At 39.4% G+C, this 120,656-nt stretch overlaps 2 protein-coding genes and 1 long non-coding RNA gene across 4 annotated transcripts; 1 reads left to right on the top strand and 2 right to left on the bottom strand.

Annotated features, from left to right (window-relative positions):
• The first annotated feature begins 13,259 nt into the window (after positions 1-13,259).
• LOC131239578 (uncharacterized) lies at positions 13,260-23,934 on the top strand. Its single transcript, XM_058237347.1, has 2 exons — positions 13,260-13,533; positions 23,860-23,934. Exons 1-2 carry the CDS (start codon positions 13,393-13,395, stop codon positions 23,926-23,928), a joined length of 210 nt encoding a protein of 69 aa, XP_058093330.1. The 5' UTR covers positions 13,260-13,392; the 3' UTR covers positions 23,929-23,934.
• Positions 23,935-27,272: 3,338 nt separating this feature from the next.
• On the bottom strand, positions 27,273-38,341 carry LOC131239577 (uncharacterized). The gene is made up of 2 exons (XR_009168272.1): positions 37,562-38,341; positions 27,273-27,660 (listed from the first exon to the last, which is right to left on the bottom strand). It is a non-coding gene; the product is annotated as an uncharacterized LOC131239577 (long non-coding RNA).
• A 4-nt stretch (positions 38,342-38,345) lies between these two features.
• On the bottom strand, positions 38,346-99,245 carry LOC131239576 (zinc finger CCCH domain-containing protein ZFN-like). 2 transcript variants are annotated; one of them, XM_058237345.1, is made up of 7 exons: positions 98,918-99,239; positions 95,970-96,127; positions 88,315-88,377; positions 48,471-48,590; positions 47,951-48,247; positions 46,454-46,780; positions 38,346-38,791 (listed from the first exon to the last, which is right to left on the bottom strand). In XM_058237345.1, exons 1-7 carry the CDS (start codon positions 98,994-98,996, stop codon positions 38,462-38,464), a joined length of 1,374 nt encoding a protein of 457 aa, XP_058093328.1. In that variant the 5' UTR covers positions 98,997-99,239; the 3' UTR covers positions 38,346-38,461. The 2 variants fall into 2 exon arrangements, with proteins under 2 accessions (XP_058093328.1, XP_058093329.1); XM_058237346.1 differs by lacking the exon at positions 47,951-48,247 and having other exon boundaries at positions 98,918-99,245.
• Between the last annotated feature and the right edge of the window lie 21,411 nt (positions 99,246-120,656).

Raw genomic sequence — 120,656 nt, 5'->3', positions numbered from 1 at the left:
TACGAAGTAATACAAACTTAGACCTGCTCTTGCGGACAGTGAATTTGAGGATGAAACTACCCCTCCTCTCCACTGTGTTGCTTTCAATCTCGTTTCTTTCACCCCTTTCCACTGCGTTGCTTTCACTATTGATTTCATTGCCGTTTTCACCCTCTTTCTTCACTCCGTTCCAGTAAGGGCCTGTTTGGCCAAGCAAATCTCATGGGATTAGGAGGGATGGGATGGATTTTAAGGTAATGATGGTGGTGTTAGTGCATTGGAAAAAGATCTATGGGATTGCTATATCCTGGGACAAGTTCACTGGGTCTGTTTGGCACACCTGGCATATCTCGAGATTTTACTTTCCAATCCGTCCAACCAAGGGATGGGATCAATTTTAAGGTAATGATGGTGATGTCGGTGGATTGTTTTAAGATCTATGGGATTGCTTATATCCCTCCTTTTCAACATAGACCTATGGCTACGGATTGTAACCGTAGCCATAGGTACCGCTAACCCATAGCCATAGTTACCGTGGTCCAGGTACCCAATCGACTGGGTCAGCTAGTTGGGGTCGACTGGGTCAATTATCTTACCCACTTGTTTTTTAGATTTGTCTCATTTTTTGTCTTATATCATAATGAGAGTAGTCAATTTATTTTTTTAGATTTGTCTCATTTTTTGTCTTATACCATAACGAGAGTAGTCAAAATGAATTGACGTGAGACCCACATAGCTTTCAATAGTAAGGAGTTCTTGCCCTAAGTTGTTGTGGACAATCTGCATCCCTTTGGATTATAGGGAATTCATATAACCCTAGGTTACAGCCAAGTTGCATAACTTTTAGAAAATTTAGTTTGCATATGGCTCAATTGAGTTTCAAAACTCCCTATTTGAGTAACTTAGTTAGAGTCGAACAGTCGTACTAGGGCCTTTTATAAAGCCGCTATAATATGTGTGTTTTATTTAAGTTGTTCGTTCATTTTGAAAATCATTTTAGAACACAAGCTTAAAAAGAAAATGGATTAAAAAAAAAAAAAAACACAAGTAAATCACACCCACATCACAAGAATCAATAATGATGATGATATTGCTGTTGAAACCTTCTTAGAGGCCATCATGATATATATTTGTCATTAAACCTATTCATAAAATATTGTAAAGCTAGTTAAAAGGAAAATATAAAAATATCAACTTGATCCAAAACTCCTTGAGCCCCTAAAAGAGGTTTTTGGCAAGTTGTGTTCAAGCCTCACCATGTGGCGTGATCTACTTTAGCACTAGAGCTTCTTCATTTATTTTATCATCAAAACCTTCCTAGTAATTCAGCGAGGGAACCTAGGAATTGAGCGAGGGAACTTAGGAATCGAGCGAGACAACCTAGGAATCGAGCGAGGCAACCTAAAAATTGAGCGAGGGAACCTTGAAATTCAGTGAGGTAACTTAGAACTTGTACGAGGTAACATAGAAATTGAGCTTGGGCTTGGGATTACAACAGAATATTCGTCACCTTCTCAAATCACCATTTCAGTGTATACCTAGAGCTTGGGTTTGGGATTACAGCAGAATATTTGTCACCTGCTATCACGCCCAAAAATTCTGGTACAGAGTGTGCACCCTCAGACCCGAGTTTCAGTTCATAACTCGTACACAAAGTGTACTAATTTAATTCTTTAATCGGTTTAATCAAAGATGATAATTATATTCAATATAGGGTCCACCATAATCTCAATCACACATACATAATACTTAGCACCAATCAACTAAACAAATATAAATCTTGACGACCCTTAAAATAAAATGAACCTTAAAATCATTCACTTATTATACCATTATACTATAATGATATTTATTCTATGCTAACATTATTTCAAAGAAATAAATCTAAATAATTGCTTAAAGTCTCAAAATAAATACTAGTATGCATTATCAAACTATGCTAACAAAATAAAACATATAATAAAAAATTGTCTAATGCCGTCACTTCATCTTCAGATAAGTATGCCCATGTTTCAGGTGGGTCATGTTCAGGTACAGTAGATCCTTCTGGTTCTTGCGTCACATCATCTGCTAATAGCTCCTCTGTACGATTTTTCCATCAATAAAAATATAAGCTGGCCAGGCTTAGTGATATAACCCAGTATGGTTCATAATCATAGCAATTAAAATAATACATAAATACATGTACAATGATATGAATGTAAAATGATGTATGAATGCATCAGATGGGATGATTGTCCATCTGCTTGGGTTGGAGGTCGTCAACCCACAACCACCTGTTGGGTAGGCTTCCACCTTTCAGTAGGCTTGGGCATAGCCCGCATCTGATAACGCTCTATCAGGATAGACATTTCTTCCAGGGAGGGCCCCTAGGATCGACCATGCATTATGCAATGCAATGAATGAGGGATGATATGTAAATACATATTTTTTATATTTGGCATAGTTGTCTTGATTAAAATATTCACATATAAATTTATCGTACAATTATCATATCAAAATATTCAAACCAGTAAATTAATCAAACAATTACAATGATTTATTTTAATTTTAATAAATTATGAGACAAGTTGGGTTACTCACCTGAGTTTGGTAGTATTGACTCTGCAATGTAATTAGGTTGATTTGAATTTCGGGGTCCTATCAAATATCAACGATATTATTATTCATTTATTTGTATTACATGGTGGGGTCCACCTTTGATTAACATTCTAAGTGGCCAAATCTAAAATAATCAAATAATTAAAATTATATGTTTATGTAAATTTAATTATTAAGATTTAGATTTTCTTTTTAAGATCCTGAAATTGAATGTTAAATAATTAATCGGGGTGGCCCACCGGATGATTGGATCATCCAGATTCTTAAGATATTATCATGTTTTGCCTCTACACATTAGATGGATGGTGTGGATCTAACCACACATACACCGATGGCTCATCTTGACCTTTTACGCCAAGTGATACCAACACTTGCGCAAAAATCTAAGATTCTTTTATTAAATACTTTTAGATCTGACTAATGTGGCCTATCTGATTGTTAGATTGATCTAAAAATTATGGCCCTTGTATATTTTGCCCTTAAGGATCATATGATCTGTGCAGATCTATCTTAGCACAATCAGATTCCATCCATTTACTTGATTCCTAAAATATTACTAATTAGACTGAAATCATAAAAACATCACTTTATTAAAATTGACTCTACACACCTATACAATGATGGTGTGGATGATCCACGCCATCCATTGTATAGATCAAGAAGAAATTAACAATATAATAAAAAGTTAAAAAGATCTAACAATTAGAACTTACCTGATCGAGCCTTCTTAGAATTTCCTCTTCCTTTTACTTTAGGGCTTCATATCTCCTTTTTTTTTTTTAATGTAGAAACTTCTGTATCCATTTTTAAAGAAAATTCTTATAAGATAGGATGAGCACATCCTCCCTTATCCTGAATTTGAATTCTTTTATGATATTTAATAAAAAAAATTTATTATTACTACTTCAAGAATCGATCCCTTTAGCCTACTATCATGTTTCTCCACTCCTCCCTTCACCTTGTCAAACCACCATTTCAGTATACACCTAGAGCTTGGGTTTGGGATTATAGCAGAATATTCGTCACCTGCAAAATTGAATTGAAAAATATATCAAACATAAAATTCACAAGATAATTATAGTGTACAAAATCTGACATAATTGAAAACAATGTAACATTTCATGAATTTGAACAAGCTTCATATGAAATCGAGATAGAAATTTAGTGAGGAAATACCAAAAATTGAATGAGACAAACTATCAAAATAAGCGAGGCAAACTATAATTTGAGTGGGGCAAACTGAAAATTGAGCGAGGAAAACTGGATATTGAGCAGGACAAACTAGATATTTAGCGGGGCAAACATGAAATTCAACAGGGCAAACTAGAAATTTAGTGGGGAAAACATGAAATTGAGCGGGGTAAACATGAAATTGAGCAGGGGAAACTAGAAAATTAGCGGGGCAAACTGAAAATTGAGCGAGGCAAATATGAAATTCAGCAGGGCAAAATAGAAATTGAGCCGGGCAAACTAAAAATTCAGCAAGGCAAACTGGAAATTGAGCGGGGCAAACTTGAAATTGAGTGGGGCAAACTAGAATTTGAGCGGGGCAAACTAGAAATTGAGCGAGACAAACATGAAATTCAGCGAGGGAAAAGATGCCTACTTTAGTTTGAATGCCATGGATCAAGATAGCTGGTGTGTATATAGAATACCTCGTACACCTGATGCAATGGATAAAATAGTACCGATACAGGGGAGTTTGGATTGTAACTTGATATAAGCTACCTATGCGTTAAGTAGCTTATCTTAGTCCCTACTTCTTAAACTGAAGTGATTAAGTAACTTTAAGTAAAAAAAAGTTACTTATAATTCCTCTTAAACCGACCCTACATTTAGCAGAACACTTTCTCTAGTTACAGTAGATAGAGCTTTAGGAAATGTTAAATTATTTGCAGTCAATTTGTACACCTCTTCCATATCCAACACAACTCCCAACAAATTGAACTCAGCGGTATAACAACCAAACTTGTTTCCTTAGGATGTTTCATCGATAACAGGAAGGTTTGTTATTTGTAAAAGAGCTGTTGTAATGGATGGAAGGAAAACCGACCCAAATGGGGTTACATACCCTTTAGAGCTCTTCATCCATTCCCCCTTTTTCAGAGTTCTCAAAAAATCATCATCGAATTTCCCCCTCTTCTTTAAGTACCTAATAAACTGCAGCAATAAAATTCCATGTTTACTAGTAATTCTTGGTGAAGGAAGAGATGTAACATGATTGATTATTAGTCTACATACGTGCACTGACCCAAACCACTCCCCAATCAATTTCAGCTTATCCATGATTGATTATTAGTCTATATACATGATTGCTAGTAATTCTTGTGCCTCTTTTTTACAGTAGGACAGATTGGAAGGTAAAATCTCGGAATATGATGGGCATGCCAAACAGACTCAGTGAACCTGTCCCGGGATATAACAATTCCATGGAGGTCCCGACCTTTGATCCAAGCATTGAGAAGGTCCCGACCTTTCCTCAAATGAATCTGCATCCCTGATATGGCCTAGATATCTAGTCCGGACAACTAAATAGTACAAATCTTCAATACAGATGATTGGAACTTAAGGTAGGATCCTCGTGCTCTTTAATCTACCAGCATGGAACTCTCTTCTTAAAAGCATGGAAGTAAAGATTTATAATCACATTTATAATCTGGAAGGATTGAAACGATAATTGAATTTCAATCCTTCGTTGATTAGCTCATATGGTGGTATCTAAACTCTAGGCACAATAGCAATAAGAAACATGGATTGAAATCACACTAATAATAACCCATGTCATGTATTGAAACTATAAAACTCTAGGCACAATAGCAGTGAGAAGCATCATATCTAAAGTACTTGAAGCCCCATCATGCTTGTAGCAGTAGCACCATGGTTGTCAAGGTTATGATGTGCGTCAAACAACTTAAGGACTAAAGAGTTCCAGTAATCCAACCATACATGAAATTAAGCGTGGCAAACATGAAATTCTGCGGGGAAGCATGAAATTGAGCGGGGCAAACATGAAATTGAGCGGGGCAAACTAGAAAATCAGCAGGGCAAACATGAAATTGAGCGGGGCAAATTAGAAATTGAGCGAGGCAAACATGAAATTGAGCGGAGCAAGCTAGAAATTCAAGGGGGGAAACATGAAATTCCGCAGGGGAAACATGAAATTCAGCGGGGAAACATGAAATTGAGCAGAGCAAATATGAATTTCAGCGAGGCAAACGTGAAATTGAGGGAGGCAAAGTAGAAAATCAGTGGGGTAAACATGAAATTGAGCGGGGCAAACTAGAAAATCAGCGGGGCAAACATGAAATTGAGCGGGGCAAACATGAAATTGAGCGGGGCAAACTGAAAATTGAGCAGGGGAAACATGAAATTGAGCGGTGGAAACATGAAATTTAGCAGGGCAAACATGAAATTGAGCAGGGCAAACTAGAAATTTAGCGGGACAAACATGAAATTGAGTAGGGCTAGCTAGAAATCCAACGGGGGAAACATGAAATTCCACAGGGGAAACATGAAATTCAGCGGGGGAAATATGAAATTGAGCCGGGCAAACATGAATTTCAGTGGGGCAAATGTGAAATTGAGCAGGGCAAAATAGAAAATCAGTGGGGTAAACATGAAATTGAGCGGGGCAAACTTAACAGATAATTTTATGATGGACAACACCACATGATAATTTAAACATATCCAATGTTCAAATGGACAACACCACATGATAATTTTGAATTGAACTTCTACTGTTAATCATTTCTTAGGAGCCACGGAAGTTTTGGATCAAGCTTATAATTGTGTTTTCTATTAATCCATGTCTGTATGATCTTATGAACAAGTTTGATAACAAACAAACATCACTGGATAAAAGGTGGGGTCCACAGTTGTAAATTTCTCCTATGTAAATCATCGCGCTGAGAGAACTTTGAAACTCTAGTAGAGATTAATGATTCATAAGTCTGCACTCAAAATTGTACACGTGAAATACATGTGGCTCAAAACAAACTGTCAAAATCGTGGATCTACTTTAGACGTTTCATAAGAAACATGTTTTTTTAATTAGCCGGTTGTTTAGACACCTAACAAACTTGAAAATTAGCTTTATTGTCCGGATTCAACAAACAATGTTCACTAATACGTTAATCACTTATCCGTAGTGCGTCTCACAATTTGGATGGTTTCCTTGAATTAAGCGCATTCTACACGTGCGATATATAAGTGCAGGTGATGAAACCATAGCATTCGCCTTGAATTAAGCGCATTCTACACATACAATTCCAGTTTGCCTCGTTCAATTTCTAGTTTGCCCCGCTCAATTTCTAGTTTGCCCTACTCAATTTCTAGTCCCCCCCCCTCCCCCCTGCGAATTTCATGTTTGCCCTACTGAATTTCATGTTTGCCCGCTCAATTTCATGTTTGCCCCACTGAAATTCAAGTTTGTCCCACTGAAATTCAAGTTTGCCCCGCTCAATTTCATGTTTTCCCCGCTCAATTTCCAGTTTAGCCTGGTCAATTTCATGTTTGCCCCGCTCAATTTCATGTTTGCTCACTGAATTTCATGTTTGCCTCGCTCAATGTCATGTTTGCCCCACTGAAATTCATGTTTTCCCTGTTGAAATTCATGTTTGCCCCGCTGAATTTCAAGTTTGCCCTGCTGAATTTCATGTTTGCCCCACTGAATTTCATGCTTGCCCCGCTCAATTTCCAGTTTGGCCCGCTCAATTTCATGTTTGCCCCGCTTAATTTCATTTTTTTTCCGCTGAAATTCAAGTTTGCCCTGTTGAATTTCATGTTTGCACCGCTGAATTTCATGCTTGCCCTGCCCCGCTCAATTTGCAGTTTGCTACACTCAAATTCTAGTTTGCCTCATTTATTTTGATAGTTTGTGTCTCAAAATTTTCGGTAGTTCCTCGCTCAATTTCTATCTCGATTTCATATGAAGCTTGTTCCAATTCATGAAATGCTACATTGTTTTCAATTGGCAAAAGGAAAAATAAGTAGAAGAGACTACTAAAGATGGTCTATGCTGATGAAATGGCCGTGTTCTTGACAATACTTTAGACCTAGACAGTCATGAACAGTCATGAGAAAAAATAGACTACTATTAAATGGTTGTATGGTCAATAGGTTGTGAATGAAGAATTATTAAGTAAAAACTCAACAATTTGAGAGATCCCACTTCTCATCCCGTTTATTAAAGGAGAACCAGAATGGCACTGAAGCCGTCATATTACAAAGTTTCTCCGTACTTGACCTAAACAGTCATGAGAAAAAATAGACTACTATTAAATGGTTGTATAGTCATGCTTGCCCCACTCAATTTTCAGTTTGCCCCACTGAATTTCATGCTTGCCCCGCTCAAATAACCAATCTGCCCTCCTAGCCTGCCTCTGGCGATGGAATTCGGTAAATTGTACGAGGTTACCTTTCTAGTTTATTCTAATGTCAGATCGGCTTTCATTACTTCTGGCAAAGGAGCATATATTGATAATATCGAAGTTCAAAACTCTAAGGAATTTTAATCCTTGATGTCAGGACAATCATTCCATCATCTTTTAACTTTTTCCAAGGAATTCAGTAGTCTCAACTCTTTTCGAAGAATCTTTAATTTTAGCATGCTAAAGCTATGTGGGGCCAGATTGATTTAATGAATCTGTAACTAGAGCCCGCTCTTATGATTCACTTAAAAGAAACTCCACTGCTGTATTCCTGACAAAGGTTTTTCCAAGTTTAAACCAGTGGATTTCTATGTCACCAATATACTATCCAACACTGAACTGCAAAAAAGATGAAAAAATAAGAAAATTACTGATTACCTAGCAAGTCCCAAAATAGTGGGATGAGTTTTTCTACTTTATCAGTGGGATGAGTATGACCTACCTCTATATCTCGTCCAAATATTTGTTCTTGCACAACAATGAAAGATGACTTCCCTTCAAATGAACTTAAGACACAACTAACAAGAAGTTTCGTCACTTTAGAACCTCCTGCATGATGTCTTGTTACCACTTAGTTCAACAATTTAAGCTCCTTCATTTTCAGTTTGCTAACTTGTATTTTGCACTTCAATGCTAACACGCAAGCCTACAATCATTTGTCAATGCTCCATGAACACAATCCACAATTAATGTTATAAAGAGGGAGATAAATTGACTAAGATGTTCATTTTGGGATATTTCCCTTCATGTATTATTCGGGTATTCCGATATTTGCCCCGCTTAAATTCCAGTTTGCCCCTCTCATATTTTAGTTTGTCCCACTGAATTTCTAGGTTGCCTCGCTCAATTTCTAGTTTGCCCCGCTCAATTTCCAGTTTCCTCCGCTGAAATTCAAGTTTGCACCGCTGAAATTCAAGTTTGCCCCGCTGAATTTCATATTTGCCCCGCTGAATTTCATGTCTACCCCGCTCAATTTTTAGTTTGCCCCGCTGAATTCCTAGTTTGCCCTGCTCAATTTCTAGTTTGCCCCGCTCAATTTCTGGTTTCCCCCGCTAAATTTCATGTTTGCCCCGCTCAATTTCATGTTCGCCCCGCTCAATTTCATGCTTGCCCTGCTCAAATTTCAGTTTGCCCCCCTCAATTTCATGCTTGCCCCGCTGAATTTCATGCTCGCCCCACTTAATTTTCAATTTGCACAGCTCAATTTCATGTTTTCCCCGCTCAATGTCATGCTTGCCCTGCCCAAATTTCAGTTTGCCCAACTAAATTTCATGTTTGCCCCCGCTCAATTTAACTAGTGTGAGTTTTCAAGAAACTTGCCTGAGTTTTTGTTTTAGTTGACTCAACTCGACAGGGTTTGAGTCGAATTTGTATTTTAAAAGTATGATCTCAAAATTGAAGAACCCAAGATTTTCTACAAAAGTGGTTAAATTCTCTTTCAATTTTTGCAGAAACTCCATTTTCAACATCATTTAGCACATGGGTTTTGTTTATGATAATCTAATAGGAATGATGACTCGAGAACATACCAATAAACAATAAACAATGGCCTGGATATAATGTTTATATTAAAAAATTGAAGAATTTTTGCTCGGAATTGTTTGGTAAGAAATGAAAAGATTCTTATCTCACCACCAACAAATAAGCAATTCCTCGGTTAGATTAATAGAATGGTTAGTTAGTTCATGTATGCTCTTCAAATTACAATAAGATATTTAAGATATCACAACGACTTTAAAACATATAGTTAAACTGAGTTTTCTTGAGAAAATTAGTCTTGATCATTAAGGTTGCAGGACGGACCATTAATCAATCTAACATGTTCGATAAAGATATAACTGTTTGCATTAATATCTCATGTATAGAAAAAGGACAAAACACATTGAGATAGATCAACTTGCATTCATATCTTAGCTGTAGAACAAGGACAAAACACATCGAGATGGACCATCATTTTATCCAGGTAAAAGGTGTTAGTACAAATGCATTCAATACAAAATGTTGCAATCATCCACCTTAATCACCAACTACATGTCAACATTGCTTATGTACTCATGGGTTATCAGCGATGTAGATTTTTCATATAACCACTCCAAAATGAGACAACCAACATAGGAATTTGATAGCTACATAATGCATGCACAATTGCTGATGAAGCATAACCCAAATATCACATTGAGATGGTGATATTAATAGTCGGATTTTGGATCACTAGCTATTTTACTATAACCCTCCATTTGATGTCCATCAATTGGATGGTTAGGATTATATGATCAATTTGAATTTAGAGACATAGAACCAAACTAGTTTTCTCATTCAAAAATCGAAGAAAATGGCTAATTAATACACACACACACACACACACACACATATAAAAACATGAGTAGTGCATGAATACTTGATTGTGGAAAATAATTCAAAAATTACATTGAGAAGATGATGCTAATAATCTAATTTTACCTTGAAAAGCCACATCCTACTGACCCAGTCGACCCCAAGTCACTGTCCCACCGACCCAGTTGACTTCAATTCAATGTCTTGTCCCACGGTTGGGTTGGCTGGCAGATCGCTACGTCACCTATCGCTACGGTTATAATCCGTAGCTATATAGGGCAACCAAAATCCATTATCATAAACCGGCTTACTTAAACAACAGGGGTATTTTTGTGCTCATATTCGCTATCCGTACGAGAAGGTCTAAGTTCGTATGTTAAGTTTGTATTGTTTGCTTACTTAAAAAACAGGGGTATTTTTGTGCTCATATTCGCTGTCCGTACGAGAAGGTCTACGTTCGTATGTTAAGTTTGTATTGTTTTCTAAAAACCGCTGGATAAAAGGTAGGGTCAACAGTCGTAAAATTCTCTAACGCATTCGCCGACGCGGATTTTCACTCTTCTGCACAAGTTCCTCCAACTGGGACAAGGTGGAGCCCACCGTGATATTTATGAGAAACTTATTCCATCCATACGTTTTACGTTCCGAGAATTCATTTTTAGTACATCCTACCGAAAATGAGGGGGATAAAAAATTCAAGTGGGCCACACAGAGGAAATAGTTGGGATTAAGTTACCATCGTTGAAACATTTATATGTCCACAAAAGTTTCCGATCAAGCTAAGGATTTTGTGTTTTATTCCATCCAAGTGGCAATGACCTTGTAAACGGTTTGGATAGCATATAAACATTAAGGTTGAGCCAAATAAGGTTTTAACGGTAGACAACTCTTTCCCCGGTTCTCCTCTCGTCTGGCCGCTTGAGTTTTGGATCCACCTGATTTTTGTTCTCATCTACTAAAATGATCTAGAAAAACTGATGGACTAGGTGGATTTCTCACGAGCATCACGGTGGGCCCCACCTACTATCCCATCGCAGTTACTTCCAGCGAAATTCGCGTCCCACGTTAGCACCGGAAGCGGATTGGCTGGTTTACCACACATCAGCTATATACCTTATGTATTGACATCAGCAAGTTCTCTGGGTCCCATCACAAGGTATGTGTTATATCCAAACGGTCCATATATTTTTCGAGATCGTCTTAATGCTTGAGATGAAATATAAAACAGATATAATGATTAAGTGGACCACACTGAAAAAGGAAGTGATGGATTGAACGTCTGCCATTAAAACTTTTTTGGGGTTTACAGAAGTTTTGGATTAATATGAAAATTCTTTTTTCTCTTTATTCAGGTCTTTGTGATGTTATGAACATATTGGATGAAAATAAACGTTATGGTGGCCCTATAAAATTTTTAACAGTGAAAATCATTATCTCGGCTGCTATTTATGGTGTGATCCAGTTGATCTTTGGATTTGATTCATTTTTGGGATGGTACTTTAAAATGACTTCTAAAAATGGATGGACGGTATGGATATAATAAATACATCATTATGTGCCATTTAACTTTGGTCTCCTTTGAACCGTCCGTACAACTCGGAGATGGAGGAGCGTCAGCGCTCGTCTTCGCACGACACGTACTTACACCAGCCGATCCGCTTCCGTTCGCACCGGTAACGGATTGGCTACTCCCCCTGTCATCAGCCCCGTGGCTGATGGTCGGTGCTCCCTGGGGCCACATAATGTATATGCTTCATCCATTCCGTTCATACATTTTTACAGATCATGTTTTGGCTTGAACCCAAAAATTATAGGAATATATATCTCTGGTAAACCACACCACAGGAAAACAATAGTGATGGGATATCCACCATTAAAATCCTCCTAAGGCCTACTGTACTGTTTATTTGACATACAATATGTAGATTATATCATACAGACCGAGATGAAGGGAAAAAACAAAGATCACCTTGATCCAAAACTTTTATAGCCCCCAAAAAGTTTTTAATGGTAGAAGTTCATTCAACACTCTTTCTTATAATGTGGTCCACTTGTTTTTTTTTTCCCTCAGCTTTGGTCTCGTATCATAAAATGATATATAAAATTATATCTACGGCATAAATGAAACACATACATCATGGTGGGGCCCACAGAGAGCACCGATCATCAACCATTGGCCGGTGGCAAGGGGAGTAGCCAATCCGTTTCCGTTCGCACTTCGCACCATGGATCTACTGGGACCCACCGGGACGCAGACCGCTTGCAAACCCAGCCGCAAGGAGTTTCTGCAGTCGGAAGCTAGTTGGGGCCGACTGTGATGTTTGTTAGAAATCCATCCGGTCCATCCGTTTTTCCAGCCCATATTAGTACAGGACCCAAAAATGAAGTAGATCCAAAACTTAAGTAAACCACAAGACATAAAAAGTGAGGATTTAACGCATACCATTGAAACATTCATGGGCCACAAAAGTTTTGTATCAAGCAAATATTTTTGTGTTTTCCGTTCATCCCAGCGGAAATGACCTTATGAACGGTTTGGATGGATATAAACATCACGGTGGACCCCATCAAGGTTTCAATGGTAGGCATTTTCCTTCCCAAATTGTCCTGTCGTGTGGCCCACTTGGGTATTGTATCTGCCTCATTTTTTAGGCCATGACCTAACATGATCCGGAAAAACGGACGGACGGGGTGGATTTATCACAAACATCACAGTAGGCCCCACTTCCGTTTGGCAATCCGCGTCTATCCAGCAACTTCCCATATTCAACTGGAGAAATGGGCCATGGGATAATAATGGGGTTAATCCAACTAGCGTGGGATGCAACCGATCAACGGCTTGGATTGCTAAATCATAGGCCCCACCTATAAGAACTGAAAACGCGAGTATAAAGTTCAAATCCTCGGCCTCAAGAAAGAAAAATCCTTTCCGTCTGTCTTTCCGCTTCTTCATCTCTGCTCCGTCTCTCTTCAATCTCTCAAAATCCCAAGCGCATCCCTTCTTCCAACCCTCGAAGCGCGAAAGGAAAAGGAAGAAACGTCCGTCGCGATGCGTGCTAGAGGCGGTCCGACGCGCGAGTCGCTGCTCACACGAGCCGTGAATTCGGTGTTCGCCTTCGTGCGGTTGGCCGAGTTCGAGATCCTCTTCTTCCTCTTCTTAATCATCGTCTTCATCATCTTCAAAGATCTGGTCAGTCCAATCTCAATCACTCTCTCGATTTCAACGGTCTAGATTTTGGGTGTACATTCCGCGTCCTGATTCGCAGTGCACGTGCCGGCGTGGCATGCGCGTGCGAGATCCTCGCAGGTGGTCCCCACCGCCCACATGCCCGGTCCTAAAAAGATCAGGCCGGTCCACACGTGAGTGAGGAAAATAGATGGTCGAGCGGCCCGGATCGTGCACACGCGTGCCACGTGTCACGGCGGATCGCGTCGGTTTTCTGTCCGGCAGTAGGATCCTTTCAATTCCAACCTGAACTCATGGAATTGCCATTAGGGTTTTGGTCATCATTATGAATTGGGAGGTCATTTTGGTCATTTCCTCATGTTGAATTGTTAGATTGCAATTCAATTCATTTCAGCATCCAAACACAGAAAAAATTCTTTATGTCATTGTTTCTGGTACAAGCTATGGATAAGATTGCTTAAGGAATTGTTGAAAGCTCTGTCAATGTTTCCTCAGCTTCGAATGTGCTATTTGGGTCAGATTTTAGTCATGATTTCATTTACGAACTGATTCATCTTGTAATGCACTGAGGTTGTTGATGGATTGAGCCAGCCTGTCGGGTCTTCGGGTCTGCCGGGCACGAGTTGGGCTCAGGCCTAGGCTCCACCCGCCAAGTTGGTTTTGGCTCGATTAGTTATTGGATTGGGCTTGGGTCAAGCCGGTTGATATATTGGGTTGTGGCTCGGGCCCGGGCATGCCGGGCCATGATGATAATGATAATGCATGTTTCATGTATATATCTATTAAATACAAATACTACACTTGTAAAAATTACTTTACAGGCCAAGCTTGTAATGCAAACCCTGAAAGGGGAAGCAAATAGATCAAAGAAAAGAAGAAAGATTGTGGTAAAGGACCCAACAATCCTCTAGCCGAATACTAGAGACCGTGAATGCAAGACTCCTCTAATCTTAAACCAGAGATCACTTCCCTGCATTCAACAACTACCGTAGAGAAAATAAGAGATTTTTCATGAAAAGAGAATATCATTCATCTTATTTCATAGGCGCAAGCCTTATTTGTAATAATTCCTTGCAATCTGTAATAAAAACTATGGAATCTAAAAATATAATCTTAGCTAGCAAAAATATGAAAAAAATAGAAAACTGCCTATATAAGAAACCACTGAAATAAGAAAGTACTTAAATAAGAAGATTCTAAGATTACTTCTTGCCTAATATGAAGATATCAATGGAAAATACCTAATGTAGAGATTTAAAAGAAATGGAAAGTAAGGATATTTCATAATGTAGAGATTTGCCAATAAATGGAAAGTGGGCCATTTCTTGTGCACACGTGGGATGTGGGGTGATTGCATCAAGCTTGGTCTGACTTTGACCTAGCTGATTAATGTCCCTAATAATGTGTTGGTCAAATTGGCGTGGGAAAAATTAGGGAGAATGGGGTCCTTTTGAGCAAATGGCGGTGGAGATTTTGGGAGGAGACTGTTTCAGAATGGGCTTTTTATGTAAAAGCAACGGAGTCTAATAATCTTTCTTGGTTTTTGTCTTAGCATCAGGTTGTATTCTTTTCCCATCCATTGGTGGGCTTTTTAATAAAATTTCAGTTATCTCTAAAAAAAAAAGAAAAAGAAAAAGGAAAAGAAAAGAAAAAGAGGAGCCTCCTCCTTGTGGAGGGAAGCGGCCTTTAGGAATTATGGAAATATGGAGAGTCATGAGGATGATTTCCAAGGGTACCCACAAAGCCAGTTGTGTTTGACATGTGGAAAGCAATCAATAAGATAGCTATGCATCTAGATGAAGAAGGAAGCGACATTTCTTTGAAGGTGGGTAGCGTCCTTGGTAAAGCAATATGTTTTCTCATCAATAAGGGTTTTTTTTTTAAATTTTAAATATATATGGTTTAATGAGGTTCCGCTAACAAAGTCATTTCAGGAATTTGCTTCTTCTATCCATGGCAAGGGATGATAAGGTCAATGATTGTTATGAACAATGTGTCAAATGCAATCACATATGTCATTTCTCGAGCGCACATTGCATGTGCCATAGCGCCATATGCATTTTTTGACTATTGGAAGCATATGCAATCACATATGCCAGTTTTATGCGATTATGCCATCGCATATTTTCCATTTTTGCTATAAGTAAGCACTTCCCACCCCTCATTTCCCTGAAACATTCTCTAGAATTTCTACTCTCTGATTGTCTCATTCTCGTACTCTCTTACTCTCGTACTCTTTTTAATTAAATTGGTAAGGAAAAAAAAAATCCCTACACCCATAGTATTTTTATATAATTATTCTTAATTTTTTAAAAATAAATTTTCCTTTTTTTTTTTTCCAGATTGTTTTTAAAACAAAAATTGGGGGGCTGTGAGATGACATATACGATTGTGCAATCACATATACACACAACCCCCTTGGCTCACATAGGACGGCATAATCTTTTTGACAACATTGGTAATAAAACCATTGGAGGATCAAATCGTATGGAACATTAGACTTCAAAGAAACTTATCCAATGATGAAATAATTCTTTTGCAGATGCTTTTAACCATGCTTGATAAGGTTTACATCAAGGTATTCCAAAACGGTTACGTAACGGCTGTAATGGAAAAATTGACCTGTAACGGCCCTTTCTGGGGCTGAAATTTGTTTTTTATTTTTATTTTTATTTTTATTTTATATAAAATGGCCATTATGGTCCTTATCATGACGGTAATGGCGGTGGTCATTACCACCACCATTATCATTATGGAATACCTTTGTTCACATTGACCCATTGGTTGAGGATAGATGGATCTAGAAATGTGGTTGTTAAGTAGTAGATTTTTCATGAAAATTTTCTTTTGGATTTTGACTTCCAATGATGGAGAACCCCACCATGCCCCAAAGTTTGGACAGCCCCTCTTCCGCTAGAGTCAAGGGTTCATGTGTGTAGCTGCGACACACCATTCTATGCTGGACAATTTGAAGAAGCATCAAATGGGCTAGAGATATTTAGGGATATTTCCTGCACTATTTTGAGGTGATGTGAAATCTCAATGGGTTCATCTTTGAGTTGATTATTTAGTTTGCCCAGTCCATTTTAGTCTAGAAGCAAAGCTACAAAAGCTGCCTTGGCTGACAAACTCAAGATAAGAATCTTGTCTATGACCATAGATTGAGTGCTCTCTTGAAATTCTGAGGGCATTTTCATTCGGATCTCATGCAGGATTAGATGGAGGCAAGCTAAGTAAGAAGGGAGTAATCATAACTATGGTGGGGTATTATAGGTGCCTCCCCCTTCGGGTTGTGTGTATGTAAATCTTAATTTTGGTGGGTGTTCTATGGGAAGAATGGGGGATCAGGGATTGGTGTTCTCCCCAGAGATGAGGATGTGTTGATGGCCTTCTTTGGGCCTTATGGGGAGGTGGGGCCAACCGATGAGAACTGTTCGCACTAAGAGAAGGGTTATAAATCTTTTCCTCGTTGTTTCCAAAAGCTTATCATTGAAGGCAATGATCAGATCACATTCCAGTGCCGTCTTCCGTTTTCTTTCTTTTCTTTCAAACTCAAAATATTTGCGCTCCTTCTACACCTCCAACTGATTGTGTCATGTGTAGGTGGTGCCTCATTCGTAGCAACAATTTTCTAGGTGGACTCCTTTGTTTGTTATTGTCACCTTCTTCATATTGTTTAAGAGCAAATTTCTCATGGTTGCCTTGGTTTAGCTCATGTTTCTTGAGTGAGTGGAGTAGGTGGGGAAATATCTTTTTGATAAAGAGTAATTACAAACCTCAAACACGTGAAACAATTTCTTTTAAAGGTTACAAAAATGTAGTAGTTGATTACATATGTACGATGTATGTTAGGAACAACTCGTTGTGATGTTTAATCATTTGCATGTTTCTTTACTTGGATGTTTTAGGGGTGCATGTGGGGGTCCACTACATAAGACAACAATACATGCACACCACCATGTTGGGAACTTGGGATCCACATGCACTATAGTGCATTACCATGGCATGACCCACTCGTCTCATTTTACATGCATCACTCAACTTCTTCTTATGTTGTATTTATTTATTTTTTATTTTGAGGCCCAACATCATGCGTTGCGCATCAATATCAAATTGATTTTCATAGTCCATGGAATAGTTATGTTTTTTTTTTTTTAATTTTTTTAAAAAATTTTTATGGATAGCAATTTTATTTTTTTAAAAAAGGGATTTTGACCAAAATGGCCTTGTGGTGTTGCCAAACACACAAAAAAGCATCCCTTCCAAAAAAAATCTTTCTTTGGCTCTGAGAGCCTTTTGAAAATTTTAAAGAGACAAAACTACCCTTTGCATTGAGTGTGGCATCCATCAGGCCATGATGGCGGGATGGATTCAGATGGGGTAAGCACCATGGGGCCCACTATGGTGTTTGTGAGAAATCCACACCATTCACATGTTTTGCCAAATCATTTTATGACATGAGCCCAAAAATGAGGTAGATCCAAAGCTCAAGTGGGCCACACAACAGAAAACGCCGGAGATTGTACTCCACGATTGAAACATTCATGGGGTTGCAGAAGCTTTGGATCATGCTAATATTTTTATTCTTTTAGTTCATCCCCGTGGTAAGGACCTTATGCGCATTTGGACCACTTTATGAATGGTTTGAATTGCACATAAACATTACGATGGAGCCCAGAAAGGTTTGAATGGTAGGCAACCCCTTTCCACTTTCCAGTTGTGTGGCTCACTTGAATTTCATATTTGTCTAATTTTTGGTCTCATGTCTTAACATGATCTTCCAAAACGGATGAACGAAGTGGATTTCCCACAGACATCACGGTGGGCCCAACATAGAAAAGGCTTTTGCTCAAAATCTGCATCAACATGATGGGACGTAATGCGGATTGGGTAGCATGACCTAACTAGAGAAGGATGGTGCCATGGTGCCCATGGTAATGTATGTATTTTATCCACGTCATCCATCCATTTTGAAAGATCATTTTAGGGCATGAGCCCAAAAATGAAGCATATCAAAGGCTCAAGTTGACCACACCACAAAAAGCAGTGAGATTGAAAATCTACAATTGAAAACTTCTTGGGGGTCATAGAATTTTTGGATGTAACTCATTCTTTGGCCCATGACATTAAATTAACTTCTGAATTCAATGGACAGAGTGGATTCGACACATCCCACGGTGGGCCCCACAATCCTTAACACATGACAACCATGGCCTTGAACACATGACAACCATGACCCTTAACCTAGACCCTTAGCACATGACAACCACGACCCAGACCCTTAACACATGATAACCTCACCCCTTAACAAATGATGTATGTTCATTGTCTTCCAAGGCAATACGTTATAAAATCTAAATTCTATCTCCTTCATTGTCTTTCACATGACAACTACAACCATCCCTCTCCACCTCAAATCCCTTTTGACAATCACTTCTCTCCATGACAACAACTACGGTCATCCCTCTCTATCCATAGCCAAAAGTAGCTTTCATCTCTAAGAAAATGCTATTATGCAAAAAAAAATTAAAATTAAAAATCCATTTAAAATGTTTTCCACCTATCAGTAGCTTCCATCTTTAAGAAATGTGGTCGTCGGAGCAAAAACAACACTTGTTTTTAGGGTCGTAGAAGTTGTTGGCGGTGCCCATACACCAAATAAGTTGATGGCAGTGACTGTACGTTGGAAAATGCAGTCAGAGGGGTGGTGGTGGGTCCTCGGAAGTAGGGGTGCACATGGAATCGGTAGAACCGTGGAACCGGACTAGAACCAACCAAACCGTACGGTTTGGTCCGGTTCTAAAGTGCACCGGTTCCGGTTCTAGTTTCAAAAATCAAAGAACCAATTATTTCAGTTTGGTTCTTGGTTTGGGGGTATGTAGAACCGTGAACTGATCTGTAGAACCGAATCGTGGAACCTATATTTAAAATAAAAAAACCCTAAGTTCATTCCCTTCACTCTTCACGCCACCCCTGCTGCGGCTGGCCACAATCCCCATCCATTCCTCTCTCTCTCACCCATCGGACAGCCACCTTCCACCCACCCTCTGCCCTCTCTCTCTCAAGCGCAGAACTGTGGAACCGAACCGGTTTTAACAGTCCGGTTCTAGGGTGCTAACGGTCCGATTCCGATTCCGATTCTCCTAGAACCGTTAGGAACGATTCGGTTCCAGTTTCACCCTAGAATCGGATCGAACCGACCCATGTGCACTCCTATCTGGAAGACATGTTTGAAAAAGAAGAAGAAGAGTCCCAGGAAAATAACAGAGGAAGAAGAAGAACAAGGTCTGTATGGGTACTAGGTTCAAAAGCAGGGGCATTTTTTCGTCCAATAATTCTCAAAAAAATTGGTTAGAGGGCCATTAAAGGCTTTTTTTTTTTTGGTAAAGGCTTGCTTTTTTGGGGTGTTTGGTATGACCACGAGGCTACTTTGGTCAAAATCCCAAAAAAAATTCACAAAAGGGACAGTAAATCATCTTTACGTTGTGATGATCATGCAACCACTTCTTTTGCTAAATTAAGAGCCCTCATATTTTCTTTCCTCAATATCTAGGAAAGAAAATTTCATCATCACCTAAGCCTTAACAAAATGTTAGGCCTGGATGCCGAGTCTCTAGCTTTTGCAAAAATGAATGTGATTCTCTATAGCATTGATGGTTGGTGGGTTGCAACATGGCTTTGAGAATTGATCATTTGCACAATAGGCAGGCCCAAGGTATTTTGTATCGGTAATGGTGGCCGTGATGGTCACCACCATTACCGATACGGGTATTAACGGCCGTTATGCCACAGGGGCATAACGGCCGTTATGACACTCGTAACGGTTGGATCTTAATTTTTTATTTTACTTGAAAAATTTTGAAAAAATATTTAGAAAATCCAAAATAATGTAAATATTTCAAATGTATGTGTTTTTTTTTTTTTGAACATGTTTATGGTAGCATAACGGTCCACTCTTTGGTGAGACTTGAGAGTGTTGTATTTGACTGTCTGGTGAATTTATGAACATGGTTATATGTCTTTAACATTTACACATCACAATCAAGCATTAGAACTAGGAATCGAAAAAAGAAAAAAGTATAAATACCACTTTTTCAAAATTTCTGAAAAAATGATACTCAATGCTCCTATTCACTCAAATCGCTTCACTTTATGATTTTAATCATAAAAACTATAGTAAGAGAGGTCAAAATCTGATGTAGAATGATCTGGGAGAGTTTTTGGAATGAGAAAAATAGAAAATTTAAGGGAATATGGATTTAAATAGAAAAAAAGTATCGTTCTTTGACTGTTACCGGGGTAATGGTCGTCATTCCTCATAATGGTCATTTCGTCCCCTGTAACGGCTGATTCGGTCCTAAAAAATGAACTACCCTATTTCACCCTTGTTTTGCGTAATGGTCATGACCCATTACCTATACGTGTCAACTTTTACGGCCAAATTGTAACGGATACGGAACACCTTGGGCAAACCATCCATGTTAAAGTTTGTCACATGTGTCTTGGGTTATCCATTGTCTGGTTTCTTCAGCTATATGAATTTGGTGTTTTAGTCAGGCTGGCGTGGCACAGGTACTGCCAGCATTGATGGTCATGCTCCTAGAGGGAATGAGGGATTATTGATTGGCCAGGCAAGTGGTAAAAAGGAATTTGCTATGGGATTTATGCTTCATGTTAAACTTGTGGTTTGTAATCAACCATTGTAATAATATACTATTAGATTTTTTTTTTAAGGATATAATAGACTATTAGATACGGCTTGATTGTAATCAACCTATGTAATAATAGACTATTAGATACGACTTGATTGTAATCAACTTATGCAGTCGCGTATTACATTGCACCTGTGGCTCTTTCGTGCCCTAATTGCATGTCCTCAACCTGGATAAAGGTGGATGGCCACGTTAGGTTAGCAACCAACCATAATTAGTAGGTGACCTATGATCTAACTAAAGATATGGCCCTTGATAGTGGAGTGGAGGAACAAGATTCATATAGACGACCCTTATTAGTTGCGATAAGGCTTAGATGATGATGATGATGATTTATGCTTCTTGTTAGTGTTGTGGTGAATTTGGAAGAAGAGGAATTTATTAACTTCTGATATTAGATTGGAGATTGTGACCAAGTTAATTAAGAATGTCAGAAACCACATTTTATTTTGAACAAGAAATCCCAAGGAATTCGCAGGGTGTTGTAAATTTGTAATGACGAAAGTTGGTGGGCCTGGGGTGATGGGTACTGGAATTATTGTAGTGTAGGCAATGGTTTTTTTTTTTTTTTTTTCTTCTTGTGGTTGGGTGTAGTTCTTCTCCCTCCCCTTCATAGTAAGCTATTAGGGCATGTTTGATAGCCTGTAATTGGGGGTAAATGCATGTAAAAGTAATCATTACAAATTCCTATGAATTTATAAATGCATCCATGGGAAGGGTTCTCCCTATATCGTGTTTGGTATATGTAACAAAGCCGCAACATAATTGGTGGTAGGCACATTTCCTATGTTTGATATGTGAGGCCGGGAGACCCAAAGTTGGAGTTTATGTTGATCGGTGGTCCACTACATACAACGGAGCTTTCTCATCCCGTGTTTGATAGAGGAGCAGAGCAGTTCATGGGCGAACAGAACCTCTCAAGCAAAAATAAAAAAGTTATTGGTCAACTTTTCATATTGGCGCTACCACTAGCGAGGTGGCAACTGGACAGTGCTCTATGGGCCCCACCATGATGTAAATGTTTTGTCCACACCGTCCATCCATTTCGGATCATTATGTTTGGGCATGAGCCCAAAAAATGAGGCAGATCCAAGTGAAAACAGTGGTGATTGAACCCATGCCATTAAAAACTTCTTGGGGCCTATCGTAATGTTTATTTGCCATCGAACCTGTTGATTAGGTCACACAGATCTAGATGAAGGGAAGACAAAAATATCAGCTTCATCCAAAATGATTGCATCCCCCAAGAAGTTTTTACTGGTGGGCATTCAATCACCACTGTTTTCTGTGGTGTGGTCCACATGAGATTTGGATCTGCCTCATTTTTGGGATCATACCCTAAAATGATATGGAGAAATGGATGGAGAGCGTGGATAAAACACATACATTATGTTGGTGCCCACTAGCACTATCCAGTAACCAGCTACCGGCGACGTCATTAGGCAATCCATGTCGAAAATTAGCCCGATCTATAACTTCTTTGGCCCCACATATATTTCAATGGCAGACCCTCAATCTTGTGTTTCTTCGGGCCTCCATTGCATCTACTTTCTAATTAGAGCGGGCAAGCTGCGTCGATGCTTGTATTGACATCTCAGATTTCAATCAAGTTGAACCACATAATTCGATCGTGACGAGTGATCACCTGGTTCAACCTGATTTCACAACTCTTCTAAGCTGATAATTGTACGTGAAGTTTCAAAACTATACAAGTATGTCATAACAGTGATCCTGATGCATCATCAGCATAGGGTGATGAACACACATGATTCAAAGTTTAAGAGTATCATACAAAATGAAAGTGCATTCTACCAAAATGTTCTTGCCTTGAAAATTGGAAAGAAAGAGAAGCCGCTACCTGAATGCTCTAGCTCCTCTTTGAAAGAGTCTCCCTCTATCCATGTACTTTTGGGCCTTCCCCTGCCCCTTCCTTCAATTGGTACCAACTCATTTCTTCTAACCAGTGCGGTTCTTGGTCTCCGTTGCACATGACCGAAACATCTAAATCTACTTTCCCTCATCTTGAGCGAGTCCTTCATAAAAAAAAATAGAATGTCGGAGGGTTGTTGAGTTGTTGCCTTTTCATGAAAAGTTTATAGGCCTTTAATTGTCTTCACGATGGGGTGGAATATGTTTGTATTATGTTATATGTATCCATGGGTCCATGGCAACAAGACCTGAACATACATACCAGTTACTGCTGTATCTGTTGGATTGGCTGTTCAATGATACTTCTGAATTAGAGAATTTCACATTTGCTCTAGCAATTATTACATCCGGAACCAAACAAAAGTGGGTCTCACCATCTTCCACCAATGGGAGTAGTTAATTCAGTACAGAAGTCAAATACCAAACTGGCCCTCGAACTTAAAATGAGAAGGAAATATGCTTGATGCATAGATCTTTTGGCACTGCATTGCAGAAGAGCAAAATTTGCCAAAAGAAGTATTGGGACCTAGCATTTCTATACTGTGGGTCATGTTCTTAAGTTGTGATGGGTGATATAGAATTAGAGTGCTGAATATTGATTGTCTACATAGTGTGATAGAATTAAGAGTGCCAGAATATCAAATATATGTGATAGAATTAGAGCGCTGATTATTGATTTGTTCTGCAGACATCAAGACCCGAATACAATCAGATCCTGGTGAAGAAGCCTGGCGGTAGTGATTTCTGGCCTTACTAGAGGATAGCTTCTCCTGTCCTCAGAGATTATTCCTGGCCTTTCCATGAAAAGAAGACCCTTGCATCAATTCATCGCAAGGTGTGATTCTAACTTCTATGTATGAGTATCTTGTGGTGGAGATTGGTTCATCGGCTTCTTATTCTGTATTTGTCTGCATGAAAAAGATTGATACAAATTCATGCATATGCCCCAAACCTAGTTGCAAATCAGCTTTCGGCCAATAGAAAGCAATAAAGCTATTTATTTCAAATATCGTTATCATTTCCTTTTTCTTTTACATGAAAGTGGTTTTGTTGATCTTCATCAGCCTTCATCAGTGAATTTCTCATTGATCCGAGCCGTTCATCATAACCACTACTTTGAAACCTATAACATCCATTCATTTGGCTGTTAATACAATTTGAACCTACCCTTTGAGTGGAAATTGTATTTATTGTCCAATTGATGGATGTTAGAGGCCACCTTTTGCATGGTTCGGACCAGTCAAGTTTTGAATTGAGTCACCGAATTTTAGAACCAGCTGACTAGGTGAGTGACTCGGTCGAGTTTTGAATCAAGTTACCGAATTTTAGAACCAGCTGACCAGGCGAGCGACTCGGTCGAGTTTGAATCGAGTCACTGAATTTTAGAACTATGGGCCCACAGCATGAAACCATGTTAAGATGTGGGGTCTGGGATCTAAAATATTGCCAGAAACACTTTAAAATGCAGTGAAAAAAGTGGACAGGGCTGGCTATACTATCTGATTCAATCAGAGGTTTGGAGCAGTGGAATGTTCCACCATGAATCAGTCATTTGTTTGTGTACCAAAAAGAAAGTAGAAAAAGGTCAACGGTTCAGATTCAAGGACGGTAGAGTCTATAAAACTAGGCTAGATCTTGTAATCACGTCCTTCCAGAAGGATGGTCCAGACTCACTTAGCCTACACTTCATGTTAGGCACTTCGTAATGCCAAATAACTTGAAAACCCCTATTCTGGTAAGATGTTTATGGGACCCACCGCATATACGGAATTCTCCGATCACATTTGCTTATATATATATATAGACACATCTAACTGGTTGGGCAACCCAACCAGCTCAGAAATTAGGAATTCATTAATGTTAATAAATCTACAGAGAGGAGTTACTTCAGGATGACTTTACGAAAGGGATTTGTGTAGGCCTCACCTTCACGTTAACGTGAAATAAACCCCTACCATCAGGTGGCCCAAAAATCAACCCCATTTGTGATTCAGGTGGACCACACGATTGGAAACAGTGTACAGGCAAAGCTCACCCTCCAAACTGTTTTCCTTTGTGTGGCCCACCTAAATGATAGATGGAACTGAGTTTTGGGCTCTATGCCTAAGCTTTAGTGTGGCATGGAGTATATTTCACATAATCAACATGTTTGGCCCTTTAAAAATTGAGGGTGGTGTATGTCTCTCTCCAGAGGGTTTCCCTTCTGTGGCCCACCTGAATCACAAACCAGCTTGATTTTTATTTTTATTTTTTTTCTCTGGGCCTAACATGGGATTACACATTATGGTGGGCCCCATCCATCGAGAATCAAGAGTGGGGACCGTCTCCAAACTGTTCCTTGAAAACAGTGATATTGTCAAAAAGAGTTCTTATAGTCCAACTGATTGGACCACAAGCTATGGTCCACTCATATAGTAATTCTTCCAAAGTATTAAATGTAAGTTTGTCCCTATCAACGAGGATTCTATAGTGTAATGATCATTCCTATCTACACATAAAGTGGGCCACCCCAAATAAAACAACTGGTAAATAACGAAACACAAGTGTAGTCCTCTCAATGAGTGAATGTTGTGGAGTTTTCCAAAGGTGATACTTATGATGGGCCAAACCTATTGGATGTAGCATGCACTGTCAGCTATATAATGAGGTTCATGTATTCATACAAAGAACGCTGTTTGGCAGCGGATCCGAACACCAGTCAGCTAGCTAGTGTTAAAGCTATGTGAGCCCCACCATTATGTATGCGTTTTATCTGTCATCATCCCTAAAATTTTCCAACTCATTTTAAGGTATTAGCCTAAAAATGGGGCAGATCCAAAGCTTTAGTGGACTACAGCACAGGAAACAATGGGGAGAATGATGTCCACCGTTGAAACCTTCCTAGGGCCCACGGGGATGTTTATTTGTCATCCATGCTGTTCATAAGGTCACACAGACCCGGATGAATGGAAAAACCAAATATCAGCTCAATCCAAAACTTTTGTGCGCCCAGCAAGTTTTCAATGGTAAGCATTCAATCCCCACTGTTTCCTGTGGTGTGGTCCACTTGAGCTTTGGATCTGGGGCTCATGCCCTAAAATGAGCTGAAAAAATTGATGGACGGTGCAGATAAAACACATATATCATAGATGGGCCCACAGAGCATGGACACCATATAGCGGGCTGGTGTTCGTGTCACCAGCCAAATGGAGTCCATTATACAAACGCGGTTTGGCTGGGGACCCGAACACCAGCCAAACAGGTGATATTACAGGCTTCGCCATGGATGGACCATGCAACCAAAAGCCCCTCGAACCGTAAACCTCAAATAGGTGGTCAACAAACAGACGGTTAAGAAAGAAAAAATACAGCTATGATTTATATTCTACCAAGAAAAAGGGCCAAAATTCATACAGCTATGATGTGAATGGGATCCACACATTGTACTGGCATCCATCCAGCTGCACAAAATGAAAACGCCGTGCAAACTTCTCACCCAAGCATGATATAATTCCTCTCATATTACCTTTCATCAAAGGGTGGTGTGGCCCACCTGTAGCATGATCAGGTGGGACGCAGATTGTGCCCCTGCCAGGGGTATGAACTCAGCCCTGGCAGGGGTTCTGAAGGGCCCACCATGATGTGTGTTTTATCCCCCATGTCTGTTCATTTTGCCAGATCATTTTACAGCATGAGCCAAAAATGAGTCAGATCCAAGGGCTCAAGCGGACCACAGGACAAGAAGCAGTGGCAATAATGACGCCCACCATTGAAACCTTCCTAGGGCCCAACATGATATTTATTTTCCATCCAACCCGTTCATAAGGTCACATATACCTGGATGAAGGGAAAACATAAATTTGAGCTTGATCAAAACTATGTGGCTCCCAAGAAGTTTTTTTATAGTGGGCATTCGGTCCCCACTTGTCTGGTCCACAGCCTTGGATCTGCCTCAATTTTGAATTCATGACCTAAAATTATCTGGAAAAGTGGATGAACGGTATGGATAAAACACATACATCACATTAGGCCCCACAGAGCCCCTGCCAGGGGCAGGACGCAATCAGCTGTATCCGATCAGGTGGAACTGAGAGAAAAAATGGAGAGAAGAAAAATCACCTCTTTCAATTGACCATTATATACAAACATAATTGAGCTTGAGGATGAAAGCGTGTGATTAGTAGAAGCCTGCTGATCTCACACTTGTAAGAATAAAGGCGCGGACAAGCTTGGATTGGTCACATGGGCCATCAACAGAGTAAAGAAACACGAACCCCATGTTCATCTCAACCATTCAAAGCACAAGTGGGCACATTTCTTATACAATGTGAGATTAGCATCTCCCCATTGCTAGATAACATGACACACATGTACACTACTCAGTGCTGCTTACAACATTTCCACAACTACTAACCAACAAGCATAGAAAAAAGTCAGCACCGCACCCTTCAATTGTTCAACATAGGGGACCAATCAAAGTTCATATTCTCAGATCAGCGGACCCCACCACCTGCATGAACCAATAAAAAAAGGGATAGAGGCGCTTTATGTCTATTAGCCAGGTTGGAGGATCAGACCAAATCTCTACATTTTACATTTCAATATCCAAATAAGAAAATAGCGACAGAACAAGAGCTGATAATCCAACATGGATGAACTTGGTAAGACATTTGAAAAACTCATGCAACATACAGAGTCTCCATCTCAAACTGATCTTCTGTTAGTTTCTTTTAATCCTTTTCTTACTTTGAATAAGCACCTGATTTGGACCCGCTCGTTGGCCCTAATACTCATGCAAAATGTAATAGAGGCTCAATTATAGTTGAAGTTGAACAGAAACAGATTCAGGTGCAGGAACCAGGAAGCGTATGTTTTAGAATGAAAACAAGTATTACATAGGTAGAAAAGCATGAGCGAGAGTCCGAAGCACGATTCCAAGCAGGAGCAGCAACCTCATCAAGCAGGTGCACCTTGTTAGAAGGATCCTGTAATCAAGGGCTCATACAACGAATCAACGCTACCCCAGCAACCTCATCAAGGGTCCAAATGGTCAGCTACTGCAATGCTTGAAGATCAGCACCAAAAGGGGGTTGAGGTGTAAAGATTAACCGCAATGCTGATCTCAAATTAAAAAGGAAAACCCAGCTTGGATGTTTCTGGGGTTAAAAGAAGCATTGAGGGTTTCTAGAAAAGAATAGAAATCTGTGGCATGGTGAACACTACGGGATCAATTCATGGGTGGACCATCTTCTCTTCCCCCCAACACATCATAAGCTTTTGTTCTTCAAAAGAATTCCAACATTGCCCCAACTCCATTGGATCAAAACATCCTAATTTTGCATTATTGAAAGCCAGGTTATTCAATCTTGGTTTGATTCTGAAGGGTCCGAGGGTCTGGTTGAGAATGATTTGAATAGTGTTGATGCATCTACAATCAGGCAGGTTTCTAATGGTATCCAAGAGGGTGTAAATCAAGATGCAGTAATATGGGAGGCCATTTGAGTTTTCCGATGAAATCGTGCGTCGAATGTAATTTTTATATTTTGAGTACTGATGATGACTGCATGAAATGGGTGGAGTGGGATAAAAGGCCCACAGGAAGACATCTTCAAGAAATTTTAAGGAATTTGGAGATGAATTGAAAATTAAAATTCGGTCAATGATTGATAAGGTCACACAGGAAACAAACAAATACTGATTATAATTCAACTGAAGTTCCAATTGATCTCTCGGTTCTGATGGTGCTCTTCCTGTGGATCCTTCGGTTGCTGCTCTCAAAGGCCCCGCTGGTACTTGAGGTGATGACTCTTGCCCTGATGCATCTCATGCCAAGGACACTCATGTCATGTTGATGATGATTCTCGATTACTGAGTTTATCAATAATATCATCCAGAGTGGTGATGGGGAAGATACACCTGATGCAGTTCCAGATGACCTCTTTTTTTTTAAACATTGACAATTGTATTCCTAAAAGGGCCGAAGCCGCAAATTTACAAGTATGAAAACAAAGGGATTTACAAATCCCGCCAACACTCCAGAAAATGAGGAATAATGTTTGATGGCACCCACTCCATCACGTGAGATTTTGCCCTGCAGAAAACCTCTAAAACTTGCCCCTTACGATTCCTAAAGCATCAATCGTTCCTCTCAAACTGTTAGGCCCAAATACCTGTTAACAAGCTTAGTTACCAAAATTTCCTCCCGATCATCCCTATCCCCCCCCATCATGCCACATTAGAAGGAAATTATCAATAGATCCTGGCGACACCCATGCGGTTCCGAATAAATAGAAGTTATCCCACATTTTTCTCGCAAACGAGCAGTGGATAAAAAGATGATCCACCGTTTCCTCAGCATGAAGACATAACAGGCAAGCATTCAGCAGAATCAAACCTCTTCTGCAAAGATTATCCACCATTAGCACCTTCTTCCTCCCTACCAGCCGCATGAACGCCGCTACCTTTGAGGGAGAACCATATCACCAAACAAACACCGTCGGGCAAACCTCGATGGTAGAGTCATCCACACTTAAGAAACTATATTGTGATTTTACCGAGAATTTATCAGATTTTTCTTTAGCTCCCACGATCGAGTCAAATTTTGAAACTTTCGGAACCACCTTGGATAGAAAATGAAGCAAACTGATAAACTCTTCAAATTCTTCGTCTGTCAAATTCCTTCTACATGGCAGGGCCCACACTCTTCTCTCCCATAATGAAACAACAGCTAGCTACTCTAAGATCCATCTGAAGCGGAAGTCCTGCCAACAGTGGAAACAAGTCACTCAATCTTTACCCCCTACCCCTTATCTTCCTAAAATCTAATGTTCTTATCATCCTCCACCGAAAACTCAACCCCTTCCCAAACATTATCTTTTAAAGACGCCACAAATTTCCATAAATATGATGATCAATACAGCAATGACAACCTAACCCACCACCCCCTTTCTTCTACCTTGTATTTCCTAACTATCACCTTTCACCATTGAGAATCCACTTCTACCCCGAACCTCCAAACCCATTTCATTAATAGAGCCAAGTTCAAGTCCTCCAACTTCCTAAACCCTGCCCCCCCTTGTTCCTAAGGCTTGCAAACCTCTTCCCACTTCAATAGATGAAATTTATGTTTATCTTTCGCCCATTCCCACAACAAATCACGCCTAAGTTTTTTGAGCTTTTTCAGAACCAATTTAGGACATTTGAATAGAGACGTAATAAACTGGGAGATTAGACATCGCTGTTTTGATCAGCATAATTCTCCCACCCAATTACAAATGACGGTTATATATATATATATATATATATATATATATATATATATATAGAGAGAGAGAGAGAGAGAGAGCTTCATTTCAAACCTTTCGATCACTTTATCCCATAGATGTTTTGGTGGTTTACAAACACACAATGGAAGCCCTAGGTGTGATGCAAGAAATGAACCCTCCCTATTACCAAATATAGAAGCATACATTTCAACTCCTCAAGCATTTCCACCCCCAGTATTTCACTTTTGCTTATATTTACTTTTAAACCTGAAACCGCCTCAAAGCTGACAATAATCAATTGAAGATTTTCAACATTCTAAACCTCTACCTCATAGAATAACAACGTATCATCGGCGTATTGCAAATGAGAGATCTAAAAGTTTGAACAATCCACTCTAAAATCTTTCATTAACCTCATCAACACCCCTCTATCTAGCAATCTACTCAAGGCCTTCATAACAACGACGAATATGTATGAGGAGAGAGGATCTCCCTGTCGAGGACCTCTTGAAGCTAAGAAAAAAACCATTTGGGGATCCGTTTACTAGAATTGAGAATTTTGCCGATTTCGCACATTTCTACATCCAGGATCGCCATTTGGCCCCACAACCCAACCTTACCAGCATATAATCCAGGAAATCCTAATCCATGTGATCGTAAGCTTTTTCAATGTTGAGATTGCAAACCAACCCTTTCAACCCTCTTTTATTACAAGAATCTATACACTCATTTGCCACCAAAAAATTATCCACCATCTGTCTCCCTGAAACAAAAGCCCCCTGCGAATATGAAATGACCTCTACGAGCACTATGTGGAATCAAGAGGTGAGCATCTTTGCCAATATCTTGTATGGACCTCTCATTAAATTGATGGGTCTGAAGTCTCGTAGACTTTCAACACCTTTTTTAGGGATGACTGCTATAAATGTATAATGCAAGGGCATTTTCACACCGGGCTTAAGTGGGGTCGCTTGTGGGATGCAGGGGCACACTTGGGGTGGGTGGGGCCCACAGGGAAGGTCTCGTGTTCGAGACTCCTCGCCGGGGGTGATTAATGCGCATTTCACACCGGGCTCGAGTGGGGTAGCTTGTGGGATGCGGGGACACACTCGGGGTGGGCGGCCCGTGTGAGGCGGTACCCATGTGATTTGGGCCCATGAGGGGGGTTCGATCAAGGTCCTAACCCATGAGATGTGGGGCCTGGGCTATGAGATAAAAGGATTAATTTGTCATGCTCTAACAGTTCGAGCTTTTAGAGCAAGTGGTTAATTGTCCTGCATCAATGTAGCCCCTAACTTTGATGCAATGATTCCTTTTTCATTGAATTCACTAATGAACCCCATCTCATCCCTCTTAACTAATTCCCAAAACTGTTGACAAAACACAATCGGAAAACCATATGGCCTGGGAGCCTTGTCACTACCTAATTCTTCCACTGCTTGCTTAACTTCTTCCTCATTGAATGATTTTTCCAGGTCAACCGCTGCTTATGATGAAATTGATGCAAAGGATACTGTCGAGTAACGGCCTTTTCCACTCTTCTCGCGAAAGTAGATTCCTATAAAACTCTACCATAGAAGCACATATTGTCTTTCCCTCAATTCTTTCCCCCTCCACCACAAGAGACGTTTATCTTGTTTACCCTTGCCCTCACACATGCCATAGCATGGAAGAATTATGTGTTTTTCTCTCTTTCAACCAAAAAGCCCATGATCATTGCCGCCATTTGATTATTTCCTCCTCTCGCAATCTAACATTATATTTTGCATGGTACACTTCCCTCCATGCTCTCTCCTCTTCCGATAGATCTGTCCACTCTTCTTTATATCGAGGGTCTAATTTTGTTGTAGGATTTTTATAGTCTCCTCCTCACGGCTCCCCAACTCCTCTTTCCTCCATTTGCATATTTCCTTTTTAAGCATTTTTTTTTCAAAAAAAAAAAATAAATTCTAGAATAGCACAAATCCTACAACCCCTTGAATCAATTTCTCAAAGAACTCATTCAAACTCAGAAGAAAGCAATGCCAACAGAAAGGAAAAGGGTTGTTCGGGTTACTAGATCTAAAGCAAGTATCGTTCTTGCTCCTGAAATCATTCCTGCTCAATGATAGGTGCTTTTTGGCAAGTAAGAGGGGCAGATAGTTCTCCATCTATTACGAGATTGAAAAGTTGGTATGGACAATACTCGGTTTGCTGCTATTTGTCAAAAGGATGATTGGTAGTAATAAAATGGATAGATAGCATCTGAAGGAAAATAACCACAACGGGCTTTATGGTTTGGCTATTTTGGAGTGGATTTTCTCTATGCGAAAAGAAAAAGTTGCTCAGATCAAGAACCAACTGTCATAGTGTGTAATGATAGTTCTTCCAAATCGGCTTTTCTAACTGTTGTTTATGCTAAAGTGCATTGCTGTCAAAAGAATGGCAGTTTGGATTTGAGCGATGTAATTTCTCCTCTATGGTAACAAAGCCAAGGATGGTGGGTGCTGACTTAATCTTCAATGCAGATGAAAGTTGGCAAAAGGCATCCAGACAGTTGCCATTATTGAGTTTCAGGAGGCATTTCGTTTGTGTGGGCTCATTGATTCTGGTTACCAGGGAAACAAGTTTACTTGGTCAAATAATTAAGGGGGAAGGAATTACATCTGGGCTCATCTGGATCGAATATTTGTTAACCTTTGTGGCTTGGTACCTTCCCAGTTGCACAGGTTTCTCGTTTCAACAGGAACTGCTTGGATAATTCTCCTCTTACTGGTTGAGTGTGGTGAAACAGGGTCTTAAACCTTTCAAATTCCAAAATATGGAGACTTTCTCAGGGAGGTAGAGGAAAGCTCAAAGGATCCTGCTTTTGGTACAGTTGCTTAATATGGATGGTACGTCATGAGGGAACCACAGGCTGGCTGCTGGGGGTGGATTTGTTCAGGATTGGAATGGCTCTTCCTATTTGGGTTTGCTAATTTCTGTGGTGTCTGAACTAACGTTGTTGGAGAATTGCATGCATAAAGGTCTTAACATTAGCAATATTCTAATCAAAAGTATTCAAAATTTCTGATTTATATGATTATTGTGGATTCTCTTAAAATCTGGAATGCTTGGCATTGGTAGGCAGATCTAAAAATGCCTAGTACTTCCTCATGCATCTCCTTTGTTCATGTCTACAGGGAAGGAAATAATTATCATCATCATCTAAGCATTATCCCAACTAATTGGGGACAGCTACATGAATCCTTTTTCTGCCATCCTTCAGGGAAGGAATAAAGTAGTTAATGACCTTGCTAACTAGAGATGCAATTCAATGCCCTCCTTTCGTCATCGATTTATTAGTTAGTTATCAGTTGTTATATTTTTAGTGACATTCGGTGTATTCAATGTCATTAGAATTTCTCATTAGTAAATTCCCATTCCCAGTGGTCCCACCCACATCCCCCAACAAAAAAAAAGCCATGCTTTTGATCTCAATACCAAATGGGCTTCTGCAAGGAGCACTTGCACGAGCATTTCTAACAAGTATTCCTGCTACAAAGGCAGAGAATCAACAGAATAACCATATTTTGTGAGAACGATTCTTGGCCCCTCTCCCAGAAAATACTTGATGGAAATAGATATCAATCACCAAACTTTCAATGATCTTTCTAGTGAAAAACATATGCCAATCCCCAAGTAAAGAAGTCCTTCTAATACTCATGGATAAGAGGCTTTGATGAGTGCTTCTTCAGCTTAAAAGAGGGCCCGATACTGCAGGCAATGAGAGGATTGTTGACGTAACCTGGACCTCACAACTTGGAAGAAAATCAGAAGAATTCACAAACACTCGGAACATGGAAAGACGAAGAAGGGGAATCAGGGATCTCAAAGGTTTGGATTACAGTCTGGCAACCAAACACCTCCCACAAATTCTCTCAATTTCTATTACAATCTCAGAGAAGTGATTTACAATCCTCATTATAGGCCTTTTATACAACCCTTCCAACTAATCCCAACTACTCATGACAATCCCTAACTAATCAAAGTTCTTAAGCTCCTAAAACAAGCCTAGAAATACTAATGAAACCATCTTACAACTATCCGCAACAAACTGAAATGGGAAATCAATAAAAAATCCTGGCCAAAGGAATCAAAACGGTTCAAGTTGCAAAACGGGTGAAGTCAGCTGGCTAGCTAGAATCCACCAGCCCAGGACCCGATCCTACCCAAAACAAGGCCACTGGATGCTGGAGAACAATTTCCCGACAGCTAAGGACGAATCTCTGGCTGGTGAAAAGTGATTTCCGCCTGCCAATGGCATTCCTTCTCACATCATATTGTGGAGCTCCGGTGGTCCGTCATTGACGGCTTTGGCTGGTCCAATCTCAGCCCGCCATGTAGGCCAGTGCAAAAGGGCTGCATTGATTGTCACCCTAGCCTTAGATTGTCATTAAAAAATGTGATGATTGTGATTAACAAATGCGAGGATTGTCACCTGGCCTTGGAACTTCCTACACGAAATCCTTTCTACCATCCACAGTAGATCAATATTCTCAAGATCCTCCAAACATAGGCTCATTTATCTGTTCCCCATATTGCAATCAAGCTTCTATACACAACTCACAATTTGAAAACTAGTAAACATTGTCTCTCTATGACCTAGCCTAGTATTCCAATTTACCAAGATATAGCTATTATTGATTTAAAAAGAAGAAAGGAAAAACAAAAAAGAAGGTGCTTTCTAAATGCTCGTTGCCTCATCATCAAATACAATAACATCATTGTTTTCTGCAGCCCGTGCTCCCATGGAATCTGCTTCGTCTTGTATGATTTGAAATTTCAACCTGTATCATACTCATATCAGGCCTCAAGCTGCAAGAGCTTATCTTCCTCCACTATGCAAGGAGCCCCCAAAGAACATCTACAGGAGAATCTCCACAGCAGATTTACTACTGGGTTCTCACTGAGTGAAACAACTATGATACTAGTCAATAAGTCAACACTAACACCAACACATGTTGAAAACGCGACCTTCCTTTGGCAACATCTAATCTATGCTTAAATAAACACCCAACTAACCCCTATCAACCACCAAATTACCCAGTCCAGAGATCAGGAGAGATTATTTGAATTGGCTAATCCATTCACTGAATCATTTGCAGTTCATCGAAAGTTGGAGAAAATTGTTAGAAATGAATAGGGGTGAATATCCAAGAGAATCTTGGACAATTTGCATCAGATGTGGCCATTAGAGAACATTTGCCAAAGCAGCTGCCCAACTTTAATCCATTTGTTAAATTGTTAGCCAATTCATTCACAGAATCAGTTTGCAGTTCATAAAGGGTTGGAGAAAAATTGTTAGCTATGAATAGGGTTGAAAATCCAAGAGAATCTGTAACTACTTGCATCAGATGCAGTCATTAGAGAACATTTGCCAAAGCCACTGCCCAACTTTAAAGGTTTGGGTTGCTAAAACCTACATTTTCCCGTAGCAATAACTGAAGGAGATAGTACTTGGAAGCACTAAAATGGGTTAACTTGCCCATTGGGACTAGCCTCAGTTCTGTCAACTTCAATTCTTTCCTCTTTTCTTTGTTTCCTTTCTCCAATTTTTGCATTTTGTAAGTAAGACAGGTTCAAACCCACGACACAAAGCTGTGAGACTAAACTTGAACTCAACTATGTGGTTAGTTCCACAATTTCCAGCTTCTACTAATTCCATGGGAAAAGGGATCTCAATAACCTATGTACAGTTACTAAAGAACTAAGTTGTTGGAACCTTCTACCGAATTGCTGCTTGCACCTCAAACTCACATTTATACTAGCTAACATTTTGAAACAGACATCGTGCTCCATGCATGTTGAATCAGCTGTTTGGGTCAGGTCATTAACTGGCATGCTGAATCCTTGATAACTCAAGCCAACAAAACTCAAATTCAAGATTGATCCTGAAATAACAGACCCAATAACTACCATATCACCATCAGCGCTGCCGCCATAGGAGCCTTGTCCAGCTATTTGGGCTTGATTCCATAACAGACATGCCAAAGCCCTAATGCCTCAAATCAACAAAACTCATATTCAAGGCTGGTCCCTGAAAACATAACCAGACCCAATAAATAGCAACACATCACCACCATCACCATCATAGCCTGTCCCAGCTATTTGGAGTTGGCTCGACAGCTGGCATATGCTTCATCTAGTGTTCATGTTCAACTTTAACAAATGTTCTTTGAGAAACAGTTTCTCAATCCTGCATATTGCCTGCTTCTCTTGAGCCACCGTATGCATTTGTTGAACATACGGATGATCAGGGGAGGCATATTCTCTGGAGGCCCCAGGTTTAGTTACAATATTATATTTATCCAATCAGAACCTTCTTCTTCTTCTTTTCTAGAAGGCCACATGCATATCAACCTTTACATAGTTACATTCCCTGGAGGCCTCACACATATTAGAACCTCTTCACCACATCGAATGATCTTCAACAAACTGTTTAAGTTGAAAGTTTCAGCGGTACAGGGTTTAGAATGGTCACGTGTTTTGATTCAAAGTAACCTTCACATTCCTTGTTTAAAATATTGATAACGACCTTATGTGAATTTTACCGTTCTGAAAAAAAAAAAAAAAAAAAAAAAATTGACAACTACCTCACTTCACTTGTAAGCACACAACAGAGAGTTTTCCTAAGCCCACATGCACCTCCAAACAAGACATAGATGTGTGGGACATCATCCAACCTGCGGATCAGATTGGCCCCGCCGTACATGGCCTGGCCCAGAAATCAGGCCAGTCAACTATCAGGTTAGACAGTCGTGTAGTTAAAAAAGTTGCTAAGGGGTCTAGATTCAACACACATATGTACCCACCTGACAAGTGACCAGACCGGTTCTTGGGCCAGGTCATTTACATGGTGATGACAAGTGATACATGGTTCAGAGTCCTTGGACATCCCACACATTGTCCCTGTAGGCACACAGAGAGGTGTATGTGTGCAGGATTCATAACCAAATACAGAACTAGGAATAAATATAAGGCTAAACTGGCTTATTGAGAAGAAGGCAGACAAAAGTTATGGCAAAACCATTTCATGAACATTAATCACGACAACGGGTCTCGAACAGGTACAATTTCTTATTCCTTAGCAATCAGAACCAACAATTGTATATGTTCTCATAGTACCTGTTACAATGCCTTCTGGGATATAATGTTGCAAATGAATGGTTCAGCTGCAGTAGTGCTTATCCATCAGCCTTGCGACTGATTCTCTGCTATTTCATGAAGCCTGTTGAAGACACCTGATCTTGAAATCTTTAAGTTTGTCACATAAAATCATCGAACCAACCTATTAGGAGCAGCAGCACTGTGGTATTCCAGATCCAAACAAGGTTATTTCACTCAAGGGTCTGCATATATCATCCAGACAGCAAAGAACCAAAACATCACATTTGAGAATCAGAAGGCCCGAAGGATGATTTCGTTCCTTGAGGACAACGGGGGAATCCTGTTTCACTCTGCTGCCTTTAACATCTATAGCCCAAATGGAGGAGCTGCTCCTCGTGTACAAGTCTGCAATATACTAGTTATCAACAAAGAAAATAGAAGGAAAAAAGAAGAGAAAAATGTGGGATGCCATAATAGTTGGGACTTGAAGGAAAACTTCCCACAAATATTGCAAGAGAAAGAAAATGCTATATAATAAAGATATATGCAGATCAAAGGGGGACCCAGGCTAACCTCGAAGAGAAAGCAAGGTTGCCAAAAAGATGGAGTTTCAACAGACACGGATAACTACAAGGAGGGATGTTGCTGTGAAAGAGGGGAATGAGTGACCATTGATACAGTGACTAGTGAATGTTTTATATCTGGGTTTTGTAGAATGAAGAGATGGGCTTTTGGAAAAAAAGTGTTTCTTTTCCAATTGGTTGTTTCTAGAAGTGATACTACAAGCAGATTTACAAGATGAGTTTGCTGTCAAGTAAAATGCATCTCCAGATGGACAGATTCGACTCATCATGAAAGTCTGCACATCTCCACAGCACTGGGGATTCAATTTACAGACGAATCTCAATCCTCTTAGGGTTAAGAATAGGTAGAAACAGGTCCAATGCTCGTAGCAGAATGTGATCCCTCTGCCTCTATGTTCTCATCACCAGAAGACATCTGTCTTGTCTCCGAGAGCGAAAGTCGCCTAGACGCCCCGTGGACTGATTCTGCAGGCCCTTCTGAAGATGACAAAGGTAATGCACCAGTGCTTGACGAGGATCCTAATAAACGTCGAACAACTGGGACATCAGCTGAAGAGGATGTGGAAAGGCTATATGCGAAGGTTCCCATAGGATGGTCAAATTTGCAATTTGGACCAAATTTGCAGATACCATAACGAGAATAAAATATGCACAAAGGTTCTCCCTGTAGGAAAAGAGAACCAGCACAGTCAACCAAATGGTTAGCTGAATCAAAAGTTGTATATTGACATTTTGAACAATTCCATCAACATAGAATATGTAGCAACAAGGAAAACTTCAATACTTTGAAACTAGTGGAAGCCAAAACTGCAGAAGATACAGGAAAAAAAAAAAAGCATGCAAGGAAGTAAACAAACAGAATGCAGGGCAAACCAAGTCTCTCTTTCTTTTCTTTTCTTTTTTTTTTCCAATGAATAACCAAATCTGGAATTGTTAAAAGATTACAGAAACAAAGAGTGCATAGATCAGGAAAAGATTAACTCCAAAGAAATGCAAGCACTATATTAACTTGTAGTGAGGAAGAAAAAAAATGCAAGTATTTCAAATTGTTGACACAATTGCATTTGGAATTAAAACCTCTTGAGTTGTAACAAGCATTTGTCATGTGATACACCTAACTAAATACTAAGGTCGCTGCCATGCATCCCAAGTGCTGCTAGGCTTGTATTTTGGATTCAGAAATGGAAACTTTTTTTTATCACTATTCCATTATGCTTTATATAGGAAGAAACTAAAATGCTACATAGATACTTGACTATAGGACCATTTTGATCTGATGTTCTTGATCTCTCTGAAGTTTCATTTCTCCAGGAGTGCAGGAATGAACGCACTAGTCATATCTTTCCCTTTCTAGGTTAGGGTTGCCTCTGAGACTTTTTTCTTGGGAATAAGCAAAATATATTTTAAAGCAAGAAAAACACAAAATGGAGCCAAAAATAACAGGACACCAGATATACAGAGAAAACAAGCAGCAGCTGAAAATACATAGACTAGCAGCAAGGCTCTGCAAGACACTAATGTGTCCATTGTTGTCAAAATCCCATGATTTAAGTCAATCTTAGACAAACAATTTGTATCCCCTTTTTGAAGAATCCTATGAATCATGGATTTGAATCCTACAATTTATGCTTCCAATTATACTTGTTCTCATCTTTTTCAAATTTTATTTGGGTTTCATTTCATGTTTTTAAATTGGTGGGGGCTTTAACAATCTCTTAACAGATTAATAGTTTATTTTATTCTTTAATTAAGTATTAAATGATAGATCTTTTTAACACGAGAAGAGAGTTGTATCCTAGGACTAATCATAATCCTAATCCTAATCACATATTGTACTCCGCATGCGTACATAAATCTGTGTACAACGTCGGCGAACACTAATAGGTTGTGCACACCACAGGTGGACACTAATCTGTGTACACGAACAGCTTTTATGTATGATATCTTACCTATTAACTAGTCATGACGCCAAATTGATCTATGACTTATCTGGAATGTTTTTATGGATGTTTGTGATTGTGTTGACCTATATGTATTGTGGTAATGGTGGTTAGGATTTGACTTCGACTTAAAGACCTATGCTCTCTTTCTTTTTTTTGGGTCACGTATCTTGAATTCAAATTGCTTTTTATTTGTTGTGTTTTTCTAGGTTTTTTTAATATGATTTTAAACTCAAATGTTTACTTGATTCTTCATAATATAATGAAAAACCTTACTGATATTTTTTAAGGGCTCATTAGGAATTTGCCCTTTATGACTTCGAAACATGATGACATTTTTGCTTTGTGGGGAACATTACTTTGAAGCCATTGAGTTGGTGGCAATACCTTTTGAATTGGAGTTGATGTTTATATATTGGCAGCCACTCTCTCTGTGTGTATGTGTGTGTTGGGGAGTACCATGAGATGGAGAAATTGGCAGGGTACTCAGTTTCAAGGCAGTAAGTCTTCCTCAACATATTTGGGTCTGCCTTTTGTGTATAGGTAAACTGGCTACGATCTATAGGACAAGGTAATGGAGAAAATAGAGAGAGTCGTAAAGTTAGAAGAGAAGATATCTCTCACTAGGGGGGCAATAAAGCTCTAATTAAAGCTGCAAAGTCAAACATGCCAATCTACTTCATGTCCCTTTTCAACATCTGACCAGTGTCATTAGCAAGTTGGAGAGGATCAGGTGCAATTATCTATTAAGGATCCGAAGACCGACACAAATTCCATTTGAAGTAATGGAGCGAGGAGTGTAACCCAATAAAAGAAGGCACGGGTATAAAGGATTTGCAGCTCTGAATCTTGCTCGGCTAGGAAAATGGTTATGGTTATGGTTATGGTTATGAACACCCAGATGCATAGCTCAGGTGGTAGACTGAGTGAAAGATACCTCGTTTCAACACCGAGGTCTTGGCATCGATTCCCTAGTGGGGGTGGCTAACCGTGAAGTGTGATCTGACAGTGGGTGTACTAACAAGCTAACAAAGGAAAAAAAAAAAAAAAAAAGGGAAAATGGTTATGGGGATTCACATCAGAAGAGGAAGGTCTCGGCCGTTACAACCCATTTCGTATCGATAACAGCAGTGGCCATTACAGCCACCGATACCGTTATTAAATACCATGAGATGGAGAAATTGGCAGGGTATTCGGTTTCAAGGCAGTAAGTCTTTCTCAACATATTTGGGCCTACCTTTTTTGTATAGCTAAACCGCTTCAGATCTATAAGACAAGTTATGGTGAGAACAGAGAGAGTCGTTAACTTAGAAGAGAATATCTCTCTCACTTTTCTTTTTCGTTTTTTTTACGCGGGGTCATATCTGCCAATCAACTTCATGTCCCTTTTCGACATCTGACAAGTGTTATTGGCAAGTTGGACAGGATCAGGTGGAATTTCCTGCTAAGGATCTAAAGACCAATGCAAATTCCATTTGAAGTAATGGAGTGAGGAGTGTAGACCAATAAAAGGAGGCACGAGTGTAAAGGATTTGTAAGCTCTAAATCTTGCTCGGCTAGGAAAATGGTTATGGAGATTCAAGTCGGAAGAGCTCTTCTTCTTTTTTCTTCTTCTTTTTTTCTCTTTTTTTTTGGGGGGGCAGCTGGTACAACCCATTTCCTATCGATAATGGCGGTGGCCATTACGATCACCAATACCGTTATTGAATACCATGAGACGGAGAAATTGGCAAGGTATTTGATTTCAAGGCAGGAAGTCTTCCTCAATATATTTGGGCCTACCTTTTGTGTATAGGTAAACTGGCTAAGATCTATAGGACAAGGTAATGGAGAGAATAGAGAGAAATTCGTCAAGTTAGAAGAGAAGATATCTCCCTTTTCAACATCTGAAAAGTGTTATTAGCAAGTTGGAGAGGATTAAGTGCAATTTCCTATTAAGGATTCGAAGACCAACGCAAATTCCATTTGAAGCAATGGAGCGAGTATAACTCTAATTAAATCTGCAGAGCCAAAAATGCCAATATACTTCATGTCCCTGTTCAACGTCTGACAAGTGGTATTAGCAAGTTGGAGAGGATTGGGTGCAATTTCCTATTAAGGATCCAAAGACCAACACAAATTCCATTTGAAGTAATGGAGTGAGGAGTGTAAACCATTAAAAGGAGCCACAGGTATAAAGGATTTGCAAGCTTTGAATCTTGCTTGGCTAGGAAAATGGTTATGGGCATTCACGTCAAAAGAGGAATGTCTTTGGTGGCAAGCAATGTTTTAAATATCGACCGATATATCCCAGGATATATCTTGTATCCCACCTATGCGATACGAAACGCACAAGTAGCGCCGATATATCCCACACGTTCGATCCGGTGAGCATTTTCAATTTTCCAGCCCTTTTTTTTTTTGTTAAAATTATGTTAAATCAGTGTCAAATGGTTATAAATCTATTGGTTATTCATGTTTTGCATGAAAAATCATGGAGTTGGAGCTTTGATTTCAATATCCATTGGTTCGTCACATTCTCCATGTTTTTTTTCAAAATTTTCCTTCAGCCAACTATCAATTGAGACTAATTTCGATGTATTTAGGAGTATTTGATGAAACATACACCTAAAATTTGAAATTTGAGTAAAGGTTGTCCGATTTGGGAAAAAACTGAGAAAAATTCAAAATTTCTCCAATTTCTCCAATTTCTCCCAAATTGCTTGCAATGTTACACTCCAAACATGACATCAAGCATGTATGAGGGCTGATCTACTGATTTGTCAAGTCTTTGTCAATTTTCAAAAAATATATATTTATTCTTTAATTAAAATTTAATATAAAAAATATTAAAATAATATTTTTTTTTCAAAATTTTCCTTCAACCAATTGTCACTAATTTCAAAGTATTTAGAAGTGTTCGATGAAATAATCATCACATACGCTCTAAATGTTATGCATTCAATTTGAATATAGTTGCATTAATTCAGTTAGATAGCACATAGCTTAGGACCCTATACAAAGAAAACCTATTATGTGCACTTCTTTTTTGAGATGTTATGATTTAAAAGTGTGTATTAAGGTCTTTTTTAACAATCCCTTAAGTTTCATTGAAAAATTCAAACATATCCCCAATGTTTCCCCATGTTTCCCAAAAAGTGCGATAAATTACCCGATACAAACAATATATCCCGTGCGATAACCGATACGTATCTGCATCCCAAGGATGCAATACATAACGTGATACTGATATTTCGAACATTGGTGGCAAGTGGTGGCTTCAAGTATGGTGAGAGGTAGGTGGTTGGTTTTTAAAGAGAACTCCATGTATATAGCTTTGGAGGTTTGGAGGAATGTCTCAAAGATGGCAGAAGAATTCAAAAAAGGAATTGGCTTTCTCTCTAGCGTTAGGTCTTATCGGATTTTGGGACGACACATTCAGAGAGGCCACAATTGTTTGTTTTCGAGGTTTACGGGCATTCCAGTGGACTTGGAAGTTAAGATTGCTAGTTGATTCTCATGGGAAGGCGGTCAAGTGATATGGGAGCCTCCTTGTTGCAGAAACTTGCCAGACGAGGAGCTTTGATGATTTGATCCAGTTACTTACATTGCTCCAAAGACAAACTCTGTCATTGGAGCTTCGAGACTCATGGATTTGGAGATGGGAGAAATCAGGGAGATTTCCTGTTGTTCTTTTTATGAGATCATCCAATCCCCTAGTAGTCTCGATTTGAGATATCCAATGGAATTTATATGACTCTCCAAAGGATCTCCAAGGTTAATTGCTTTTGGTAGGTCGGTGGCAAGACTGAGGTGTTGACCAAGGATAATTTCCTAAAGAAGCATATGATCATTCCTAATGTCTACCACAAGGTGGCGAAACCAATGAATTACTTATTATTGCATTGTGTGTTTGCTAGAATTAACGGGGGCTACTCTTAGACATTTTTTTATAAATATGATTGAGTAATGTCAAGGCCGAGTGGGGATTTCTTCCAATCATGGCACAATGTTAGCCTTGGTAAGAAACAAGGTGTTCCGTATCCGTTATGATATGCCATAAAGGCTGACATATATGGGCAATGGTCGTGACCAGTACGCGATACGGGGGTGAAACAAGGAAATTAGTTTTTTAGGATAGTATCGGTCATTGCGGGGGCCATAATGGCAGTTACAGAGCATAATGATCATTACACCCCAAAACGGTCAAAAAATGGCCGCTTTTTCTATTTATTTTTTTTATTTTTTTTTCACTTTTCTCATTCCAAAAGCTCTCTTAAATCATTCTACGGTAGATTTCGACCACTCTTACTATAGTTTTTAGGATTAAAAATGTAGATTGAAGCGAGTGAGTAAATAGAAGCTCTGAGGGCCATTTTTTTCAAAAAATTGGAAAAAGTGGTATTTATGCACTTTTTTTTTCCCGATTTCAAGTTCTAATGCTTAGTTGTAATGTGTAAACATTTACGAATTTACCAGATAGCATGATACAACACTCTCACCAAAGAGTGGACTGTTATGCAGCCATAAGCATATTTTAAAAAAATGAATACATATTTAGAATATTTACATTATTCTAAATTTTCTATATATTTTTCCAGAATTTTTCAAGCAAATTTTTTTTTTTCAACTGTTTCGGGGGTCATAACAGCCATTACGCCACCATATCAGTCGTTTTGTATTGGAAATGGTGGTGATGGTTACGACCACCATTACTGATACGGAATACCTTGATAAGAAAGCAAAGATCTTGTGGATCATTTTTCAAATGATCAATCAAGAAATTTGAACAGTTGGATTGGTAATACCTTTGGTCAACCATCTGTGCAACCATCTGGTTGCATCATTTTCCAAATCCTACAACGAGTTTCTCAAAATCCCCAAAGCCTCTTCCCTAAAATTTCCAATTCCCCCCAAATGCCTAATTCATCTTCAACCTCTTATATAAGCACCAACAAAAGCTCAAACTACTTTTAAGATGTCCAATGTGATAACTTTAACACCTTATTAAAAGAAAGAAATCAAGATGAAAAAGATCTCACAAGTTTACAGAGAAAGAAATTTGATAAGATCTCCAGATTTGATCTAAAAAGAATGGAGGAAATTTAATAAAAGAGGGCTTATGTCCCCACCCACGCATGCATGTTTGAGATACCCACACAGGTGGCTCACTTAAACACCCAACTATGCTGTAGGTATGCCTAGGCGCTTAGCGCATGCCTAGCATTACCGCCTCACCCAGGGTCCAAGCATAGCACCAACTAGTGTTTTAAATAGAAAATAGCGTGTAGCGTAGCATTTACCTGTCTGAAACCATGCTACTTCTAGATTTTTAATTAAGGCTGCGCTTGTTGCATCAAATATCATGAAATTTCATCATATTTTGCACCAAACTAGACTGACTATTAATAAAATTTCATAATATCCGGCGCAGCTAAACACACTATAAAATAATAGGAAAAATAGGATAAGGATTAACAGTAAAGATAAACAAAAAGAGCAACAGAACTGGTTTAATACTGTTATTTTTATTGATTTTACTAAATCGCTGAAAAGTTTGACTACTTTTTATAGAAAAATAGAAAAACATAACAAACCATTGAAAACATAAATTGATTTTTATTTTAGAAAAATAACTTGTAGTGTAAGCTACATAGAATATATCATAGGCCATGTAGTGTGTAGAGAATGTAAATTAGCATGTAGCCTACGCTACATATGACTTGAGTTATTTTCATGAGCCATGCAACGTTAAGGCTAAGCTACGGTATGTAGCGTAAGCTACATGCTACATACTGTAGCTATTTAAAACACAGGCACCAACTGCCCAAAAACACCTAGGCATGTCTTCTTCTTCTTTTTTTTAACACGCACACACACTCACGCCGTAGTGGGATTTCACCACCTATGGGTACTCGAACCCATGACCAGGTGTTGAAACTCCTGAGAGTACCACCTGGGCGTGTGTCTAGATTGCCTTGATAACATTGTACAAATTAGTTTATTCTTTAGATGACTACAATTTAGCTGTTCATATGTTGAGAGAAGCAATGGGTTATTCATGGCCGATGTGGATTATGTTTGCCTGGGCAGCAAAGAAATCGATCAAATAATCTCACAGTTAGCTTGAGGAGATCATGCCCACAGCTTTTTGAGTAGTTCACCCTCTAAGCCACAAGAATACAAAGAACAAGCATGCCAAAGGATCATGCATCCAATTACATTGTGATACGAGAAACAATTCACACATAATTGTGGCATGTAATTGCATCTCCTAAGTTAGAAGGGCAAGAATTAAGGACTCTCAAGGTAGCAAGATAAGAAAAGAGGCATAGTTACACAGTTCTACATGCACAGATCCTGCACCAAAGCAACAGGGTATAAATAAATGATCAACTATAACTTACCGGACGTAGCGGAAGGCCCATGGGACTCAGCACACAGTTTGGAGCAGGAATCAACCTCTCTCTAGGATGATGAAACCTGCACACTGCACCAAATTTACAATCTCCAGTCTTCATGTAAAACTGGCATTCTGGTTGATCAGGTCTCTCAGGAAATACATTCTCCCTCTGCAATGCATAAAGGCCAATTGGCACAGAGCCAGAACGATACGAAGAAAATGTCCCTTGAAATCCTGCACTCGTTTCACTTTGGCGTGAAGTCCCATAATACTGACTGGTTCCCAATGTTTGTTGCTGGCTCTCTGAGGATGAAACCGATCCCATCTGCCCCTGGAACGAATATAACCCGAACAAGAATACATCAGCAGTGTCAACAAATTTCCTACAGCACAAAAATAACACCTGATAAAGACCGGAATAAGATGTGTTTTCCACAATTCCCTAAATGGAGATGACTTATCCATTATACACGTTTTGTACATATCATGCAAGTCAATTCAGACATCCAAATCAGGGGCCCCAACATGGATGGAAGCATATCACAAAACCACCTTCGACTGATAATCTTAAACTTCTAATATCATCCATTGTATTTGGGATTTTGAGCAATTTCTTTCTAACCATCCGATGATGGGAACCAATGAGTGTGATTTTAAGGACGTGTGCTTCTCCATTCACAATAGGCCTGGAGTTTGAATGGTCGGGATTGACATGCATGTGTGCCACGTGTATGGGATCATTTACAAACTGGCAGAAAATACGAGTAGCAGTCTATCCCCACTGATAATGACAGGTATGCTCCACAGCAAAAGTAAAACTAACTTGTTGCATCAAGCCATAGCAGGACTGTCCACTAAAAGTCCTCCAAGAACTTGAATTCAAAATGCAATTGGTCACAAGTCCAATCATGAAAAGAAACAGTTTTCTTCCATCATTTGAATTCTTTTCACATAAAAAAGGCAGAGCCCATGCTATATGCCTCTAAGATGGGATTAAACAGGTCTTAGAAAGAGTGGGAAACTTTTCTCTTTCTTCTTTTTTTTTTGGTGAAAGATAAAGAGCGGGCAACTTTGGAACCCAAAACCCTGTAACTGGCAACCCTTCATTGAGACAGGAGGCACAATCCTTTGGTATCACCTGCATAAGAATCTGATACAAACTGTATCAGATTAACATTCTGGTGCATGCCAGCAAAAACTTTCTTTACAAGATTTTCTGAAATTCCTAGGATTCTCTTACTCAAAATCCAGTAATTCCAGCTTGATCAGCATTCCAGTAAATACTGGCAGCTCATGCATTAATTTTCAATAACCACGAACCCACATGGGAAGACAATAACAGAAGTGTAAAATTCAGAGCCACAAAAAATAGGTATGCTGGAGAGAATAAAATTTCACAACAAACGTGCACTCGCCAAATGGAAAAGGTAAAGTACTCTGGCAGAAATCAAGGAACTTTCAGTAGCAAATGTAAACAAAAGGAATGCAGAGCAGGACTTACAGGGTATGTGTTCCAGCCAGGAACCGGTACCACCCCCTGTGGAAGAATCACCGGAGTATAGCTTGAAGGACCTTGCCAACGCGGGCTTGGAATGAAAGAGGGCCTTGACAACGGCCAGTTTGTCAATCCTCCTGGAAAAGATTGCTGACCAGGAGTAGTTGGGGAATGTACGGGAGGATAAACAGGAGAGCCGCGCAATGAGACCATTGTACTAGATGGTTGTGGGTGGTGAAATTTACAAGTATTGCCAAACTTACACTGTCCAGTTCTTAAATAATATGCGCACTCCCTCTCATTCTACAGGAAAGAATAAAATCAGGAAAAACCATCCAACACAAAATTGTGTTGAAAAGGAAAAAACAGTATGATGCATGAACAGAACATAGTTAGCATGCACATATAATTAGTCTGATAAAGTGGAAATGACAATTGCAGTTAACTTCTTCAGCATCCATTTTGACGAACAGGGATTCAAATTGCAACATGGTGCAAGTTGTTAAAGAGAATAGCAAGTACATACCGGACGGAGTGGGTATCCCAACATATTTAACATAACTCTTCCAGCAATTCCTGCTTTATCTCTAGGATGATCAAACTTGCATGTGGCACCAAATTTGCATGTTCCTGTCTTCAGATAGTACTGACATGATTGAAAAGGAAAAGGTCATCTTCAGATTCAAAAAAGAACAAACACACAGGAACAAAATTGAAGGGCATGAAACTAGTTAAATCCACATCCACAGTAATCAAAATAGATTCAATCTGGAATACACAAGATTTGAGGTGCAACTAGAGCAAATGAATTACACACATACAAACTGACAAGTACTTGGAGATCACAGACTTTTTTCTATCGATGTACCTAAAATCATCCATTCCTGTGCATTAGACAGTATCAGTCCATTTGTTGCCCTTCATGTCTAAAGAGACAAAAAGTAATTCTTTAGTTCTATCAATCTACAATGACGATCACCCTGTTTTTCTCATTAATATATATTCACTCTCACAATCCGTGTCTCTCAATGGTAACATGGTATCAAAAACTTCTGCAGGAAAAAGGTGTGTAGACCTACCGTCTCTTCTGCAGAGTAATGAAGAAGCTGATCCTAGAGGTGAAGCAGCGTTACGCCATTACACCTATGATTTGTGTGTCATTGTGTCAATACAAAATAGGATCAGCAGTCTGAAGTTAGAGATTCTGCAAGAACTAATATCAACTTGTCCTAAATAAATTAAGGTTACACCATCAGGGTAAAAGAAAAAAGTCCCATTTTATCTTTTTATCTTTTCCCTCCTATGTTTTGCTTCATTGATCATTAAATGAAAAGTAAAAAACTCACTGAAAGTGATAGAACTCCAGGTAACTCGTTGATTTTAATCAACTCATGTACTATGCTATTAGATAGCACTTGATTGTAATCAATTAGTCTATTACATTGCGCCTGATGGAGTTTTGTGCTCTCATTGCCAGTCCCGAGCCCAATAAAGGGTTGCATCAGGTTGGCAGGGCAGCCGGTGTCAAACTAATGCCATAACTTCCATCATGAATCCAAACATGGAATGACGGAACAGGATTCATGTAGCCAACCCCAATCAATTGGGATGAGGCTTAGATGATAAGTTTACATGTGACCACTACCACCAGAGTCTCCTTGCAGGCTTGTGGGTGATTTGGGGTGAGTGGAATGGCAGATGCTTCCACAATGCCCACCAGAGCATTGAGTGGGTTGGATGGGAAAGATGTAATTTTTTCTCTGTTTTCTTGCGATTTTTTATTTTGCTGTTTCGGTCTTGGCGCTATCTCAGCGCTTCTTCAATGAAAGTTTTTGTCTTCTTCAATTAAAGTTTTTGTTATCTTTCAAAAAAATAAAAAATCGTTCATATCCCTTCTCATCACCATGATCCAAGTTCTTCTAGTACTTCCTCTCATCCTGTTCTTAGGACCTTCCACTATAATGAATGTTCTCCTCTTTGTTGCATGCCATCTCCTATCTTTGTTGCACATGACTGAACCATCTCAATCTGCTCTCCACCATTTTTTCCCTTTATTGGAACAACCCTCAGGCTAGTTTAGTTGACCTCATTGTTAATTCTATCCTTCCTTTTTTCACACATCCATCTCAACATTCTCCTCTGATGAAAAGCAAACAGTAGGCATGTTCAGAATGGTCAAAATATGGTTAAGCTGTTTGGAGCATCATTTTACCAACATGTACATCTGCCCATCCATTCCACAAGCTGTCACTAAGTAAATGAACTACCCGCTTAAGAAATAATATTCCAATCAACTATATAGATGGTCTCATTCACAATGCAAGATCCCATGGCCATAATAAGAGAGTCTCCAGAAAGCAAACGAAACGCCTTGCATTAGAAGAATAGCACCATAAAATACAATCAACAATGTCTTGGAGCATGAATCTCATCAAGATCTTAACCATAAGAATGAGAACAAGCCTCAAACCCAAGAAATAAGTTTCCAAAGAGTTGTAAAAATTGGTTTTCAAAAGCGAGTAATAAAGGCCGTAAGAAGCTCCGAATTACCTCTCTTATATTGAATAACTTACAAAAACAATTCTCTAACTTTAGGGATAGAAAAAAGATAAAGAGAATAAATGAGGCTTTATCACAAAAGCAATTGCAGTCCACTACTCAAGCCAAAAGGGCCCCTTTGCTGGAAATTGTGACCAAATCCCACTATCTCAATGTGTCCAGCAAAATCCAACAGTCCAATTAATGCAAGCCCTTCACCCATCTGCAACTGCCCACATGTAGATGGCATCCAACGGTTCCCGATCACGATATGGACCTGTTTCGGATCATTCACCACAGATTGCGAAGAAATTAACTCAATCGAGTTGGCTGCCTCCATGTACCTGTGGAAAATATCTCCACCGAGCTCCTTTAGTTAAGATTCATCAGTCCACAACCAGTCAGACAATGTGCACTCGCTGTATGGACATGTACAATGTCTTCGGCTTAGAAGTTGCTTCATCAACTCCTCCCTTTGCTCATTTGATGCGAATATCTCGCCATCATGATACATGTGGAAGATGGATACTGAAAGGGGGAGAATACAACTCTCTTTTCACATTCTTATCTTCTTCTTTGTCAGTCATACCTTTCATCCATATCTTTGGTATTCTCCCCGTTTCCATAATGTTGTACTAATAGAAAAGATTACAGGAAGAGAAGATGATTTACAATAGGAGACTTAAAGATAAAAACAGATTAGAGGATCTAATCCTAATCCTAATCACAATCACATATGTTACTCCACATGTGTACTTAAATCTGTGTGCACCATCAGTGTACACTAATATGCGTGCACCAACAGATACATTAAATACTGATGGCATCTGCAGACTACAGAAAGATCCACCGAATATGCATTATTTGAAGTTTCTAAAACATTTCAGAGTGGCCTGGTCTTCTTGAACCTGAGCTGGAAGAGCTCACATTGCAGATGAACCGTGATTAGATTTCCCCTATTATATATGTTTACATGCTAGTGCACATTAACTTCCCTATTATAAGCCACATTGCTCACTTCAAGTTTTCAACGCACCTCTTCATGAACCACTTTGACGAACTGTGAATAGGCATCCACATTGTTGCTTACCTAGCGCAAATTTGGCAACGTACCAAATCCAGGATGTTATATAGGCTGCCCAAACAATATTTCAAATAGAGACTTCCCAATGGATCAGTTCAGCGTGCTGTTTTATGCAAACTCCGCTTGAGGACAACTGAATCCCATAGAGATCCATCTCCTTCCAAGCTCTGAAGACGATTCCCGAGACTTTGATTGACAACCTCAGTTTGCCCATCAGTTAGAGGATGATAAGTAGTACCACAACTCTGTGCCCATTTTTACTCCACAAGGCCTGCCAAAAGTGACTCACAAACTTGGTATCCCTCTCGCATGGTAGGTTTTGGCAAAACCATGTAATCCAACCACTTTGAAGAATAAATCAGTTAATATTTCACTCAGCTGATGTCTTTGGAAAACAATCCATTACCATGAATATATAATCCATATTTATTACTGTTTTTGGCAACCCAAGGAAAAAGTCCATGCAGATATCAACCCAGCCAACATTCAGCACAGGCAATGACATGTATAGACCAGTGTTCTGCGATTGACCCTTTGAGATATAAGTCAACAATGTCTTCATTGCAAACCACCCACATCGGGCCAAAGAGCCTCCCTTGTACTCATCTGTGCTCACCCCCAATCTAACAACTTCATGTGTAAGCTTGTTTATGAGCATACAACATCTATTGGAATTAGAGGCATACACAACCTTGTTCTGCTACACAACATTTTGCTAGAATGACATCTACAAAACACTTTTTGCTCATTCCAAAAAATCAGGTCTATTTCCAAATAAACTCAAATATCTTTGATGTGTATTCCCTAAACTGATACCCTGTTCATTGTAGCTTTACAAACTTCCTTCCAATCTACGAGATGGTATTTATGCAGTTCGGAATTGCCTTTCAACAGGAAACCGCTTTGCATCTGTTTGATTTTATCCGCATGATGGTCAAAATTTTGAAGAGAGACAGGAAATAAGTTGGGAGATAAGAAATGATAGCTGTTGTATGAGGGATACAACCCCCGGTTAAATGTATCGACACTTCCAAGTAGCCAACCTCTCATAAGTTCAATTACTGGATCCAACTGAGATGTACTTGGAATACCGATGCCAAGCAGGAAGCCCAAATAACAAACAAACAATTGTGCCACCCTACATCCTGATGAATTCACCACTCTTGCCATCCCCATCTTATCCACAACAACGCCAACCATCAAGCTTTTTCGGGGGTTCAAGTCTAGTCCCTGAAGTCACTTCAAAACATCCTAGAATAACATTGAAATGAGAAATCCATGCATCCTTCGCATCACATAATATAAGATGACCATCAGCTAACCGTAAACTGGAGATGAAAACCACTGGTTCGCCGACAGAAAAAACTTTGGTACTACCCAAGGATTTTGCATGAGCAGACTATTTATTTAGAGATTCAAATGATGGCAAACATGTGGGAGCTTCGAGGATCATCTTAGTTAAGTCCCAGATCACTTTCGAAGAAACCCATGGGCAAACCACTTAGGATGACCGAGGAGAGCACAGATGAAAGGCCTTCACCAATACCCTCCCCATTTGTGACCAAAACCCATGCAAACAAGAAGATAGTGGAGGAATTTTCACTTCCAATCCACATGATCAGTATGTCTTCTCCAGAGTCTCTTGTACCTCTAAGCATTCACTTGCAATTAACATGCCACCTAGGATTTTCCATCCTTTTACAACAGCTCCTTGGATGATTCCGTCTCCCTTCAAACCGGACACGTTAACTTTGGCAATGATTTTTAAGGACAAGCAACCAAGGCTTATTAATCAAAAAACCAAATCCTGTCCTAGGACCCCTAGAGAGTCAGATTTTATAAGGATTTAGTTTTTTAATCATCCCTGCTAGAGTGGCGAGGTTTCTTTAGGTATTTGGAGCAGAAACATTCTAACAATTTATCATTTGAGAATCAGACAGCATATTTTGGTAAACGGGCATATTTTGTGCCTTTCAAAACCTAAAATTATGAATTGTACTCTTATGTACTATCCCTTTCAGTCAGAAATTTGGCTGCGATGCTTTAAGCCATCAGGAGTGAGCAAGCTGGTGCCAAAATCAATCCATTCGGTGATAGAACCTTGGGGCCTGTTTGGGCAAACGGCTTTCTACATATTAAAGGGGATTAGGTGGGATAGGATTGTCAAATCCCTCTTACCCTATCCCTCTTCCTGTTTGGGCTGCGTCATCTGCAGGAAGTCGTCCGTCCTTTGCTGTATACGCGGGAGATAAGGAGGGATTGCGAAATCCCTCCTCGGATTCGATGCCCGCTCAGCCCGCACTTATCGCAGAGATTTGCGAATCCACCAGAGCTCAGCCCCCACCCCTTCTTCCATTCGATTGCAGCCGTCGCCCCGCACCTAGCATTCATGCAAGCCCTCGACGCCATGATTCAAATCAACCCCTCCCCAATCTGAAAAATTACAAAAACACCCATCAATCCTCTCTCTTTCTCCCTCTCTCCAAACCCCCCAAAAAATCTGCGATTTTCACCAAAAAAACAGAGCCTTTTCCATTTTTCTTCCATTTCCAGACCTTCTGAAGAAAACCCATGTCTGATTTCAGCTCCTTATTCGCTTCACTTGCAGCAGGAATTTGAGCAACAAACGTGCCGGATCCGATACAGAGGAGATACCCATCGTCGGCGTTTCGGGTATCGGAAAACCGAGTCGCGTCCGATCGGAGAGAAGAAGAGGCTTTTGCATGCAAAGAGAAAAGAAAGGAGAAAGAGAAATGCATCAAAGATTCAAAATGCATGCACGAAGACAGAGCCTCCCTCACCCTGCCTATTGCTGTATAGATTTCTTAAATGTTCTCTGGCAGAGTATAATAATCTATACGCATGCACATGGATTTTGTACACGTGGCATAGATGTAGATAAATATCAACTGTCAAAATAGTGGGGCCTACTTTTATTTGGCCATTGAAAATCATTATTAGTGAAAATTTAATAATGTAATTGATTAATTAAACTATCAGTTTCAAAGAATGGTGGTTAAAGTGAAAAAAAAAAAAAAACAACAATCCAAATTCAGCAGCTACATCTGATATTAGGAGATTTAAATCCATATATCTAAGATGTAAACGTTATTTCGACGGTTTTGATTGAATAAAAAATGCAATTTTATAGTTGTCATGTGCATGATTATGGTTCCATATGTTGGCCAAAGTAATGCTTAGTATCATCTGATTCAGTTCTATTTTCGGTTTTTGGACATTTTAAACTTTGGGCCACTATTTTGACAGTTTAGATTGATTCAATTGTACCTATTCTGGGAATACATGTGTGCGTGTGTATGGATCATGGTAGTATGCTTGCTACAAAATAATTTCTAATTGCTGTGTACTGTCAGTGGGAGTAGCCAATCTGTTTCCCCTCCCAAACATCATAACAGTGGTACTTGTGGTGGGATGGTTGCAATACCATAGCACCCAAACATCCAACTTGCTGGGTACGCGATTAGCGTCTACACCCAAACCACCCGACCATCCACTGACACCAATAAATGTACCTGACATGGTAATTCTATACGCCTTATTACACCCAAAGCCATTTGCCCAAACAGGCCCTTGGGATATTGAGGCAAATGGTGTTAAGAGGTTTGGAAACGCACAGACAATTATATTAATAAATAATAATAATAATAATAATAATAATAATAATAATAATAAACCCTTCCAAAGATTCAAATTAATTGACTTAGTCATATGGATCACCATTTCGATATTACCAAGCTTCTACTCAGCCAAAAACATAGATTTCAGATCTAGCTATGCCTTTTGATCACTACTCTAGAAAACTGTGGGATTGCCGATCTCGTGCCTTCAAAGTGAAAGGTTCTCTCCCAAATCTTATCCCAGACGAGGAGAAGAGGAAAGCCTACATGAAAAACCCTAAAGTGGGCAAGGGCCACGTACAAAGAAACGCACGCACAATGGGCCACACGTGTGGATGTGTGGAGGCAAGGGAGGAGAGAAGCAATCTCCCTCTCACTTTTCTCTCTATATCTCTCTGTAAGTGGTGACGTCCTGAGGGGGCTTGAGCGTCCAAGGCTCTCTTGTGTTGTCCTCTCCCTAGGATGGCGTCTTATTTATAAAGAGGAATTAGGTTTTCAAAAGGAAAGACCCATGTGGTGCTCCACCACCCTACAAACATTGGCATGCCCCACTACATCTAAAGCCTATGAATTTTGCTTAAGCATGTGCCCAAATTGATTCCATCTCTCTACTAAGCATGGTCATCTATCATCAATCCAAATTCCATGTAAATCAAGTGATGGACCATAAGATGTCGACAGTCAGAATTACCATCAAGTTTGATGAAAACATTTTAATGGTTAAAACAAAAGATAAATTGTTGAAAGCACATGAAACCATTTTAACCTTTAAGGTACTAGTACCAATGAAAAACCAGTTGACGAATGGTCTGATCTACTAGACCTTAGCCATAAGAGTGTCCCTTATTGGATCATATGGATCTCAACTGCATCCTAATGCATGAACCCAACAACACTCACGTATGAGCCACTACAATTGTCTTCATGAGGCAAGCCAAAGCACATTACATAAAGAACTTGAACTCCCCATATGTCCTTGGGTCCAAGGATTAGTCAAAGCTTGTACATACACAACTCGATCATAGTCTAGTATGATGGATCCCATGATCTAGAGACTTGAATTGATACTCCAATGCAAGTGTCTAATAGGTCTAATACCAAAAGCCTATTCCCATAGCACACTTACACTTTATGTAAGGTATAGGCACACCAACTCGTCGTCAAACTCGATGGTGGAGACCTATCTCGACTCATCATTGGCTTTCTCACGCAGGATGGCCACATAATAATGATAGCAACCACAAGTTTGTTCTACAATCTATTAGGTGGTCATGGAACGATAGGACACTAAGATCCATTGAGAGCACAACTCTCCCTGGACCAGTTGTTAGTGTGTCCACTGTCGAGACTCAAGTTTCCAAGGAATTCAACCTATATACATGTACGATCCAAGACATACCCACATGCTAATTATGGCATTAGCGACATGTCCATACATGACCTATGGTCATCATGATCAATAATTATGATCATCAAACCAACGGCTAAGATTAACACATCGGCTTTGCTAGACACACAACACCAACAAACTCCCATTTACTCAAAAAAGGCAATTGCGCTAATGCAGGACGGAATGATCTAACCTAATATGATGCCATGAAATTAAAAGGCATATTCACTAGAGTAATAGAATGACAAAATAAAGCTAATTTTACCATAAATTCAGAAATTTCTTATTCATGACATGTCCAAATTCAAGCCTATGACAGTCCCAATCTCATAAATTACTAATTAACTAGAGGACCTATGGAAGATAGAACCCCCATCCTAGCATAGAGTTAAATCGGAATTCAATGGAAATCATGTGTCTTGTATGAGCTTTGACACGTTAGGGCGGTTTGAAGGCTAAGTAATGTGTGAAATAGGTTTGGTGTATCTAGGCTTAAGGAATTAAGGTTAGAACATTAGGGTTGAGATTTTGGGAGGTTTCGGGTTGGGGATTTTAGATTTTGGGTTAAGGGTTTTAGGACTTTGGGTTTTTAGAATTGGAAATAAAGGTTTTGAGTTGTGGGAAATAGGGATTTATGATTTGGACAAGGGATTTTCGGATTTTAGGGATTTGGGTTTGGAAATTTTGGAGATTTTGAAATTTAGGAATTTTAGGGTTAGGGTTTGGTGAAATTAGTTTAGGGGTTTTGAAGAGGGAAGCAAATGGAAGGGAAGAGCATCCCTAACAAAACAAGGGGGCCATTGTACAAGGTTGTCTGTACAAACAGTTGTACGTACGTGCATCTGTACATCCGTACAAACAGCAAGGAATGGTCGGTTGTGGTCAATTTAGGTTTTGGATGGTAACGAAGATGAAGAAAAAAAAGGAGGTGATGAAGAAGAAATAAAATAAGAAGATGAGAAAAGATGATACCTTGTTGAAAAGAGAAAAGTAAAAAAGATAACTAGGGGATCACTCTTGTGGTTTTGCACCACCAATCCAATCACAGGATGAAATCCTTTTTGCTCAATCTCAAAGCAAAAGGAGAGAAATCTCTTTCATTCATAGCATGCATAGTGGCTAGGGTGGGGACGTCCAACCATCTATAGTCTTTGAAAAGACTTTTACAAAAAGGCGCGCTCAAATAAGATTCTCGACACGGACGTTTAATGAATTAAAAGTTATTCTTCACTCCCTAATCCCAATGCAAATGTGAATTATACAAAAAATAATGAAACATGTAAACAACTAAACTATTTCGTGGCCAATGGGGGTCCACGATCAAGATGTTTGATGATGATGATCCAACGATCCGATCATCGTATCCACTCGATCCAACGATCCAGTGTGTCCATCAAGCTCATATATACATCCCATATCAAAGATGCACGAAACTTGGGGTCTTCAACGTGGCTAGTAATGTGAATTGGGCCAAGTGGACCCCATATAATGGTTGTCTAGCTATAAGGAGACTGGCTCAGCCCTCCTCCACTGGTATGTTCCTCGGATGTCCTCGTCAATTCCCCTCAGCCGAGGAGATTTCGCCTCTGGCGAAATAAAGCTGTGGTGATGCTCGAGGAGATTCAGGTTTCGTCGTTGAAGCTCTGCCTTTGTGATCCATATATTGTCTAACTTTGGCATGACCTTCCAGTTGACGAGGTACTCCTGGCAACCTCCATGTCATGTGGAAACCACTCGCTCATCCCAGATATCCTCTATCTTCTCTCTCTTGGTAGGTGTGCATGGCAAAAGAGGTAGATGCTGGGAAGAATAGGCGGGTATAAGCTAAGGGTCATAGGACAAGTCAGGAGGGATATCATTAAGGTGATGGTCTGAATAAAAGCTAGTAAGTGTAGATGTTGGACCCTTAAAAGACCCAAGAGCTTCCATATTGAATATAGATTTAATACCCATGTTAGGTGGAAGATCTACAACATATGCATCGTGTCCCAAATTACTCAGTATCCTATAGGGTTCTATGCTACGAGCTTGTAGTTTCTTAACAGTCCCTTGCAGACACCGTTCAGGCCCTTAAATGAACCATCACATGGTCACCTACCTGAAACTTTTTGAACATGTGATGAGAGTCAACACATATCTTGTACGTTTCATTGCTCATGATAATCTATTTTCTAATTTTAACATGTGAATCATGGATATGACATGTAAATGCATCTGCGAACTCTAACGACCCATGTGAGGCTATCGTGAGAATAAAATCTACGGGCTTCCTAGGGTCATCTACTTGCCTTTCCAGATCCACTTCCTTCATAGGACTCATTTGTTCGTGAGGAAGGTTTGGTAGAGTCAACCCGCGGATAAGATCTAAGGCATGTTGAATGTCCTGCACGGGTGTTAGCTCATCCGTTATGTCATCTGGGATAACATCACTAGATTCATCCAATACCAGACTCACCTCAGGTGGTAACTCTACACTATCCTCGAGTGTAACCTTAGGTGGCATCTCCATACTAACCTTAGGTATGACCTCACTTACCACATGGGCATACATCGTCAAATCAGCTTTATTCTCTTATTCAAACTTTTTAGCATTTATAATAGGGAGAGACTGGATTTTGGAATTTGGGAATTTTAGGATTAGGATTTGGTGAAATTAGTTTAGGGGTTTTGAAAAGGGAAGCAAAGGAAAGGGAAGAGCATTCGTAACGAAACAAGGGGGACACTGTACAAGTTGTCCGTACGGACAGTCGTATGTGCGTGCGTCTGTAGGGACAACAAGGAATGGCCTACTGTAGTCGGTTTAGGTTTTGGATGGTAACAAAGAACAAGAAAAAAAAAAAAGGAATAAATGAAGAAGGAAGAAAAGATGATACCTTGTTGAGATTAGAGAAAAGTAGAAAAGATAACTAAGGAATCGCTCCCTGTGGTTTCACACCACTAATCCAATCATAGGATGAAATTTTTTTAGTTTAATTTCAAAGCAAAAGGAGAGAAATCTCTTTCATTCATAACATGCATAGTGGCTAGGGTGGGGACAGTCAACCCTTTATAGTCTCAGAAAAGACCTTTTTACAAAAAAGTCGCTCTCAAATAAGATTCTCAACATAAAGACCCTTGATGAATTAAAAGTTGTTCTTAACTCCCCAATCTCAATACAAAGATGGGATATACAAAAAATAATGAAACATATAAACAAACTAAACAACTAAACTATTCCATGGCCCATGGGGGTTACAATCAAGATGTCCAATGATGATGATTTAATGGTCCGATCATCATGTCCACTCAATCTAACGGTCCAATATGTCCATCAAGCTCTTATATGCAACTCACGTGCATCTTCCCAATGTGGAGTCCTCAAAGATGGACGAACATGCACGTTCAGTCTTCAACGTGTTTAGGAATGTGAATTGGGTCAAGTGGGCCTCATGCAATGCTCATCTAGCCATAAGAAGATTGGCTCAGCCCTCCTCTGGTATGTTGCTCAGATGTCTTCGTCATGCACTCTAACTTGAGTACATATGCCAAACAGGACTCCATCCAATCATCGTAGCACCATGGATCATATCATAAGGTTAGGAGTAGATATGTCCTCTCATGGAAGTCCATAAACGTATACATAGACACTAGTGGTAATTTACACTACTGCATGCATAGGTCAATTATAGCACAAAGCTACATAAATTGTGCAACACTTTCCACCATCATCTAATTCCCTGTGCATTTAATCTTATGATCAAAACCGATCACTAGACCAACCAAAGTTCATTCAAGAACCTCCTAATCCTTAAAAATAACACATTGCGCAAACCACGCATCTGAATTGTCATGGAACTTATATGTAACAGCATTTCCATAAGAGTGACGAGATGATCCACTATCTTAGATATTACCCAAGCAAGCAACATCATCCACGTTAGTGGACACGAAGCCATATTCATGCTAAGGTTTATCTAGCACGAATGACCTCACATAGGTGATTTATAACTAGGTAATCACGGTATGTCCTTGTTCTCTCCCACTGAACACGTAATCTCATACAATGTACGTTGTACATTATGTTCCTTTTGTTATAAGGTTAGGAACTACTTTTCATCATCTCAACTGGGAATCAACAAAAGCAGTTAAAATATGCCAAAAGGGCATTCTTCCTATAATTATGAGAATGCCAAATGGTGCATCGAATAACACCAAGATCCATTTGACACAAAGATACAACCCATATCTCATCCACTATGATCAACAACTCAAGATCCCACCTTCAACACGTGGGTGAGATTCCATGGTATACAAACATACCACGCATTTCAAGGAATGTTGTGACATGTAGGAAAGTGTTAAGGAGCAATATAACATGATGCAAACCAAGTTTATGATGACATATCAATGAGGTATATAAGATTCACCGATTCTAGGACAATCATGTTCACTTAACCAAGTTAACACACCCATGTAAGCATAAAGTTACTTCCATCTTAGAAAATATCCTCTATATTGGCTCATGTATATTCCATGCTTTTAACCAGTGTTCGAAATATCGGTATCGCACTATGTATCGCACCCTTGGGATACACATACGTATCGGTTATCGCACGGGATATATCGTTTGCATCGCATAATTTATCACACTTTTTGGGAAACATGGGGAAACATTGGGAAAATGGTTGAATATTTTTAACGAAACTTTGGGGATTGTTAAAAAAGTCCTTAATACGCACTTTTAAATCATAACATCTCAAAAAAAAAGATGCACATAATAAGTTTCCTTTGTATAGGGTCCTAAACTATGCGATGTTTAACTGAACTAATGCAACTATATTTAAATTGGATGCATGATATTTATAAATATTCATAGTCATGTATGAAAACACAACCAATTCATTGAAAAACAAAAGAAGAACTGAAGAAGTAAAATTTGATAAATATACATATCAATGATGGGGACTAGTGGTCTAGACCCACATAGAGTTGCGCGGTGGCTCATAATCATCATCTCCATCTCGACGGGGCTGGGCATAATACTGTTGCTCCACAAATCGACAATATTGTGCCCAGGTCATAGTAGAGTAGTACCAATTAAGATATTCCCTAACATAACACTGGTACTCATCTTCTCCAAACTGAATCAATACGCCCATCCGTGGATACTACGTAATCGTCAGTCTGTAACTGATATGGATCTGTGAAGGACACATATGAAGCTCCTTGGTATCCATATTGTTGGCCATATCCATGCTGCTGCACATATCCCTGCCCATATGCAAAAGTGAACTCCTGACCATGGTTGAAAAATGATGTGCCATAACTGCTGGAGTCACTCGTGGCATATCCACTAGGTCCATATCCATGCCCATATTGTGGCACAGAACTCGAGCTACTCTCCTGTGTTTGTAATCCAGATTCATGTTGTGGCCTGTAACTCGAGCTCCCATCCCATCATATTTTCACTTCATACAGGTGTATATGAACATATCAACAGGTAGGATGGAATATAAATGACATGGTGGACCGTGAAGTGACGTCACCAAGTTCTGTAGGGCCCACCATGATGTGTGTTGTATCCACACCGTCCATCCATTTGGAGATATCATTTTAGGCCATGAGAAAAAGAATGAGTCAGATCCAAAGCTCGAGTGGACCCTACCACAAAAAACGGTGGAGAGAGTGACGCCCACCATTAAAAATTTATAAGGGCCACAAAAGTTTTAGATCAAGCAGAAATTTGTTTTTTCCCTTCTTTCATGTCTTTCTTAATTTATAAACAAGTTGGATCTCAGATAAACATCATAGTGGACCTTAGGAAGGTTTCAACGGTGGGCGTCCGTCTCCCCATTGTTTTCTGTGGTGGGGTCCACTCCAGAGTTGGGTCTGACTCATTTTTTGTCTCATGCCTTGAAATGATCTAGCCAAATGGATGGACGGTGTAGATACAACACATACATCATGGTGGGCCCCACAAAACTTAGTGACATCACTTCAGTAGCCAGTCTAGCTATGCAACCTGTCAGTATCTAATCTGCACAGGGAGACGGATTGGCTACTCCCCCTGACACCACCCAGTGGCTGGTGGTCGGTGCTCTGTGGGCCCCACCATAATGTATTTGTTTCATCCATTTTTACGGATCATTTTAGGGATTGATACAAAAAATTATAGGGGTATAAATCTCAGGTGGACCACACCACAAGAAAACAATAATGATTGGATATCCACCATTAAAATCCTCCTAAGGCCCACTGTACTGTTTATTTGACATCCAATCTGTTGATTGGGTCATAAAGACCCAGATGAAGGGAAAAAATAAATATCAGCTTGATCCAAAGCTTTTATGGCTCCTAAAACGTTTTTAATGGTCAACGTTCATTCAACACTGTTTCCTGTAATGTGGTCCACTTTATATTTCGATATACCTCATTTTTTCTCTCATAACATAAAATGATCTATAAAAATAGATGGACAACAGGGATGAAACACATACATCATGGTGGGGCCCACAGAGCACCAACCACCGGCCATTGGCTGGTGGCAGGGGGAGTAGCCGATCCGTTTCTTTCGTGCGAAAGCTGATTGCACACTGAGTAAACTTTGTGGGGCTGACCCTCATTCATGCATGTTATCCACTCCATCCATCCATTTTAACAGATAATTTAGGGCTTTAGCCCAAAAAATGAAGTCTATCAAAATCTCAAGTGGACCACACCAACGGAAACAGTGTGAATTGAATTTCTACTATTGAAAGGTTCTTGGGGGCCATGGAAGTTTTACATCAAGATGATATTTGTGTTTTCCATTCATCCATGTCCGATTGATCTTATTAACAAGTTGGATGACAAATAAACATCACTGTGGGCCTTAGAAAGGTTTCAACGGTGGAAATTAATAGTTCCACTATTTCCTGTGGTATGGTCCACTTGAGTTGTGGATATGGTTCAATTTTGGGCTCGACACCTAAAATGATCAGTAAAAACGAATGGACGGCGTGGATAAACCACCTGTAATCACGGTGGGCCCAACAGAGTTTACTTAGTACAATAAGAGCGTACTGAGTAACTCAGTACGCAATCCGATCTGTATGATCAGCCCGTCATAGACAGGGCACAAGCGACGTCACCAAGTTATGTGGGTCCCACCATGATGTATTTTTTGTATCCACACCGTCCGTACATTTGAAGAGATCATTTTATAGCATGAGCCAAAAAATGGGTCAAATCCAGAGCTCGAGTGGACCCCACCACAGAAAACAATGGAGAGAGTGACGCCCACCATTACAAACTTATTGAGGGCCACGAGTTTTTTATCAAGATGATATTTGCCTAAATGTTTGTGTCATGCCCTAGGATAATATTTCCAAATGAATGGATGGTGTGGATATGACACATACATTACCGTGGGACCCACAGAACTTGGTGATGTCACTTCAGTAAATTAGTAACTCACTACGCTTACCATATTGATTAAGCTCTGTGAGGTCCACCATGATTTATGTATTTTATCCGATCCGTCCATCCATTTTACTAGATAATTTCAAGGCTTTAGCCGCATATACAATGTTCAAATGGGCCACACCGTAGAAAACAGTTGAATTGAACATCTACCATTGAAAATTTCTTGAGGGCCACAGAAGTCTTGGATGATTGGATCAAGCTTATATTTATATTTTCCTTTCATCTAAGTCTGTATGATCTTATTAACAGTTTAGATGACCAATAAACATCACTGCAGGGCTAAGAAAGGTTTCAACGGTGGAAATCAGTATCACCACTGTTTCCTATGGTATGATCTTAGATTTTCCTAAATTTTGGGATCAACCCCTTAAATTAGATGGGAAAACGGATGGACGGTGTGGATAGACCACATACATTAAAGGTGGGCCCAAGTGAGTTGACTGAGTACGATAAGAGCGTACCGAGTAATGCACCACGCAATCCGATCCCATTTTCACCCCATCTGCGACCCTCTCCTTCACTTTCCCTCTCCTTCATGAACGCAAGGGTTCCGGAGCGACGTTAGCGGCGATGATTCTCGTTCCGAAGGAAGGGGTTCCTCAATCCGGCCTGATTTCTCGCCGAAATCTCGGAGAAATCCCCACAGACACTCCAATCAGTGAAGAAAGAAGGAAAATGAAGAAAATTGTGAGAAAAATATCGAAGAAATAGGGAAATCATACTTACCTGTCGAATGGCCCACCTCCGATCACCAATCTTTGCGGGTACTCTCTGATTTCTCCTCTTTTTTTTCTAATTCAATTTTTTTTTATTCTCCCCATATACGAATGGCTTTTTATGGTCGGATGTGGGTTGGCTACAATGGGACCCGTGACTCCCCTGCAATCAACCCGTGAACATCCGATATCGACGATATTAGGATTTTTTTTGTATCTTCTGAGGGTTATCGTGCGGTTTCGTCTCGCTGAGGGGCGATAACAATAATAGCAGCCGATAGTATCGACATTTCGAACACTGCTTTTAACCCACCACCATCAAGCGCACGTTGTAAACATCCTCACAAAGGATCATGACATGTAAGGCAAATCAATTCCTATGATCCTATCCCTTAAAGTGAGCATCAGATTATCAATTCCATCATCATTGGATATCCCGTACAAGATCTCATCATGAATTTCTCTATCACAGTTCATGAACCCTTGAATATTTATGATTGATTTACGATACAACTCACTAGGATAACATAATTAAGGTCCAATCCCTAACGCGAGATAAATCCCAAGACAAGGATTCTATCATCATTATGTCACATGGCATGAATCATAAATAATATCAACAAGGATTACGTGCAGTAGTTACGAAGCCATAACAAGGAATAATAATCAAACCAAAGATCATCACGTAAAGATTGTTTCTCAAACGAATGGCCATGATAAGTATCATAAACCTAGTATTATCAAGGTATCTAAACTAATTATAGACTGAAAAATCCTCAAAACAGCTTCATGAAACTGATGCACTCCTATCCTCATTGAGGTCCTCTATTGTAGCTCTTCCCATAGTGCTGGCGGGGTCCTTTTTCTTTCTTCCCAATGCCCCCCGATTTGCAATTTTCAGGCTTCCAAACTCCACCCTTTGGGCCATTATGATTGTTCTTTCCCATTTGCCCAACCTTATTGTGTCCCTTGGATTTAAACTTACTGCCAAAGGATCCCTCAGCTAAGCAAGCAACACGTGGTTTGTCAATCTTATTGTTGGCCTTGAAAACAACCAACTATATGTGCAACTCCATCTCTGACTAAGCAAGCTTATTCATGTTCTAGTTGACAACAAATATTTTCTACATCAAAGTTAGAGACATTTATTAGTGACTTCCTCTTCGGTTACTTCCAACTAGAGCTAGGCATCGAGTCGAGTCGGACCGAGTTAGGGCTGCCCCGACTCGATCTTGTTTTGAAATAGGCTTGACCCCGACCCGACTCGATACCGAGTCCAGCATGCCTGACCCGATCCAAGTCCGGGTCTAGCCTGGACTAATCCGGACCGAGTCCGACCCAAATGCAATGACCGAGTCGGATCGAGTTGAGCTTTTTTTTCCTATATTTTTTTCCTACTTGTTCAAAATAAATATTATCAAAGACTCAAAAGTATTTTATTTTTTTTTTAAGTACATTAACATTGTCAAAAATCAAAAGTATGTTCAGAATCTCAGATGGAGTTCCACATACAAACTAATAAACCATTCTTTCATTCAATATCCTCTGTATGATGAATGCCTTGTGGCGTGTAACCCGAGTAACCTTGTCCATAATAGTAACCCCCTCATCTTCCTTCGTTGCCAGAATCATCCTTTGGTTCTCTTTTTACGACTATAACTGCAGGAGAACTTTGTGCTGAGTCTGAGTTGGAGGTGTCTAAAAGATGATTGTCTACCTCTACTGAATCGGATGGTGGAGATGTCTTTCTATCGTCCTCATTCATAGATTCAACAAGTTTTTTCATTCTCTTTTTATAATCCGATTTGTACGAGATTCCCAACCACCTATAGAATGCTATGAGACTTTTAAGAAAGTTTGATGATTTATCGCTTGGCTTATTTCTCATACTCGTGCCTGCTTCAGCATCATGTTGTCTCGGAGGGGGTTAATTTTGTGGTCTGGTCCTGGATGCCAATTTCAAGCTTTGTTTTACGGCTTCTTTATAATCTTGTTATTCTTGTTCCCTTAATAGTCTGTCTTCTTCTTCTATACTAGCTGTGGGGGCAATTCCTCTGCTTGACCCTTCTTCAATTATAATAGGCCTACTTCTACATCTCATGTGGTTGGTTATATTGATTGTAGGGGAAGGGGTGGTGAAAGCCTTTGCATTTTGAGTCAAGAATGGCTCGAAATAAATCCTAAACTTCAAAATGAGCTCTACTATATAGGGCAACGTCTCCTCCCTAACAAGCCAAATGTAATTTTAATCGATTTGTTTTGTTTACAAATTGTTCCAACACAACTTGCATTGCAACTTTATCTTTCCATCCTAGGGGTAGATTTGGGCTCCATAATTCCAAATATTTGTCGATAGATCATCTTCCGATTACATATCTACAAATGTGTATTTTGAAAGAAAGAATATTTGGTTAGGTTGAGGCAATATAAATAATTAAGGAATAAAGATAAATATATACAACCAACCAACCATATGAGATTTAAGCAACATTAAGTCATTTAAAAGCATAAATGAAAAGAGAACAAATACATAAAAGAAACATTAAAATACATAAGTTGATAAGTGATAAGCATAGAAAATATCCATCCACCCATCAAATGTTACAATTCAAGTCCACGAATAATAACTGTTAAATTGCCGTAAGCAAATGCAAAGTAAATAAAAGACAATGTCTCATCCTGCTTCATGCAATTGTTGTAGGTATTGTCTCATTCTGCTTCTCACTCTCCTCATCCTCGAACTCTTCATCAACAGAGTTCTCTTTTCCCCAGATCGGACGTAGCCAATCATGTGTACAAATGAGCATTTTAACTGATTTTGGTGTAAGCGAGCTTCGATACTTGTTCACGACCCTACTCTCCGTACTAAAAGTAGATTTTGACGCCACGATTAAAATTGGAATTGATAATATGTTTCGTGCTATTAACGAGAACACAGGGTACTGTGATTCACGAGCTTTCGACTTCCACCAGTCTAAAACATCAAATTATTCACCTTTGTACTTTACAAGTGACTCATTGAGATAGTGGTCAAATTCTATTTGGGTTGTCTGCATTTGAGTCTCAACTTGTGCCATGAAAGACATGAAATTATCGATCGTGTTTCATTGTGCATCGACACTAGAACTAAAACCCACTTGAGAAGTCTTAACTTGTGGTATTGTCTTTTACAACCCCCAAAGTTTCTACATTGAAATTGTACAAATCTTCAACTGCATCATGAATCTTATCGACCCCAGTGGCATTCTTTTTACCATACAACTTTTTAAAAATGAATATAACCATGAACTTTTTGTATCGAGGATCAAGAACGACTGCAACAGCCATTACCAGACTGCACTCAAACCAATATTTATCAAACTTTAACTGCATAACCATAGTCATTCATTGTAGAAAGTAAGGTCCGCTACAGCTTCTCTACAAAACATCTTTTACTCTCCAAAGTTCTAGCAGAAATATATTTGTTGTTGGATACTTGCTTCCTGAAAAGATATTCGTTGTGTCATAAAAAACTGAAAGGAACTTACGAACTGCTTCAGCTCCTGTCTAACATTTCGTAAGTTGAATCTCTGAAAGCTATCGCTGAATCCAACATTTTGTAAGTTGAATTCCAACGTATCATGGCATCCAGCTTCATTGTTCTCTAAGATGATAAATTCAACCATTTCACAATCCCATTCCATATATTTAATCATGAAGGTGACCCCCGTATGTACTTCAGTCTCTTATGTTTTCGATCATTGGCTCAATTGTTTTAAGCCCATCTTGTACAATCAAATTTAGGATGTGGGCACAACACCCAACATGAAATATTTTCCTGTCAAAATACAAGTCACCAGTGGCCCTAAACTGGTTCCACAAATTCATTATTACGCTATCGTTTGCAGAGGGATTGTATAAAGTTATCGATGAGATTTTCTTCTCAATGCCCTACTCCACAAGGCATTTATAGATGCAGTTTGAAATCATCAAACCAGTGTGAGGAGGCGCAAGATAACAGAAGTTTATAACTCTTTTGCAGAGCCTCCATTCAGAATCAACGTAATGGGCAGTTAGTGACATATACAACTTTCATTAATTGGATGTCGTCCACAAATCTAATGTCAGACTGATTCGGAAAACCGATATCAACTGTCCTTTCAACTTGACCTTCTCGCTTGTATACATCTTCATGCACACTCTCTTTATTATTGTATGGGAGACCTCGTATCTAGAGTTAAGGCATCTAGCTAATTCGACAAAAGATGAACTCTCTACCATATGAAATAGTTTTTCATTGGCAATAATAAATTTAATTGTCAACTCATTCACATGGTCTCTGTCATACTTATATGTGGACAAGGTACCGTGCGACCGATCCACCAAAGATTAGGTAAATGAAAGTGTCTATTGGCTAAAGGTCTGGCTTCTCACTTTTTTATAACACTTCAAAAGGTGTTTCTTCAAAGTTGTGGTCAACCCATTTACTTGTTTAGCATATTAAGCCTTGCAGTACTTGCATTGTATCTTCACTATGCCATTTTTTAGGGTTACTTCTTCATAATCTTCCCACGCTAATGATCTTTTTTTGCTTTTACTGAACTTCGTGACTGGGAGGTACTAATATTAATGGGCACCTCTTCATCTTGTAGACCTAATCTTTCATCTAAGATCATTGGCGAACTAATTGACAAACCGTCGGGGGTATTGGAAATTTCCTCACTAGTTGTCTACTAATTGAAATATACTAAATCATATTACCATTATATTGCCTTAAAAGTTTATATTAAACCCTAAATTAGTAACTCGTCCAAGGTTGGATAGATTGTAATACTTTCATATTCCCATTTAAACGCCCATGTGGAAATTCCGGTAGCAACTCCCCATGTCTCTTAAGATAAGTTGATCTTCCATTTCATTCATATGCCAAATATCTAAGCAATGTGAAGATAATTGATATGAGAAACAAAAAAAAATAAACATATCCAGAGAGAAATTGGGAGATGAAGCGTAGAACAGGCATGAGCATTTAAATAGGTTATATGAAAGCGTACTATCTAAACCTTGAACTGTCCAAAATGAGACAATTTGAGCGATTTCTATGCCAACCAAAAACACACACACACACACACACACACACACACACTATATATATATATATATATATATATATATATATATATATATATATATATATATATATATATATGTCTGGCCACATAGAAATCCTCAAATGGGAAACTAATTGTCTAATTCACAAAAATAAACCACATTAGGTTAACTATCTAATGCACAATAATAAGCTAAACAATAAGCAATGTAATCCATACACATTAGGATAATTGTCTAATGTACAAGAATAAGCTAAGCAATAAGCAATGTAATCCGTAATTCAAAAAAAAAAAAAAAAAAACCACTAATTGTTTAATTCAAAAAATAAAATAAAACACATTAACCGTTTAGGATTTAGGGTTTAGGTTTTAGGTTTACAGATTAGGTTTAGGTTTTAGGGTTTAGGGATTAGGTTTAGGTTTAGGGCTTAGGTTTTTGGGTTTAGGTTTTTGGGTTTAGGGATTAGGTTTAGGGTTTAGGTTTTAGGGTTAGGGTTTAGAGTTTAAGGTTTATGGATTAGGTTTAGGGATTATTTTAGGGTTTAGAGTTTAGGGTTGGGGATTAGGTTTAGGTTTAGGTTTAGGGTTTACGCTTTAGGGATTAGGTTTTAGGGTTTAGGCTTTAGGTTTTAGGGTTAGGGATTAGGGATTAAGTTTTAGGGTTTATGGATTAAGTTTAGGGTTTAGGTTTAGGGTTACTTTAGGATTTAGAAATGGCTCAACCCTAGCTAGCCTGAACGCACCACAGTCAACCCAGCTGCACCTGAGCTAGCCCGAACGCACCACAGCCAACCCAACCGCACCTAAGCTAGCCCGAACGCACCACCGTCATCCCAGCCGCACCCGAGCCTGCCAGGCCTCACCCTCCCAAATTAAAAATTAAAAACTTAAAATATAGTAAATTACCTTTAAACCCTGACGAGTTGCTACAACTGGGTGAGTGCAAATTGTTGATCAAGCGGCTACAACCGGGTGGGTGTGGGTTACTGATCGAGCAGCTGTGGGGGTCCGAGCTCGAGAGATGAGGGAGGGAAGGAGTGGAGAGAGAGAGAGAGAGAGGAGGGTGGTGGTGGTGATGGTGGTGGTGGGTGGCTGCCGGACTTGGAAGAGGATGAGGGAGGGTGAGAGAGTTTGGGATCGAGTCTGGGTCGGGTACAGCGGGTAGGGTTAGAGTCTTAGAGTGTTAGAATTAGAAATTAGGTTTTATATATATATATATATATATATATATATATATATATATATATATATATATATATATATATATATATATATATATATATATATATATATATATATATCCGATTCTGAGTCGAGTTTAACCGGATCGGGTTTCGGGTCAAGTTGGGTCGAGTTACTAGGTAACTTGGTTTGAGTTCGAATTGGGCGAAGCCTACTCGGTTCGGACCGACTCACCCATTCGGTTCAAGTAGAGTCAGGTCTGAACGAGTCGGCCGAGTCAAGTCGTCCTGTGCCCAGCTCTAGTTCCAACATTTCAAACTCATTAGTGATCTCATATATTTGGGGGCATGATCGCTCACAGGAGCACCCTCTTCCAGTTTCACGTTACATAGTTGCCTTTCTAGAGTTTGGACTTGGACGACAATATGGGAATTGAACATTCCTTACAGGTGTGGGTAGATGTCCCTAGCATTTATCATATTCTGCAACTAATTACAGAAGGACATCAAAGACAGAGGCCAACATGTACACCTTCACCACTCCATTGTCCTGTCATATGGTATGTTTAGCACGGACAACCAAAGGCTCTTTTTCATTATCCTAATCAGGAGGGGGTGCCTCTCGAATGACATAGGGCACCACTCTACAGTTAACACAAGCTCTAGCTTCTAGGACCAATTGATGATGTTATTCCCAACCAGCTTGTCCAAGTAATAATCTCGAACAATGCATTTAGTTTTGTCATCCTCTCTTTGCATAATCATTAAGAAATGCCACAACTATAATTTGTAGGTGTATCTTGTACCTTGTGCCAAGGCGTTCATTTTAAGAACATAGAGATCTAGTTAGCCAAGTCATGCCCCCACATGGCTTAACCAATGTTTTAAATATCGACGATATCGGCCAAGATATCCCACGATATATCGTGTATCCCACCTGTGTGATACAAAATGCACAGGTAGTGTCAATATATTCCACATGTTTGATCTGATGAGCATTTTCAATTTCCGATCCTTTTTTATTTTTTTGAAATCATGTTAAATCAATGTCAAGTTGTTACAAATCCATTGGTTCTTCATATTTTGCATGAAAAATCATGGAGTTGGAGCTTTCATTTCGATATCCATTGGTTCTTCATGTTCTCCATTTTTTTTTCAAAATTTTCCTTCAACCAGCTGTCAATTACGACTAATTTCGAAATATTTAGGAGTATTTGATGAAATGATCATCACACACTCTAATTTCAAAATTTGAGTGTAAGTGCTCCGATTTGGGGAACATTGGGGAAAAATCGAAATTTCCTCAGTTTCTCTCAAATTACTTGCGATGTTGCACTCCAAACATGAAATCAAGTATGTATGAGGGTTGATCTATTGATTTGTTCAATCATTGTCAATTTTTGGAAAATAAAAATCATTTTTTAATTAAAAATTATTAAAATATTATTTTTTTTCGAAATTTTCCTTCAACCAACTGTCAATTGAAACTAATTTCAAATATTTCGGAGTGTTTGATGAAATGATCATCACATACACTCTAAATGTTATGCATTCAATTTGAATATAGTTGCATTAGTTCAGTCAAACAATACATAGCTTAGGACCCTATACAAAGGAAATATATTGTGTGGACTTCTTTTTTGAGATGTTATGATTTAAAAGTGTACATTAAGGTCTTTTTTAACAATCCTTTAAGTTTTATTGAAAAATTCAACCATTTGCCCAATGTTTCCCAAAAAGTGCGATAAATTATCCACTACAAATGATATATCCCATGCGATAACCGATACATATCTGTATCCCAAGGATGCGATACATAACGCGATGCCGATATTTCGAACATTGGGCTCAACCACTCACACCAGATGAAGCAGCTAGAGGTAAACATAACCAGCTATATGAAGGTAGTTGTGTGGTGTAGACACCGGCATACCACCTCCTTTTTCCATTTGATCGCTCTTGTATGGTTACACAATTATATTCATCAATCAAATAACATATATTATTTGGTGTAACATCCATAAAGATACATAACATGCCTTCATAATCAAATGCATAACACGACATTTGGAACTATCACATCCCATTCTCGTGTAAACCACGGCACTCTTCAGGTTTCCAACCTGTTAAGTACCTCACACCATATGCATAGGATTATGCATGTTCACATAACATGCCCTTCATGAGCATATGGTCTGATCCACATGGTGTACTCACACGCTCACATAGCCAAATACATGTCAAGTTCATGGTGGCCCATCTTCAAATGATGGGCTGAGTGCCCGTACATCTAAGACACAACAGGAACTATGGTGTCCCTCTTGCATGCCCTCGTAGTGGTGGTCATACAATCATCCAGTTAGCACTCAATTGGAGCAAGATGTCCCAAGTGAAATTCGCAGAGACCAAATCTCACCATTAGAGGTGATCATACAACCATCCACATTACAAGAAAACAATCACAATACAATCAGGACATCAGAACCATCCACGGAAATTAGGAATCCATGTATGGCTTGGATCACGCCATGCGATAACAATAGATTAAACTGATAAAATCTTCTAGATTGGACAATCAAATGGTCAATTTAAACTGTTAGATGTCTTCAACATGTCAACATTCAGCTAGGGTTCAAGTTTTGGCGCAATCTGATCTCAAACGAATGAAACATGTTAAAGACAAGAAGAACATTCATGCTTACATCTGGTCCAGATCTGGCCAACAACTGTTAGATCCAATCCATTTATCTTATAGACCACAGTGAGGGGAGATTCCAGCTCAAATTTCAGGTCAATCCAAACCCCAATAGATGAGATACGACCCTATTAACTTTCAATTAATCATATACGTCACTATTAGATTGTCTATGCGGGTCCAGGCCTAAGATCATGTTAGTTCAGAAACAATTACACAAATTTCAGGAAATGAAAATTAAATATGATATGTGAGATTTTAGGCATAAGATCACGTTAGTTCAGAAACAATTACACAAATTTTATATCCCACATGAAAGTCCAAACATTCAATTAAGGGGGATCTATGCAGGTCCAGGCCTACACATGATAGGGCTGGATCAATAAAAATTATGAACCAAACAATACTCAAAGATAAGAAATAATCATGCACACATTCATAGTAATCAGTCCCTAATCCAAGGGATTCAGAAATTCCAATTCGGGGAACCCTAGGTTAAGAAAATGAGTATAAAATTGAAGATTTGAGTAATTTAGGATTAGGTTTAAGGATTTTGGGTGAAAGCGGAGTGAAAGAGAGGAGAGAGACGAACCAGAGAAGTACCGCATGCGTGGACAACAACAATGGCCCAAACGCACGTGCATGTGATCCCGACAGCACGTGTGTGGGGCCCACTATTCAGAAAAAGGCCACCTTGGCCCTAGTCGGCCAGGGATGGACTCCAAAACCCCCAAATCTCAGCTCGATCCGATGTACGATTTGTGCATGGTGCTCTGCCGAAGTTTCAGCCCTCCCGTAGGGCCAGATTCTGAAATTCTGATGTGGGGAGGAGAATTGTTGTAATAGATTATTGATTTGAAGTGTAGACGATGAGGTAAGGTGAGAAGAATGAATAGTAGAAGATGGGTAGTAGAGATGGCGATGGATGGGGGCGAATCGAGATAGATGTGGCTTCGCACCACAGGAGTTAACCCTTCGATGAAGGGAGGGCTTCGCACCTAATTAGGCTTCACAACTCAGAAAGTAGGAAAACGCAGAATTTTTATTAATCTTCAATGAATCAAAAAAACTACAAGGGGTGCCTATTTATAAAAAAACCTTATACCTCAAAACTCGCGCCATGTGCACAACCTATTACTTGGCAATGAAGTAAACTAAAATAAAAACCAAACAAAGAAATCTAAAGCGTTCATGATGTTCTAAATAATAACAATAAGCAAAACCTAAAATATGAAATCAATCCGACTAGTGGGCCACGATCATGAGATCCCATTGTGGGCTTTTCTTAATTATCGGGCCCACTCTTTTGAATCAAAACTTCGTTTCCTAACTAGGAGGCCCTCCCTAGACGTTGTCATCGATCCAGATCGACGGTGGGGTCCTCCTTCTGGCGTACATGCGTAGGGGGCGGCGTGCATGCGCATGTGCGCGGTGATGTCCCCATCAATTCTCCCCGACTGCGAAGATTTCGCCACTGGCAAAATAAAACTCCTGAACCGCTCCAAGATGCCAGGATCAAGTCTTTAAAGCTCCTCCTCAGTGAACCACGTGCTGTCTGAAGCTCAGCATGACTTCCATTTAACCAGGTACTTCTGAAACCCGCCGTCCAACGTTGAAACTATCTGATGGTCCAGGATATCATCTACTTCTTTTCTGGGTGTGTGAAGGTTAGGTATGGTAGGTAGAGGCTGAGAAGAAATGTCGGGAAGTGTAGGTATGGGAGGTAGAGGCTGGAAAAATGGATCAGGACGGGTAGGTATGGGAGGTAGAGGCTGGAAAAATGGGTCGGGATGGGTAGGAATGGGACGTAGAGGCTGGGAAAATGGGTCGGGAGGGGGCCATAAATCAAGGAAATGGTCTGAGGAATCAAGATGATTAGGCGAAAGGCTGGACAATGCGTCAATGGCCTCTTGAAATGCAACTAGATCCTCCACATTGAATGTGGAACTAATTCCCATGGAGGGTGGAAGATTTGCTACATACGCATTGAGACCATTTCGTTTTATAATTTTGACGGGTCCAGCGCTACACGCATGTAACTTACGAACGGCCCCTGGAGGATACCGCTCGGGCCAGATGCGGACCATCACAGAGTCTCAAATATTGAATTCTTTGAAACGTTCATGCTGGTCTGCAGAAAATTTGTAATGTTCATCACTAGTAGTGATCTTCTGCCTGATTTCTTGATGCCATGAATGAATGTGATGCGCAAGACTCTACAGGCTCTGACGGCCTATGGGACAGTGACATAGGGACAAAATCAATAGGTTTTTCAGGTTTATAACCAATAACGATTTCATACAGACTGAGACCTGTGGACCTATCGACAGAACTATTAAACGCAAACTCGGCTGTAGGTATAACGGTGTCCCATGTTCTGGTGTGCTCTATATCCCTCATAGGGGGAGACTCATCCAGTAGATCATCAGGAAAGACATCATGAAACTCATCCACTACCAGAATGGCCTTAGTAGGTAACTCCACACTAGCCTCTGGTGCACTCTCTCTAGCCACAAGACCGCACACGTTGTACCCCTCAAAATAATGGTCTTGATGTCCTTCATGGGGTGGGGGTACGGGTGCACGCCCATGATTGATTCCTTGGCCACCTCCATTCATTGGTCTATCCTCCTGGCCACCTGCCTAAGATTGGACATCTACCCCAATGGTGGGGTTTGTCCTGGCGATGGTCTTTAGTCGAGTAATGCGTACATCAAGTTGTTCAAAGCATTGGTCCATTTCCAAGCGCTTAATCAAAAACTCCAACTTCTGAGACAACTTATTGAGTGACTCTTGCAATTGTTCCATGTTTAGTGTAGGGTGCCAACCAAAATTCAGCAATATAGTTGTCAAAATATAAGATTTTAAAAAAAAAAAAAGAAAAGAAAAAAAGAAACAACCTAGTTTCTAAAAACGAAAAAGGAAAGTTTTTAAAACAAGTTAGGAAACTTTCTAAAAAAAAAAAAAAGAAAAAAACAAATTAGGAAAGTATCTTTAAAATAAAAAAATTTAAAAAAAAAAAAAAAAAAAAGCAACCTAGTTTCTAAAAACGAAAAAGGAAAGTTTTTAAGAAAAACAAATTAGGAAAGTTTCTAAAAAAACAAATTAGGAAAGTTTCTAAAGAAAAAAACAAATTAGAAAAGTTTCTTTAAAAAAAAAAAAACAACCTAGTTTCTAAAGAAAAAGAAAAAGGAAAGTTTCTAAAAAAGAAAAAGGAAAGTAAACTAGTTTCTAAAAAAGAAAAAGGAAAGGAAATTAGTTTCTAAAAACATATTAAGAAAGTTTCTAAAAAACTGAAAAGGAAAGTTTCTAAACCTAGAAATAGAAAGTTAAGTTAATTTCTAAAATAATTCAAATAAGGGGATAACAGAAAATTTCTTCTGCTTATGTCAGGGTTTATGGACCTCTAAACAGCCATATATGATGAGAATTGATGTGTAATGGACATAAACAACCAAACCCTAAACATGTAATGAATTCCCCTACAAGAACCCTAGGCTTTGATACCAAATTTGATGCAAGACATGAAAATTAAATATGATATGCGAGATTTCAGGCTTAAGATCACGTTAGTTCAGAAACAACTACACAAATTTCATATCCCACATGAAAGTCCAAACAATCAATTAAGGGGGATCTATGCGGGTCCAGGCCTACACATGATAGGGCTAGATCAATAAAAATTATGAACCAAACAATACTCAAAGATAAGAAATAATCATGCACACATGCATAGTAATCAATCCCTAATCCAAGGGATTCAGAAATTCCAATTCGGGGAACCCTAGGGTAAGAAAAGGGGCATAAAATTGGAGATTTGAGTAATTTAGGATTAGGTTTAAGGATTTTGGGTGAAAGCGGAGTGAAAGAGAGGAGAGAGACGAACCAGAGAAGTACCGCATGCGTGGACAACAACAATGGCCCAAACGCAGGTGCATGTGATCCCGGCCGCACGTGTGTGGGGCCCACTATTCAGAAAAAGGCCACCTTGGCCCTGGTCGGCCAGGGATGGACTCCAAAACCCCCAAATCTCAGCTCGATCCGATGTACGATTTGTGCGTGGTGCTCCGCCGAAGTTTCAGCCGTCCTGTAGGGCCAGATTCTGAAATTCTGATGTGGAGAGGAGAATTGTTGTAATAGATTATTGATTTGAAGTGTAGACGATGAGGTAAGGTGAGAAGAATGAATGGTAGAAGATGGGTAGTAGAGATGGCGATGGATGGGGGCGAATCGAGATAGATGTGGCTTCGCACCACGATAGTTAACCCTTCGATGAAGGGAGGGCTTCGCACCCAATTAGGCTTCACAACTCAGAGAGTAGGAAAACGCAGAATTTTTATTAATCTTCAATGAATCAAAAGAACTACAAGGGGTGCCTATTTATAAGAAAACCTTATACCCCAAAACTCGCGCCATGTGCGCAACCTATTACTTGGCAATGAAGTAAACTAAAATAAAAACCAAACAAAGAAATCTAAAGTGTTCATGATGTTCTAAATAATAACAATAAGCAAAACCTAAAATATGAAATCAATCCAACTAGTGGGCCACGATCATGAGATCCCATGGTGGGCTTTTCTTGATTGTCGGGCCCACTCTTTTGAATCAAAACTTCGTTTCCTAACTAGGAGGCCCTCCCTAGACGTTGTCATCGATCCAGATCAACGATGGGGTCCTCATTCTGGCGTACGTGCATAGGGGGCAGCGTGCGTGCGCATGTGCGCGGTGATGTCCCATCAGAAACTAATGGAAATTCCTAATTTAGAAAGATGTGAAAAACTCACATTATCAAGGCAGGGGAGAGAATCAAAACAAGGAAGCGAGAGAGGAAAGCTCTCCCTCCTCTATGCCCGTACGAACACACGCCCAGGGGTGGGTAATGCAGGGGCATTTTCACACTGGGCTCGAGTGGGGTCGCCTGTTGGATGCAGGGGCATACTTGGGATGGGTAACCCATGCGATTTGGGGGCCACGGGGGAGGTCTCATGTTCGAGACTCCTTACTAGGGGTGATTAATGCGCATTTCACACCGGGCTCGAGTGGGGTAGCCCGTGGGATGCGGGGACACACTCGGAGTGGGCGGCCCATGTGATTTGGGGCCCACGAAGGGGGTTCGGCTGAGGTCCTAACCCATGAGATATGGGGCTTGGGCTATGAGATAAAGGGATTAATTCGCCATACTCTAACAGTTCGAGCTTTTAGAGCAAGTGGTTAATTGTCCTGCATCAGTGGGCGTCCATACAGTTGCCATGTGAACTCTCCCTCATGCGTACCCTCACCAAGAAAATCCACTTTGTCCCCATCTCAAGCATCTCAACCATGTTCTCTGTTTTACGAATTGTCCATCGAGCTCCCTTGGATCCTTATCACCCGCATGATTTTAACTATCTAGATCTTGTCAATCAAAGGACCACACTCTTAAAACGTGGATCCCATTCAATCATGTACTATACTTAGGTTGTCTATTTTACAAATAGAATTATTCTCCTTCATTATCCAATTCAATCATGTATTATACTTAGGTTGTCTATTTTAGCCTTAGGAATAGAATTATTCTCCTTCGTTATCCCTTGAATCAAGGATTGTAATCACCCAAAAATATGTGTCAACGTATACAATGTATAGCATTCTGCAATTTATTTAAGAGGATGGAATCTCACAATGAGACCCACCCGGAATTGAATCAAAATTTGATTCAAGATCTCAACATTTCATATTTCTATAGAAATATCATGGTATCAAAGCCACGATGCTCTCTTTAAAGTTCGTGCGATTTTCTTTGCGATCAGAGACTTCTCATCTTCAATTTATAGACTTCATTGTCTCACCATTCCCATCAATTTTTTATTTGCTGCAATACAAGAAAGTTACAGCGTCTTCTCACAGTTCAGATAGAACGAGTCTGCGATCTTCCAAGCAATGTCAGAAGTTACTTTCAATTCATGACAACCTAAATATTCAGAACATTCAGAAGATTTTTAGCATTTTCTGCTCATCAAAGATCTGATCCATTCTTGATTGTCAATCATATAAATGGAGATGTCTGAGGTATTTTTGGTTCAATTTACTGGTAGAAATTATACCTCTTGGGCTTTTCGATTCCAAGTATACCTCGAAGGCAAGGAATTGTGGGGGCATGTCTCTGGATATGATCCATTGCCTACAGAGGATGAGAAAAAGATATCCTCCTGGCATACTTAGGATACGAAAATCAAATCCTGAATTCTTGGATCAATATATCCTCAATTCATTTTGCATCTCAAACCCTACAAAACCGCAAAGAATATGGGGGAACTTTTTAAAAAGGTATATCATTGAGGAAATTTTGCACGTCAATTCCAATTAGAATTTGACATTGGTCAATATCATCAAGGAACTTTGTCCATTCAAGAATATTATTCAAGCTTTCTTACTTTATGGGTTGAATATGATAAGATTAAATATGCTAATATATCTAACGTCGTTCTAGCTTAAATACAAGGACTTCAAGCAACTAGTCAATGGGACAAATTTTTTATGAAACTTCGTTTTGAATATGAGATTGTTTGGTCTAATCTAATGAGTAGGGTTCCATCTCCATCCTTGGATGAATGCCTGAATGAACTTCTTCATGGGGAATATCGGCAATTGACGAAAGTGCATTTGGAATAGAAAACTATATATGGTATTGTTGACGTTGCTTACGCTACACAAGGAAAACCTTCTTATCATGATATGAGTATCGTGCAATGTTACAGTTGTAAAAAAAAATTGTCATTCTGCCTCCTAGTGTCAATAGAAATTTTGTACTCACTGCAAAGGAACCGGTCATGTCATTATTGAATGTCATAAACCACCTCAGAATCGAACTACTCCAAATCAGTTTCCTTGTGCCTATACTGCAACAATTGTTGCATCTGTTCTACAACCTGCAATTTCATATGCTTCAACTATTGTCTCCTCATCTAGTACACGGCCTGGCTCGTCTGCTTCTCCAACCCCTGAAATGGTCCAACAAATGATTTTAAAGGCCTTTTCTGCACTTAGTGTCTCAAGTAAAACAAGAAAACCTCCTTCTGTTTGGTATCTTGATTTCAAAGCATCAAATCAAATGACATTCACATATGAAAATCTTTTCAATGTCAAAAAATACACTGGCAATCTCCAAGTTCAGGCTACAGATGGAGACAGACTTCCTATTACTGCAATTGGTGATGTTCCTGGCTCAGTTCCATTGACAAATGCATATCTCTCTCCTCGCTTGACCACCAATTTACTTTCTCTTGGTCAACTTGTTAACAATAACTGCAATATCTTATTTTCATTTTCGGGTTGTTCGATACAGGATCGGATGTTGGGGAATGTGATAGCGAAGGGCCTTAAATGTGGATGTCTCTTTCTTCTTTGCCTTTCTGCACTTCTTCAGCATAAACCAATAAATGATTTGTTTTGTTTTTCTATTCAAAATAATTGCCACTCGTGGCACAATAGGCTTGGACATCCGAATTCCAAAACTTTATCAATGTTGTTCAATTCGAGATTGACAAATAAATCTGATGGTGTGAAAATTTGTGTTTCTTTTCATTACAATACTAGTAAGTTTGGGAAAAGTAAGACCCTTTCATTTCCCACATCCACTATGTTAAGTTCAAAATGTTTTCATTTAATACATAGTGATGTATGGGGAATTGCTCGTCATCTCTCATGCCCATTACAAGTATTTTGTGACCTTTATTGATAATTTTAGTCATTTCACTTGGGTTTAATTCTTGCATTCGAAGTCTGAAGTTTTTCATGCGTTTAAAATGTTTTTAGCCTATGTCGAAAATCAGTTTTCTACCTGCATTAAAATTCTCCGTTGGGGGGGGGGGGGATATGTTTCAGCAGAATTTCAAACATTTTTGCAACAAAAGGGGATAATCTCTCAATGAACATGTCTGTATACCCCTGATGCAGGACAATTAGCCACTTGCTCTAAAAGCTCGAACTGATAGAGAGTGGCGAATCAATCCCTTTATCTCATAGCCCAGGCCCCACATCCCATGGGTTAGGACCTCGGCCGAACCCTCCTCGTGGGACCCACTTCACATGGGTTCCGCTTCACACGGATAGGCCCCACCTCACACGAGCCACCCACCCCAAGTGTGCCCCTGCATCCCATAGGCAACCCCACTCGAGCCCGGTATGAAAATGCCCCTGCATTAATCACCCCCTGTGAGGAGTCTCGAACACGAGGAGCTCCCGCTCTAATACCACTTTGATGCAAGACAATTAACCACTTGCTCTAAAAGCTCGAATTGATAGAGTGGCGAATCAATCCCTTTATCTCATATAGTCATAGCCTAGGCCCCACATCCCATGGGTTAAGACCTCGGCCGAACCCTCCTCGTGGGCCCCACTTCACATGGGTTCCGCTTCACGCAAGCCACCCACTTCACATAGATGGGACCCGCCTCACACGAGCCACCCACCCCAAGTGTGCCCCTGCATCCCACAAGCAACCCCACTCGAGCCCGATGTGAAAATGCCCCTGCATTAACCCCTCAACAAAATGGTGTCACTGAAAAAAAAAAAAAAAGACATTTTCGTTCCTCCCCGTTTTTTGTCCAAGTCACTTACAATTGTTGTTCATCTTATAAATCGGTTACCCTCCTCCATCAACAATCAAACCTTGCATTTCTTCCTGTACAACACACCCCCATTGTATGATAATCTTCGTACTTTTAGTTGTCTATTTTGTTCATTTACCTTCTTCTAAATGCACCAAACTCACTGCTCAGTCTTCCAAATGTGCATTCCTCCTCCATCAACAATCAAACCCCGCATTTCCGCCTGTACAACACCCCCATCAGATGATCATCTTCATACTTTTGGTTGTATCTGTTTTGTTCATTTATGTTCTTCTGAACGCACCAAACTCACTGCTCAGTCTTTCAAATGTGCATTCCTTGGATATGCACCCCACCGAAAAAGGATTCATTTGCTATGATACTCAAATTCGTTGTATCTGGATTTCTAGAAATGTTGTTTCTTTTTTAGAATTAGTATTTTTTTTTCAACTACATCTTGAGCCTCCTGATTATGTGTCTATTGTCTCCTTGCCTAGTGTTTCCAATGAAATAACATTTACCCGGTTTAACCCTAATTTTGGGTATCAAAGGCGGAGGAAAGACACAACTACAGGATAAATCCCTCAAGATCCCTTGTCTGCATCTGAAGCAAGTCAACCACCCTCTTTGTGTCACTCCTTGCGACTATCTAAGCCTCCTGAACGATATGGTTTTACCCATACTACCTTGACGGCTACACTATCTTCTACTTCTATTCCCCACTCCTACTCCCAGGCTGTGAAGCATGAATGTTGGAGACAAGCAATGCAAGATGAATTGCAGGCTCTTGAAAAGAATCATACCTGGGCTATTGTACAAGGTCCCACACCTATCTAACCAATTGGATGCAAGTGAGTTTATTCTATTAAACTCAAACCTGATGGATCTTTGGACCGCTATATAGCTCATCTTGTGGCTTTAGGAAATCGACAGGAATACAGGATTGACCACGAAGAAACATTTGCACCAATGGAAAAAGTGAATACCGTTCGTATTATTCTCACCATTACCGCATCACAATCCTAGCCATTATACCAGATGGATGTCAAAAATGCTTTTCTTCATGGTGACCTTAAGGAGGATCTCTATATGCACTTACCCCAAGGAGTACACTTTAGTTCTCGCCATATTGTGTCGACTACAGCGTTCCCTTCATGATCTCAAACAAGCTCCACGTGCTTGGTTTGAGAAATTCAAAAGCTCTCTTCGTGACATTGGTTTTACTCAGAGTACTTATGATGCATCAATGTTCCTTCATCAAACTTCCATTGGCTTTGTTACTTTCCTTGTCTACGTTAATGATATTCTCATCACTGGTACTGATTCCAACAAGATAAAGCGCCTTCAAACTTCCCTCAATGCATCATTTCATATGAATTATTTGGGTCTGCTGACTTACTTCCTTGGATTGGAGGTTCATCAATCTTCTAGAGGATTGTTTCTCAATCAACACAAATATACTGAAGATCTCCTTGAACTTGCTAATCTTCAGCATTATACTCCAGTTGACACGCCTCTTGAATTAAATGTCAAGTTGAGCAAAGATGACGGTGATCTTCTCCCTGATCCTACCTTGTATCGACAACTTGTTGGAAGTTTAATTTATTTAACTATCACAAGACCTAATATATCTTATGTTGTCAACTTGTTGAGTCAATTTATGAGTGCTCCTCGGCATCTTCACTTAGCAGCGGTCAAACGCCTCATTCGATACCTTCTTGGCACAGCCCAAAGGGGTTTATACTTTCCCACAGCTAATGATCTTACCCTACATCATGCATACTCTGATGCTGATTGGGCTAGTTGCCTCAACACGGGCCGATCAACCACTAGTTGATGCATGTACCTCGGCAAGGCATTAATCTCCTGGAAATGTAAGTAGGATTGGGTATCAAAATCCTCTACAGAAGCAGAGTATCGAGCAATGTCCTCTGCTTGTTCTAAAATCCTTTGGCTCTGTGGACTTCTGGTTGATCTAGGCTTTGCTCAACCTCATCCTACACCTCTGCATGTAGATAATATCAGTGTCGTAAAAATTGTAGATAATCAAGTGTTTCATGAGTTTACAAAACACATCGAAGTTGATTGTCACTTCATTCGTGATGAATATGAGTGTCGGGTCATCAGCCTTCCTCGTGTCTCCAGCAACTTTCAAATCGAAGATATCTTCACGAAAGGACTACCTCGACCACGCCATCAGTTCCTCATGTCCAAATTGATGTTGTTTGATTCTCCTTCATTATATATTAAATTACGGATTGTAATCACCCAAAATTATGGGTCAACATATACCATGTATAGCATTCTGTAATCAATTTAAGATGATGGAATCTCACAATGAGACCCACCAGGAATTGAATCAAAATTTGATTTCAAGATCTCAACATTTCATATTTCTGTACAAATGTCAGATCTACACATTATATTACAATCCCAGCTAATTTGAACCATCTAAGATACTACACAATGAATCTAAAAAGGAATAAAAATACTGCAACCACTAGATCACCGTAGACACTCATATACATCAATTGATCTTAACCGTACATGCATGTAATTTTTCAGTTAAACCAATTAATCACAACCATAAAATTGATTCAAAACCATCATTCAACATGCCACATCAATCATACCCATTCAAAGGAATAAGTAGAACAACCCTCATGTGCCTTAATTGATCAATGGTTAAATTAACCTTTAGCAAAAAGTCAACTTGAATCAATCGGATCTCCCAACCAACATGTCCGTTTGCACTCAAATTCGAAACGAACATTCCTTGTTGAGGTTTGCACCATCCGATCGGTCAGAGCACAAAACAAGCACACACATCAAAACGATAAAAAATTTAAGTTGAGTAATATCTAATAACAGGACCGCTCTTTTACCACTTTTGTTAGCATTTTAAAAATGCAGTGGAAAATGTTTAAAAAAAAACTCCCAAAGGTTCAGATTAATTATTAAACCTTATGGATCACCGTTTAAATATTGTCGAATTTCTAAAATTAGCCAAAACATAAATTTACCACCATAGTCGAATATCATTGAATTGTCGAAGTCATACCTTCAAAGTAGAAGGTTATCTCCCAAGTCTATCTCACATGAGGAGAGGAAGAAAGCTTACGAGCAAAACCATGGAGTGAGGCTAGGACCACGCATAAAGAGATGCATGCACTATAAGGGGGGGTTTAGGCATCCAAGGCTTTCTCATGTTGTCCTCACCCTTTGGAATAGGATCTCATTTATAAGGAGGAATAAAGGTTTCAAGGAGCAACACTAGTATGGTGCTCCACCACCCTATGGACTGGTAATACCCCACTATATCTAGAGTTTGTGAATCATGCCTAACCATGTACCCAAATTGACTCCATCCATTCCATTGAACATGGTCATCCATCCTCAATCCAAATCTCATGCAAAGCAAGTGATGGACCATAAGAACTCAACCATCAAAATTACCATTAAATGTGATAAAAAGATTATAATGATTAAAACAAGAGATAAACAGTTGAAAAGTCATGTAAAACCATTTGAAACCTTTGAGGGTATCAGATTAGTTAGAAACCACTTGATAAATGATCCAATCTACCAAATCTTAGCCATAAAAGTGTCCCTAGGAAACCAATGGACACCTTGTGGGATCATATAGACCCCAACCATATCCTAATGCATGAACCCAATAACAGCCATGTATAAGCCACCGCAATTGACTTCATGAAGTAGGCCAAAGTGCATTACATCAGGAACTTGACCTCCACATACATGTTGATCATAGTCCGGGCATGATGGATCCCTTGGCCCACAGACTTTAATTGATACTCCAATACAAGTGTGTAATAGGTTCAATACCCTCTTATTACCATGGCACACTTACACTATGTAGGGTAGGGCATGGGGACACCGACTTGTCATCGAACCCGATGGTGGATGCCTTCCATCCCAATTCGTCATCAATTCCCTCACACGGGATGACCATGTAAGAATGTTAACAACCACGGGTTTACCCTACAACCTACTAGGTGGTCATGGAACAACAAGGTACTGAGATTCATGGAGCACAACTCTCTCTTGACCAATAGTTGTTGTATCCAAACTCAAGTTCTTAAGGACAACCAGAGGAATCGCTCTCCTTTTAACCCATATACATCAGTGTTTTGAATAGCGCCCATAGCGTAGCGTAGCAACGATGCTACGTAGTGTTAGCAAATAGCATAAATCCACTGTAGCGTACGTTACAGGGGTCGTAGCGGATCTAGTGTACGCTACGCCTTTTTTTAATAAATGGTAATTATATTTTTTGTTTTTTAAAAGGTAATTATATTTTGTATTTTGTAATTAACTCTAAACATGTGAGATTTTAATTACTTTTTGCACTTGTGACCTGTGGTTTTAATTAGACATGATCAATTATTTACTTAAAAAGTTGTTGATGTGATAATAATTTGATTTGGTTAATGTATGTGAATTGGCTTTTGGTAAATAATGATTTAATAACTTGTTTGAAGATGCTTATATTAGAAAAAAAAAAAATGAATCATCTTTTAGGCATTTTTATATTTTTTTTGGTTTTTTCTTACTATTTATCATATTTTTCTATTTTTAAATTAGAAAATAGAAGAATCGTGTAGCTTACACCACACAGTACACTACTTGCATCATATGCTACAAAGGGTTGAATGCTAATCAACACACTACCACTATTTAAAACACTGATATCCATGTACGATTCAAGATATACCGACATGCTAATTATGGCATTAATGACGTGTCCATGCAGGTCCTATGGTCATCATGATCTACGGTCAAGATCATCAAATCAATAGTTAAGATTAACACATCGGCTTTGCAGGATACATAACACCAACGAAAGGACTCTGTGGCAATTATAATTCTTAGTTATTATCTGGTTAATTTGGAAGGAAAGAAATAAAAGAACATTTTGTAATAAATCTTCCAGTGTTAACTTTTTTATGAATGGATTGTTTAATTAGAAACGAAATAAGAAAAAAAAAAAAAAAAAGGGAAAACAGTAGGCCACACAGCACAACAGCATGAGCAAACACAAAAAATAAGCCTGTCTTGGACAGCATGCATAACCCCCTATCCCATAAAAAGAAATAGATAACTCCCTGGTTGTACCACCAACTTTTTCCAGTGTCAATTAGGCGATAAATAGAGTAAATAAAACCAATGTACTGGGCAAAGGAGTTTTTATAAGTTTAGAGTGGGACTTCCTAGCCAATTGATAAAATGTTAGTCATCTATGATCAATTTTAAACTTTTCCTTCTTTGGAAGAAAATCATGTGCCAATAAAAAAATTCTAGTCTAAATCTTTACTCCACCACCCTCTACAGGAGCTTCATAGTGTGAGTCATAAGGTTGACTCCCTAATACTTGGTGCTACTTCATGAATCTCAAAACGGAAGCTTATCTTTCACTCATCTTGCATTAATGTTGTTTGCAAAATTTTATTGGAAGGACCAGTTCACCAAACTCGTCCAATTTAACCCAATTTCCTCCCCATGCAAATAGCAAAGCCTCTCCTGTCTCTAGCCTTGCTAAGGGCTACCTTTTACTCCCCTTACCCGAATTCTACAATAAGATGCAAGCCCTTAGGACCCCCAGGATGCAAGCCCACTCCTACCCCCATCCCTAAGCCCAAATTTCCGTTCAGCGACATTGAAAGTAGTCTCTCCATCTTTACCTAACCACACCATCTTTAACCAAGACCCTCTTATCCTCGCCCCCTGACCCATCTAATGATGGGTTTCAACAATGCATGCCAAAACATTAGCAACCAGAAACATCAAAATTCCAACACACTCATTACCAATTCCTAGTTTGTTGACAAGCTAACCACCAAAAAGTTATACAAAATATTAAAGGTTTAGCACGCATAAAATATCAATTGTTACAAAGGTTAATGGCACTTCAAATACAAATAGAAACTAAGCAAGCAAGAAAGGGCATATTCTCATTTGAGCACGAAATAGAGGACTACGTGCATACCTGGCACTCAGGTTGCCCTATTCTTTCAGGGTACCCTCCCTTAATCCTTGCAGCAGCAACAGCCTGACATTTAAGAAGATCTAATCTAATCATCAATTTCAAAAGGAAATAGCTCTATGAAAGAAAATGTAAGTGCATCCATAACAAAACGTTTGATTTGGAGACCTAGTGGCAGCTATCATTACCATAAACAAAAAAAAGCAAGCAAGGGGACAAACATGGAAGATAGTAAATAGCTTCCTATCAGTATAATGAATTGTAAGTTTGTAACTCTGATGCCCTTGACTATTTGATTGCCATTGTATTGTGCTGAGGCTATTCAACTTAACCAGCTCTCTCCGAAGAATGAAAAGCAATAAAATAAGGCTTATTCAAAAGCCAGAAGATGTAACCAAAAAAAAAAGATTTGTACTTTGGAAACAAAGTCAAAAACAAGAAGGTTGCATGAGTATGTGATCGATATTGGACTTAATGACAAAGAAATAAGATTAAAAACCTACACATTATTCAGTGGTTGGAAAATCGGTATCGCATTGGCGGATACACCTGTATCGTTTCAATATCGATACAAACCAATTCTCGATACAGGTCCATATCGGGCCGATGCGAAAAAAAAAAAAAAACAACCCGTATTGACCCATATCAACCGATACAAGCCATATCATTACTGATACCTTGAACCCATATAGGTTTGACCGCTATGGGCTTTAAAAGACCCAACCAACCCCATTTTTCATATTTTTCCCTCTCTTTACTCCTTTTGAATTTATTTCTTCTGGAGATTGTTTTAGGGACATTTCCGGCCAGATCTACCACAAAGTTGAGGATCAAAACAAGATCCTTTGAGTAGAATCAAAGGATTGAAGCCCCGGCACCTGATTTGGGGAAAATAAAAAAAGTTTGAAAAAAAAAAAAAACTACTCCTTTGTTTATTATTACTGGAATCAACTCGAAACTACATTGTAAACCCAAACCGATCAAATCAAATTCTTGATTTGGGGACTTTTGTATTTTTATTTTTGTCTATTTACACTGGAATTTTCAAGAATTTTCAGTTTTTTTTTCAACTTTTTTCAAACAAAAGCTGTAATGATGCATGAGGGGCCTTTTCCGACTAGATATGAGGATCAAAATAGGACTTCTTTAATGGAATCGAAGGGTTGAAGGCCCGGTAACATATTTGGGTAAAATCCAAAAAAATATGTAAAAAACCTTTTTATTATTAGTACTAGAATCAAGTGGAAACAACATTATAAACATAAATCAATCAAATCATGCTTGATTTAATCTCGATTTGGGGATTTTTTTTAATTTCGTTTTATTTTTACTATTTATGCTTATTACTGGAATCAAGTGGAACTATGGAAACAACATTATAAACATAAATCAATCAAATCATGCTTGATTTGATCTCGATTTGGGGATTTTTTTTGTTTTGTTTTGTTTTTTCTATTTACGCTAGAATTTTCTGTAATTATCATAAAGATTTTTTTTCTTTTTTTAAATAAAAGCTGTAATGATGCATGATCGATCCTTTAATGCTATAGATCTACAGTCGTGATCATGTTTGTTATTTTTATTTTTGGCCTATTGGTGAAATGAATTATAACTTTCACCTCCTTTTTCTTTTTTTATTAATTTTTGTAATTTTTTGTTTTTTGTTTATTTTATTATAGTTGGATGCTATAATTTTATTTGTCTTAAAGTTTTTTATTGAATGTTAGTTGTTGTGCGTGATCATGTGTTTCTTTAATTAGTTTACAAAGTCTGTCACACTAACAAATTTTCTCTTTATTTTGGTATTTTTGTATAGTGGACTGTTGATTGCAGAGCTGTGTTTATTGGATAACATGGGTTGAGTTGTGGACCTTGCTGTGGGCACTTGCTCAAAGGCATTTACTCTACTGGAGATTTGGGTTGGGCAATTTGGGTTGGACAGTTATCTATTGGAGATTTGGGTTTGCTACTTGGGCTTGGCAGCTAGTAGTTGACAACTTGACGTCGGAAAAATGGCCGATGGTGAAAATGAAGATATACGGTAGTAGCATGGGGTAAGGATATGAGGGAGCATGCAGCAATTAATGTATAAGTATTGAAATAGGAGCGTGAGCGGGGTCATAACTCGATTAAAACAACATTTGACCTACCAAAAGGGTCAAGTTTCTGGATGTCCAATCGTCCCTAAAGAAGTAAGGGAGCATACGAAACAAAATTTAGAAGAAATTAAAAGAAAAAGGGCGATAAGGGATAAAGAGAAAAAGGCCACTTGATGCGTGTCGAGGAGAGGTGCATGGTGTTCTTGGTAAGGGCGTTGATGAGGACAATCAAGAGAAGACTCAGAGAGATTACAATGGCAATGAGGGAAAGTATACAAACTACTCATGAGATGAGTAGCAACGTCAGATGTTTGAGATTACTGGTTCGGTTCATAACTTGGGGGAGAGTAGTGGGGCTAAGGAGAATGATAGTGGCAATGGAGGATTATTTAAGAGTTTACGAAGTGCCTTTAGCATGCTACAATAAGAGCCACAACCCTCTCAGGCCTAATATTCATAATGTCAATAAGGATGAGAGGGGGGAGTAACAGGCACTTCCTAGTTATGAGACGGTATTAAAAAGAGCCACAACCCTCTTGGCCCTAATATTTATCCGCTACTTTCTCTGCTGACCTTTGGTGGAGGTGAAGCGTGCTTCACTTGGCAGGTATTTCCCGGGTGATGCCTTCCACCCTCAACAATCTGTTTTGCGAGTGGCATGCGGAGCAGGGTGGTTCACTAGGCAAAAGGAAATGGCGTGCTATTTTGATGGTTGTTCTTTGGGGGGTGTGGGCCAAGAGGAATAATAAGGTATTCAAAAACCAGAGTGCCTCGTTGGCGTTAGTGTTCTCTAAGATTTTAATCCTTTTTCACGATTGGGCTCCATAGTCTTGTGGGAGGTTTTTTTGTAGTTTGTAGTGTGTGGGTTGGCCTTTGTAATTTTTTCTTTATTTTCTTTTTTTGTAGTTTCTCTTCGAGCCTTCGTTGCCCCTCTTAATAAATTCTTATCTTAAAATTTTTTAATTTAAAATTATTTTTTTAAAAAAAAAAAAAAAAGCAAGCAAAAGAAATTAAAGCAATTGTGGTCAAAGCATGTTATATATAAAATTGGGAAAGCGGCAGCAAAGTTATTTTACATGATAGCATCCCTCCACATATGAACTCGAATTGCCTGTGCCCCCGGCCACAGGAAGGTCCGGTGGTAAGAAGCTATGTGGGGCCCACAGAGATGCCCATGACAAATCCGGTCCATCCATAAGTTTCTCAAGATCAAAATAGGACAGGTCCAAAAATCAGGCAGATCAAAAACTTAGATGGGCCACACCACGGGAAACAGCGGGGATTGAATGCCCACCTTTTGGAAACTCTGTGGAGCCCACAGAAGTGTTCTATTAAGACGATATTTGTGCCTACAATTTATCTAAGTGGTAATAACCCTATGAATGGTTTGGATGGCATATAAACACCATGGTATCTTTTTTTTTAAAAAAAAGCATCATGGTTGGCACCAAGAAGGATTCAGTGGTAGACATTTTTGTTCTCACTGTTTCGTGTGGTGTGACCCACCTAAGTTTTGGATCTACCTGATTTTTTGGATTCCTGCACTATTTTAATCTTGAGAAACTAATTGACGGAGTGGATTTGTCATGGGCATCTCAGTGGGCCCCATAACGAGTTAGACCACAAAAACCCCCCATGGTTGGGAAGCACGGGCAGTTTGCATCCTCCACATGTTGTTGATTCGCCATATTTTCAGGTGTTTGTGGATGCAAAAACAGATAGAGGACCTATAGGATTCAAGCGCGCAGTTCTTATGACATTGACATAAAGCATTCGCATGAGGCCTACAATGAACTGTGCGATTGTGTACAATCATTTAGAAGGATATAGGCAATTAGAGGATATACAATCATGTGCGATGGTTGGACTAGCCCAACCTGATTAAGCATAATAAATTTCATGGTCGATTCCCACCGAGGTATAATGTTCATTAGAGCCATTAATGCATCTGATGAAGTGAAGACTAATATATATATATATATATATATATATATATATATATATATATAGACACACACACACATACATATAGCCTGATGGATAGAATGGTGGATGAAGTTAGAGAGAGTAATGTGGTGCAGATGTCATTGATAAAGAGGCATTATATAAGGTAGCAAGAAAGTTGCTTATAAAGAAGAGGCCCCATCTGTTTTGGTCACCTCGTACAACCCACTGAATTAATCTCATCCTTTAGGATATTGGGAAGAAGAAGAGTGTATTTGAAGTTGGTTTGAGAAGGCAAGATTAATTACAAAGTACATTTACAATCACAATTAGATAATTGCCTTCAAAAGGAAGTCCGCGTTAGGCGAGAGTTGTTGAGGCTAGGGGCAACCAAATTCTCCACAAATGCTATAGCCATGGAGAGTTTATATAATCATAGAGGGGCACTTAGGGAGACAATTGCATCTTAGCAATGGTTAAGCTCTAAGTATGAAAAGAAGATAGGTAGCACGCCTGTGGAAATGAGTGCAAATTATAAGTGACAACTAGTAAGTACGGGAAGAAAGTCCTAGAGATTATGAAAGCAGTAAAACATTTGATTAAGGTCCTTCGACTTGTGGAAAGTGATGATATGCAAACAATATGCTTTTTTTATGAGGCTATGGATAGAGTTAATGTGTCTATTCGACATGATTTTAAACAATACAAGGATTACTAGAAGTTGATAGATAAGTGTTGGAATAAACAGCTTCACCATAATCTCCACATAACAGATTAAAAAAGTTATTATTTAGTTATTCCTTAGTTCATACTTACAATTATTACTCATGAGTTATTTTTCTTAGACATATAATGTTAAATATTGATATGTTCTCTCCTTTAATGATTGTAGCTACTTCTTAAACCCTCTACTCCAATACGCATATGAAGAGGATAATAAAAATCACTATCGGTTTAAAAAATATTTTTTAACAGGTTGGAGCCAGACATTAATCAACAAGTTGATGCCATTAATCAAATTATCCACTATTAAAAATTAGGTTTTCTATTTTCAAATGCATCACATATGTTGACTTGTAGTACTTATTACTTGATCTTTCACAAGTAGAGACGCATGCACTAACAATGGATAGCTTTGAAGATCCACTTACATGAGCTACTATACAGAGAACCAATCTAGATATAACGAATAGTATGTAAGATTTATGATAAGCTCGGTGTAAAATTTCGAACAAACATGAATGCGTTACCAATTTAATAAACTAAGATATTCATTTGCCATCTATATGGCTCAATGGTGGATCAATTATTAAGAAAGTGTACCTAATCTACAAAATATTGCAATCAAAATTTTGAGTCTGACAACATCATCCACCGGTTGTGAGAGAAATTGGAGCATTTTCTCTTACATCCATACAAAGCAACAGAATCAATTAAAGTAAATAAAGAGGAGAGAAATGTATTTATTCACTAAATGTGATGCTGCAATTAATAAATATGAAAAAATTAAGAAAGCGGACTGATAACCATAGTATTGTCCAATAAATTTGGGCTATATTCTTGCTTAAAGTTACCCTCTCCTCCCATGGCTTGAACAAAGGAAGAAAAAGAAAAAGACGCAGCTGAAAGTGATGATCTTGAATTCCCGAATTTGGAAACAGCTCAGCCTCCGAGTTGTCTAAAACCGATTATTGAAGATGTTGACAAAGCACATACTCGCAGTAGCAGTACGACTAAGACTGATAGGGGTAGCAGCAGTAGCAATGAAAGTGATGGTCCTGGTGGAGATGGTGATGATCGTGGCATTAGTAATTGTGGACATGTACTTGCTGGTTGTGCCAATGAAACTAAGACAGTAGTGCCTAGCACCAATCCTTATCCACACAACACTACAACCGACGCAAGCCACTCCAGTTGACATCACGGTAAGAACGTAGCCACCGGTGATGGAGATGAGTCTGAGGCTCCTAGTCCGACTCAGCAATTTATCGTGATGATGAGAATGATAGTGGTCAAATGACACATGCATATTATGATCATGATGACAACTAACAGGACAACATGGAGCCTACGCGTATGCCTACCTAATACCTATCAAATCCTACAGCCTCCACGCCAATAGCCATACACTCGATAAGGGGATTATTTGCAGCAACACTACACAACCACCAATTAGTCATGAGACATATTAATGCAGGGGCATTTTCACACCGGGCTTGAGTAGAGTAGCCTGTGGGTTGCGGGGACACAATAGAGGTGGGTGGCCCGCGTGAAGTGAAACCCATGTAAAGTGGGGCCCACGAGGCGATTCAGCCGAGGTCCTAACCCATGGGATGTGGGGCCAATGCTATGACATAAAGGGATTGATTCGCCACTCTCTATCAGTTCAAGCTTTTAGAGCAAGTGGCTAGTTGTCCTGCATCAAATTGGTATCAGAGCGGGAGGTCTCGTATTCAAGACTCTTCCCCGGGGGTGATTAATGCGGGGGCATTTTCACACCGGGCTCGAGTGAGGTAGCCTGTGGGATGCGAGGACACACTCGAGGTGGGTGCCCATGTGAAGCAGAACCCATGTGAAGTGGGGCCCACGAGGGGGTTCGGCCGAGGTCCTAACCCATGCAATGTGGGGCCTAGGCTATGAGATAAAAGGATTGATTCGCCACTCTCTATCAATTTGAGCTTTTCAAGCAAGTGGCTAGTTGTCCTACATCGAATTAGTATCAAAATGGGAGGTCTCGTGTTCGAGACTCCTCACCAAGGTTAATTAATGTAGGGGCATTTTCACACCGAGCTCGAGTGGGTTCGCCTGTGGGATGCAGGGACACACTCGGGGTGGGTGGCCGGTGTTAAGTGGGGCCCACGAGGGGGTTCGGCCAAGGTCCTAACCCATGCAATGTAATATGGCCACATATTCGACTACCCTCCTCAATATTGTCAGTATGGATATGAACGATATAGCAATGTAGATGATGATGACGATGTTGAGCAGGTTTGACAATACTTATGGTATTGACAAGGTAAAACACTTGGACTTAATCTTCAACATATTTACTAAAGATATCAATTATATATTTATATGTTTTACAACGGTGCCATACGCATACTTGTATGTATTTTACACTTTTACTATTATGATTTGAATCATTTGATAGTCCAATAGTTCATAGATGATCACATTACCAATACATGATATCGATATCAACAATTTATATATTTTAAATAATAATAAAAACCACAGCTTACAATAGCTCTTCCCAACTTGCAACATTCTTACCAAAGAATGGTCCGATACAACATTGAACACACGGTCAAAACATAGAACCAAAAAAAAAAAAGGATTTTTGGACATCTCATTTTTTTCATTTTTTTCACTAAAATAATTTTTGTCCATTGTAGGCCGATATAGGCCGGAGGCCGATATACGACACCGTATCATATCATTTGTTGATTGGACCGATATGCTCACCGATACCGATATTCAAAACCATGACACTATTGTTGAAGTGTCGGAGGGCAACATACAAACACAAAATTCAGCTTCACAAATACAAATATCTGAGTTCATCTAGTTACTAAATATAAAAAAAAGCTAGTCGAAAGAGAGTTTAGAGTTTACCAGCTTCCTATTGGGAGGGTGATTAAATCGACACGTCATCCCAAATCTACAAAGCCCAGTCCTGAGGTAATAAGCACAGTCTTGCTCTCCAGGCCGCTCAGGATAGGATCCAGATTCCATTGTTTCACTCGATCTCAAGTTCATTGGCCACATTGTATCTGTGATAAAATCAGCAAGTAATTACTGAGATATATTTCATATTTAAAAGATTTTGAATGTCAGAAATAACCATCCAATATCCATACAACTTTCAACTTGGTAAACAACCAAATAACACTCTTCTAGGAAAATGCATTGACAAATGACCATGGATGAGGAAATTCTAGGGAAATTACAAAAGAGAAAAACTCATTTCAAAACAAAACTTAAGTTATAATGATCGGAAATTGCACTATATGGAAATTCACCACATTTGAAGATTGAAAAAAGGTAGGAAGATTTCAGGTATGGACGAAATGAAGGGAAAAAAATAATGTAATGAACAGGAAGAGACTCCATAGTCCCAACCAACCCCTATCAAAGGAAAAAACAAGAGGGGAAAAAAAAAAAAGACTTGTACCGCGCACAATGTCCATGCACAAATGCATAAATCACTCATCGGAAAATGCATATGTCCAAGATTTCAGTGAGTGTTACAACATTAATTGTCTATACAAAAGCTATAAATATAACCAATGGAAATTTTAGGAGAGAGCATCCACAATGCATCAATGTAAATTCAAACTACTTTGGAAGAAGAATTAACATTTACAAGCCCTGTAACTCTAAACTGTTATCTCTTTTTTCATCAACCTGCTTTTCTTTTAAATTGCCCCAACAAGGATCCATTATTGAAACAATAATTTGCATGACAATGATGGCTGCCATGCCAGTATCACAGAAAAGCCACAATTTATAAAAAATTAAAAATTAAAAAAAAAAAAAATCACCAATTACATAATGGAGTTGCTGAATGAAGAAAGCCCAATTCTGAAATAATACCAATCAATGCAGGGAATAGTCTCGCCCCAAAAGGTGGCAGGGACACCCTGTCGTCATAAAAATAAAATAAAATAAAATAAAATAAAAGTGCCTTTTACAAACATTCAGCAAAAAACTACAAAACTCAAAAAGGTATGGACGAAATGAAGAAAAAAAAAAAAAAAAAAGAATGTAATGAACAACAAGAGGTTTCATGGTCCCAACCAACCCCTTTCAAAGAAAAAACAGGAACCAAAAAAAAAAAGACTTGTCCCACACACAATGTCCACGCACAAATGCATAAATCACTTGTTGGAAAATGCATATATTCCAAGATTTCAGTGAGCATTACAACATCAATTGTCAGTGGCTATAAATATAACCAATGGAAAATTTAAGAAATAGCATCCACAATGCATCAATGTAAATTTAAAATACTCCAGAACAAGAATTAACATTAAAAAGCACGTGTAACTCTAAACTTCATCTCTTTTTTCACCAACCTGTTTTTCTTTTGAATTGCCCCGACAAGGGTCCAATATTGAAACAATAGTTCACATGACAATGATGGCTGCCATGCCAGTATTACAGAAAAGCCACAATTTAAAAAATCGCCAATTACATAATGGAGTTGCTGAAGGAACCCCGATTCTGAAATATTACCAACCAATGGCGCCTTTTACAAACTTTCAGCAAATAACTACAAAACTAAAAAGAGTAAGTGCCACAGAAACAGCAAAAGATACAGCAAGATCCCAATTTTTTAAAGAGGCTATCTATTCAGTGCCCCTGCAGCACTGACACTAATGCTCATGGAAAGCTTCCACAAAAACTGGACATGCGGTACTACTAGTCCACAACTAGTCATGATGTGGGCTGTCCATTGGGTGCATACCAGCACTGATCAGCTGCAGTAGAAGAATATCACTGATTAGAAGATCTTAGCTGCCCAATCAGAGAGACCACAAATGGGCAGCTAAAACGAATATGAGCAATGAACAGTAAAGGTCTGACAATTGGATGGGTGTAACCTTACAAACAGTGTGATTTGCAGATAGCAGTTGGCCCACCCAGTGAACAAAGCATGGATTTTTATTTTCTGGATGGGTCAATCAAATTTCATTAACAGAAAACAAAAGCTACAAAAAACAACTAAAACCAAAAGAAAATTACATTCAACTGCAAGCCTCACAACAGACAAAAAATAATAATGACGGAAACAAATGGAGTTAGAAGATCAACAACAGCTACTACCATCTGCTGTCTTCAACAACAAGGCATATGAACAGAGCATAGGTTGTTGTACTAAATGTTATTGTTCAGTGCAGGGACCAGATATCGACAGGTGGTATAATGGTCGATGATCTGGACCATTCATTGGGTGGATCCTGCTGCAGATTGACCAAGGTAGAAACTCCCCATCAGATAATCTTAAGGATCAGTGACCCACATCTGGACCACAGGAAGGAACATTGAACTGCAAAGGGTCCACCAGAATAGACAGGTAGAACCCAATCCACACGATGTACTGGCATTGGTCCATCAACAGTGGGGCCCACCTTGTGAACAGTTCAGATCACTGGACCATAGTGCCACATGTCCAATTCGAGTGCAATGTATCAGGTAAGGAAATCAGTTAGCCACTATCAGGACAGATTTCCACTCAATTTAAAAATTAAAAAGGAAAATCAAATTTCTACAATTAAAACAAACAATAGCTTCTAGAAAACCCACCTCAATTTATTTATTTTTTAATTCCAATTTATAAAATTTTGGAAAAAAATAACCAAAAACTGGACTAATTCTTTCTTATTAAAAAATAAAAGAAACGAGAAAGGCATAAAAATCAAAACGCCCAATTCACATCAATTCCACGCAATTCACATTCTTCCGTACAAACACCCCCAAATCCAAAATGCAAATTCCACACCAAAATCCTCGAAGAATCACAAAAATTCAGAGAACAAAAAAGAGCCGGAAACACTAACCTTCATCCAATGGCGGAGAGAGCGACGACCCTTCGTTCACACCAGCCCTAGAAATCTGAATTCCGCCTTCGTAATCCATCTGGAAACCACCATCACCAAACCCTAACCAAAATTCCCATCCCCCGCGCCTCCGTCTGGCGATTTACTCGGCGATCCTTTGCGAGCGCGCCGGATTTCGATCCGCACGAGAGAGAAGACAAGGGGAAGATAGCGAGATTTCTCCTCTCCACAAACGAGGAGGAGAGGAATAAAAACTAGCCAGTCGTTTTTTCGCTTTTTTCACCCCTCCCTCTCCCTCTTCGTTAGGGAAAAAACCAGAAACCGCTTTTCGAAAAAAAAAAAACCGGCGGTTTTATTTTTTACGGAAATGACAGAAAAGGGCCTTGTGTTACAGTACCGGACCAAAAGAGGAAATACTTTGGTAACTCTCTCGGAGGACCCGCGGTGGGCTGACTCGCGCTGCGACCTACCTGGGTCACTTGGCGGTGGGACCCCGGACTCACCAAAGACGGTGCGGCCCTTCCGTGGGCCCACCTTGTTGCATGTATTATGTATCCACGCCGTCCATTCGTTTTTCTCCAAAAGTGAAACGGATTCAATTACCTGAGGACCATACCATAGGAAATAGTAGTGGTCAGTCATTAATAGATTAAAAAAGTTTTGAATCCGGCTTTCTTTTTTTTAAAAAATATTTACTCAAAGGATGGCAAATAAACACTAAGAAAACATTAGGGCCTGTTTGGCTCAGCCGATTAAGAGGGAACAAGAGGGATGAGATGTTAAAATCTTAAAATATATCAAACGAGCCAAACAAACCTGATAAACTTGTCTCCGGATACAGCAAACCTATAGATCTTAAACCAATCCACTGGCATCACCATCGTTACCTTAAAATTGATCCCATCTCTCCTAATCTAATTCAATTGTGCATATGGTGCGTTTGGTTGGACAGATTGAAAGGGATTAAAAGGTAAAATCCCAAGATATGCCGAGCATCCTAAATAAACACGGTGAACTTGTCCCAAGATATAGCAATTTCATGGATCTTAAACCAAACCACTGACACAACCATCATTATCTTAAGATCCATCCCATACCTTCTAACCATGAGATCCGTCCGGCCAAACAAGCCTTTAAGGTGCCAAAAGAAGCTTCTAATGGTAGAGCGTTCAATCACCACTATTTTATATGGTATGGTCGACTTAATAATAATGTTTGCTTTCATTTTTAAAATAATATATTAAAATAATATGGAAAGAATATAAAATACGTGCATCAAGTGGTCCTATGGTAAAGGCTGCACTATCTCATGTGAGGTCAAGATCACCTGATTTGTTTTGAGTTACTTTGCGCAACTAAGATGAAGGTGGAAGGATCTTTCACATGGGATTTGATTCGCCGGTAAGAGGCCAATCATGTCTGAAAGTGCGGTATTAGATGGGCCTATTTTTTTTCACTGCAGCCTGCTTTTCAATCAAATTCCACTGACACAACCTATATAAGCATATTTAAAATCACAATCATCCAAAGTTAATGAAACGTGCACCTTTATTGACAGGGTATTTTTAGATAGACAATAGAGAATTAACCAAAAGAACAACATTTTAATATTCTAATGGGCCATATTATTTGAATTTCAAGGTTATAGGTGTAATTTTTTAGGTGGATTACTTGAGTGGCAAGCAATCTTGAATTTTCAAATCAACAATTTAAATAAGGTGATGTACATGATGGACGGCATGGATTATATGCATATTGAATCACTTCTCCTTTTTAGTGAAAGTAATCATGGCAGTACCCTCTTAGAAATTGCCTATGCACTATCACATCAAGCCAAGCTAAACTCTCCTAATGATGGTTCTCATCCATATAAATTACAGTTAATTAATTACCTAATAATTACTATGGGATCAAGGGTCATTTATTAGACAGTTAAAATGAAAAATATCCAATGATCCTATTTTTAGGAATTACTGTCCAATTGTCAGAGGCAATGATTGTTTATCCAATAAGATTTTGGAAGTGCAATTTAATGATTGTCAGTTTCATGATATACTGCTTGCATATCAAGTGTCACATAGCTCCCCACAGAAAATGGACGTGGCTATTAGATACTCTTGCAGCGTGTGACACTCAATACGCATGCACTAAAAATTTGTAGAACTGATATACATTAATTCAAAACAAGCAGATTAAATTGTGGAAACTAGTCTCTCCAACAAATTCTGAAAATCAGATATGATATAATTCTAAACTTTAAATTTTATTTTTCACCGTATGAAAAATGTCCAACAATTGGATAGTTGGATAATCAAATACCGTAATTTTTCGTTATAAATCTAAACGAGGACATGTAATTTAGACCGTTCAATTATTCATCATAGAGTAATTTTTAAGCGCCTGCGTGTGATCTCTCAGACCATCGGAGTATCTATTCCTCGTAAAAGAAAAGTCACAGGTTTGTCGATTAGCGGGATTACGGACGCTTGGGGCTACGGTACAGTGATGTAAATCGTTGGTACGGTGAGGCCCACAGACGGTGGTGAGTGCTTCGCCAATTGTAGGGTTTGGAAGATCTGGACCATTGATGTTCGGACTGTTCTCCTTCGAATATATTGTAGATAATTGCTATATTTTCATGGTAACCTTCTGATCGTACGTTGATGGGAGGTTCAAATTTATAGATGGCTCAGATTATCAACCCATGGTCCCACGTGCACGAATTACTTCACGCAATTGGGAAGTAACGGTCGCGGATTGGATACTGACAAGGTCAGTGGCGAAATGGCTACTGAAGTGACATCATCAAGCTCTCTGGACCCCACCATGATGCATGTGTTGTATCCATGCCGTCCAACCATTTTTAGAGATCTTTTTATGGAATTACAAAGAGAATGAGATAGATCTAAAGTTCAAGTGGACCCACCGTAGAAAATAGTGGGGACAGTGACATCCACCGTTCAAAACTTCTTAGGGGCCACGGGAGTTTTCGATGAAGCTGATATTTTTGTTTTCACTTCATATATCTCTACTTTACTTATGAATAAGATGGATCTCATAAATACATCACTGTGGCCCTATCAATGTTTCAACGGTGGGTGTGATGGGTCCCACGGTCTTTTGTGGTGGGTCCACTTGAAATTTAGATCTATTTCATTCTCTTTTTAATGCCATACAACTATCTTTACAAATGGTTGGATGGCATGGATGCAACACATGTATTATGGTGGGGTCCACAGAGCTTGGTGATGTCACTTCAGTAGCCATTTGGCTACTGACCTTGTGAGTATCCAATCCCCGCCCGGAGACGGATTGGCTACTCTCCCAGACACCAGCCCTGGGTTGGTGGTCGGTGCTCTGTGGGCCCACCATGAGGTATTTGTTTCATCCATTCCGTTCATCCATTTTTACAGATCATTTTATAGATTGATACAAAAAATTATATGGATATAAATCTCAGATGGAACTCACCACAGGAAAACAATAATGATTGGATATCCACCATTAAAGTCTTCCTAAGGCCCACTGTACTGTTTATTTGACATCTAACATGTTGATTGGGTCATAAAGACCCAGATGAAGGGAAAAATAAATATCAGCTTGATCCAAAGCTTTCATGGCTTCCAAAACGTTTTTAATGGTCAACGTTCATTTAACTCTGTTTCTTGTAATGTGGTCCACTTTAGACTTCGATATACCTCATTTTTTCTACCATAACAGAAAATGATCTATAAAAATAGATAGACGGCATGGATAAAATACATATATCATAGTGGTGCCCACAGATCACCGACTAACGAGCCATTGGCTGGTGGCAGGGGGAGTAGCCAATCCATTTCCTCCTCGCCCGAAGTCAACGAGTCGGACCCGGACCTGCTACCACGGCCGCAGGAAGTTCCCGCGGTTGGAAGCCAGGTGGGACCTACTATGATGTATAGGGGAAATCCTACCCGTCCCTATACTTTTTCTAGCTCATTGCAGGGCATGAGCCCAAAAATGAGGTGCTACAAAACTCAAGTGGCCCACACGATAGGAAAAATTGTGAAGGAGATACCTACCGTTGGAACCTTTTTAGGGTCTACCTAGATGTTAATATGCCATCTAAACCGTTCATAAGGTCAGTCGCACTGGCATTAGCTGAAAACAGAAAAATATTATCCTGATACAAAACTTCCTAGGCCCAACAAACATTTCAACTGTGGACGTTTAATCCTCACTGTTTCCTGTTATATGGCCCATTTGAGTTTTGGATCAGCTCAATTTTTTATCTCATGCCCTGAGATGTGCGGGAAAGACAGATGGACAGGGTGGAGTTCTTAAAGATACCACGGTAGGCCCACTTAGAGTCGCAGGCAATCCGCGACCGTCCACTTCATTAACAGGCCTGTCTCGTGGCCGCACAGCAATCCGGCCATTGTTTTTTTTTTTTTTTTAAATAAATAAATAAAATCTGCGCCACGCGTGTATTGTTGTCATTAACTTTCGACGATGCATGTCCATTAAAATGTGGCGATTGGACAATCCGGACCATTCCACTCGTAACCATAAATAGACGGTCAAGATGAGAAGTTTATCATGATTCACATGGATGTTCCGGACATGGCCTAGAAGAATGTGTATTTCAGTGTTTATCGTTGATCATTGATCTTAACCATCCAAATTTATAACGTAGGCCTATTTCCATTTGATGAGTGAAGAGTCTACATTCTATTACAATGAATGTGTCCGAAGGGAATCATCCGATGAGGGCCTCTCGATGGTGCTCAGTAGGCCCACCATGATGTATGTGTTTCATCCAATTCATTAATCCATTTTTAAATATCATTTAGGGTCTGATCCCAAAATTGATAGGAATATAAATCTTAGGCGTACTACACCATAGGAAAGCAATAGTGATTGGATATCCACCATTAAAATCCTCCTAAGGCCCATTGTATTTTTTATTTAGCATCCAATTTGTTAATTAGGTCATATCGGCCTAAATGAAAGGAAAAAACAAATATCAGTTTGATCTAAAGCTTTTATGGCCCCCAAAAAAATTTTAATAGTCGACACTCATTTAACATTGTTTCTGTAATGTGGTCCACTTGAGATTGATATGTACCTCACTTTTTGTCTCATACCATAAAATGATATGCAAAAATTGGTAGGACTTTTTATGGTACATGCAAATTTCTGATTATTACTTTTTAATATAGTTTGAAAATGGGTGGGTGATTACTCCTTGAAAATTGGTTTAATAGTGTCAATTTAAATTCTTAGTTCTACTGTATTTTATATGTTATATCCATACAGTTTATCTATTTTACCGGAACATTTTATGACATGAGCTAAAAAATAAGGCATATTCATTAATCAAATAACCCACACTAAAGGAAACATTAAAACACTCAAATGACCCACAAGAAATAAAGTAACAACCTTAATTTATCTACAGTTGAAAGTTATTTTCTTCCCAGGCCCAGTTTGAGATTTATGCATCATCTAACTAGTTGATAGGTCACCTTAATAAATAAGATAAAAAATACAATTACTAGCTTCAAAAAGCTTTTAATGGTAGGGGTTCATTTCCCATTATTCCTTAATAGGGTGGCCCACTTGAACTTCAGATCTGTCTCACTTTTTGGGATCATGCCCTAGATCCATATGACATTAAGGAATGAGTGGGGTCGGTAAGCTACGTACATCATGGTGGGCGCCACATTTATATCACAATTTTTCAAAATTTAATGTTAGAAAAGTAAGCGGTGAGTTTCCACATTGGAAAAAAAATACAGTGATTAAATGGAATTTAGTACAGTGAAATTCTTCAACGGCTCTCGTTCATCCCCAAAAATCAAAGGTCAGGGTAACCATCGAAGCGTGAATATCGGAAAATATCTTATTTCTGGTAGTACTAAAATGTGGGCCCCATAGGGTAACGACACGCGCGCGATTCAAAACGAAATAAAATGCGAGGGACGTTTTCGTCATTTTCCCCATTTTCCTTTCGGCCATTCGGTTCCTAGGCAACGTGTGGACAGAAATCGTTGGCATCCGAACCGGGTCCGGAGGCGGTTCGACTCGAGCGCAGCGGCATTTAAAGCACCGAGACCACGCGTGCACTGTACTGAAGGTGGGGCCTGTACCTTTTGCGTTGGAGCGGAAAGGACGGAGGATAGAGTGCCACGTGTGCGACTAGGATACGGTATGTCAGAAGGGGTTTTCTTGCTCTTTTTTCTTTCTGAAGACTTGGCTCTCTTCCTTTTCGACGGTCCCACCACTCTAGCGCCCAACGTCTCTGTTTTTTATTCATCCGCGGCTCGGCTCGAAGATAGAAAATTACCAAAGTGCCATTATTTGGAATCTTGGAAATGAGGCTTTAAAAGTCTACAGTGCTCCACCGGAGAATATCTAAAGTGTGCTTAAGTTGAGTTTGTATAGTTTTGTTCCATGATTGAGTAATCTTGACCGTTGATATGATGCTTTCACTCATGATAATCTATGGCTAGGTTTCTCCCGGGCAATTTTCTGTCAGAAAATAGACGGTTATAAAGAAATACAGCACTGGTCCATATTCAACCAAGAAACGCCGACGATTTAATGGCTAGGATTCTCCCATCCGGAAACTTTTGGTGATCCAAACTGTTGATCTGATGGCCCTCATCTTCTATGGAAGATGCTTTAAAAACTTTCCACATTGGAAGATCCTAGCCCTTCAATTGATGCCCTACAAATAGATGGCTAGGGAGAAAAGGTAGCCATGATCCAGATCCAAGATTCAAGATTCAACAGATCATGGTCTACGGATGAAAGAATTGGGATAGATATTTTTTTGGCAACCCCATCTACGAAAGGGCCCACCATATTAACGGTTTGGATCTCCAAACATTGTCCCGAAATATATAATGCTATCATCATCAAACTGACCCTACGTTCAAATGCTAATGTGGTGTAAGCGTGCGAGATGTGGCAATGTATACATGGCCCATAATCAATCCAATCCCCTCATCAGGGGGGCCACACTTGTATGAGGAAGATGGACGGTCAGAAATCTATATTCAATATACCCATTGTGGCCCACTCGATCCGCAGACCAACTTTAGCTTCTGCGACAGGGTCCGATATTGCAAACGTGTGCTAAGTTGGCACGTGTGCCGTGATCCGCTAACAGAGGACATCGGCCTAATGGCCCCTCCCATGTGGGTAGTAAAGGTCCCCCACACTGACATGGAGACTGGACCCCACAAATGACCTGAAGACAGCGATTTCATAAGACTCCTCTCTTTTAATTAAATAGGTGGGTACACGAAAATTAATGGTGTCCGCAGATTCAGATGCCCGTGCCTCTGCATGGCTGGTAAAATAAGCTTATTCTACATCCATCATGTGAGAGGCCCAGAATCATGACGATGAAAAACACTGGTGGCCCCAAACATGTATAATCATGTCTAAATTCATTAAAATTCGTCCACCTGACTTCTCGAATGGCCCTATTTTTTAGATATCCATGGATTCGACGATATCTATATGCCACGACAGGGGCTGTTCATCTCCATTGTTATAGGTAAATCTGAACCAAGCCGTATCAGGTTAAGTTCGTCATCAATGAATAAAGTATCGGGCGGATAACGTCCGAGCCGAGGAAAATGTCCAACTCGAGGACTCTCATAGAACTATAACGCCGACCCGATCTTCTCACAATCTTGTGAAGACGACCTCGAAACGGTAGCAATACGTCCGAGCCAATCCGTCCATCACCTCCGTCCGACCCGATCCTCTTTACTTAAACGTGTCATCAATCCACTTACCCATGGGCTTGGCTCGGGTCGCCGAGCAGGATCCGAGCCAAAAGGTTGGGTCGAATGGGAGCCTGAATAGGGACATTAATGTACAACTCTAGTAACGCACGACTGGAGTTATGCCCAACGCACAATCTCTGCGTAACTGCCAACTATCGCGCCCGTGTAATCCTCGCATGATGGTTATAACTATGCCAAGATTGTCGGGCACGTTCACTGCGACCCTCATGTATAAATACAGATAATTTCTACAAGAGAAGGTATGCAATATCTCGCACCCCCACTCTACTCCACGCTACTTAGACCCAGATTACTTAGCCTGATTTTGGCATTGGATGGTCCTCTGCTTGAGCCAGGGTCTCCTTTATTTACTGTTCTGTGTAGGACCAGGGTTTGCTCCGAGCACACAGGGCTCGACAGATGGTGATCCAAATTTTTGCATCAACACCCATCATTGCCATTCTTCTTGAAAACCAAGAACAATAAGTTACATGTGATCCGTACAGATCCACATAGTGTATTTGAAGATTTGCAAGATGAATTGAGATGATTTTTTCATTTATCCCCTTAGGCAGCTAGTCAAATACTTGTCCATAACATTATTTCAATGTATCACAAATTATATCTCGAATGAATAGATAACAACATTCATTAATTACGCCGGAACTTTGCCTTGTTTTCATATGACCATCGAATATATCCAAATCTCAAGTTAACCACACCACAAATAATGACATCCACCGTTGAAATGGCCTACAGTGATATTTACTCGAAGTTTTTCACTGGTTACCATTCAATTCCCATAATCTCCTTTGGTGCCGGTCTACTTGGGCTTTGGATATACTTCGATTGCAACACGTACATTGTGGTGAGCCCCACAGAGTCCTCACGCCACGGTAAAAGGTGGTCGCGCCTCACTATACAATCAGCGTATCTTTCAAACTTTTGGACCCTTAGACCCGGTAGATAACTTACAACCTTCCTTTGTCCCCGTCACATCTGACCCGTCCAATGGGTTGTCTCCATCATGGCGATCATCAGTCATATCCCTGCATGGAGTAGACGCATTTGAATTTTGTTTGTTTATCCATCACTAGACATTGTTTTCGATTGTGTGGCCCACCTGATGAGTGGATAAGTTTGATTTTTGTAGAATGTGATCCTCTTTTATTTGGGTGAACCTAAGATGTTGCATGGAGATGATAAAATGGAAGTTATCCGTTGGATGTATCATAAATTACGGTCCAAATATCGTTGGAGTGTTCATATGTGGGGCCCACTTTGAATGGTCCATGCGTACCATCAAAACACTTTTTCAATTGAATGTGGAGTGATTAACTGAAAGAACCTCAGCAGAATACTTTGGTTGTGGGGCCCACAACCGTTTTGATTCTATGGGCTTGTGGAATGGGTGGTCGAAACTACAAATCTGAATATACTCTGAATATACTTAATATGCTAATCATAGTGTCATGAATAATGTTGCTGTACATTATATTCAAGGGGTGGGAGATACGTAGAACCCGTGACCCATGATAATGCGGGCCTTAAGGTGGGGTATGTACATGGTATATCCACGACATCCATCCGTTTTTTTAGATTAATTTAGGGCATGAGCAAAAAAAATGCAGCAGATCCAAATCTCAGGTGGGCCATACTAGTGAAAACAGTGGTGATTGAACATTCACCATTAAAAAATTGCTAGGCCGGCCGTAGCATCGTAGTGTCTGTGTAAAGTTTATTTGCCATCCAATATCGTGATTGTCTCCTACAATATAGTCCACCGAAAATTTATCCCAAAACTCACCTACAATATAGTCCACCAAAAATTTGTATTTGCTTCATTTTTTAGATCATGCCCTAAATAGCATGATGTAGATATACAATACAGGCATCAAGGTGGCCCCATGGTAAGTGCCTCACCCTATTGGGTGAGACTTGGGCACACCTAATCCACACACACACACACATATATGCCCTAGCTTGGGCCATTTGCACCACTTCTAGCACTATATAAGACCCTCATTTGGACAATCTCTCCCCATGCGAATTTTTCCATAGAGAGAGAGAGAGAGAGAGAGAGAGATATCTTAAAGTGTTTTTGATGGTTTCTCTTCCATCAAGCCCTAACTTCGATCGTTCTTATCCACCGAATCCAACCCACTATGATGGAAAGGTAAGAAATGAACCGCACTTCCCTACCTAGGTTTTTCTACGTTAAATTGCATGAATCTCACCTAGTTGCTTCGAAATTGGTCTATGAATCATTTCCCCTAAATTCTTAACCCCATGAGCTTAAAATTGGAGGTTCCTTCTTAAATGTGTTGACCATTATCTTTAGGTTATCTTTTATCGATCATTGAAGATCTTAGTCAATGATTAGTTGCTTGTAAATGAATTTGTGCATGTTAATATGTCCATATTTTGATTTAGATATAATCTATACTATTAGTGGGGTATGTATGCTCACATGTTTGATAAAATGTCTATGTGATAGAATGTGTTACTTTGTTGATGCTCATATGCTTGATTTAATGTTTAAGTGATTATATTACTATATGAATGCTCACATGTTTGATTTAATGCTTGAGTGAACGTATTACCATATAGATGCCCATATGTTCGATGAAATGCCTAATGGGTTATGTAGTGGAACATATGCTATGATTCCGTAATGTAGTGTTTAGTCCATACTGATACTTAGGATTGCTATGATGTTGGGTCAGTTGGCTAACCGCCCGAACTAAAGGGGTGAGCTGAGCTACGGTGGCCACACTAGGCTTTTTTGATCGACCCGGGTTGAACACGGACGACCGACAGTAGTGGGTCTACACGGGATGCGTGTACCCAATACCGATTGTGTCAATGTTCTCCCAGGCCAATCAAATTAGTCTACTAACCAACTGATCATATATGTTCACAATGTATGACACGACCAAATTGAATTTAAGATACCACTTTCCCAATTGATGAGTTCATTCATAAATGTTAGTGCGATACGATCCCACTAAGACTTGTGGGCCGGACATGGTGGTATGGGGCACTGTGTCTGAGCTGTCTGCTATGCTGGGGTGGTGAGCCTCCCCGTAATGACCATTGAACACTAATGGAGATGATAAATCATTGTCTAAACGACCCTCATCAAATTACCTGGCCGATGGTTTTGTGCTAGAGTACCGTTCAAACGACCCATGCATTAATGAAATTGGGTGACGAGCCCTTTCATTTGTGGTGATTTGGATTTATGTGACAAGCCCGCACCTCGGAACTGAGTGATCATACTCAGTGTTTGGGTGAAGACCCATGCTGTACCTTTGGAATTTTTAATTTGTGAGATAAACGTGTGATACTTAAAATTGGATTGATAGACACCGGTGATGAGCCGTTATGTGCTGCAAAAAGCTACGTGATCTGGATAAGAACTCATAATAAAACATCAGTATCCTAGCTTCACCAACCTGTTATATGAATTATAATTACTTGACTAATAATGTATATCAATCGCATTGCACTAGAATAGGATGTTACAATTTAGCGTTGGAGTCGCTTGTTAAGGGAGTGTTGGCATTTGCGAAATAAATGTCGAAGTCGCTTGTAAGGGAGTGTTGGATTGTAAGGTGCATGCATCATTCCATAGTCTCATTTATGCATTTAACAAGAGTATTTAGAAAAGCTTGATTTCTTGTTTATCATTAACTGCGTAACTTACAACTAATAGAACTACTGAGTTAACTACTTACTCTCACCTGGGACGGTGTTTTAAAACACCAGCCATGCGATATTATCAATGCAGGTACATTCGAGATCTCAGATGGGTAGGCTTAGATTGGCTTCCACCACCGCCGTTATGTTTTGGAGGATTAGACCAAAATCGAAAACTTTACACTTTAAATATTTTTGAGTATGTACATTGTAGCTTGTATAATTTCCATTTGGACAGACACTACTTTTTTAAAATTGTACATTTTGAATATTAGCCTTATATTTACAAGTTTAAGTACATTTACTTAACTTTTGATACCACTGATTTAAAGCTACCCTGATTTTGATCATATGTGAATGTTAGCCTGATTGTGTAGACACGTGGGAACCCGCACACATGTATTTTTACTAGGTTCATATGTGGGAACTTGAGATCGGAATCTTCGTACTCAGGTGCCGATTTTCTGACGTGACAAATAGTGTAACTGCTTATGCAATGTTAAACCAGATCATGAAGAAACTACTGCATGTGGCTAGCCCAACGATCATAAAACGGCTAGCTAATGAGTTTAAACGGCTAACATGTAGTAGCTGGTTGTCCCACATGCATAATGGTCAGAAACAGTCAAATAACAACTAGTTTCTCACCAACAGCCATAAACGGTCATATGAAGTTATGACTCTAGGCCAAAATGGCCAGCAACCCTTACCTATATAAACAGTGACTGGGTGGTTTATTGGACCATCACTAACAACTTGAACCACTCTCACATACGACCCAAGAAGAAGAGCAACATCGACTTTTGATTAAGCCAGCCAGGTTCAATATGAACCTTAGCCAGCAGTCCTCAAGAAATAGACTAAAGTAATGGTCTAAACCAACAACATTTTTCTAATTTTCTCTATGATCTAGGATTTTATTTAATTTATCTGCCAAAAAAAAATTGTAAACACAAAGTTCCATTCGTGGTTCTTTGTGTTTGCTGAATGCAGAACCACATACAGGCTCGTCGCATCTTAGAAGTTATTTGCCTGCAACCTATCAATATTCTCAATCACTTTGAGAATGTACAAATAATGCTTTAAGGACAACGTGATCACGCGTGTTTCAACGTGTCCTTAACATTTCAGTTTCTTGATTATTTTACAAAAATAGTAAATCTATAATTTTACAGTCATAAAACAAATAAAAATTTCAAATGGACCACACCACAAGAAATAGTGATCATTGAATAATTGAACTCGTTGATAAGGTCATATGGGACTGGATGAAATTAAAAAAACAAACAAACAAACAAACAAATATAAACGAATACTAGCTTGATAGAAAACTTTGATAGACCACAAAAGGTTTTTAATAGTCAAGTGGTCCACCTGAAATTTGTATCTACTTCAATTTTGGGACCATGGCCTAAAATAAGTGGAAAGAACATATGAAAGGCATGCTTGATATACAACAAATATATTGATGTGGGCCTCTACAGTAGGGTCTCACCCACATAGTTGGTTGTCGGGTCGCAGCCAAGTCATATATGTTGGAATGTTCAAGGGCACGTACGTAGAATGCAATACCATGCCGTAGGCACAGTGAAGCAGCAGATGCGGATGGCCTATTGAAGGTGCAAGTAGCAATTTATTGGAAAGTGCTTTGTGAGCTCCACCCTAGTGTATGTATTTTATCTACGCGGTCAATTTATTTTGAATAATTATTTTAGCGCATGAGCTCAAAAAAAAAAAAGACAAAAAGAAAAAAGATCCAAGTCTCAGGTGCTCCACACCATAGGAGAACAGTGGTGATTGAATGCCTACCATTAAAAATTCCTAATGCACCTTGTAACGTTTATTCCATCCAACCTGTTGATTAGGGGATGAAGGGAAAATACAAATGTCATGAGATTTTGGTCTACTTCATTTTTTGGCTCGGGCTTTGAAAAGATTCGGACAAATGGATGGACAACGTGGATAAAACACATATGATGGTGGGCCTGAAGAGCACTGTCCAGTGGCTACTGGCTAGGCAATCTGCATCCCAAAGCACCGTTATACTCCTATAATAATTCACCAACATTTGTGAAATGTCGGTAACTTTCCAGCCGTTGGTACGCCATGAACAGTCCAGATTGTTGGCCCAAATGTCGATGGAACAAAACTCGAAGTAATGGATCTAGTTACTTGGTCTATGCAGCTTAAAGAAATTATCTAACTCGTCATTACAGTTGAAGCTAATGTCCCCCAGGCTATTAACTTGGCCTCGATCCACCAATGTGAGTAACTAAAAGTCGAAACGTAAATCCTTTGTTTACAATATGCGCACTCTTATGTAAGGTAAGGGTAAAAGCATAAATTTAGACCAAGCTGGCTCCCAATAGTGGATATTGTCTATTCCAACTCAAGTCGATCCTCTCATACAAGATGATTGTATATCTCATAAATTAATGTTCATATGTGTGTCATATGCACTTGTGACAGTCATGGTCCAACAAGATATTGAGATCCATTGACCACGACTCTCCCATGTTAATAATCGTAATGTCTAATCTCAAGTTTCTATCAAAGGAATCACTCCTTAACAAACCTAATGATCATAAGATGAGAGTAATACTAAATCTGTCTAAGGCATATCACATATATAATTTAGAATTTATAGTTACCATGATCAACAACTGAGATTCACCCAATTACATCCACATGGTTAGTGGATTAAGACATGGATGGTTTTCTAAGGCACTGACTCCCATAGGACGTAAATCCTCCATCATGCGGTGCCCAACTTCAAAGTAGGCCATCCATCATGCAAGGCTCGTCTTGGATGTGGATCATTTATCATTAGGGGCCTACCTTTGATGTGGATTGTCCTCATGTGGGGCCCAACATCAATGTTATCATCCATCATAAGGAGCCCACCTTTGATGTGGATTGTCATTGTGTGAGCTCCACCTTCAATGTGGGTTGTCCATCATGCGAGATCTACCTTAGATGTAGGCCATTCATCACTAAGGGCCTAAGGAGATCAAAGTTACATAGGCCTCACAATGATGTGTGTATTATATCCAACCCATTCATCCATTTGGCGAGATCATTTTAGAGCATGAACCAAAAAGTGAGTCATATCCAAATCTCAAGTGGACCACACCACAAATAGCAGTGGGGACAATGATTCTCACTATTAAAACATTTGTAAGGTCCACCAAAATGTTTATTTTCCATCCAATCTGTTCATAAGGTCACACAGACATTGATGAAGAATAAAAACAAATAATATCATATCAATCCAAAACTTCAGTGATCCCCAAAAGGGTTTCAATGGTAGACATTCAATCTCTCACTGCTTTTTGTAGTGTGGTCCACTTGATCTTTACATCTGTCTAATTTATTAGCTCAAGCGTCACAATGAGCTCGCCAAATTAATGGATGGTTGGGATATAACACATACTTCATGGTGGGACCCACATAACTTGGTGATGTCAACACACCAGCTAGGTCGGTGGTTTGGTACACCAGCCAATCCACTTCCTTAATGTGGACCGTCCATCTGTGGGGCCCACCTTTAGTGTTGGTCATCCATCATGACCAAGGTAAAGCATAGTCAAACCTCTATATTTACATTATAATTATAGCTATTCACCTACTAATCATCAATCATGAGTTACATTTAATGAGCCCAAAGTCAATATTGTACACTTGCTCAAATGAAATTCACTAATAAATGATTAAAATGTCCCTTTAAATAAAACATTGTTCAACCTCATCCAATTCCCTGCCGTTGAAAATCGAAAATCCGTAAGGGGGTGTTTGGCGCATGTAATTAGAATGTATTAAGTGGGATGGAACTTTAAATTCCTTGGTTTGAAAAATCATTCCTGTTTAGTTTATCATAGGTTTCCAACATTAGATCCTGTGCATGGAGTAGGGAGGACTAGGGAGAGATTTCCCCAATTCAACTAGGATTTGCCATGGATTTCCTCTTAAAAGCATAAGTTAAGAAGTTCTAACCCTGGGAAGGGAGGTGGGACTCACCTTGATATTTTTGAGGAATCCACCCCATCCATCTGTTTTACGAGTTCATTTTAGGATAAGCGACAAAAAATGAAGCAGATTTAAAACTCAAGTGGGCCACACGAGAAAACGGTGGGGATTAAGTGACCACCATTGAAACATTCATATGGCCACAAAAGTTGTATCACGATAAAATTTTCTATGTGGTCAGTTCATCCCAACATGAATGAACTTATAAACAGTTGGGATGACATATAAACATCAATGTGGAGCTCGGGAAGGTTTCAACGGTAGGAAATTATTTCCCCACTCTTTCCTCTCGTATGGCCCACTTGAGTTTTGGATTTGCTTGACTTGTGGTAGCATGTCCTAAAATGACCTCACAAAATGGATAGATGGTGTGGATTACTCACAAACATCAAAGTGGGCTCCACCTTACTTCTCATTGTAGTTTTCAAACATAATTTTCGAGATTGGCAGTTGTTTTCCATGTACAACTAAACATTACATGAATCAAAATATGTAGTTAAGCCCTACATCCTACATGATCCAAACACCAAAGTGAATAGCTCACTCCCATGGCATTAAGAGACAATCCACGGACAAGTGCATTTATTGCAAAAAATAATTCCGTCCCACTCAAACCTTTATATTTACATTATACTTATAGCTATTCACCTACTAATCATTAATCATCAGTTACTTTTAATGCTCCAAAAGTTAATATCGTTCACTTGCTCAAATGAAATTCACTAATAAATGATTAAAATGTCCCTTTAAATAAAACATTGTTCAACCTCATCCAATTCCCTTCTGTTCAAAGTCGAAAATCCATAAGTTCACCCCATGTGGTCCATCTGAATTTAGATTATGTTAATATTTTGTATTGTCCATTGATCATGATGGTTCACGCCTAATGAATGGGTTTGATGAAACATACACGCCAAGGTAGCCCCACACACATACCTATGGCCACATCTATACTATTGTTCTTTGTGGTGTAACCCACCCAAGTTATATATTTAGTTGATTTTTGTCCACATGGCCAAGCTTTGAGGGGGATACCTTATGGACGGAGCGGATGTCCTACAAACAACATGATGGGCCCACAAAGCTTGCGTGTTGTAGAACGCATCAAGTACCATTAGCATTACTAGGCATATTTGTATGGAGGGCATGACTGATGATGGGACCGTTCCGTTCGCATTAGATCCCCTGTTCCATTTTCATCGGGGATTTTGAAAATCAATCTAGGACTTACGTAGGCCACACCAGAAGGAACGCTGTACAATCATACCTAAACATCTACATTAGTGCGGCCCACATGAGTGTCAAAATGTCCTGATTTCGGATAGTACTTAATTAGTATTGTTAATATGGGCTAGGTTAAGATGGCATAGAACTCATGTTTAAGTACAACCTCTATTAGGTGGTCTGTCCTCCCTAAATTTGCAATGAAATTTATGGATGCACTTGTTCATGTCACTCTGGTATAGGCAAGGGCTCCGACACATGCTCTTTGGGACACCATGTTGTATATGTGATATTGTTGGTATGGTTTTCTGGCCACGCGTGTGTCCGTCTTGCAATGTTGCGCGTCAGTGAACCAAGACCGATGTGGGTTCAGTCCGAACCATGATCACCGTTGACACCTAGTGTGGAGATAGAGCGGCTCTCGGTCGATCGACCACCACCTATTCAGCTAACTATCTTGCGCTCGTTTCAAGCAATTTATGGAGGCATGGGCTCTCCCTTCAATGAGCTCTTTTTGACTTATTTATCAATGACTTGCGAAGATGCAACAATGGTAAGATTGAACGGGCGTAAGTAAACGAAGATATGTGCAAATTCTAAGTGCAGACAATGATTACAATCTCTTGCCATTGAGGTAGGATCAACTGCCCTAGTTGAGAGCAACAACAACAATGTGTTGGTGAGCGGTGCGACGACAAGTCCAAAGATTACAATAGCTAATGTCAGCCCAGCATATGAGCGTAGGCGGATGGGTCCTAGAGCTAAAATGAATTTCCTTCAGATCCGACGCATAAGAACGGATGGAAGGGAATTACAACTACTGGGAAGAAACTACGGTTCGGTCTGACATGGTCCAAGTGACGAACTGATTCTACTCATAACCTAACGGTCCACGACTATCACTCAGTGGATGCACTACATTAAGATAATCATCAAAGATTTCTGTGTTAGGTTGTTCTGGATTCAATTCTCTATTCATATTTGCTTCAATTATTTATAGCTTCTCCTACTAAAATACAAGGATAATTGATTATCCAAGTGACATCTCTACAAACAACTAGCTAGACGAAGCGGTTATCCTTTGTAAATTGTGACTTCCCTCGACTGGTCGTGCTTTACCATTGATGTGTCCACAATGGCTATTCATTTTGATCTATTAACGTGGCACTAAGAAACCATAACGACTTTGGCACACAAGTTGAACAAGTTGCACCCACCACATGGCTCAATTTATGCTGTCGATTTGACCCATTAGATTTCGGTACAAACATATATCCACTCCATCCATTAAGTATGCTCCTAAAGGCCCGTTTGGTCGGGCGGATTAGAAGGGATTGGATGGTATTGGAAGGGATTGGAAGTTAAATCCCGGGATTAGCTGGGCATGCAAAAAAGACTGGGTGGTCTGATCCCGGGATATAGCAATCCCATGGATCTTAAGTCAATCCACTGACAACACCATCATTACCTTTAAATCCCATCCAATCCACCCTAATCTGTTCAAATTTGCCTGGGATGTGTTTGGTTCGAGGGATTGGAACGGATGGGAAGGTTTAATCCCGGGATTGGCTGGGCGTGCCAAACAGACTCGATATAGCAATCCCGAGATATAGCAATCCCATGGATCTTAAGACAATCCACTAACAACACCATCATTACCTTGAAATCCATGCCATCCACCCTAATACCATTCAATCCCTTCCAATCCACCCGGCCAAACAGGCCCTAAATGATTAGGCCCTAGGGAATCATATCCATGACTTAGGTGGACTATACCACACGGATTGATGTGTATGAGATACTAATCATATGTTTGTGTGTCATCAAACTTGCCCATCAAGTGTGACTCACAAAGATGTATGCAATATATAAAAATCAAGGTCCAAAACTTTCTGCAAAATTTCCCAAAATTTCATTATGGCCTCGTGCTTTTTCTTTATAGCAAAGTGGAAAATAGAAAGTTGTCGGGCTCAAGTGTATGTATCTCACATCCAACCTGTCCTCAATCATTAAAAATAATATACACCATTCAAAATATTCCAATTCGAGTGCAACTTATCTGATTATCTGATTGACATGATGTTTTGTTCATATCATCACTATTGGGGAAAAATATATAAGTCCGAAAGTTGGCTTATGGAATGGACCAACTTTCTAAATCGGCCTGGACCCATTATGGTTCGAGCCTAATACAACCTCCATACATAAGAGCAAACTGACCTACAAAAAAGGGTAATGCCAATGCAAGCACCCTAAAAGCCAGTAGAGGCTAATGGGCTGACCTAATTCTTAGGTCGGCTAAGGGTCGATTATAGATCGACCATGGCTCGGCCACAGATTGATCGCGGACTGACCGTAGCTCGGTTACGGATCGATCATAGGTCGGCTATAGACCAGTCACAGGACGATTAGAAACCTGCCATAGCTCGATTATAGATCGGCCATAGATCGGTCGAAGATCAGACGTAAAACGGTCATAGACCGGCCATAGCCCGATCATAGATCTGTCATGGTTCGGTATGACTCCCCGGGCAGAGTCTGAACATCTAGAAAATTGAACAACAAAGAGTGCAAAGTCACCCAGAGCAGCTCCCGATCCAGATCCGACTCAAAGCCGAGCTATTAACCGCAGGATCCTTAAAAGATCCGAAGATCTCTCCTAAGATCTCGAAGAGATAAGACCAGATCTCGATGTTCTCGGGATCCTACGATCTTGGGAAGATCCCATATCACACCAAATCTCCAAAACAATCGGAGAGAGTCCCCATACGGCGGATCTCTCCCTTCCTTATAAATATAGGGAGGTATTTCACCACAGAGGGACGTTCACAAAAAACCCTAATCATAACATTGATCTTTTTCTGGAGATCCTTCTTAGACCACGAGCCTCAGTTAGGCATCGGAGAGTCCCCTGAACGAACCAGGGCCTCCTTTGTCTTTCATCTCTGCTTGTGTAGGTTCAAGGGAAAGACACATAGTAGGTCTGCCGGAAAACTGCATCAACAGTTTGACGCTGTCTGTGTGAATGACGACAGTTAAGCCATTCCAGCTCTACTAGTGAACGTCTGATATTCAAGAATGGCAAAAGGAAAGAAAAAAGCCCAATCTCCCCTTGTAGCTATCCCAATCGCCACTGTGCCCCACTTCCGTTGTGCAAGCCCCAAATCCCGTTGAACGTCTCGAGCAGCAGGAGAGCCATATCGGCTCCCCGCAACGCCAAGCCACTTCAAGTTCGAGCCAACGTGGTCAACAGAGGCACAACAGAGGTGGTCGGCGAGACACCTCGAAAGAGAAGTAGGAGATATTAGAGCCGACTTAGGCTATCTAAAGTAGATGATGGAGAATATGTAACCCCTGTATGCGCGTCAGCCAAATCAACAGGGAGAGGGCCATTTGAGCCATGTCTGACCGCGAGCTGACCCCCCTCAACCTTCCATCGTGTATATCCTGTCACAACTGAACCCGCAGTCCGCTCCTGCTAAGCCCGTTCCATCTCACGTGTTGGGGACAGCTCCACTACCTGTCTCTGACCTACGACATGAGATAGATCGGCGGAGGCGCGGCAGAGCCCCAGTCGAAGCCACCGCAGACATTGAGGAGCCCTGGATGTAATATCCCAAGTAAATTTTGGTGGTATAATTTATTTATTTATTTATTGGGTTGTTCATTTTTTAAAAGAATTCTCCTATAAATATTAAAACTTGATACTAGTAACTATGATAGGATAACACTTTCCTTGGGTGAACCCTACATCACATTGTCATATATCCCTTATAACTTTTTAACCACTCATTCAATTGATAAACTATCCGTACACTTACTTATTCATATTTTAAGGAACCTAACCACCTATTTATTTTTTTCAATCTTAAATTCTAAATATTTTTTACATAAATCAAGGGCCACAATTGCATAAGTCCACTTAACCAAATTCCTAACTTTTAGATTATGATATAATTTTCATAACTAAGATTATTATCAGGTTAGATTTCATTAAACGTGATCATACATATCACAGGACCAATACCATAATTATAATTCAAATGGTATATATTAAAAACGACATATATCTTTTAAATATTTTGTTCGATCGTAAAACCCTCCGTACATTTACCTTGAAATCACTAGATATATATTACATTCCATCTATAGGATTTTTGGACATCTCTATCATACCAAACAAAATGTCATATGATCAGATCCACCCATTTTTGGGACCCAAACAAATAGTTCGACATGACTATTATGATTCTTATATTTTTCTATAGAAACCATACCAATGAATTAAGATTCTAACAACTACAACTTGATCAATTTGGGCGCCAAGTAATCCCAGGATAAATACCCACATGTACAGACCTTTCTCAAAAACTAACCATCTGGACATTTTGTAAATGGCTATATGAGAATTCCAATCATCTATTTTATTTTCCAAAAATGTCCATCCAGTGGGTACTTATCAAAATCTAACGGTAGAGATCACCCATGTTCAGTGACCCAATTACAAAATTGAATTCATCATTACGTAGCGCTTAAAAACCCTTAACTAGGAATTTGTTCATTTAAGTTAAATCTTCAAAATGCGAGGTCCATCATCGATCCAAAACATCTAAGAGTGTAGATGCCCATCCACATAGACTATTCTTAAAACCATATTTGCACATGCCCATTTATATCCGAACTTATACCAAGACCTATTCACCTAATTTAAACCAAAATCCCTTAATTTCTACACTTAGATCCATTATGTCACCATCCATTGCAAATATGGATCATAACTCTCAAGCGGTCCATCTAAAAACTAACATTAATGGTTCATCATGAAGATCTTGTTATGCCCAACGCTCTTATCGGTCGATTTTGAGAAAATATCTCTTACGAGACAATTAGACCCACAAATCAATGGTGATCTAGGCTTAGAAAGTTAGTTCCGATTTTATATTTTAAAAGAATCTGTGTACACTTATATATATTATTTCACCCTGTACATCACACAACAAACTCTT

Source organism: Magnolia sinica, chromosome 3, assembly GCF_029962835.1.
Source record: "Magnolia sinica isolate HGM2019 chromosome 3, MsV1, whole genome shotgun sequence".
In the NCBI taxonomy this organism is placed as follows: domain Eukaryota; kingdom Viridiplantae; phylum Streptophyta; class Magnoliopsida; order Magnoliales; family Magnoliaceae; genus Magnolia; species Magnolia sinica.
Note: the sequence above shows the minus strand (reverse complement) of the source record. Positions and strands in the feature narration are given on the sequence as shown.

Excerpts from the sequence above, each read along its gene's own strand:
- LOC131239578 (XM_058237347.1), top strand. The coding sequence starts at position 13,393 with ATGCGTGCTAGAGGCGGTCCGACGCGCGAGTCGCTGCTCACACGAGCC. Across the intron at positions 13,534-23,859 it reads TCATCATCTTCAAAGATCTG|ACATCAAGACCCGAATACAA; the intron begins GTCAGTCCAATC and ends TTTGTTCTGCAG.
- LOC131239576 (XM_058237345.1), bottom strand. The coding sequence starts at position 98,996 with ATGGATTACGAAGGCGGAATTCAGATTTCTAGGGCTGGTGTGAACGAA. Across the intron at positions 46,781-47,950 it reads CTGGCTGGAACACATACCCT|GGGCAGATGGGATCGGTTTC; the intron begins GTAAGTCCTGCT and ends TATTCGTTCCAG. Across the intron at positions 38,792-46,453 it reads TGGGCCTTCCGCTACGTCCG|GGAGAACCTTTGTGCATATT; the intron begins GTAAGTTATAGT and ends CTTTTCCTACAG.